Raw genomic sequence first — 144,179 nt, 5'->3', positions numbered from 1 at the left:
TTGGAAAGAAAATTAAAAAAAAAAACAAACCACAAACCATGGCTGGGATATTCTGCAGCAGATTGGCTGCAGGGAGTTACTTTCCTGGCTGGCAAGAAGCACCACTAGCCTACTGTGGGAAGGGGATCCAGCTTGTATGCTGGAGGTGTTTGGAAAGCCCCAGGAAGATTTTCTTGGGCTCTTTAATACCTTCCTTCTTTCTTCTTCATTGCCTCAAGCATTTTTTTTGACCATCTGGCACCCTGGTATGAGAACCACTGCACGTGGCTCGGGCTGAAGGGTACCTGTGCGTGACGGCAACTGAGTGACTTGGGGAACAAATGTTTCCTCTTTTCACAGGGTGATGGTGCGTTGAGCTGAAGCGGCCTGGGGAGGGCACGGTGTGCTTGCTCATGAGCTCCAGGTCTAAAAGTCCTCTTCCCGGCAAGTCTGAGTCATTGGCATCAGCCAGGTAGGAGTTGTAGGTGAAAGAGGCAGTTCCCATATGAGATTCCTGCGTAGATGGCACGTGGGATGACAGGGATTGGAGGGTGCCCTGTCTGCCTGGGGCTAAAGAGCTTTACAGGGGATCTAGCTAAGAGAACAGGGGGCCCATGTTGAAAATGGAGGGTACTGGGGGTGGGGGGGTGTTACAGTTGTGTTTTTTGCCTTGTTTTGGTGGGTTTTTTTTGCAGGGAGGCAGGAAAAAAAACTGGGCCTTGTCCATTTTTCTCGCATGCTGAACATAAGGTTTTTTGGGGGGGATGAGGGGAGCAGGGATAGAAAGGACTATAGATAGCTACATCTGGAAAGAAGGCTGGCAGTTGGTTGGCAGAGATTTGGGGCCAGGCCAGACAGCGGGTATGTATGTATGTGTGCGAGTGGTGCGTAGGGGTCCAGACAATTACAGAAAAAGGGAAGGGGGCTGTGGTCTGAAACATTTGGGAACTGCTGAGATAAGCAAGCTGCTTCATTCTGTTGACCTGAAGGGCTGAAACAGTTGACTACTAGATCTCAGTTGGGAATAGCAACTTGCAGCAGGGAGGAGGTAAGGAGAAGCTTTCTGAATCGCCTCTGGGGAGTAATTCTTTAAAATGGAGCCCTTTTCCAATCTCTGTAATGGTCAGTCTAGGCCTCGGAGTGATCACACTCTGTTACACTTAGCATGTTAATGCATGAAGCGTGATACTCGGTGCCATACTGACAGGACTATGAAGACCTGCCTGGAGTCACCAGCACTTTATTGACATTTTCTCGACACCAGGTCCTGTAGAGTTTAGACTGTTCTCTATAGCTCATTCTGCAAAGTCTTGTAAACTGTGCTGTCACATGTCCTGGTTTCAAAAAAGAACATTAATCCTTCTTCTGTTCAGTGTGAAATGTATACCATGGGTTAGTTTCTCTGCATTCATAGAACCACATTTTTCTATTTGAAATTTTCAGTTTTTCTAAGTCCATTTGTGAAGAGTGGACATAATAAATTACACCTTAAAATCTCAGTCTTTATGACCTGGTAGTAAGTCAGCTAAGATCACAAATGGTTCCTGAAGGTTTCAGAGGTAAAAAGAACAGTCCCTTGCATTGACTCCAAGAGCAAACTGAGAAGAGGTGGATGTTCTGGAGTACGTATGTAGCATGTACTGTTCTGAGCAGGGGGATTGTCCCCTCCAACTTCAACTACTATGTGATTCTGACCTAAAAAGAAAGTTTTCAAGAGGTCTCCCCAACCTTTGTGACTTGGAATTTCATTTTCATTATACTCCATCTCCCCAGTAACGAGTACATTGATAACTAATGATTTTCTCCCACCTCCAACATGTTGCTGTCTGGATACTCAGATCACATGAAGAGCCAAATAAAGACCCTATGAATTCACACCGTTTGGAATAGAGAGCACATTCTGGAATCAGTATTTTGGCTCACTGGTGAAACTCTCTATTCAAGCTACAAAGGTATTACATAGCAAAAATGCTTATAGCACTTCTTGCTAGCTTGTGTCCCCCCTGCAAGAACTGAGATAAGTCTCTGCATGATATGTTTCAGAAAATCTGACTGGGAAAGCTTGAAGATACCCACAGTAAAATTTGATTGTTGCCACTTTGCACACTGTGCTTTGAACAATGCATTTTCCCTAATGGGGTGTAAGGAAAAACACTCTACATTTGAGGGGGAAAGAACCCTGCTTTATAGACTTTTGCTAGACATAGCTTTAAAGAGAAATGTCTCATGTGCCTATGTATATGGGATTGGACCGAAATGAAATAAGACAGTGCAAAGAGACAGAAATTCTGCCATTAATCATGTTACTTTTATTTAAACAGTAACGTGTTATTTAATGTAGGTGGTTTTATTTTTATTAATACTTGATGCTGAATTTTTAATAGTTCTGTACCCAAACAATTTTACAAATATAATGCTCAATACACTGTTTATTGCTTATTGATTTTGTATGAACATAAAAACTGGAAATGAATGCAAGAATAAATAAGGCACCCTACCCATGTATTGTAGTAACATGCATAAAATTTCATTTTGCTTTTACAAGTCACTTTGCTCATTTTCCTTATTAGAGAAAAAATAAGTTTGATTTTATTATTTGGGCAAGGGCCAATGCTTGTCTGAAAAGTCAAAACTTGAAAGCACTTTCTAATTTTTTTTTAATTTAACCTTCCACCTTACAAAACTAGCTTTCTTATAGCATGTCCCAATTTCTTTTTCTGAAGACAAAAAGTATTTTTGTTCTTCCTTTGCTGTTACTAGGAAACATGCCTTGCAAGAGGGCTGTGCACGTACTGCTTGAGACAAAAGACCTGACTTGCTTTTTTATCCGTGTTTTCTTCTTGTACTGACCCCGCTCAAAAGATAAAAATAAAAATGCAGAGGCATCTTTACTGCCTTATCTTGTGTGGCTGGGACCAAATCGGTGATCAGCATGAGGTGGGAGCTCCACAGAAGCTGGTTAAAAGCCTTTTTCTGTTTCAGTATACGCTAAATTAGGACTTCTCATCAGTTTCAAAATACATTTTGTCCAACTGTTCTTTTTCCTCAAGGATCTCACGTTGGCTGTCACTGTTTCAGGGCTGGGGAGAACAGCGATGCCTCCGTCAGCCTCACAAACTCGTAAGCTGCTAGGGCAGAAACCTGCTCACAAAGTCTTCAATGATTTGACAACCTATTGCCAAAGTGCTGACAAATCATCAAATAAACAAACCAGAGAGATGGGGCTCCGACTGCCCACCCTAGCTCCCAGCTTTCTTTAAACAGTTTGTTACATTCTTTTTAGAAATTATCCAAAACAATAGTAGAGACAAAGGGTTTGGATCTTTTTTGGTTTGTGGTTTGTTTTTTTTTTTAATTTAAAGCAGATTATATCATAATTTCCTGATGTTCTAATGATTATTCTTTAAAACGGAAATGTTCTTGCAGGGTAATATAAACATAACAGTAGAATTATCCAGTTTACCAGTTATATGAAGTATGTATTTCATATATGACAACACCCAGCTATACATGAACTTTGAAATGCAAGATGTCTTTTAATTACATAAGTCATTACAGTACTGCTTTAAAGGAATCTTTTGGTTATATGTAAACACTATAAATTAGCTGTTTAAAAAATAATCATGTAAGACAAGTATGGCATTGACATAGCTTAAAAAAACAATAACTAGCCCTAAATCTGAATACTCTCAGGGTAGAAGAGCAAAAGCAGATATCAATCTAATGCTATGGAATAACATGCTGAAATTTAAACTTATTTGAAGAACCAGTGCTTCTTTGTGTTCCCTCCTTCTTTTATTTTTGTTATTTTAAGACTTTCACCATCAGTGCCCTAAGGAATGGGCCAACTTGTACTTACTATATGTGACTGGATAACATATGCTATTTTAAGTGTTGCCATTCCAATATTAAAAGCCATCTAAATTAAGTCTCCTAAATACGTACTGGTTTAAAGTCCTGAGGAATTATAATGTTTACTTGATGGTTTTGGTTAAGTGCAATTTGATGTATGCAGACTGCTGTTTCATTTAAGGTCATTCTTAGTAAGGCATATTAAAAATAAATATAAAAGTGACAACATAATATTTAGTTTCTTGCTACAAAATCTTAGGCAAAAAATATTTTTGCATGTAGTAATGGACTTTATCCATTTGCTGGCTTACAGGAGTTAAAATTTGTGCATTAAGCTTAACTGCCCTTGTCAGAATGTGCCACTGTGCTATAATACTGGTCCAAAGCTACATGCTAAAGATTTTGTTTCCATGCTCAAACATAGCTTGCACAAACTGCTTGAAGACTCTGTCCATGTAAGTGCACTTCCTTGGCCATATTCCTTCCAGAAAACCAATATGGCCTCCGCACGAAGTCAGAACCAAAGCAATGTTTGCATTTTGTTTGGCAGTTTCTACTGGTATAGCTAAAAGAGGGGGGAAAAAAAGTTTAAGTCCTTATCCTCTATGAAATACCAGCCACTGAATAATTTATCTTAAATGTTTCTCATGTAACATACTTATAAATATGCACAATATTAACATGCTTAAACATACCACAGGACTTAGAACCATAGCTGTGTTAAAAGCCATTTCTCTCTTCATCATTAATTCACCTTATCTGTGTGATTTTTCTGGCTGCTGTAAAAGTTTCAGAAATCACTGGGCTTCATCTTCCTTTCAGTGCCACTGATGGAACAGCACCCATGTTAACGTGTACTTACGGTTTGGTATAAATAGCGTAAGTGAAAGGACAATCGGACCTGTAGTTTTTACCCTGTGTTGCAATATTCAACTTTGGAAAAACTGAGGAACTGGGACCTTAATTGTGGATCCTGTTCATTTTGTAGGAGACTCCAAACATAAAACCTTTAACGTCACGGTAAGATTTTGTCTTTAAGATATCCTATCAGCTAATATTAAAGAAGATCCTGGGTTATTATCATTGTTATATCTGATTTGCCGTACACTTATACCTGCACATTTAGACCACACCATGCAAATACACTGGGAAGATGGTTCTTGCCCTGAGGAGCTCATAATCTAAATATGGATGATAAGCAGAAAAAGAGGAAGGGCAAACAGCGGCACAAGGACACAGAAAGCTGCCCCCTCTCACCCAGTAGGTTAGTGATTCTCCACTGATTAGTGGCTGCTAGAAAATGATTTAATTTGGAATTTAGATTATTAGACCAGATACTACAAGGTTTTTTCTTTTGCTGGGTTAGTTTTCGGCTGGATCAGCTCCCTGATCTGGTTCCCCATGTTAAGGCCAATATATGAATGGCAGCAGGCACAGTCAGATGAGGACTGCGGAGAGGTGGCCCTTTCACTGACAGCCTACAGGTAGCTTAAAGTCTTCAGTGAACGACACCGAAGACATGCGCTGATCTTGAAATACGCAGAAAAAGAGGAAACAGTGCATCTTATTTTGAATATGCATAGGTGTGTGGCTTAATGGGTGCTACCCATTTGTGAAAGAAAATAAAGGTCAGTTAGCGCAACCTGACGACAGAGAAAGCATATGACTTTATGGATGGCATTTCATGTGGTGGGATGACACTATTATCGTATGAACTGGCTGAAACAATGTGGAGCTTTATGGAGCTGTGGTGTTTGCTCTCAATATAAAAATGAGTTACTTTAAGCAACTTGCTTTGAAGTTTTAAGTATGCCAAATATACTCCTGAACATGCAGAAATCTCAATACATTCCAGTGAAGGATGCCTTTTAAAGTCATAGTTTTCAAATCATATACTTCATGGAAGGGAAAAAAAAAATTATACAGGTTTTTTGATTATTCTGGATTGACAGAAAAACAACAACAGCAAAAGACAACATGCTTTGTCCAGACAAAGGGAGTAATAGGAATGTTACTTATTGTCTAAAAGGGTTATGATTCCACAAGAAAACAAATCTGATTTCAGGTCATACACTGCTAAATTAAAAATGCCTTGGCACTACAATGCAAAGCAGCTAGTCATTCGCAGGATTTCTATTGTGGCCTTATTTATTAAAATTTATTTATTTATTTTTGAAGAGACTTGTAATCAGGTTCACTTTTTGGAGGGTTCAGTTGTCCACATCCCTTTCTGACTGAAGTTCCTTCAGAAATATGCTTCCCTACCTCCTCATTTCTAGGAGCCTGCTTTCCTTTACCCCTTTATACATGTGCTATCTCAAAGGTTATTCTACTTGAATAGTCATTATCCCTGCATATCACTACCTTCTTTGTAGCCGAGTTCCTGACTTTCGTTGAGGTGCTGGCAGACTCATTGCTGTGTGCTTCAGATGCTGATTTGCCTTTGTTTTCAACAGCTAGATTAACAGCACGGCACCCATTCCTTGGCCAAAGAAGGACCCCCAGCCCGAGTACATCACAGGAGATCTTGAATGCAATGACTGTGGTGAACACAGGGCAGAAGCACTGGACCTGCACAGCATCAGGGGAGCAATCTGTGCCTCGGAGGTCCTGACTAGCAGTGCCTGGAACGACATGCTCTGTTCCACTCCAGGGCCTCAGCATGGATGCTAAACCAACCATATCCATAGCAGGGTTAGAGTCTTTTATGAATGTTGTATTATAAGGTTCCTGCCCATAACATAAGGTACTTGACTGTGCCCCCAGTGGAGCACAGACTGAGCTGCAGAGAACCATGAGGATTCTCTTGCAGAGTATGTGATATTCTTTGCTACTCGGTGCTATTAATTTCTTTCACTTTTTTCCTCCTTTCAAAGTTGCATGCACCCAAGTAGTTTATACATTCCAGCATTTAGTAAGTGATTTTGATTCTTTACTAGGCAGAAGAAACCATGCTTCTCACTGTCTCTACAAAATGTCCTTGATTTTTCCTTTATTCAGATGGAAAATTGAAAATACTATACGCAGTATCCAGGCCTTTTAAAGCAATACTGAGGCAAGACTAAAAAAAAAAGTCAATGAAACAAAAGCCTAGGGCCTGCCAACCTTGACTGGGAAATAGCACAGGCTAAAAACAAGAGATGCAGAAAACAATGTGGTGTTTCTTGCCATCCAACACGTGCATTATTTTCAGACTCCAGACTCAGCAAGTGCTCATCTGTTTTGCCTCAGCTAATTTGTCCAGCAATCTCAGATCTGGCTCCCTTGGATTCTGTGGATGAACACATTGCTGTGTACACAGTGGCTATGATTCACGTGAGCTTCTGCCAACTGCATGAGAATTTGCCCACTTATCTGCACCAAGCCACCTGCTCCTCTTCCCTCTAGTAAGGAGTGGGCCATGTTAAACTGAATCCCGATAGGAAGTGGGGATCAGACTCAAGCCTAGATCTCCCATTCCTGCTTCAGGCAATGAATCGTGTTTTCCATGGCCGTTCTGCAGCTGTCTCCCTGGTCACTGAAGGGGCTAATGAATAGGCTTATATGCAAGGGTATGGGGAGGAGTGTGTGAGGAGAGACAGACTTGATCTTCAAGAATCAGAGCCAACATGAGAACTCCATCAATCCTGATAGGTTCAGGATCAGCTGCATACTGGCCTGAACATCTTGACTAGCTGAGCTTGTACACAAACATGATGGTCATTTATTTTGTGAGATTCGTGTCACAGCATAGAGAGAAAAATCATAGAATCATAGAATCATTTAGGCTGGAAAAGATCCTTAAGAACATCAAGTCCAACCATTAACCTAGCAATGCCAAGTCCACCACTAAACCATGTCCCTAAGCACCACATCTACACCTCTTTTAAATAGCTCCAGAGATGGTGACTCAGCCACTTCCCTGGGCAGCCTGTTCCAATGCTTCACAACCCTTTTGGTGAAGAATTTTTTCCTAATATCCAGCCTAAACCTCCCCTAGTGCAACTTGAGGCCATTTCCTCTTGTCCTATTACTTGGGTTACTTGGGAGAAGAGACCAACACCCACCTCACCACAACCCCCTTTCAGGTAGTTGCAGAGAGCAATGAGGTCTCCCCTCAGCCTCCTCTTCTCCAGACTGAACAACCTCAGCCACTCTTTGTAAGACTTGTGCTCTAGACCCCTCACCAGCTTTGTTACTCTTCTTTGGACACGCTCCAGCACCTCAATGTCTTGTAGCGAGGGCACCAAAACTGAACACAGGAGGTTCAGGTTGCAGCCTCACCAGTGCCAAGCACAGGGGAATGATCACTTCCCTAGTCCTGCTGGTCACACTGTTGCTGATACAAGCCAGGATGCTATTGGCCTTCTTGGTCACCTGGGCACACTTTGCTGGGGGTGTGGAAGGGAGATGACAGTAAATGTCTCCTCTGCTGTGACAAGCCAGCTGGGGAAGCCCTTACAGGCAAAGTGCACTGTGACCTCTGCATACCTGTCATTCAGTGGTTGCCAGCGTAACAATACCTGCCAAATGAGTTTGCTGGTTGTTAATTATTCCTTCCCAAACTGACTGGCAATGCTGTAGTGGGTGCCATGTGCTGCCTGCTTCCAAACAGCTGCAGCAGTTCTCTCCTAGAAGCCTACCCACAGTAGGATGCTGGTTATCTTCTGTGCCAGGTAAGGTATGAGCCACACACAGGTCTTTAAAGATGTCATCTTCCCCATCCTGAAGTTCTCCCTGTTCTAACCAACATGAGTTTACAGCAGAATTCTGTCACAAGTCATCGCTCTTATCACAAGCTGCAGCATTGTGCTGAATATGCCATCATTGGCTTCCACCTGCAGTGAGGATTTTTAGTAGGTGCCAATTTTGACATGCTGTTACCTCTCTGCTCTTACCTCCCCTGTGGTGAACAGGAGAGCCTGCCCTTGGCATAGTCAGTCTTGATACAGTTGGGTCACCGTTTGTATGACTCCTCCCCAGCAGAGTTTCTTGCTCTGCAGCTTCTCAGCAGAGAATTGAATATGTTGGCACTGGAGATCAACACAAAATGCAAATGACGCTTGGCAGTGCTGTGGTACTTTTCTCAAGGCTGTTTCTAGGGACTGTTAGCCATCCGCAAATAAACCCACAATGTAACAGAGCAAATTCTGCAATGTAAAGGACAGATAAATGGAGAATTGGATGCAATGCACTCTAGGATATAGGATGGCATAGCCAAGAGATACTACTGTTCATTTTTGTCCACATGTAACCTTGTACTTATGTTTCTACTGACCAAAATCTGTACTGCTGTTTGATCCAGCAGGCACAGACCTGTTATTTGTAATCACAGAACCACAATGTAAATACCTATGTGCAGAATTACCTTGTTCAAAATCAATTTGGTGTATGTTCTTCACAAAAAAAAAAAAGAACAATGGAAAAACTTATATGTGAAGCAGCATCAGCTTAAATAAGTCACTGCTGTCAGGCTTTCTGTTCCATTGTTTGGTTGATTTCTCCCTATTCCTTAAACTTTTACCCTAATTTTTATCCATCTGGCCATTCCTTTGCCATTTGGTCTCTCCAGACAACTTTATTCAACTGTGCTGTTTACATAATAGGATGCAAAATAACACCTAAGAACAATTACTCCATGTTTGGATTCAGAGGGACAGAAATAGCTCAGAGAGTTCAGTAAAAAGCATAACTGAGCTTCAGACATGCACTTTTTTGGCACAGTGGATCAGGACGCAGCTGACATGGTACCTAGCTTCAAGGACAGGATTTCAGCTTGGGCACAACACTCACAGGTGGCAATTAGCTAAGCATTAGTATAGTGAAATTTAAGTCAGAAGCCTAATACACTGCTTGAAGTTTCTGAGGAGAAAAACACCACTTCAGATGAAAAGTTAAATGTGACACTGATAATGAATGCTATCATTCCATCTTCTTGATTTATTTCTGACACTTACAAAATAAAAGGGGTTGACGGTTATATTACATATTTCCTGAAGCAATGGCTCATTTAAATTAGTTATGGTGAGAGAAGTGTCATGCAATGAAGAAAGCATTTGTTTTCATTAGTTGGTATTGTGCAATGTGAGAACTGCATTCCAGAATTAAACTACAGATACATTGGCTGCTGAGATCTATGAACTTTAAACAGCAACATTAAGGAAGGACTGCATATGAATTGTTTCTTCCTGATTCTGGATTGAGATCAAAGCGTGCTTTTTCACAATATATTCAAAAATAATGGCTGGGAAGTACAAAGTGTACCAAAAAGCTACATGAGAAGAAATCAGGTAGTAAAAGGCACCAGAGACAGCATCTGCCCTTTTTAAAGGAGGTCTCTCTTTAGGTCCATATTGCGTAGTGACAAAGCAGACTGGAGCTTGCATCCCCCAAGCTCTGTTATAGGAAGATAGGTGTGGTTGGCTTTATAAAGGATATTTAAACACAAAGGAATTCCGGCACAGCTTTCCCCCTAATGAGTTTTCTAGCTGTTTCCCAGCTGTCAGAAGCTACAGCTGTCTACAACAGAGGTGGAAGGTAGATATTATTAGGAGAGATGAGGCATAAAATAACCTGTCCCCAAAGTCAATAAAAGACTGGGGTCTGGATGAGAAGAAATTTTGTGGCCTTGAATCCATTACACAGTTGTGAATGGAAACTGCCTCTACTTGCCACAGGCTTACAGGTGTCCATACACTTTTAAGTCAGAAAAAACAAGCCAGTTGCTAGAATGAAGTCACCTCCCAAAGTAACACCAGCCCTTTATGCTTGCTAACATAAAACATCCTGCAAAAGTGTCAAGATGAATGAACTCCAGTAACTGATGGTAGCAGCCATAAATTCTAGGCTGCTAATCAGGGTGCCCTGTGTCTCCTGCCAGCGCAACTTTTCATACTGAGGGTGCATAGCACAAATGAGAACGGAGCCAAGGATACATTAACAAGCACATAACAGAGTCATGCTATTAGCTGTAAATCAGCATTATCCTGCCTTTCTAAGGTAAGCTAGTTACCACAAGGACGGTTTACAGCCAATAGCATTACCTCTGTGAACAAGGAATAAATGAATGCCTAACCACCCAAACATTTTCATGGAGAAAGGCTGGCTAGGGTCAGAGTTTGAGAAAGCATGGACAGTCATTACAACAGCCTCTAACACTTCTTGTTTCAGGTTCCTCATGGTGCTCTACCTGACCCCTCTCTACTGCAAGACTTCTAAGGCGTTCTAACAATAGCTTTGATACTTAATCTTACACAAGAGACCATCCCTATAATCCACTGTTCACAGTTGTGTTTCTTTTAAAAACCAGCTCCAAGGGAGGAGAGATCTGCTACAGCTGTACTCTAGGGGACTCAGTCTTTTGGCTAGTCAAACTACACAATTCCAGGAATGTTGAGTCTACAAAAGACCTCTTGAGCTCATATAGTCCAACCCCCCTACTCAAGCAGGGTTACCTAGAGCAGGTTACCTAATCAGGTTTTGAGTATCTCCATAGATGGAGACCCCACCACCTCGTTATACCAGTGTATGACCACCCTCACAGTAAAAATGGATTTTCTTGTGTTCAGATTGAATTTCATGGGGTCAAGGTCAATGGTTGGCTCTTGAGAGATGGAGGTTATATTGTAAAATGAAGAGTCAAGGGGATGGAGTATCTGCACTAGCTTTAATCTACCTAACAAAGGTCCCAGTCCCAGTGTTAATAGGCTGGAAAAGGTTAACAAATCCTCCAGGGACAGAGGTACACTATCTGCTTCACTGCTGCTGTTACTTGTGCTAACTAGCTAGCTTACTCCTGCCACAGTCACTACTTCACTTTAGAACAGAAACCACAAACTGACCTAGAGCTAAACATAGAGGTGAAGCCTCTCTAAGATACTTAATGGCAGAAGCATGGCACAGCAGATCACCCACTTTGCAGGTGACTATGGGGAAAGTCATCCCTGGGGTCATAAGGTCCATAAAAATTTATCTTCAGAATCACTAGCAAGATTTTATATTTGGACACAGACTTTAGGTTCATGGCCCCATCCATTCTCACTTCCAGGATATTATATGCTCATAACAGAAAGAGCAACTGGCCAATTTCAAGGGAAGAAAAAAATAAACCCATAGAGGCTAGTAAATACAAAGGGACTAACTGGCTCAGAAAGTTCCTGGACTGCAAATTGTTGAAGGTGGATGCAGTATTCTGGAGGAGTACTGCTATTGTTTGCCCAGATCTTACTTTTTTTTAAGCCTCTGTTTTGGCCAACATAAGGGATAGGTAGTTTGGCTAATCCAGAGTCACCATTTTTTTTTCCCCTCATATAGGGTGGCTGTCACCTCTTATACAATATATAACAATATATAGAACAATATAGTTCATGCATACTGTGGATTCTTTTTGTTCAAGAGGAGAAGAAATCAGACTGTTTTTTTCTAGTGCACTCCACCGGAGTGGCTCTTTTCTTTTCATGTCACATTTATCTCTAACAGGTCTTCAAGCTATAAATAGTAATGTAAGTGTGTGCATGTTTCTGTATGTGTTGTACATCTGTGCACAGATAAACAGTACACACACACACACAGAGTCCCTTCCAATTCCTTCATTCTTCTGTTTGTTGTTCTAATCTGTTTGCCTACTCACTTTGGTTTTGTGACTCATTCCACAAGAATCTCACTTGACTTGTGGTAGCAGAAGAAAAAGTTTCCTAAAATAAATCAAGCATATGAACTTCATATTTAAAAGTGTCAGGTGTTCTCTGTTGAAGACTCTCCCCTCAACCAGCTGTTCATTATAGTGGTTTTCCTCTACATTAACTTTTGTTCTCCCTCTCTTCTCAGACACTATAATACACAGACCATAAGAACAAGCATATCTTTTTAAGACAGTCAGCAACAGGGTTTTGATCTTCAGATCAAAAGCAAAATGTTCGTAATGATCATGTGCTTGGCAGAAAATAGGAAGAAAGGATGAAAACTCTGTTTTCCCTTATCTGCTTCATCTTCTAGTTAGATTCCTATTAATTTCAACATGCCTCCTTCTAGGAGCTCACCTAGAATTTGGCCTACATGCTAACTTGCATTTTTTCTTACTTTGAATTTTCAGACACTGGAGGTGGTACTGAGATCATGAGCAAAAACGACTGAAGATTTCAAGTCATCTGAAACATAAGCAACTCCCAGACATTCTTTGTACGGACTGGATTGAAAAACGGCAATTAAAAAATCCTTGTTTTCACTTTCATTGAATTCTGAATGTCTACAGTCCAGACATCTGTATCTGAGTTCCCCATTATAGGCTGTCTTCGTACTTGGTGAATAGAAATGTGTGCTTCTGAGAGGGCAATACATCTGATATCTTCCTTACAGTGAGATAAGTGACACTGTAAACGTGCATATTTCTTTCTTTTGAATGTACAGAGTCTACTAATGGCTAGTGATTGCCACCCCACGTACCTCTGCATTCTGTACTAATTGGGTCTCTCCATCATCAGCTGTTTTATATGCGTCTTACACTGTAACTAAATTGCAAGACTGATCCATCCCTGGAAGTTTCCATCCTATGTACAAGTAACATTTAAATACACCTCCACACATAGGTCTGAGTCCATTCTCAGACCTATGTAGTTTGTCTTAACGATTGCGTATACAGATAAGTAAATTTTAAAAAGCCTAAACTTACCATGACCTGGTGAGAAAACATCATCCACAGAGTTTAGACATAACACTGGAATTCCTACTGACTTCAGCTTGCGACATGGGCTAGCATCTTCATAGTAATCATCAATTGTACGGTAGCCAAACATGACTGAAGTGAACTGCTTATCAAATTCTCTAACAGTTCTAGCCTGAAGTACAGAATTCAAATAGGGAACTATGTCAGCACTTGGAAAACAGCATCTGGCTAAAGCAGAAGTAACATTTTCACATACCTTCATCACAAGATCCATATCAAATAATTTCTCCAACATTTGTCGATGCCTAAAAAGAAAGAGAGGAAAATTGGCGGGCTCGTTTTTTGTTATATAAACAGATGTAGAAGTCCTCTGCTTTATAGATACCTTTACAGAGATAACTCCCTAACAAGAACATGCTTGGTTTTAATTTTCTGTCATATTAAAACTATGTCTGTAATCCAAGAGCAGAAGAATTGTTCATTTATATGCAGGCACATCCAGCAACATAGTAAAAATCTGCAGGAGCCATGAGGAAGATGTGAAACGTAAGAGAATTTAAGAGAATTAAATATTTGGGAATATAAAACACACCCTAATTTTGCAAAGCAAAGGATGAACTAGTCCCTTCCATGGTTTTGCATTCAAGGCTGTCTTAAAAGAATTAGTATATACACATATATACTCAAAGTCAACACGTGCACGTGTAAAAATTAAAAAAATCCATTAATTTAATCCATAAATATAGAGTACATTGGTCTTGGGCTGAGTCCGTTGAGGAGCAGAGAAATTTAGTCACATTGATGACAATCTTTCTTGCAAAGATCCTTTTAATTTCAAAATTTACAGGAGAATGCACACAGAACAGCTGTGTTGTTACAGCATTAATTTTGACAGTATTATTATACTTGCTATAGATCTCATGCTAACATCCTTCCACGTTGCTAAATAGTTTAGAAGGCAACTCACCTGCTGATAGAGGATTGTAGACAAGTAGTCAAGTAATAGTTGAAAAGAAGCCAGTTTAGTGGCTTCTCCAGAGATTCTACAGATTCAAAAACATTCCAACCCGCAGAGAAAATTGCAGCTGCCATTAAAGGAGTGTCTCTGCCAGTTTTGCCCAGGTAATTTAAAAGAAGCATGCTACAAACAGAAATGAAAAACAGAAACATATATACTATCAAATTGTTTGCTTCAATTTAAAGCAAATATAACAATCAGCCACCTTTTTGTCTGTTTTTCAATAGTTTCTTGTATCAGCCCTACAGTTGTGCCTAATACTTCTAAAAGGTAGTCAATGTAATCACATATGACTCATGAAGTTTGCTTTCTCTCTCTACTGTCAGAGAGGAACTGAGCGCACTGTGTAGGATGTGGGTAGGAGTGCATTTAGAAATAAACAGATATATACTAGTCTTATTTATATCACTAAAAGGGAGGAAAAGGTCAAATAAATGCATCTTACTCATGGAACAAGTATTCCCGAGTTGTTAGTAAGTTTTACTGTTTTATAAGCTCTTGGTCTTCCCAATCTGATAAACCTGATCAGCGTGTCTGACAAATGCAAGCTGCCCCTGGCACGCCTGCCTCACTATGAAGCTGTCTTTTGAGTTGAAGGTAATGCCTCTACCCCATATGAGAGAACACAGCTGTTCTTTAACACAAAGTATGTAAAGAATGAAGTGTTGGATAATTAATAAAACTAGCAAAACAAAATTATGAGCCAAATAAATGGCTTAAGTCTTGCCTTTCTGACCAATTGCAACTTAGTCTCTACTACTGATGTATAGTTGGGTTGAAAAAAGGGGAGAGTTCACCAGTACCTGACCTTTCAAATGTAGAAACATTAAAATAGCAGGAAGAGAGTAAAAGAAAAATACTGACAGAAAAGCTGTAAGTCTTACTTTACTGCCTGAGGCCCCAAAGTTTACAACCAGCTTTTTAATACCAAGCCTTAAACTCAAAACACTACAGGTTATACAACTTAACACAACACTCTGGACCACCAACACTCTGTACCTTGGCTTCATCTACCATACTTCATGAGACAGCAACCTTTAGCAAAGACATCACGAACCAGCTTGCCATCACAGACTTTATACCTGTGCACTACTTACCCAATCATACGACAGCAAGGCAAAAGGGAAACCACTCTTTGGTATTACCAAAGACTTGCCAGTTGGTAGGTGTCGTCGTTTCAGCCAGGGTAGAGTTAATTTTCTTCATAGACACTAGTGTGAGGCTGTGTTTTGGATTTGGGATGAGCAAATGTTGATAACATGCTGAAATTTTGAGCTGTTGCTAAGTAGTCAAGGACAGTTCAGCTTCTCGTGCTGCCCTGCCAGCAAGAAGGCTGGGGGTACATGGGAAGCTGGGAGGGGACACAGCTGGGACAGCTGACCCAGGCTGGCCAAAGAGATATTCCATACCATATGACGTCATGCCCAGTATATAAGGCTGGGATGAAGGAGGGGGTGGAGGGACGTTTGAAGTGATGGCGTCTGTCTTCCCAAGAAACCATCACGCATGATACAGCCCTGCTTCCCTGGAGATGGCTGAACACCTGCCTGCCCATGGGGAGTGGTGAATGAACTCCTTGTTTTGCTTTTCTTTTGCGCGCGGCTTTTGCTTTACTTATTAAGCTGTCTTTATCTCAAACCACGCATTTCCTCACTTTTACTCTTCCGATTCTCTCCCCCGTCCCACCGTGGGGGGGTGAGCAAGTGGCTGCGTGGTGCTTGGTTGCTGGCTGGGGCTAAACCATGACAGTAGGAACCAGCAGGAAAAGAACAGCAAAGAGCACTTGGGAGTGAGCTCCTGATATCAGCTCAGTTGAACCCAATGAGGAAAGTTACCTGTGGCACATATAGGAGGTAGGTAGCGTATGTTCCCTTTCACCCACAGAAGAGGAAGAACCTGAGTCACCAGTCTATATACTGTAAGAACATTGAACCATAAACCAATTAAAAAAAGTTGGAGTAGTAGAAGCAGCCACTTCTCTAACAGAATTCACAGAATATATGTGCTAGAGAGAAGGTTTAGGAATCTTTATGTTAGAAAACAAGGTCCCTTTCCAAAATAATATATACTGAAGATCAGTAGAACAAATGGGCTTTCATTTACGTTTACACCTTTTGTGAAGTGAATGTTTATTCTTCTTCCTAATTGGGCAAATGTGTCCTATATAGACTAACTGGCTATTCAGAAAATTTTGAAAAGGGATGGATAATAAAAACTGTTGTAAGATTAAGACGAGTGGATGATTTTCAAAATATGCCCCTGGTGAGATCTCTGCTTCTGCTTCATTTTAAACATGCAAGTGCTCCAATTAATTTTGAAGCATATAAAGAGTCCCCATGTGGATGATTAGAGACTCTTCCAGTTTTCTGTACAATTAAGCATATGCTTTCTCTTTGTGGTTCAGGACTTCAAAAACGTATTGGAGGACGAAGGTGGAACATCCAAAAAAACAGCATCCTGGCCTGTATCAGAAACAGGGTGGCCAGGAGTAGGGAAGTGGTCATGCCCCTGTACTCAGCAATGGTGAGGCCACACCTTGAATACTATGTTCAGTTTTGGGCCCCTCACTACCAGAAGGACATTGAGGTGCTGGAGCATGTCCAAAGAAGGGCAACAAAGCTGGTGAGGGGTCTGGAGCACAAGTCTTATGAGGAGCGGCTGAGGGAACTGGGGTTGTTTAGTCTGGAGAAGAGGAGGCTGAGGGGAGACCTTATTGCTCTCTACAGCTACCTGAAAGGGGGTTGTGGTGAGGTGAGTGTTGGTCTTTTCTCCCAAGTAACTGTCAATAGGACGAGAGGAAATGGCCTCAAGTTGTGCCAGGGGAGGTTTAGATTGGATATTCAGAAAAATTTCTTTATGGAGAGAGTAGTCAAGCATTGGAACAGGCTGCCCAGGGAGGTGGTGGAGTCACCATCACTGGAGGTGTTCAAAAAACTTGTAGACATGGTACTTCAGGATACGGTTTAGTGGGCATGGTGGTGTTGGGTTGTTGGTTGGGTTTGATGATCTTGAAGGTCTTTTCCAATCTTAATGATTCTGTGATCTTGCCTAAAATTGTCCAATGATGGTGATGAGGTAAAAGTCAGGAACACACAGATACCCTGTACCATGCTAACAGACTTTGCCACTATTTAGGATACCATATCTAGGTTAAGCCAAGGACAGAAATGACACTAAGGTCTGAACTGGTCTGTTGTACCAGTCACAGAACAGCACCAGTAGAACTGTACCTTCAGCCCTGAAAACCCAATTCTTCACCTACTACATCCCAGCCCTCTTAGTTCTAGTGTAATGGTGTACCACACATGAAGCTACCCATGAAGAACTACAGCGCTTTAAATCTGTATCTCGTCATTGAAACAAGTCTCTATAGCAGATGATTTTCGGTCAGAGATCTGCTTGGCAGGATCCCATGTGAGATGGCCCCGATGGGCAAAGAGGTCTGGGAGAACTCTTTGGCCTTAAGAATAACTGAACATAAAGCACAAGTGTGGTACATGCTGATGTGCAGGAAGTTGAGCAAGAGTGGCAGAAGACCACATGGAAGAACAAAAAACCCCTGACTGAGTTCAAGAAGGAAGTATCCTGAAGGTGGATGGGGGGTGAGCTGCCTGGGAGAAACAGTCACTGCCCAAGCAGGCCGGGGTGCAGTCAGGAAAAGTGGAGTTCAGCTGAAATTTGAACTAGCAAGGGATATGCAGGACAACAAGAAAAAGGCTTCTGCAACAAGAAAGGCTTCTCTAAGTACATTGGCACAGAAAAGTCTCAGAACAAACAACATCCACTCCTTTCCCCTCATCAGTGAAGCCAGTCACCTCATCATAGTAGGCAGTCGGATCACTTGGGCATGCTTTGTCCTTCATGAATCCAGTCACCTTCTTATCTTTCATATGCTTGGAAATGGCTTCCAGAGGATCTTCCCAAAGAAGTGAGGTTAGTCTGAGCAGCCTTTATTCCCTCCTGGGACCACTATTCAACAGAGCAGGGGACCAAGTGACAGAAGATTTGTAAAAAGTAGAGGCTACCTGTCTTCCCTGTCTTTACTGCTGAGGTCTGTTGTCAAGCCTCCTAAGTCCCTGTGCCTAGTGGCAGGCTATGGGAAATGAAATATTACTCATGGCAGAGGAAGATCAAGTTAGGGCCCAGTTATGCAAACTGGGCATAGACATGTCAATGGGACCAGGTGAGGTGCACCAAAGCTCCAGAGGGAGGCAGCCAATGTCATTATGAGACTGCTCTTTGACTTTTTAAAGCTTACAGCAACTGTGGAATATTCCTGATGCCTGGGAAAAAAGGGACCCATATACAAGAATGGCAAGAAGGAGGAAATACAGGCTGGTCAGCGTAACCTCAGCGCTTTGGGAATATACTCTGGAAGGCATTTCCAAGTATGTAAAGGTAAAGAAGGTGACTGATAATAGCCAGCATGGATTTACCAAGGACAAAGCATGCCTGAGCAAACTGGCCTGAGCCTTTTATGATGAGCTGACTGCCTTTGTTGACTAGGGGAAAGGAATGCATGTTGCTTATTTTGATTTAACAAGGCTTTTGACAGTCTTACATGGTCTCCATGTAGCCAAATTGGAGGGACATGGTCTGAATAGGTGACCTGCAACGTGTATGGAAAACTGACTAGACCACCAGGCACAGAGAGTTGTGATCACGAACTTGAAGTCCAACTGGAGTGGCTGGACCAGATACTAGTAGTGTTCCTCAGGGGTCAATAATGGGGCCTATACTGTGTAATGTCTTCATTAACTGGATGATGAGATGGAATGCACCCTTAGTAAGCTTGCAGGTCCAATTGTTGGGAACGGCTGGTGAACTGGAAGACAGGGCTGCCATTCTGAGGGACCCCAACAGGCTGGGGAAATAGGCTGGCAGAAACCTCATGAAATTCAACAAAGGGAAAAGCAAAGTCCTGCACCTAGGACAGATTAACAACTGGCTAGAGAGCAGCTGAAAAAGACCTGGGCAAACAGAACATGACTCAGCAATGCACCCTTGCAGCAATGAAGATGAATAACAACATACTGTGCTTTGTAAGAGTAAAACAAGCAAACCAAATTATTATTTCCCTGTATTTGGCACTTATGAGATTGTATATGGAGTACTGTGCCAAATTTTGGGCTTCCCAGCAAGATAGGCACTGACATACTGAAGAGATTCATATGTCTTCATACCAAAGACACTGGCAAAATCCCAGCAACGTGAGTGGAAAAAGATTGACCTGATTTAAAAGGCTTCCAAATTACTTATTTATTGGAGTATCAATAACTATATTGCTTGAACAAATCTGTATTTATCCCAAAGTTCCTACAAGTTATTAGTAGATTAATGTCAATACACAGGCCTATATCTGCCCACCCTCCATAAAATTTATCAGAAAGAAGGGAAGTCTCAGGAAGTTACCACTGTGTCTGCAGTATTTCTAATGGAAGTTCTCCTCTCCTACGATTTTTCTTAAAGAGGCTGTCTGAACATTTCTTCTAGCTTCTAGCAGTGATTTTTCTAAGAAACTGTGTTATCATTGTCTGTTTTAGCTCTGCTTTCTGGAGAGAAGCCAGGCCAGCAAGTCTTAATACCACATGCTATATCAACCCATACCGGTTTCAACAATACTACTTCTTGCTTCTGAGCCAGACAGAGCAGATACCCACACCTCTTCCAGCTTAACCTACCCACACACTGCAGAACCCAAACAGAGTGAAGATAAACCTTGTAATTTCCAGAGGTTGCTAAGAAACATGGTATGTTAGCTCTAGTTCCTATTTTTTTCCCCTCTGTTCCAAATACAGCCTCCATAGTTTCCAAAGATTGTATTGCCCACCTGTTTGGCTGTCAATCTGTCTGTCAGTGTTTCCTATCTTTCTCCACCCCCTTCAATTTTTGATTGTTGGCCAATTTCGACCTTCCCTGTCACCAAGCTAAAAGCCTCAAAGATACAAAGTTTCCAAAAGTCTTCTGAGTATTGACTGTTGGACAGACCCAAGTTAGTTGCAGTTCAGTAAGTAAGGCAAATATTGCAGAGTAATGATTTACAATCAGGCTACAACAGTCTTATTTTACAATCATAGTTAAGCTGAGACTTTTGTTACATAATATCTTACCCTCCCATAGAAACACCGGCTGCTATGAATGGAGCTGAGGGGTGCAGGCTGTGTACATGACGAATAACGGCCTCTAAATCCTCTGTGTTAGCTGCACAGTAAGTCCTTGGTGTCTGTAAGGAGTCAGAGGGAAAAATGCCATCATAAGCTTTTGTATTATCCTTTAAGGACAAAGCAAACTGAACAGTGGATCATTTATACAACAAGATAAATTTAGCATTTATTGTGAAGCTGGGCTAAATGACAAATATAAACCCAGAGCATTTCACGAGGAGGTGGACGAAGGAGTTACACTTGTTATCATTACAAAATAAAACAGGTGACAAATATCTTCAGTATTTGCAACCTCCAGGTCATTAGATGAAATCTGAACACAGAGCAACGAGCTAAACTAGACAGAACTAGATCAGAACTAGATAGGCACCAATATTTTTTAAATACCCTGAAGAAATGTAAACGTATAGTAAATGCTGCAATTTACAGAAAATAAAGTTATAATAACAATTTTACCATCTTTACCCACATTCAAATGCAAAAGAAAATATTAGCTTTCAAGTTCTGTCACCTAGCATTTGAAAAGTAGACAATATTTAGATTCTACACACCATACAAGCACATAAGTAGATAAATTCACCAGTGCCATTTACCTAATTTACTGTTTTAATAGTTACTAAATATTGTTTAATTTTGTTAATACAAAATATTGTATTAACTAAAGCAATGAAACACATATATTATCCCTTCTCAATCTACCATCAGCGTCTTTTCAAATCTTGAACTGAGACTTGGAATGACTTCCACTGGCTTCACTGAGAATTGGGGAACCCCTTCCTTGCTTTTGAAGGATAAGCACAGCTTTTGAGTCTCACGTGCACAGACAGCTGCTACAGGCCACAATCTGGGGGACTCTCTGGAGCAGTATAAGGAAGATAAGTCCTCTTAGGTACAATAAGAATCACAGTAAAATAGCTTTTATTCTAATGGTGTTCTCTAGATTTCATCTCCTGCAAAAGAGAGCTTTTAACTATAGAGTTGCTACTAACATGTTAGTGACCTTGACTTATCTGTAGGTAGCGGCTGGCATGCCAAAATTCAGTATAAACATTAAAACTAAATCTAAAAATACTTAATAACTTAAATTGAACTTATTTGTTGCCTGAAGCAACAATGTATTTTAAGGGTTGTTGTTTTTTAATTGCTTTCAGTTAAACAGTCTGGATATTTGTAAGAAGTTTTAGCAAGTTTAATTAGATGAAACAAATTACTTAAAATACATTAAATAAGAATATTGAAATGTTGAAGTCAAAGATTAATAAAAAGGCAAGAAAAGCTAAATCTGGATAATTAAAACTGAAAAGGTTTTTAATTTCCATTTATGTCGCATTTCCAGTTCTCATCCCCATGAATCACTCTTCACTGATTTACACCCTATTAATTATAAACAGTGTGAATGTGTTTTATTTTAATTAAATTGTCAAGTTTACAAGGAAAAATAAATTATTTTTGGTAAGTAGGGTCTAATGTATTCTACATGAAAGTGTATTTGATTAAAAGTTTACAAAATGGGAGAGATATGTTGCACTTTAATTTCAGTTAATTCCTGACACTTTAATGTCTGTCTATCTACTCATTGTATGAAGCTAGTTTAAAACACCATCTTAGCTCACATTGGCTGTGGTCAATCTAATATTTGATTATTCCACTACAATAATTCACAGTAAATTTTAATAAAAAATGAGAATAGCATTTTAAAACTGATTCTTTAAATAGGTATTATTTGCTGAAAATTTGAATCTATCTTTAAAGAGACTAGAAAAAGAACTACTTGCATGACTAATTTCTACTGTGGTGCTCAACTATGCTTCAAACTCATTAACTGGGGATTTTATATTAAAATGTAGAAATCCCGTTGCAGAAAATGTGATAATTTCAGCTGGCTTGCTTCACAGTAAGATCTTATAAAGCTTAAAGATGTAAATCCGATTATAGTAAAATACACACAATGTATCCAAACAAGAGATCTTTTCTCTTAATGATTCAGAAATTCATCAATAAGGACTTTGTGTGTCACAAAACTGCTTTGTAGATCCATCTCCAAAAGTATGCAGAAAACTACTCTTAACATGGCAATATTTGCATTGAAATGCTTTATCTGATTATGGGAAAGCATTCTGAGCTTTTTAAAGTTTGAAAGCAGGGGATTAAAAAATGCAAAACAATACCAAGTATTATGCACATTCAGTCCAGCTGCAGAACTGTCAACAAAACTCATATGAAGAAACAAAGCTTATTCAGCAATATTTTATCATGCCTTGTCCCTAGCTGCAGAACACGTTTAGCTTCCAGACTTTGTCATTTGTGGAATTGCCAGTTATTTCTAAGCAAACATGATGTCTGTCCCAAAACCAAAAAATGTCTTTTGTAGCCAAGTTTGTGTCATAGTTACTGAGACAAATACAAGAACACATTTAACTTTTAGGATATGGCTATCCATAAAAATCTGGTTGATTAATTCAACAACACATAATACAGATCAATTTTAATGGCACAACTTTTTAACCATATCAAAATCTATTTTAAACTCATATTGGCAATTGGGACAGTAATTATGACTGCTTATATTTGGATTTTTATGTTAAAACAACAAGAGAAAATTACATTGATTGAACAGAATTTCTTGGATGTGTATGTTTTAGATACTACAGTATTTCTGGAAAGAAAAGCATAAGGATTATTCATTTTAATGTTGCAGATATTAATAATTTAAATAATTTCCTAAAATGAAATGCTCAGAAAAATTGTGAGTTGACCAGTTGACCTCTGAGCTTTAAAATAAAAGATGAATATTGGCACACAATTCATCTACCAGATGACTAGATTCTCTTCTCTGCATTTTCAACATATGCTGTGAGTTTCTATCATTTAAATCCAGCCATACAAATAGACACGAATAAGTCCACATATACCGCTTATGTGAGAGATGTTTATCTTAGAAGTCATCCTTACCAAAAGATCCTCACCAGCAATTCCCCGATTGTTAAAAACCACGCATCTAAAAATTGAGACAGTAAATTCAATTATACACATTTTCATTCCGCTAAAAATAGTAACTTATACCAAAAAATGAAAACGCAGAAAGAAAAACAACCCAGTTCTATGAGTAAGTTCAGCACATAAATATTTCCAGTCCTACAGATCCTAAAGTCTGACCTGTGTGGAACAACCTTTATACCAAAATGGAGTTCACTGAAGTCAGTGGGACTCTGTATGAGCTCTGTGATTTGCCGGTCGAGGTCAGATTGCAGGATGAGAGCCCCAGGGTTTACCTGAAGATGGTACATGCATCTTGTTCGGCCTGCACTCTGAGCTGGCCAAATACAGGCCATAACCTCTGCCTGTGCAGGGCTGAGCCTAAAGCATTCTCTCTGAAAGAGAATGTCAAGAGATCCATGTGTAGACATCCTCCAAAGCTGCATAATTGTATTAAATAGCAGGAAATGATCCAAATCAAAATTATGATGACAGCTGCATCTAAGTTGCAGGTCCTTGGGGAGGGGATTTTTTTTTTTTGCATCTGGTATAGCAGAAGTTTCTGTTCTCTCTATGCTGGTGGGAGTCTCTGAATTTTCTAGCAGTATAACCTTGATTTAAGGATCTATGCTTTCTTAATAAATCTTACTTTTCTATTACGCTTCTACCATCTCACTGTAATAATTTTGTTAAATAATATATACATATTTTAGATGGGTTGAAGGCATAAAAAATTACTTATTTCAGTGTTTTTCTCAAATGTTGCTGTTTAAAAACCAAATTACAGCATTCTGTTGAAATTTGATCTAAAGTCCTTTTTAATGCTATACCTTTGGGCTCCTCACTACAAGAAGGATGTTGAGGTGCTGGAGCGTGTCCAAAGAAGGGCAACAAAGCTGGTGAGGGGTCTGGAGCACAAGTCTTACGAGGAGCGGCTGAGGGAACTGAGGTTGTTTAGTCTGGAGAAGAGGCGGCTGAGGGGAGACCTTATTGCTCTCTACAACTACCTGAAAGGGGTTTGTGGTGAGGTGAGTGTTGGTCTTTTCTCCCAACTAACTAGTGATAGGACAAGAGGAAATGGCCTCAAGTTGTGCCAGGGGAGGTTTAGATTAGATATTAGGAAAAATTTCTTTATGGAGAGAGTGGTCAAGCATTGGAATAGGCTGCCCAGGGAGGTGGTGGAGTCACCATCACTGGAGGTGTTCAAAAAACACGTGGACGTGGCACTTTGGGACATGGGTTAGTGGGTATGGTGGTGTTGAGTTGATGGTTGGACTTGATGATCTTGAAGGTCTTTTTCAACCTTAATGATTCTGTGATTCTTTTCTTAGGTGATCAAATGCAGACATTTCTTTCAGGAACACTTAAAAAAATTAATAGTAAGAAATTGTTGATTTGAGGGCTTTCTTCCTCTGATATTTTTTGCTGATAAGTTTTAAAGTAGTTTTAAAAGTACTTTGAACATTTAAAGTGCTACTTTACTTTCATAATTTAGTAAAGCGGTTATCCAAACCTCCAAAGAACAGCTAGCCAGACATGTACATAACTGCTCACATATACATATTTGAAGGACTTACTATAGTCAGTACCAGAAGTACCAATCTGCAAAGACAAAATGTAATATTCCAAATACAGATTCTGGAACAATGACAACTTATTTTAAAGCACAGCAGCAGCAATGTGATTACATAAAGGAATCTACTCATCAACTAATCCACTTAGTTTACCCAACTCTGACCAGAAGCCTTAATAACAAAACTATATTAAGCAGTGACAACTAAAAGGTGACAAACCTCTTCCTTAACCACCAGTAAGAGCAGCCTAGCTCCCCTTTCTGCACTCACAGATTTGAGGCTGTTGAATCAAGTAATTTTGGCATTCAGAAGCTGACCCCCTCTGAGGCCTGCTGCCAGCAACCCATCCACATGAGTCTTCTTGGAGCTCAATACAAACCCCTTTTCTAGAAAGTGTAAAGGTAACACAAATACAGATATTACAATTTAAGAAGCAGCAGCAAAGGCCTATGCAGACTTAGCTTGCTTTCACTGCAATCTCTGGGGCACATCTGTAGATAGTAAAACAGCCCTTCCGAATGTACTGCCTGTTACGTAATTCTACTATTATTATTATTACTAATAATACTTTCTTACATAAACTAATGTCTTTAGATCTCATTTGCCTTAGGAGGGCATCTTATACGTATACATACTTATATTTGATCTTATTAGAAGCAGCAAAATACTAGCAATTAAATACAACAGCACCTATATCCCAGCGTTTCGCTTTGATGGATCATATGAAGAATGTAGGATTCCTTGCTTGTTCCTGTCAGGCCAGGCAATAACAGGACAGTGGGTCTTGTGCCGGCATCCGGATAATATAGGCTGTTATTATTATCAAACCAATCCAACGAAATCTGTCCTCCATCTGCTGTTTTAATGAGCTCACTGAAAGGCACATTTCAAGACAACACTGATTAGATTGAAAAATACATGCATGTTATTGAGTGCTTACAAATTACCAGGTATGAATTCTGCATTTGTAATTATGTTTTAATACTCAAAGTGCCACCTAACTAGGTATGTTTGCATGTTTACCATTCAGAAAGAGCCACGCCTACAGCTGACATGAGTTAGCACAATCAATTTGTAGAGTAATTCAAGTTCACAGTAAATGAAGAGCTGGCTTTTCATGAATTGCTGCTGCTGTACTGGAAGCCTGTAACTAATGTGATTTTTGGCATTGCCTTCTATTTTATATAGGCTTGTGTACTGCAGATTTCCTTTAGATCATCTGAGAATCTTTTGATAGTACACTGGGCAATGTGTTAAACATTTATCACTTTTTTTTTCTCTTTATCCAAAGCAGCAGCATGTATAATGGATGGCACTTTGTTATGTTTTAAACATACAGAACACAGACACACACTACTGTATCTTTCACCCTGTATATCCACAAACTTTGCTAGAATGCACGCTTAAACCATATATGTTATGAATGCAACAACTATTATAATATCCCAAGAACCTAAGCATGCATTAAACAATGACAAGAAGGTTTTATACTTTTTTTTAGAAACATACAGCATCTTCCCGCTTCCTGGCAATGAAGACATTGTATGAGAGAGTTGGCGTAGGAACTACCAAAATTTAAGCCTACCTTGCATTTGATTTTTTCATTTGAAATTCTTGATAGCACCTATTCCAGATTTTAAAGCTCATCAGCCTTGTTGGATTCATTAGCTCAGCTTTGCCCTTTTTCAGTAATGGGAAGTAGATGCAATGCTGGTGTGTACTGCCAACACAATCTCAAATGGTGCAAAATAAGCATTGCCCCATGGAACTATGTTTCTTCCCTCACAAACCTTGAAATAGAGAGTATACAAGAAGGGCTAGAAAAAGTGGACATGGCCATACCACTGAAATGTTTCCTAGTTACTAAAACTAAGGGAAGCTGCTAAATGCTAAATCTATTCTACCATGCAAACAGAGCTGAAACAACTTGTGCCGCATCCAGGTTCCGGCGCATAAAAGTACTTCTCCTTAGGTCTTGTGCCAAATGCTTCATTTGCCAGACTAAGTCTCATTTCTGTGCAAGAGAGATCAGCTGAGGACAAACAATAAATATAAGGTTTTTTCCTCTTAGAATTCAGGCATCAAACAACACAACATAAACCCCACAGGTAACAGTTACTCCGAAAACCCCAAAAGTTTTATATATTTGAAACAATGCTGAATGTGGCCAAGCTATGGTTAAGGTAGAACATGTCGGTTCAGTGGACGGATACAGTGATTGCATGACCTTTGCAAAATGATGGCATTCAAACACCAGAATGTTTGATACTCCAGATGACTGTGCTGCCATCCAGAGGGACCTCAACAGGCTGGAGAAATGGTTTGACAGGAACTTCATGAAGTTCAGTGAGGGGAAGTGCAAAGTCCTGCACCTGGGAAGGAACATGCACCATGCACCAGTACAGCCTGGGGGCTGACCATTTTGAAACCAGCTTGGCAGAAAATGTTGCGGGGGTCCTAGGACACCATGTTGAACATGAGCCAGCAATGCACCCTCGCAGGAAAGAAGGCCAACAGCCTCCTGGGCTGCATTAGGAGGAGCATTGCCAGCAGGTCAACGGAGGTGATCTTTCCCCTCTATTCAGCACTAGTGAGCCCACAGCTGGAGTACTGGGTCCAGTTATGAGCTCCCCAGTACAAGGGAAACATGGACATACTGGAGAGAGTCCAGCAAAGGGCCGCAAAGATAAGGAAGGGACTGGAGCATATCTCCTATGAGAAAAGGCTGAAAGAGCTGGGACTGCTCAGCTTGGAGAAGAAAAGGCTCAGGGCAATCTAGTCAATGTCTTTATAATAGACGGATACCTGAAGGGAGGGTATGAAGAGGACAGAGGCAGGCTCTTCTCAGTGGTGCCCACTGACAGGACAAGAGGCAATGGGCACAAACTGGAACACAGGAGGTTCCCTCCAAACGTCAGGGAACTGTGAGGGTGACTGAGCACTGGCACAGGTTGCCCAGGGATGTTGTGTTGTCACCATCCTTAGGGATATTCAAAAAACATCTGGATATGGTCTGGGGCAACCAGATCTAGGTGTCCCTGCTTGAGCAGGGGGGTTGGACAAGGTGACCTCCAGAGATTCTGTCCAACCTCAATCATTGTGTGATCCTGTGAACATACAACCACATCAATTCCTATACTGTCACCAATATTTCAGTGCTCTAAAACTCTCTGAGCTAAAATAAGGCGATTTGGGAACACTGACCTTTTAAACCTACTGTATATTGAATGCAGGATAGAGATGGTTCCAAGCCTAGGATGGAGTTGTAAAGGCAGGGATAAAGCAAAAAAAATGGGCACAAGCTTGAGCAATGATGGTAGCTGTGACACAGTCAGAGTAAGGTAACTGCTGGCTACCAAATCAGTCACTTTCCAGAAGAAAGGCACTTACTTCCTGTACTGTACTTGAGGTCTAGAGGTGATAAAGGGACGCAGGAGTGTCTGCACCCGACCTTCCCAGCACCAAATTGTGGGATAGTAAGTTTCTGTCACAACAGGGCAATATTCCTCGAGGAAGCGGCAGAAACGGTCATTGCTGGCCACCAGCTGGGGTTTCTAGGAAGAAAGACTACAGTCAGGCATGGGCATTGATATAAAACAAACTAACAGACAAAGAAATAAAAAAAAACTTGTTTAAATCCTCTCCCAGTAAACTGATTTCTTTCATGTAACCATTTGCAATGCTTTTTCCTTTCATGCTAAAGAGATAAGTAAATGAAAACTAAACGAAATGCCAAAATGCCCAACTGAAAAGTGAAACCTCCTAAACAATGGATTCCTTACCTATTTCTAATAACATGTTATTCTAGCTCTACTTTTACCAGCATTGTATCTTTCACTGACAAATCAAAACCACATTGTCTCACAGTAGGCGAGAAAGATTCTATTGAAACAGTTTTCTTGCACCGCACAGAAATTATACTTAACCTGTGTACTTTGACTGTGCACCTGCAGTACCTATTTTAACCTGGGAGGACACTCCTCCTCCCATCTCATACTACGGTACACAGATGCATTAGTTACCCATCTCTAATAACACTGCATACAGAGATTTTTCTTACAGCTTCCATTCGTATACCAATTGACATTGATACCCCTGTATACCAAACATCTAGCACTTTAGCAAACACATTCCTTCAACTTCTCTTTTACACTGACTCTCCAACACGTGAGCATTAATAGGACAATAATAGATGCTTTGAAGAAAACCATTACACATATACAGCGGCAGTGGCACATCCTCCCTTCACTTTTGTCCTCTGAACAAAACCAAGTACCCTCTTCTTGATGAAGAGGAAGGCTATGTTCTCAGCGCTTTCTGTGAATGACTGTGGCAACACACGTCTTCAACAGTCATAAATCTTTTGATATGCGTATTTTCAGTTGATTAAGCATTCAATGAGGTGCTCTCACCACGGGGCCACTTTAGATCAAATGAGGCTCACTGTATCCAAGTAATGTGCGAATGCCTAATTTATCTGTCAAACCACTACTGACGAGAAGATGTACAAGAGTGTCCTAGCACCCAAAACACATCGACAGTGTCTCCAAAGGCATTTACGGTGGTACCAAAGGCTCACCTGTCCTGTTAGCAAACCAAAGAGGTGGGGTTTTGTTGTGGAGGGAGAGCTCCCGACCTCCCTTTCCAAAAACCATCAGCCCCAGCCAAGCTCTCTCTCTGGTACAACTGTATTTCAGGGATGCCTGAGGCCAGAACCCCTTCCCCTCCCAGGCCGGGCACGACCAGGCGGGCCCTCCCTCAGGCCGGCCGGCCCCGGGGGCGCCCGGCGGGCCCCGGCGGTTCACCTGGGGCCCAAGAGTCCCGGCGGGGACAGGGAGGGGGACGGCGCGCGACCCGGCTCGGCCGCGGAGACGGGCCTGTGCGGGGGGCGAGCGGGGTTTCGGCCAGCCGGGACCCGGGAGCGGCACCTCCAGAGGAAGGACGGGGAGTGTGAGGAGGACGAGGCGGGCGCAGCGCCCTGGCCCCTGCCCAGCCATTTCAGGTGCCGCCGCTCCCCTCGCCAGAAGGGCGCCGGCTGCCTCCCCTAAGCAGGGTGGATCGAGGTGACCTTCGCGGGACGGTCCCCGCCAGGACGGTCCTCCCTTAGAGGGACACCTGCGGAACCCGCCCGCCCCGCCGCCCTCCCGCTCACCTTGGCGATGCTGCTGAGGTAGTAGCAGGCGTAGGCGACGCCGAAGCCCAGCACCAGGGACAAGCCCACGCCGGAGCCGAAAAGCCCCACGCGGACCTGGCTCTCCAGGTAGAGGGAGAGCTCCCTGGTCAGCACCTGCCAGTCCATGGCACAGGCAGGCGGGCCGGCAGGGCAGGGCAGCGCAGGGCAGGGCAGCGCAGCGTAGCGCACCCCCGGCTGCCGCGGCCGAGCCCACCCCGGCGCGGAGGGAGGAGGAGCTGCCGCTCCGCGTTACAGCGCCGCCGGCGGCATCCCCGCACCGCCCCCGGCCCGCCCCTGCCCCGGCAGCCGCGGCCTGCGGGGCGCGGGCGGGGGCCCGAGACCGGGGCCGGCTTGGAAGGGCCGAGGCCGGTCTGGGCGCGGAGAGGCGGGCTGCGGGTGGGCCGGCCGGCCTGCTCCCGCAAGCGGGCCACCGAGCCGGGCCGGGCCGGACCGGGGCGGGGCGGGCCCCGGCGGCCACAGCCTCGCCGGAGGGAACCCTGAGCGAAGCGGCGGGCGCGGGCCTGGGCGGCGCGGGGCACCTCATCCGGCCGCCTCACGGGCAAGTGCCTTCCTGGGGAGCCTTCCGTGTCACCTTAGCCCTGCGCTTTCCCCCAGGCAGGGCATCTGGGGTCGGGTAGGAAAGGGACCGATCCAAAATCATGAGGGGAAGCTGATGCAGGCGTGTGGAAAGACAGTCACTCGTGGACAGGCAGAGTGTCCCCTTCCCAAACACTGTTATTTGTACGGGACACAAGTCCTGTATCGTACAGGAGGAAGAGGGGGTGCCGGGGCTTCCAGATGCAGCATTGGTTAATCAGCAATATCTGTCTAAATATTTTAAGTGAGCCTGAAGTGTACAACTGCTTTTCCACATCTCGCTGCTGTTAGAAGGCGTTAGTGAAAGTCAGAGCAGAGTGGATGTATTCTCTGACTCCCAAAAGAAATTCTGCCCTCTCCCTTTTCAGCTCTATGGATTGCTGCATGGAGGCCTTCACGTGTTTGCTAACTCAGATGCTTCCCTTTCAGCTTCAAAGACACACATTATCTGTGTCTTCTCCTTGGCAAAGTCCTAGGAGCGCAGCTGATAACTCAAAGATCATGGAGCTGAGCATCTGCTATTCGAGACGCGTGCATGCACCACAGGACACAGAAGTACTTTCCTTCTCCTTTTTTAATGCCTCAGCTCCATGGACTGCTGAGAGAAGACAGAATTTGCGCAGTGAGACTCTTCATTTCTTACCTTCTCCTTGTTTTCTTGGTATATCAAAATTTTAAAATCTAATTGAATTGGGGGCCATAACCAAAAAAACCAATGTAAGAGCAGAAAATGAGATGTGGCCTATTTGAATTGCTTCTCCTTACACAGATCTTACCAGAGAGATTCTACTCTAACATAAAGCATCTGAGCCCAACATTTTCGTGTTCACCATGAAATAGTGGTGGCAAGCTTGCATATTGGGCCACAGCTTAAGTTAGAAATACTGAAAGGGACTTCAGCCTTCCATACTGTAGAGAAAAATGCTACCATGTTTGTGCTGTGTGATCAAACACTCTGCTTTGGTGCAGCAACAGCAGGATTCCAGTCCTGCTTTGACAACTATCATGAAAACCTATTGTAACATCTAAAGACTTTGCAATCAAATGGTTGTTTCTGATTGTGTTGCTAATTTGGATAAGGGATTTGGAAACATCAAGCATGTTTTACCATTCAGTCTGACAAGCAGAAATCTTCTACTTGTCATCTTCTTTTTCTTCTCAAGTAAAACCAGTTTGTACAATTTTAAGAATTTTTCACTAAAGAATCAGAATGATAAAGTATGCAAAGTAATTAATTGATATTATATTAAGAAGGGTAAACTAATAAGAGTGTAACACAAAATTCTGAAGAAATTTAAAAATACCTATTTTTCCTATCTAGTCAGCTGTCCAAAGTTTCCAGAGACACGGGGGCAGAGGTACTGCAGCCATCGGAGAGTTTGGGAATTGGTAAGCAGAGGCTAGGAAGGATCTGGGGTTCGTTTCTTGTCCCCTCAGCTTTTACAGAAAAAAGGAAACTGAATGGGTGGAAAACCTATTGTCATCAACACTGCGCTTCCTCTGCTTCTGCTTACGGAGAACAGCCATACCCAGGTCTTGGTCCTGACTTGCTGGGAATGTATGTTGTACACCCCAGATAAAAAGATTCAGCGTGGAGTAACACACCAGTGTGAGCAGCTGGAGTAGATAGCTTAGTTCTCAGAACATGTAAGCTTCATCAACAACGTGAATTTAGGAACCTTTGGAGACACTCATCTGTCTGAACTGAGGACTAGACTTTAGGATGCAGAGGCACCTGCTATTTCTGAAGGAGGAAACTGGCTGTTGCTTGCAGCAGGCTGTTCTCCTGCATTGAAGTCCTATCCCCATTAAGCTGCAGAATCCTTGAGCCACCCAAAAACTAAAGAAAAGAAAAATCCAAAATGGCTGAGAAAGAAGAGGACACAGCGTGTGTCCATGGGGCTAGAAGGCTTATAAATGCATATGCACACATTTGACTGGAAAGCGGAAGGCATGGCTGTTCATGATTAGAGAAACCCTGCCCTGAGGCATACAAAACCAGCAGTTTAATGACTTGATCAACAATCTAGAGAGATTGAATGCACGAAACAAGATCCAAACGCAAAGGTTGATGAGGTTTATTTGGTCTTTGACCACTAACCTGTGTGGTTACTCATGGGAGTATGCACAATGTCAGGTGTATATGACATGCTGTAGGCAAACTGAAACAAGTGACACATACTTAGAAGGGCTGAGGGGTTTTTGTTACTGTGTAAGCATTTTGCTATACTGTCAATAGCAATAACATTAATAACTTCCTTCTGTTTTAAGCAATCCCCATCAGATTTTCCAGTATTGAGGTTTTTTGAGTATTTAAAAGTTTATCTTTTGGCCTACAATACATTTTGCAGAACTGAAAAAGAAAAGGCTGTATTCTGCTTATATTACAACCACTTCCATGCGATTTAGTGATTGCAAATTGTGTGTGTGTGAACAAAACAAGGTGGTCACTACAGTGTTTTGAACTCTCACTGCATTTTTTTCAGAGGAAGACAGTCCTACATTCCCAGAGAGACTTGCTATTTGCACTATGCTCTCTGCTCTCTAAGTGCTTCAGAAAATGATTGCATCAACCCAGCTCTAATGGATTATAGATTAGGCAAAAAGGAAAGGGTACAAGATTGTTCTTTTGTATGGTTTACCAATTTATTTTGTTTAAGCAATAGATAATAATTTAGAGAAGCAGTTGGTTAGTCACAGCTTGATTTACATTTTTAACTAGGAGGCTACACTAGTGCTATATGTTGTCTTTATATTTAATTTTTTGTTAGGGGAAGAGGTCTGTGATCATTTGGGATTTGAGGGGGAGTTATTACGTTCTTACTGACATTCCAGTGGTCCCAGTGCGGTTCTCTGTAGCCCCACTCTTGGAATTGATTTCAATAGGCCCTGCAGCACCTCTGAGGAGGGGCAAAATTACTTTTAACCTCAGAGTTTTAAATTCAAGGTTCCGTTTCTTTATATTCATTTAACTTTAGCATTCATCTAGCAAAACAGAAAAATATCTTTGTGTCAGCCTGACCTATCTTGGGAATACTTAAAAAGCTCCAAGTCCATGTATAAAACATCTGAAAAGTTTTCTTTCAATGCAGGGAAGAGGGCACTCTCTGTTCCTGTTATTTATTATCAGCAGGGGAATGGGAAAGAAAAAGTGCATTTGAAAAATTCAAGTCAACATTTCTCAAGAAATGCATACTATAATTTTTTCTTCCCTTAAAGTGTGAATGAAGTAGGGAGTTAATGAAGTCAGCGTAAATATTCTATGTTGAAGGCTCTTCAAACTTCAGAGGAAAAAGCCAGGCTGTGTTTATGTTTGTATTCTTGGTGCTCATGAAAAAAATCAATGATTGTGGCATTAGGAATAGCTACTTCTGTTTGTCCCCTTCCTGAGCTTTGCTACTCTTATCTCCATATTCCCATGCATCCATACATCCATATCTTGTCTTCCATGCTGTTTCTGTTCACTCTCTCATGAAGTATTTCTCAGCCCTTTCCAGTGGCAAAGTTGGAAAGAACATAGAATTTGAAAGGAATGTTTCGTATCATTTAACTTACTTTAACTATGTTTCCCTCAATTAAAATGTATTTCAGTTCAGCAGGTGTAGCAGGTATCCTGATTACAAATGCAACCACATAATCTAGTATTGTTTCACTCTCTGTTTATGTGGTTGAAGATACCTTCAGCAGCTGCTGCAACACAAAGACTGCCCGATATTTGTCTTCCTTGGAATGACTCTTGCAGGATCTAGTCTACATGAAACCTGTCCCCTGCATTTGAATATGGCTAGCAAAATGCTAAAAACAAAATCGTGGTTAGTAGAGGATCAGACCAATTTTACTCATCATCATGTTAAAAAATAGTGATCAAACTTTGTTTTTTGTCATCTAAATGTTCACAGGAGAGTTAAAATAAAGGTTAAAATTCTGTGATATATAGCTGAGCATAATTCTCAGAAATGTGAATTAACTTAAAATTGATTGTTTTGTTCAGAAACCAAAGATGACAATCCACAGCATGCTGAAAACTGAGAATATGAGACAGTACAGTATAAAATAAATTGAAACCAAGCAAATATATTGAGGACACTTCTCTTTAATTTTTTCATTAAAAATATTGTCAGAAGCTGCTACAGAACTTGAAGAATTTTCATAAGAGTACAGCAGAGCTGGATGGTGAATCTAGGTTAAATTTCCTCCTGGTTCCAAGGAATCTTTATTGTAGCTTAAAGTGAAACATTTTCATCTTTATTTACCTATCTTCATTGCTTTATTAACAAACTTCAAAGTGGATAAAAATTTGCAGCTTGTATTTCAAACACAAATCCAAAGTATTTTAGAATGCTTTATAATAATGTAAAAAAAAAACCCAATAATTTCCACATACATTCGATAAACTCTTGTTCTACTTACATCAACAGTATGGCTCCAGCTGAATTCAGTGGAGTCATAAATATGTCCAATGAATATAGTTTGTTTAGGCAATTTCTTGTATTTTCTTTAGCATGTTAAGAGTGAACAATATTTATACGCATTAGACATAATCTTAAGAGATATATATTTAAAATGTTTACTTGATGCAAAGCGTGTAGCCTAGTTTAGCAACAACTTTTTTTGTTATTTTTGAAACTTTCTAGCTGTGTTTTTAATAAATACAGAATTCATCCAGTCTATCAGAGTGTACTGGAAATCTTACTTAGAATTTAGGATTGCATAATGTTGTGGCTAGGACTATTTTCTTAAGACAAAACAATGTTTAGATTCTGCTTGAGTTATTCAATGTTTGTTACTATTGTAGCAGATTGTTAAAAATTAAACATAGATATTATTCAGTCATCTTTCAGGCATTACTTAGTACGTATTAAGCACCTTTGTAATACAAGAAAGGCCTGTACTTGACTGTAAGTACACAATTAGTCCCATTGATTGCAACAAAACTTACACGCATATAAATTAGGAACATTCTTAAAATATCTTGATGACCTATGCTAACAGTTTATTCTCCTATCAGTCTAAAAATATGAGCTAGCTGGTTCTGCCTACGTCTGAGAATTTCAAGTAAATACTTTCTTTACAATCTTTACGATCAGGAAATTCAATACCAGGAAGGAATTAATCCCTCCTTCAAATGCATTGTCTAATTTAAAAATCATCTATGAATAAAACATTAATATGTGGCTGAACATTTGGAAATACCAGGTAAGTATACATTCTTTAATCCGCTGAGGTATGCTGAAGCAGGAAAATTCATATAGATGTGCAAACACGAGTACATGGTATTGTAGTGTGTATGCCCTAGCTTTCTACAGAATTTTTACATTTTTTATTTTGTCTTTGAATATTTAAAAGCTCAAGCATAACTTCACAGGTTTGTTGTTTCCTCTCCACTCAAAACAGTTCAGCCTAGTAAAACTTAAAACCTTAACCAAGGGACAAGATTCCAGGATGCTCCTGCTAGGGAAAGGTAATCTTCAGAGTCCTAAAATGCTTTTTTTGACGTGTTGAGGTTTTTTAGCCAGATACAGAAAAGATTCCTTCTTTTTAGCGGATCTCCATAGCATTAGTTTTGTTTTACAGTAGGAAAATGAAGTGACGTATTTATAATCTGTAAAGGTCATCTCTTCCACCCCTCCTGCAAAGAGCAGGAACATCTTCAACTAGATCAGGTTGCTCATAGCCCTGTCTGATCTGTGATTGAATGTTTCCAGGGATGGGGCATCTACCACCTCTCGAGGCAACCTGTGCCAGTGTTTCACCACCCTCATGGTGAAAAATTTCTTCCTTCTGTCCAATCTAAATCTACCCTCTTTTAGATTAAAACCATTACCCCTTGTCCTATTGCAACAGGCCCTGCTAAAATGTCAGTCCCCATCTGTCTTAGGAGCATTTAAGTACTGGAAGGCTGCAATAAGGTTTCCTCGAAGCCTTCTCTGTTCCAGGCTGAACAACCCCAACTCTCTCAGCCTGTCCTCACAGGAGAGGTGTTCCATGATCCCTCTGATCATTTTTGTGCCCCTCCTCTGGACCCTCTGCAACAGGTCCATGTCTTCCCTGTGCTGAGGGCTCCAGAGCTGGATGCAGGACTCCAGGTGGGGTCTCACCAGAGTGGAGCAGAAGGGCAGAATCCCCTCCCTCGACCTGCTGGCCACGCTGCTTTGGATGCAGCCCAGGATATGGTTGGCCTTCTGGGCTGCAAGCGCATGTTGCTGGCTCATGTCCAGCTTTTCATCCACCAGTACCCCCAAGTCCTTCTTGGCAGGGCTGCTCTCAACCCCTTCATCCTCCAGCCTGTACTGATACTGGGGGTTGCCTTGACCCAGGTGCAGGACCCTGCATTTAGCTTTGTTGAACCTTACGAGTTTCACATGGGCCCATTCCTCCAGCTTGTCCAGGTCCCTCTCAATGGCATCTCATCCCTCAGGCATGTCAACAGCACCAATCAGCTTGGTGTCTTCTGCAAACTTGCTGAGGGGGCACTTGATCCCACTATCTATGTCATTGATGAAGATTTTAAACAATACTGGTCCTAGTATGGACCCCTGAGGGACACCACTCGTCACCCATCTCCCTGTGGACATTGAGCCATTGACCACTACCCTCTGGTTGCAACCATCCAACCAATTCCTCATCCACCCAACAGTCCACCCATCAAATCCATATCTCCAATTTACAGAGAAGGATGTTGTGGTGAACTGTGTCAAAGGCCTTACAGAAGTCCAGATAGATGACATCGGTAGCTCTTCCCTTGTCCACTGTTGTAGTCACTCCATCATAGAAGGCCACTAGGTTGGTCAGGCAGGGCTTGACCTTGGTGACGCCATGCTAGCTGTCTCGAATCACCTCCCTGTCCTCCATGTGCCTTAGCACACACTCCATGATATTCCCAGGCACAGAGGTAAGGCTGACAGGTTGGTAGTCCCCAGGATCCTTCTTTCTACCCTTTTTAAAAATGGTTGCAATGTTTTCCTTTTTCCAGTCACCAGGGCCTTCACCTGACTGCCAGGACTTTTCAAATATCATGGAGAATGTCTTGGCAACTACATCATCCAGTTCTGTCAGGACTCTGGGATACATCTCATCAGGTCCCATAGACTTGTGCATTTTCAGGTTCCTCAGGTGGTTACGAACCTGATCTTCTCTACAGTGGGAGGGACTTTGCTCCTCCAGTTCCCATCTTGCAGTCCATCCTCTTGCAAGGTGTGGGAAGAGACACTGCCAGTGAAGACTGAGGCAAAGAAGTTGTTCAGTACCTCACCCTTCTCCTCATCCATTGTTACCAGTTTGCTACTCTTGCTCATCAAGGCAGGTACGCTTTCTTTGACCTTCCTTTTCTGGCTCACATACCTGTAGAATCTCTTCTTAGTATTCTTTGCATCCCTTGCCAAGTTCAGCTCCAACCACACCTTGGCCTTCCTGACCCCATCCCTACACAACCGGTCAGCATCCCTGTACTCATCCCAGGATACCCGTCCCTCCTTCCACTGTGCATTTCCTTCTTGCCCTTTAGTTTGCCCAGCAGGTCTTCACTGAGCCATGCTGGTCTCTTGCTTCCTTTCCCGATTTCTTACAGCTGGGGATGGAGAGCTCTTGCACTCTGTCGAAAGCGTCCTTAAAGATCTGCCAGCTCTGCTCTGCTCCCTTGTCCGGGAGAGCAGTTTCCCAAGGGGTCCTATGGAACTCCTAAGGGAAAGAAACAGAGGCATGGGCACTGTGAGTTAATATATGTGTTCTAATTTATAGTTTCATAGAGGATGCCATCAGCATAGTAAAAAACAACCTCACCAAAGCAATTTGCGGTGTTGCATGACAGCTTGCTCACTATCTGGCATTAAAAAATATTTTAATCTGCAGAAACTAGGAAAAAAATCAATGCCAACTATTCATGACATTTCTGAAAATTGACAAAGAAATTGGATTGTGTTATGGATAATGAATCTGGTAAACAAAGCAGTGGAAATACAGTGCAACAGTTAACAGGATAGGTGTTTTAGCATTAACGAAAGATGGTAGATGGCCACGCGGTGGCAGCAGAGTCTGAGGAACTGGGGGTTTTGGTCTCCGTTAAACTATGGATGACTAGGATATGTCCTAAAGTACCTAACTGGTTCTTCAAGTTCTAGAAAATATACATTATGTATATTTTCACTTAAAAATATGTGGCATGTTCATCAGACAGGAAGTTCCTGTGCAGAGGGATTACATACTTTTCATTTAAAAAAAAAAAAATTACATTTGAAGCTTTTTTTTTTCAGTAAAATGGTAATTTTCGTCTCATTTGCCAATATTTCCATCTTTCTTCCTCATCTAGTTGAGTTAGTACCACCCAGAAGAGTAGGCGTATTTTGATAAAAACAAGGCAATTGTTTACTTTTCCCTAGTTCCTTTTCCTTATGCCTTTGTTCATGAGAAAAAAATGCATTATAAAAACCCTCTTTGGGAAAAAACAGAAAATTAAAATATAGAATGCCTTCAATTTTTAAGAGGAGGACTAAGAAAACTGCTTGTTCTAATATAGTCTTGAACTGAGGTGGCAGAAATTTTGGACTCAGATTGATATAAATTAGTAAATCCTACCTTTGTATTTTAAAAAGAAAACTACAATCTGCTCATTATATGTAAACTAGATGCTCTTTCTCAAGTCCTAGGAAGCTATTTATATATAACCTTCATATGACAAATTCTGAGAACTCGGGATTTGTGCAAGATAGTAAACAAAACCTCAAAACCCCACGAGTTAATATTTGTCTTTCCAAGAAGTTGGAATTTTTTTCTTCTAAACCATATAAAAGCAGGCTTTTCACATGGGATTCTCTCCTGCAATAGGAACAGTCCCCTTTCTGCATTGTGTGTTCCAGATCCTACACTGCAAGTTCAGCTTTAATCAAACAAGACAGTCCAGAAAAACTTCTGTCAAAGTCTCTCTTCATGCATATTAGAGATGCACTTAGATTAGGATTCCCTGCTGGAGCATGACATTTTGCAGAACCAAAAGGGAAAGAGGCAGAGTTTAGGCAAGCAGTTCTCCAGAATGGCTTCGATGAACAGGAGCGTAGGCTGGATCACCTCCAAAGTCCTATTTCCTGTGACTCTATGAGGGTTGTCTTGAGGGTTGTCCTACCCTCTAGGAGGATAGCAGCTGCTCTTACGAAAAGCCAATAAGCTCTCCAACAATAACAAGGAGTTTAAAAGGATGCCATCAGGTTATGCACAGCACTGAATTCTGCATAAATCAGAATCTTTGAACCAGAATTCTCTCTCTCATGAGAGAATCTTCTCTCATGGCCCCTTGCTGGATTGCTCAAAGGAAGTAGTGAGGAAGACCATAATCACCATCTGGAGGATGGTGTGACTCAGCAATATACACAGTTTTGGGTAGCCAGAAGGAAACTCATTCTGTAGTTCTTTTTGTGCATCCAGATTCCTGCACCGAATGCACATTAATGAGTCTTTGCAATTACAGGCGAGTATGCCTAAAGCACTGTGAATTCTCTTCCTCCAGCCTGTGATTTAACTGCTTGCTCATGACTACCTGCGGTATCCAAAGCAAGCACTGCCTCACAAGGCAGACAGCAGTGGTTAATTACAGCAGCACTGTTCGGGTAAATAAGACCTTTGGCACATGAGCTTTGCTTGCTTCTTCTGCAGCAGTTTAAGGCATTAATGCTCTTCCAGTCTGCCCTGGTGGTCTCCTCTTGCAACAGGAATGGCAGAAAAAAACGTAGTCCCATTCCTCTGCTGGTGCTGGGTTTGAGGGTTATGAATGAATATGATTTCTAGATTGTAGACCCAAAGCCCAAAGAAATAAACCTTCTGTTAACTCCAGTAGCGAGGGTTTTTTTGGATGGCATTTTTCCCCACAATTTGAGGACTGATGGATTAAATTACCTGGAGTGTGAGCACGTGGGTTCACAAGGGAAAGTCCTGTTTAACTGATTTGATATCCTTTTATGATAAGGTCACCAACCCAGTGGATGAGGGGAAGGTGGTAGATGTAGTTTTTCTGGATTTTAGTAAGTCTTTTGATAACTATCCCTCACAGCATCCTTCTGGACAAGTTGTCCAGCTGTGGGATGAGTGGGTTTGCGGTGCGCTGGGTGAAGAACTGGCTGAAGGGCAGGGTTCAAAGGGTTGCAGTGAATGGGGCCACATCTGGTTGGTGACTGATCACCAGTGGTGTTCCTCAGGGCTCAATTCTAGGGCCAGTTCTGTTCAATATATTTAGCAATGATTTGGATGCAGGAATTGGATGACCATTAGCAAGTTTGCTGAAGATATCAAACTGGGAGGTGCTGTTGACTCTCTTGAGGGACAAGATACCTTGCAGAGGGATCTAGATGGATTGGAGCATTGGGCTATGATTAATGGGATGAAATTTAGCAAGTCAAAATACAAAGCACCTGCGATGGAGTAATGCCAAACACAAGTATAAATTGGGAGAGGAGCGGCTAGAGAGCAGCCCTGCAGAAAGGGATCTGGGCGTACTGGTCGGCAGCAGGCTCAATCAGAGTTGGCAGTGTGCCCCAGCAGACAAGAGGGCAAGCGACGTCCTGGGGTGCATCAAACACAGCGTAACCAGCCGGTCAAGAGAGGTAATTAACCCATGGTATTCAGCATCGGTGCGGCATCACCTCGAGTTCTGCATGCAGTGCTGGGCCCCACAATTTAAGAAGGATGTGAAGGTCCTTGAATGCATCCAGAGGGCAACAAAGCTGGTGAAAAGGCTGGAAGACTTCTCCTATGAGAGGTGGCTAAGAACTTTGGGCTTGTCTAGCTTGGAGAAAAGGAGGCTCAGGGGTGACCTCATTGCTTTCTACAGCTTCCTGAGCACGGGACGTGGCGAGGGAGATGCTCATCTCTTCTCTGTGGGATGCAGTGACAGGACGCATGGGAATGGTTCAAAGCTGTGCCAGGGGAGGTTTGGACTGGACATCATGAAGCATTTCTTTATGAAGAGGGTGGTCAAACACTGGAACAGGCTTACTGGAGAGGTGGTTGATGCCCCAAGCCTATAAGTTTTTAGGAGGCATTTGGACAATGCCCTTAAGAACATGCTTTAACTTTTGGTCAGCCCTGAATTGGTCAGGCAGTTGGATTAGATGATCATTGCAGGTCCCTTCCAACTGAAATAATCTCTTGCCCTTCCCTTCCCATGTTGGCTCTAAGGCTGCCCCTCATTCTGTGCAACGAGGGCAAATGCAAGTTTAGGATATGTGATAAACACTCAACATTCATCAGGAGAAGAGAACAGTCCTGTTGAGAGACCAGAGACTTGTTAAGAGACAACTGAAAATCTGCATGCATTTATTCTGTGTAAAACCAACCAGCCAATGAGCTAACCTTCTCTGCCTTGTAAACGGCCCTAAGCCAACGAGGATTTTTTTCAGCTGAAAAGTGAATATGAGTTCTTTCCTTAAGGTATTACTGCATCTTGTTTCCCAGTCTAAACAAAATGCTGATACATACCTGAAAATGCTGTATCTGTCACTGTTCTTGTCACAATACGTTAATTGGATTCAACAGCCTATGGAATCTCCATTTTGTTTATAACTTCGCTTGTTTTATTTATACCTTTGCTTGTTTCATTTATCTCTAACTTTACTTCACCTTCTTCTTGAAACTCAAAGCTCTCTTCTTCCTTTTGCTACTCACATTCTGATTCTTCTATGTCCATCCTTCTGTGAGTCTCAAATACTCTTCAGGTGCTTACTCAGATTATTTTGCTTGTTATTCTAGTACTAGTTTTCATGCTGATATATATTTATGTGGCTGATACTAGAAAAATATCAGATAGGATCACTAAATGTCCAATATAACTTGAAAAATAAACCTTTCCCCAAAGCTACAATCTTTTCCATTCTCTGTTGTCACTTTTTAAATCTCTATCTGAAACCCGTGTTTACTGGCTATTTTGAAGGCTAATTCAGCTAAAAGGTTCAAGAACTAAAGACTTTTTTTCCTTAATGATTGGTTAAACACCAAGCAGGTGCACAGAAAAAATAATATAACATACGATTCAAAGAGATAACACCATAGAATATTTGGGATTCTGGACAACATAATCAGGCAGTCGATGACAATTTTGTGACTTCCACAACTTTGTGGCCATGTAGGACTAGAAATGACAGGAGATTAGAGTTCGGTATAGTTGCTGGCAAAAGAATATATAAGATCAGGCTACGCACTCTTTATTTTCTACCACACCAATAAAATGGTACAAGCCTCTATTTTGAGCTATGGAGAACTCCCTCTTAGCTGTTAAGGGAGCATTCACTTTCAGTCCAACAGATGCTGGTTCCAGTTATTACCTGTATTCTTGTGTGCCTAAGCCACCTCTAAAATAATCCAGGAATCTTTAGAGATTCTGTTTTTTGCAAGTAAATAATCTGATAAAAAAAGCAGGTGAGTAGGAGAAGCCGGGGCTATTGGGATGGACAGAGCAGGAGTGGTCAGGAGAAGGATTATCAGGAGAGAAGAAGCTCCAGGATAATATCTGTCTGCATGCATGGCTGCTGAACTGCAGCAGCAGACTCTCTTGAGGTCTATAATTTAGGAGATATCCTTCTTGGAAAAATAAATGTAAGGGATGAAGTCTTCTGATTCTCTCCAGGAGAACTAATTCTGATCTCAGACTTTGTTGGTTTTCCTGACACACATTGCCTGTTTGCAAAAAGCCTTTTTTATCCAACCCTCAAACAGTAATAGAAAAACGTGCTCTGGGTTATCCTTAGGTATGTATGAACCTTATACTTGCCCATAACTATCAAAGCACGAAAAAGCAGAATGAGGCAGATGGGAACATTATGACCATAGATAGAGCCTAGCTAGATCCTTCAATAGGTCAAGAACCCTCCAGAATTGCTGGGAAATTCTGCCATGTGTTATAAATTTAATTTCAATTACATGTACCAAATGTAATAAGCTAGTACAAGCTGAGGGTAGCTTTTGGATGGGGAGAAGCATCTGCAAGAAAACCCAAACTGCCTGGGAATTGCATGCTTTCCTGGGGTGGTATCTGTCAGCATTTTGAGGTTTCCACTGCAGAAGCAGAAATCAGACACTGCTTGGGAGTGCCTATTGTCAGGACACAATTTCATGTTTAAGGCAATATTCTTTAGCCTTAGCATGGGTTAGGAAGGAATGAATTATGTGAGGAATGTGGTGGTAGTCTGGTGGTTACATGTTCATGTTATTCTGCTCTGTTATACATATTGTGAGAAAACTACACAAAAGAAGCCAGGAAATGATCTCAGAGACTCTTCTAGCCATATTAATAACCACAAAGGTGGAAGGAAGCACAGAAACAGTAAAAATACCCAGGACACAAGGGTAGCTGGATTGCCTTTTATTAGCCATTTCCCTATTGACTAAGAAATGGTACTCTTTTGTCTGGTTCAGACTTGTCTGACGTTTAAGATGAATGCTTTTAAAAAAACAATTGCAGGACCATTTTCAAAATTAAGAATCATATTCTATATAAGATTAGCCAGGATGTGTGGAGTTAAAGGAAATCCTTGAGTGTCGTGAGAGTACTGACGAAGAGGGTAGTTTATGAAGGATTGCCTTACAGGTACGTGCTCAACTTTTGAGTAGATACACCCTCCATGAAGGATGCCCCGAGGTGGCCCCGAGGTGGGAAGGGCGGCTGGAGGTACAGATTCCCCCCTTTTGCTGACTGGAGCACCGGAATAAGAGCTAAAAAAGGCCCTGGGCTACAGAAGTACAGCCCCACTAGACTCGCCTCAAGAGCACGAAAGACTCAAGTCCGCGGTTTGACAAGAAAATGGGATTTCAGGACACAGAAGTAACTGAAAAACGAGGAAAACGAAATACAGATTTACTAAGCTAAATCGCCCTCGACTTAGTTGGTACAATTTAATTGATAATCCCTCTGTCACTAGAGGAGAGGGGATGAGAGCAGCTTCTCCTGGATGGAGAGGGAAGAGTGAGATTTGGGAAGCCTGACCGCAGGAGCGTCTTCCCTGCCGCGGCCGCCAAAATCACTTCAGCGCCGGCGGGGCCGCCGCCCCCGGGGTACTCGGCGGCGCCCGCGCCCCCAGAGGTAACCGCCAGGTTGGCGACTTCGGGCAGCCCCGGGCAGCTCTGCCGGCAAGGGTAAATAAACCCCTGCTCCCTCCTCCGCTTCCTCCCACTTCCACCGGCACAAGCCCGCGGCCGGTTCGGGGAAGGCGGGGCGGCGGCACCGGAGCACGGGTCGCGCCGGTCAGTGCCCCACCCCCCGGCTCCACAGGTGGCGCTCGAGAGCCGAACCGCCTCGTCCGGGCCCCGCCGCGCTGCGGCTGCGCAGAGGCACTGGGGCGGGCGCATGCGCAGAGCGGGGGGGGGGGGGAGGGCGCTGACGGTCGCCGCCGGTCTCCCTGGTGCTGCCGCCGTCGCGGCCGCAGTTCCCGGATGTAGCGGCGGGCGCGCGGGGCCGGCGGTGGCTTGCTGCTGTGGGGTGCGGGCGGGTGCCGCGGGCCGGGTGGGACTGCCGCGGCGCTGGGGATGGGTGCCTAGGTAGGTAGGAAGGTAGGCAGGAAGGAAGGAAGCGAGAAGAGTCGGCCGAAGTCTCCCGCCCGTCGGCTCCCGCCGGCCCGGTCGCGTCCCCTGGCCCGTCGGAAGGGTCCCTTCCTCCCCCGCTCACCGTCGCGTCAGGATTGCCCCCCTTCCTCCCGTCCCCCTCCCTCCCTCGCCGCACCGGCACCCGCGGCCCGTGTCCTCCCTCCCTGCGGCCGAGGCAGCCGTCCCCATCGGGGTCCCGCTTCGCCGCCTGCGGGCTGCGCGCCCCCTCCAGCCGCCCCGGGGCCCAGGCTCGCGGGGCGTCGCCGGGATGAGCAGCTCGCGGAACAACCGGGTGATGGTGGAGGGAGTCGGGGCCCGGGTGGTCCGGGGCCCGGACTGGAAGTGGGGGAAGCAGGATGGCGGCGAGGGCCATGTGGGCACCGTCCGCAGCTTCGAGAGCCCCGAGGAGGTGGTCGTGGTGTGGGACAACGGCACCGCCGCCAACTACCGCTGCTCCGGGGCCTACGACCTCCGCATTCTCGACAGCGCGCCCACCGGTGAGCGGCGGCCGGCGGCAAGGGTGGGAGGGAAGGGGCGAGGCCACACGACCCCCTCGCGGCCGGGGGTGGGGGGGCGTGGGGCAGCACCCGAGAGCCCTGGCAGCGAGGTGAGGGTCGGGGGCTCGTCACTGTGGGCGGATTGCTCCCCTCCGTTCCCTTTTCGGGGTGCGCCTTTTCCCCTCTCTTTTGTGGGGGGAAAGCCAGCTACCCTTCCCCCTCTCTTCGCCTGGCAGAGCGTGGGTGTCTATAGGTGTGCGCACATATGTATACGCTGACTTAGAATAAATACATAGTGTGTGGCCGTGGGGAGAGGAGAAGTTGTCCTGGGACTTTTAAATTGGGGTAGACAAAGCAAAAGTGGTCTGCCGTAGAGAGCAGGCTCGTGGTATGCTGGGGGGGCGGCGGAGGGGGAGAACCGCGAGGCTGGTACCTCAAGGTGTTGTTTTGGCTTTACACCCCCCAGTCCTGAATTTGTATTTCACAGCTGTTTTGTAAAATGGTGACAGTCATTCTGAGTCAAGCATAGGGAGAATTGCAGAAAAGAGGTGTAGTACCTTTTTGCTAAAAATTACGTTAAGTGGTTGAAATACTGTTTTGTCTTGTAGCCTGTGCGTCGTCTTTTATCTGTGTTGCCAGACCTGCTGTAAAATAGTGAAGGTACTGGGGGAAAAAAAAAAATGTTCGTTCATTCTTTTAATTACTTGGCTGCTTGATATTTATGCTTTAAATTCAGCCAGCTTGGACAATGGATTTAGATCTGCACTGACATTATGCGGCAGTGTTAGCGTTGCAAACACTGCAGGGAAATGTTCATTTTAGCACCTGATTTTACAGTGAAAACTCACAAATTAAAATGTATTGTTCAGTTTCATAGAAATATAGTGAGGTGATTTTGGGCCAGGCAGGATTGCCTCAGTAATGAGGTGAATGGGCTGATTTGTTGGGGTACTTGGATGTGCTGCTTTTGTAACGTGTCTTTCTTTCATTTAGGCTGTGATGCAGACACCATCTTTGAGCCAGCTATGTGTTTTAGCTATTAGCTATTTATTAGCTATTTAGCCATTTAGTCAGCTATTCCTTACAGAAAGGAAAATTATAGCAGTGGATTGAAGCTAAAAGACTTCGGAAGAGGCAGACTAATGGAATTCATTATAATTAATTACAAAAATATTGCTAAGAAAAAACCCCACACATTGCATGGTGAGCCTTTGAGATGGATTTATTTTTTCCTCTGTCTGGGTACCTTCCTTTTCCCCAGCTTGTTGGTTTTTTGTTTGTGTTTTGGAGGGTAGATGCTATTAAAATGAGCTGAAAGTCTTTTTGAAATGGGCCTTGGAACAAGAAGTTAATAGTCTTTCAAGTTGTCAGTCCTTGTCTTGCAGATGTTTATGCTTTGAAACTTTACCCGCATTTGATGTCCTGTAGAAACCAGTGGGACTACTTCTGCTTAAAACTGAAGTGTATGCATAAATGTTGAATGTGAGCTTCAGATGCTCATTATTCTAGCTCTGCTTGACACATTTGCAAGCAGACAGTATCCTATTAACTGTATCTGGAAGACTAGACTTAAAACTCAGTTTTAAGTCCATGGGTTTTTTTTTTGTTTTGGTTTTGTTTTTCCTGCTTTATTCCATCTAATTTTCAGTTATGCTTATACTTTTGTATTAGAATTTTAGTTTCTTCTTCAGGTAGGATTACGTATATTGTGGGAAAAACTCATAAACATTGCTGTTTACAGGCTTTGCAAAATGGTATTTCTCTTCCTGAGGTTTTAGACAACACGTGCATCATCCTCACGGAACTGCTGCATGGAACTACCTATAGTTGTTTTTTTGCTAGAGGGAGTTACTTTTGAGGTCATGATTCCCTGGAGATAGGAAGAGTAACAATCTGTAAACTAGTAGCAGCAAATTGGCAGAGTTAATGGAATTAGGATGCTGTCAGTTTGGACTGAAATCCTAGTTTTACTACTGATTCTCTTTGCAGTCTTGGGCAAATCACTTCCCTCCTTCAGTTTTACACTTTCTTGTAATTACTTATTTTTCTCCATGGTAGTGACTATCCATTGTTTAGAATGAGGGACTCTGACTTTAGATGATAGTTTGGTAGTATCTCGAAGGGCATTTAGATGATTTTTATATAGTTACAGGAAAAGTGGGATTAAGTGACAGAAATTTTTAATGGTAGTATTAATAATGATGCTATTGAGCAAGGAAATGTTATAAAGTATGGGGTGGTTTTTGGTTTAATAATACTTAACACAGTGTTACATCATGGCGCTGGTAGTTTAAAATGAAAAAAAATTTCTCTGGTTCATAAATTTACAGTCACAACAAGATCATAAGTTTGTAGTGAGAATATAAAAATGTAGCAGTAAAAAGCAAAATTAAACTATTTATTGCTGGGAGTTCCTTTTAGCAGGTATTCAAAACCAGACTTGCTTATAAGTTCTTAAAAGTGGTGCTTGCAGCCAGACTTGTTGCTGCTTTCATGAGTCTGAGGCCTGTGCAGCCAGAAAGAGTAGTGACGCATCAGGAACCCATTGTGTTGTAGAAGTAATGTTTGAAGCCCATTCTATTAAAAAGAAAACAAAACAAAACCCCGCCAAAACCCTGAGTGTGGTACATGTATGTGCATATATATATGTATATGCCTTGCCCTTGATGCCACAACAATGCTTCATAGACTTAGTGATATACTGTTCTTATATTTTAATGGTTGTAGGCTATTACCAGCATTGCAAGACTATGTTAACTTTTTATAAAACTCAAATAGCCTCAGTACTAAGATTTTAGGATGGTTGTCTTTAAACTAAAAACTCATCTATGATTTACGTGAAGTATCTCTTGTAAGCTATTTGCTCCTGGTGTCGTCATCTGGGTAATGAATGATTTGTGATAGGAAGTTTTGTTTTGTTTTTCATTTACATCTACCAAGCTAGCTATATTAGCTGCCCATTGGTGATCATATTTACATTGGCCAGCATTTCTTTAAGCAAGACAGAGCAATTGCGAGGGATTACAAAGTAAGAGTCTGAAAAGAAATGAAATTTCCATTAGAATAAAAGAAACTTCAGTTAGGTCCTGTGTAATGGACTTTTAAATAGAGTAGGTGGTAGGATGTGATACATTAGCAGTAAAGTCTGGTTGCCCAATAACTTGCAAGTAAATCCTGGTCTTTCTGTAAAGTAGCCTTTTGCCAGGATCTGTGAGTCTTGAGAGTCCCCTTTTTCTGGTAGTGTTGTGGAAAAGCAACAGAAAGGAGTAGTCTTCCAGGTTGCTGAACAGAAGATAAAAGTGTATAAACCCAAGCTTTATATTTAGAAGGGCGGGCAGCCATTTGCTAAAGGTAAAGGCCATACAGTAGCATGTTTGTAGAGAACACTCCTGACTATGTTCACATAATACTTATGATCATTACAGAAAATTTCTGTGTTTATTGTCTTTCTGAATTTTTGCTTTCTACAAAGCTTAGGCAAAAATTCATTTGTCGTCAGTTTCCTCCTTTATATGGTTGATTCAAAGTAACAATGTTATTTTCCTGCTTAAAATATTTACCCAACTGTGTTTGAATAAGGGGAGGTGGTGGAGGGGCTGGGGCCAGGAAATGGAATCCTGATGTGGAATTATCCCATCTAGAGCGAGCATCTGTGCAGCGTGGAAAGCTCTATGTGCTGTATTCTGCTAATATTAAAAATTTAGGTGTTATCTATTGAAGATCTGAGTGGCTTTCTGTGCTTGTATTAATGGTTTTCTGTAACCTGAAGAGTTGCATAAATCAGCATGAAGTCATACCTGTCGGAACATTTTAAAAGGTAAACCATCTTGGATGATTAATCCTACATATTTGTTTAGTTGTTCTTGATTTTAGCACATCAAGTGTAATTTAAGGCAAATTGTCTTAGTCAAGATTTTTTTTAGTGGCTATTTGTAAATACTTACAGAACCCTTCACAAGTGAAAAAAAAATCGAATAGCTTCATGAGCAGTGGTACTTGAGAAGCCTTTTTTTTTTTTTTTTTTATAAACATGTGCTTTGTTTCTCCTGCCCTTCCCCTATGTCTCCTACACAATAATTCTCTCCCTCCTCACGTGTCTTGTGATACCCTTACCAGATGGGACACATGCTTTGGCAAGTCTGGCATCTCTTGTATATAATAGTTAGTCAGCTGGCTGCTGCCAGACAGGGTATTTAATAGATGAGTTATGTTTGTGGGGACACTGATTTGAGTTTTCACACAAATTGTCAGAATTTCGTTAATCTCTAAGAACTCTTTATGTTCAGTTTGCCTGGAGTCTGGCCATAGTGTAAAAATTATCTGGAGTGGAAGAATGGGAAGAGCAAAACATTGCTGCTGCTTTTTAAATTGGGGTGTAAATGAATCTGTTTTCTAAGTAGTTATGATATCCCTTGCCTGATGGTAGTATTGTCAATATGATGCCATTTTACTTATTAGAGTTCTGTAGAGAATAACAAATCCATTGGAAACCAGATTTTCTTGGTTCTGAAAAGTAATTGAAATCACTATTGACTTCTGCTGTGCTTTGCTGTGAGTGGTATGGATACCCTTTGTACATCTTATTTTACTGTTAAAATGTTCTTTTATTGGAGAGTTGTATATTGCCACCTGTGAAAATTATCTTTCATACAAAAGAGACATAGCAAATTCAAATAGAAATTTGAGTAACACTGCTTTTGTTTCCTTTTACAGCTTTAAGAGGGAGCATTGGTTTTAAAAACTTGTAGGCAAAGTCTGTAAAATTGATGTATAAGCCAGTGGTGACAGAGGAATGGTGGGCTAGGTAATCCAGGAAGATTTGGGAATAGATGACACAAGTGGACATAACCGTGGCAGAGACATAACTGCATGAAACTAATGTGAAATGCAAATAGTAAAAACATGAATGACAAGTAGAGATCAGGAATACTGGATTTTATGGTATACTAAGGTCAGAGGGACATTAGGAAATGGCAGGTATTTAAAAGCGATTAGGCATGGTGAAAGTACCCTTCTCAATGCATGGTTTCTTTTGCTTTTTTCAGTACAGTATGTAGGATGATAACAAAACCTGTCTCATTTTGGAATAGCCCGCTCCTGGGAAATTTTGAAGAATATTTAGAGGTTTAGTTTTTGCATTATCTTATTTTAAGAGAGCTAAAGTGCTCTTCTCGTTCACAGTTGGCCAGCTACAGGGCTGATGTTTGAATTCTGAAGTTTTTATGGCACTTTAATGTATCCTGGTAGCTTAATTAAGGTGTTCTTTCCTAATACAAACTTTGTAAAGTTTGTGTTTCTCAACTTTTCTTAAACAGCCTTCCTTTCGAAGAGCAGAAGCAGTATATGTGACAGTTACAGGTTGCAGTTAGGTCAGGATTTCAGTTTGGCTCCAGAGCCTACATGTGAGCCAGTTTCCTGGTTGTTCCTGCATACTGTGCTTCGATTTATGTCTTGGGGTGGTTTTAGAGCATGCAAACTGGTTTACTCTTCAATGAAATTAAACAAAGATATGATCCCAATGAATCAGAATGCACAGATTGGACAGATATAGCCTATAGACAGATCCATTGGGCTATAAGAGAGCTAGTCTGAAATTCTAGAAATAATGTCTCCTTCCCTCCCCCTAAATGTATGTAGTGCCAACATCAGGTTCTCTGTACTGAATTTTGGTGAGTAGATGGAGACCAGGATGATGGAGGTTGTCCCCTTGCAGCCTGTGAAGGGCTGCAGTTCAGCAGGTATCCACACTGCAGCCTGTGGGGGACCCCATGCTGGAGCAGGTGGACATGCCCTTAAGGAAGCTACAACCCATGGAGAGCCCATACTTGAGCAGTGTTTTCCTGAAGGACTGCAGCCCATGGAGAGGACCCATGCTGGGGCAGGGGAAAAGTGTGAGGAGCTGTTATGGATGGACCATAACCCCCAGTTCCCTCTCTGACACCAAAAAGGGAAGTGGTTGAGTCACCATCCCTGGAGGTATTTAAAAGATGTGTAGACACGATGCTTAGGGACATGGTTTAGTGGTGGACTTGGTAGTGCTAGCTTAATGGTTAGACTTGATGATCTTAAGGGTGTTTTCTAACCAAAGTGATTCTATGATTCTGTCTCCCCTTGGGAGAAGCAGGGAGTTGGGAATGAAGGAGTGAAGCTGATCTGGGAAGAAGTGAGGGGAGTGTAGGGAGAAGGTGTTTTAGTTTTTGTCTTTCTCACTATCCTACCTTTTTTTTTAACTGGCAACATATTTAATTTTTCCCAAGTCAAGTCTGCTTTGCCTGTGATGGTAATTGGTAAGTGATCTTACTTTTATCTTGACTTACAAGCTTTTTCATTTTATTTTCACTCCCCATCCTGTTAGAGGAGGGGGAGAGAGTGAGTGGCTGGGTGGGTGTCTGGCAGCTGGCCAAAGTCAGGTCACCACACTCATGTACCTATAACACTTAGTTCAACTTAAAAAAAAAAAAAAATCTTTCAACATTCTTTAAAACATACTGTTGATTTAAATATCTCATTTTGTTTGTATTATGCACATGAATAAGAGTTTAGCTGTCACATTTTGTAATCCAGTAGTAGCACCTCATTTTAGCATCTTTTTTGAGCAGATGAAGTTAAAACTCTTTCTTAGTCCACTGTCACCAGAGACATACAAATCTACTTCTCCTTCCAGATCTCTAGTGCAGTGGTTAAACATTCTGTAACAGGATTACTTGCCTGTTCCTGGCCTGCAATGCTTTGTTTGTCGTGCCAGCAGTGTTGGTACAGTACCACAAAGAAAAGGACTGGGAAACCAATCCAGCTGAGTATTTTTCTTCCTGGCTGTTTTTCAGCTAGGTATGTTTCTTGATCCAGTTTATGGCTCAACTCTGCAAAAACCTTTCACTGGTGCAATGAAAAGAATGGAGCGGCATGGTCAGGTGAGGTATGCACTGAAGTGGGTGTTGGTGCTGGAATCATGTGTCAGGGAGTGGACGAAAAATGGCTGTGTCTATCAGGGTGGTGTTTAGGGATCTGTGAGATAGAGATGTGACTCTTCTGATCAGAGACTCCAAATACAGACATATACTGTTCTAAGTCCCAGGTGCTACAGTCAGTAAAGTGGCTTTTGAGTCAAACATCTTTGTATTTTTTTTTTCCCTTGGTCTTTCCTAAGGAATTTTCTGAGTTTTTCCACAGCACCTTTTGCCTCACTGGCTAGAAATGTATAGTATTTATTTAAGTTTACTGTGACATGACCTCGTTATGTATTACATGACTCCTGATTATACCTCTCTTCTGCCCTCTTTCCTGTTGCTTGGACAAATTGGAGAATCCTGCAGCACCTAATTCCTTGGTCCTTTTACATCCAGAATAAATGTGATCCTTGGCAAACTGTCTTCCCTGAAGTTCAGCAAACGTTAAAAATTTCCAAAGATGTGTAACTTCTCTGTTTCTATTGAAATACCAATTTAGCAATGAATTTTTTTAAAAAATAAATACCACGCCTCAATCCCAAGCACCATAACTAGTTAGACTTCTTAACCTGTTACTGTTTTGTTGCCTTGCTTATCTGAGTCCTTTTAATGCACCTGCTCTTGAAGACTACCAAAAAAGTAGTAAAATGGTTCAATACCATTCATAGCAGTGAGGCAGCCACCGCAAGATCATAGCTAATACTATCTTTTTGAGCATTACAGATAATCAACAAATGCCAGACACGAAAGTCTCAGCGTACATAACAAGACAGACAGCTTTCTCCTTGGTATTAACCCTCCACACAGGGAACAATGTCATAGATGGAGTTGTGTGGGGGGAGAAAATATATGGGTGATTTCTAAGTTCTTGTTTTGTAGAAACATAGCGTTTTTAGTTGTTGTTACCAGGCAGCAGATACTTTCTAAATGTAGAAGGTTAGTTAAAAAGAATGATTATGGTATATGATTTGTGTTATCTGGCAGTTGGAGTTGGCAAATAATGTTATGGGTTATAGGACTTGTCTGTGCCAGACCTTCAAAACTTCAGCACAGACTTTGTGGTTGAAGTATGCATGCTGCCTTAGTCATGAACCACTCCAGGAATTACAGTGATCATTTAGTATAACGTCAGCAGTTTCAGGGTTTTTGTTCTCATCAAAGGCTATTTTGGACTGCCCTGAAGAGGTGCTCAGATCTCTGTGGTGCTGTGTCCAGTTCTGGGCTCCAAATGTGTTTCCTTTTCCATCCTTAGCTAAATATTTATTTCAGTGTTCATGCATCAGGAAAACTTTTAATCATGGTGCCAGAAATCTTCCTAAATACGTTTATAATCAAGGTTAGAAGCGGATGGAGTGAGAAGCCTTCTTGGTTAGGAGAAATGATACACGGGATGATTTTGCTGGCATTCAGAGGGTCCTTGACAGGCTGGAGAAATGGGCCGACAGGGGTAGCATGTGCTTCAACAACGGGAAAGGCTGAGTCCTGCAGCTGTGGAGGAGTAACTGATACAAACTGGGGACAATTGGCTGGAATGCAGCTTTGCAGGAAAGGACCTGGAGGTCCCAGTGGACAACCAAGTGACCATGAGCCAACAATGTGCCCTTGTGGCAATGAAGGACAGTGGTATCCTGGGCTGCATTAGGAGGAGTGTTGCCAGTAGGTTGAGGGAGGTGGTCCTTCCCCTCTCTTTCACTGGTGAGGCCACATCTGGAGCACTGTGTCCAGTTCTGGGCTGCCCAGTGTGAGAGAGACGTGGGCATACTGAGTGTGTCAAGCAAAGGGCTACAAATGTGTTTTAAGGGATCTTAAGGCATCTGGTATGAGGCGAGGCTGAGGGATCTGGTGGTCTTTAGCTGGGAGAAGAGAAGGCTCAGAGGGATCTTACCAGTGTGTATAAATAGCTAATGGGTCTTGCAAAGAGAACGGAGCCAGGCTCTTTTCAGTGGTTAAAGTGACAGGACAAGAAGCAATGAGCACAAATTGAAATACAGGAATTTCCACTTAAGCATAAGAGAAACATTTTTGCTATAGGGGTGATTGAACACTGGAACAGGCTGCCCAGAAGTTGTGGAGTCTGTGTTCTTGGAGGTGCTCAAAACCTGACTGAATATAGTCTTGGGCAGCTGGTGCTAGTTTACCCTGTTTTGAGCAGTGCTGGTTGGAGTAGACAATCTCCAGAGGTTACTTCCAACATCAGCTATTATGTGATTCTGTGAAATGATCAGACAAGAAGGCATTTCCTTCAGTTTTGCATCTCCAGCTGTTGATTTTTCTTCACTGCAGGTGGCTCAGCTATTGGACACAAGTGACTAATAGGTTTATAGTGAATTTGGCAGTCATTTCCAAAAGCATCCCTTCTGGGGAGGACAAAAACAGTTCTTTTCCCTAACTAATTTCAGAGTGATCTGTTTTTTTGGCTTTTTTTTTTTTAAGGCTGAGTGACTGGGAAAATTCTGTGTTATTCCAATCTTTTTTATCTTGTGCTACAGACTGAATGCCAGTGCTTCCCTCTTCTATTGCTCATTTTTTTTCCAAACAGCAGCAGAATTTGATTTTTTTTTTAATAAACTTGTGCCTGTTCAGTGTATTCAGAATGCACGGCCAGAAACTGTCTGTGACTGATTACTTTCACTCGGCTATAGCTTGGCAAAGCTGTAGGAGTAAGTAGTCTTGAAAAATCAGTTTTTGTGGAAGGCTGGGCAAAGCATATGCTGGTGGGTTACATCTGGCCTATCTTTGGTGCATTCATTTAAAAAAACCCAACGTATGAAGCAGTAAAACGCTTCAAAAATGGTAACGGGTTTTCATGAAGCTAATGGCACCTATTCAAGAGAACTTAATTTTTTCCTGTATAAAAAGAATAGAGATAAGTGCTTACCTTTTCCATTTTACAAAATGTGTAAGTCAAGCCAATGATTTCCAAACTGTCATGCACAGTTGAACGCAGTAGCCTTTGTGGTACAAGGTGTGTTGATAGTCTTAATCCAGAGATAGAATTCCAGATTGCCTGTATGTTTTGATATCCGCATTTCTGACCCTTTAACTTGGAGTTAAAGAATTTCTCGTTTTCTTTCTCTGATTTGTATAGATGGACAAAACCAAACATAGTTTTCTCAACTTTTTGAGCTGAGAAAAGGTAAAACATTTCAGGAACAGACTGACAACTGGAGATAGGCAAAGTCCGTTATCTTTTCCCCTTAGTCATGTAGGCTGATAGGGTTTCACTAGCAGCCTTTCTTTATTGTTAACTTTTTAGCATATGGTTTCAAATTATAGCAGTGCGCAGCAAATCTGTGTAGTGGTGTAGCAAAGTTGTTAGTCTTTTTTTTTTTTTTTTCGTTTTCTCCCCACAGGTATCAAGCATGATGGGACTATGTGTGATACTTGTCGACAGCAACCCATCATTGGCATCCGATGGAAATGTGCTGAATGCACAAATTATGACTTGTGCACAGTTTGCTATCACGGGGACAAACATCACTTGAGGCATCGTTTTTACAGAATTACCACACCAGGAAGTGAAAGGTAAAACGTAATTTTTTCCCTATGAAATTAAATAGGAACAGCTAATTGTGGTTAACTTTTAAACTGCAGATTTGGTTACTGAAACTTTGATTAGGCAGGGTAATGGCTTGAGGTGTGGATTCTGTTACTGGCTCTGCCTCTGTGTGAGGGAGGGTAGCGAGGACAGATATGTGGAGCTTGGAAAATGTGGAAACTTCAGAAAAAATGGAGTGGAGAAAAAAGTTAGGATATGATTATTTAGTTTCTTTTAACCTCGTTGCAGTCTTCCTAGTTCTTGTGTTATCATAGCTTTATCATAGCTTTAAAACAAGGCAATTATATTTACACAATGTATAATCACAAAATAATGTCAATGAATTCCTGAATGTGAAAGTTTAATTATGTTCAAAAATGGTGTAGACAGATTGAAGGGAAAATACCCTCCTTGTGGGCTATGAAAAACATGATCAGGACAAACCCTTTGACTTGAACTGCTTAAGCTGCTCACTACAGAAAGCAGAGGAAATATGCTGTAGAGGGTTGTTCTACCCTTGCCTTTGTTTTCATGTTCTTTTCTTAAGCATCTCTTATTGTCTCCCAGCAAAGAACTCTGAACAAAATTCAGATTTAGTGTGTTCTTGCATAGCTATTCTTGTGTTCTTGACTTCAAACAACTTGTCTAAATCCAAAGCCTGTCTCTGTCATGCTTTATCTGCTGGTTAAGTGAGAACAGTGATATTTGCCTGTTAACTAAATATTTGGAGAGCTACAGTTAAAACATTGTGTAAATTATCACAATTTGATAAAATTATCAAATTAAATCACTGGAAGCTTTTTTTGTTAGGTATGATACTCAGTTAAATGTGATGTGTGTAAGACAACATTTATTTCCTCTTCTTGAAGAAGTGAGGCTTACAAATATGTTGTAATTCAGTGATGTGCTTTTATCAGTGCTTTTACAGTTAAGGGAAGTGGTTGGAGCGCACAGACAGAGTCCTTGTATCATGTCTTGTAGGGACTGTGTGTGTTTTCTCAAAAGTTTGCCTTGAAGTTTAACTATGGCTCAAATGCCCAGGTCTGTGGCTTAATCAAAATAACTCAGAAGTTACTTTTTGAAATTCATGCCAGCAGATCTATGTACCATACTCAATTGTAGTCTTTAATGCAGAACAAGACTTGGAAGTTGGATCCAAGAGTAGGAAGTGCTGGCTTAGTGTAATTAATAGAGAATAGATAACAAAATAAAAATCTCTTTTTCTATTTATTTATTTTTAAAAAATCTCATTGCTTTTGAGAATGCTTGCCAGACTTTTTTCTTTGTGGTTTGTTTTGGGTTTTTTTTAGCTGAAGTTTTCTGTGTGGTTCCAAGTGGTCTGTTACGGTGTATAAAGTGTAAGTTTTAGTCTGGTAGATAGATTGTATGCAATGTATAGAATTGCAGGGAATCTTTTGCATCTTGTCACTTTCGCCCTATCTTTGTTTACTCCCATTGAGCTGTTTTTGCACCTCTTATCTAGGAGGCAGCTTCATCTGCCAAGGAGCTCTTTCTATTGGATCAAGCTTAGCTGAGAAAAATGGATTAAAGTTAACTGTTTGAGGGAGGAGAAAAGGGCAAAGCAGTGCTATTGAATTTGAGGGGTATCTTAGAAAAAATGGCAAGAGGCATCTAAGGACATTTAGATGAAGGAAAGCATAAGCTCTACCTATTTTATTTTTGAGTCTGGGATATCATATAGGCAGCACACCTAGCATAGGCAGCAAAGTAATATATGCTGGTTTTTGTCTCAGTTTTGTAGGTGTTGAGAACTTTCTAAAATGCTGCTATAAACAACAGATCTTCGGTTTTTCTATCACTCTTCTGTACTACTTAGATAAAAAAGGCTGGTATTTTCATCTGCTCTTTGCAGTCATTCCAGCAGTTTAACGTTTTCCTTGTCTGCCATCTGCTGGATGTTAAAAGTTTAACAGTTGGGTGATATACTTCCTGAAGAGGTCAGGAAACATTCAGAATTTCGGCTGGAAAATACTTTTGTCTGGCAACATTGTCCTGGCATGAAGTAAGAAATATAGTTCCATGCAAACTGGTGGCTTTTGAGATGACGGAAAAGGCAGCAAAATGTTTGTGTCTTTTTTTTTTTTTCCTATTTGTAAGTTAAATATTCATGAACTGTTCTGTTTGGGCTTATGTCCTTCAGTTCTGTTGAAGTCAGAGGGAAAGAAGAGGTTTTCTTTAGAAAAATAACATATTATGACTGAAAAAATGGATGCTGATATATTTGCCCAGATATGCTATAAGAAGTATGTACAAAATAAACTGAGACATGGAGGGGAAAGGGATGTAGCTCTTACTTAATAGCATAATTCTGAATAAAAATGGCAGGGCAATTGCAGGACAGTAATATTGGCCTAGGGTGCATACAAGAGAAACAGAAATGTGTTGTTTGTATACTCTGTATGTTTGTTCCATGATTTTAATAATGTGAGTACAGATCTATATGTAAGTGGTTAAAAGATTATTGCTGGTAATATGAAGTTTGGGGAAGAAATTATCGTTAGTATTAAAAAATAATTATAAACATACAATAAATCAGATTTAGGAAGATCTTGTTCTTTTTATCTTGTGGGCTGCTGTTTGAGTTGAGAATTGAATGGCTGAGATTCATGCACTGAAGTCTGTGTTTGTGGGGTTATTTTTGTTTCAAGATGCTCCTCTTCCTTCCCATCCCCAAAGATTTGTTTTGGACTTTATCTTGACATTTGTGGGTTCTTCTTTTAATAACTTCAGGGTATTGTTGGAGTCTCGCCGTAAATCAAAGAAAATTACAGCAAGAGGAATCTTTGCAGGTGCCAGGGTGGTGCGAGGAGTTGACTGGCAATGGGAAGATCAAGACGGTGGCAATGGGCGTAGAGGAAAGGTAAAAATAAAACTGGTTTAAATAAGAAGATGCGTTTTTGCATGCTCATGTAATGGCCTCAGTGGCCTTTCTAATTTTAGAGTTAAAATATCATCATAAAAATTACTATTTTAATTTGCTGGACATGTTTAAATCTTACTCTGTAATGCTCAAGCATTTAGAAAGAGGAGGGAATGTATACTATGACCAGTTCTTTTAAATTTAAATTTACATTTTTACAATACCAACACAAAATTTAAAAAAATACTAAGTTTTTGTCTTGATTGTTCTTTTTAAGACTGGCTTGTAACAACCTTAAGATTTTGGGCATATTTCAGCATTACTGGAGGCTTGGTATAAAAACAGAACTCTCAAGAATAACCCTTTCTAGTCATCACTGCATTCTGTAATCTTACTGCTTGTGGGTCAGCACATTTGTGTATCTCCTTGTTTTCAGTGCTTGCACCCTGGATTTTTGTTTTTCGTCTAGTAATTATACGGACTTTTCCAGTTTAAAATTAAAAACGTTGCAAGAGTTGTATGTGGATATTGTATTACTGGCATTTAAATCTCTTAAAGCAGGGGATATTCGGATGCAGCCTTGTTCATCTTGATTATTTAGCCCTTGCTGTGAATTTGGCAAGACATTTTGAAATCTCAGAAACTTGGCAAAATAAAGAGTCTTATCCTGCATTGTCTGCTTTATGTACTAAACTTGAATTAGTGGGATTATTTGCAAGCTGAAAATATGTATACATGCATATAAATGTTTTTAATGAGGAAAAGCAGATGGTAGATAACAGAAACAGCTTTTAAATAAGTACGAATAAGAATGAAGGCAAATTCCGGAAATTGATTGTTTGAATAATGGAAGTGTCTTCAGAATTTGGTGCATGGCCTCATGATTTCAGAGATATCAGGGCAAATCCTTTTCACTCTCCTCCTTTTGTACCGTTGTAAAACAGATTGGCTCTGGAAATGAAACTTTGTCTCCTAACATAGTGCATTGCCACCAAGCTAATGCAGGTTAAACCAGACAAACTGAAGCAATTAAAATAGCTTTCATCCTGTTTTTCTTAGTTAAATGCCGCCTCTAGTAAGAACATGTCAAAGCATCATAAAATACATTTTTACAGTTCAGATTTTGTTCTCTGCTTCTGTAGTTTGATTACCTACCAAATATACAAAAGAAAAATAGGCCTACAAAGTATATATTCAGGCTGCTAACTTACTAAGACACCTAGGGAACACTTGTATCAAACAGAAAGCACCTTCAGAGTAAACTTTATTAAATTCAGCAAAACTGCTGTATGTTCAAATTTTCTGAGGAGATGAAAAAGGTTTTAAGTTCAAATAGTTCTTCTAAGTCTTTGTTCTAGAAACAATTTTCTTATTTTTAAAACTGAATAGGTAACTGAAATCCAAGATTGGAGTGCGTCGAGTCCACATAGCGCAGCATATGTTCTTTGGGACAATGGTGCTAAAAACCTTTACAGAGTTGGCTTTGAGGGCATGGTAAGTATAAAAAACCACAAAGGGTAAAATGAATGGTGGGGGAAGGGTAGTAAGAATAACTTGTGCTTTATTATCCTGCTTTTGTAATATCCTTTGTCAGTTTGTCAGGTCATTGTGAATACAGCTGTATGGATCATGCATATGTATTACTAAGAAAGTCTGATCTGGGAATTTATAAAACATGCAAATAACTTAAAGTTAAGGGCTGGTTTCTGCCAGAGTGTTGTAAATGTTTACATCACATACATGATTATCTTACTCTGCTACTACTGTGCTTAGATTAAAATTCATAAAAGCAAAAGAAGCTTAGTTATGAACTTTTTAAAGACCGTATTTCTTTAACTCCTGAACTCTTCAGTTCACTTCAAATTTTCCTGTGATTACTGCAAGATTTGCAGTTTTTAGATTACTGACAACACTCATAATCCTCTTGAGAGCATTATTTTTTGTCAATGAAAAGGTGTTGAATTAAGTTACAACCTTAATTTGCTTTAGCACTAATTTTGTCTTTTTCACTTCCTAGCTTGTAGAGCTACTTCTACAGCTCTAGAGAGAAAATGGGTCAGACTCTAGCCTAAGTGTCTTCTTTTGCTGGATTTTTCTTATACTAATGTGGGTCAGGGAAAGGTTACTTTGATTATCAACTGCTTAAAACATCTTAATTAGCATTTACTTTGCATGATTTTTGTTTGATACTGCAAAGGAAAACCATGTTAACATTGAAGTGTCATCTTGTCAGATGTGAATCAATAATAAAACGTTAAACAATGACTAGTCTACTTTTTTGAAGGTAAAATACTTTGCCTTATAGCTTCACTTGAAATAAAGTTTATTTTTATAATAAATTAAATACCACTTTTGCAGTAAATACATATGTTAGTGTCAGGTTTAAAAAGAGTAAACATCTTTAGTGCAGGTAAGCTTTTCTGATGCATGGGGATGCTACAGATAAAATATAAATCAGTATCAAATTATTTGCTTTATGGTCTCCCCCCAATTCTAAAGAAAATTCCTCATATACTGGCAAAAGGGAAAGTAAGTTATATGTAGTATTTTGTAGTGTAATATTATTGAACCAATGGTTGGTATCTTCCCCCTCATATTCAATTGTGATACATGGAAAAGGAACACAATTACAAAATCTAGACAGAACGAGATACAGATCAACTGCTTTTTTTTGTTCTTGCTACTTCAGTTACTATGTTAAAATTTGTGCACTGCATAGTAGGAGTGCTGTGGAATCATTAAAGATTCTTTCTGCCCTCACAAAAAATACATTTAACACGAGCTATATTCTGTTCTGAAATAGTTGTTCCCTTAATAATAAAAATATATATATTATTTGTAAATCAATTATATTTTGTTGCCAAACTATTACTACATAAGGAGGTGTTAAGTATTTCTAGAATAGCTGATTAACTACTGCAACTGTAAATTTGAATGGATAAGGGTGACCCTTCCCACAAGACTTGTACAAATAGAAATATTTGGTCAGTCAATTAACAACAAAAAACTCTTAAAATGTGTTTAAAACTACATATATGTATATCGCATATAGGATAATATGTAAATAATGTACATACATATATATAAAAATGATAATTTGAGTCTTTATGTAGTGTTTACCCGATTGTGATCCATTCCTACAATGATTTTATCTTTGTTGGAAACTTTTATCAAATGTAATTTTAATTTCAGACAGAATGGATTCCTGGATATCTGTGACATAGTCATTTGGATGTAATGCTAAATTTCATAACTGATTAATTGCTTGCTAAGTATACAATTCATTATGATTATTTACTACTATTTATGTGCTGTTATGTAAAGCTGACTAATAGACTGTCAGAAAGTTAATATAAAGTTGGGGCAAACTTGTCTTGGGACTTGGAAATTGGTTAAGAATGTCCAGAGAATGTGGAATCAACAATACTCAGAGTGTGTGCCCATGTAAATACAGCTGGGAAGAAACCCCTACTTGCAAATGAATAACACTTCACTCAGATGCAAATGGAGCTGATTAAGGAAACGCAGCTTATTATTGTAAGTCCGAGCTGCTTGTTTGATAGCTGTCAGGCTGCATCTGGTCCTCAAAATTAATCTGTCTGCCCTGCTAGCATTTCCTTGGGAGAGATGAGGATTAGCTGGTGGGGCAGCAGGTGCTGGCTGCAAACTTGCATTTATTTGTGGTCAGATCCTCAGTTACTTGAGTTTGCTGTTGCTGTGTTCATGAAGTGGTTGAGAGGGGTGCATCTTGCCTTTCTTTGTGAAGCCTGCCATTTAAATCTGGGAGTTTCTGCTGCCACAGGCCAGAAATTCCCAAATTGAAATCTGTTTTTATGATGCTGTTAGGTTGAATAACATCTTTGTTACATTTGTAGAAGGAATAAAGTACTCTTGGCTAATATGGTTATTGACACTGCTTGCATTTCATATTTATATGTATTCAGATTCTAGAGCCAGACCGAGCTGTTAACCACATTACCTCCTTTGGAAACGTGTGAACATAGCCTTTTGTGATAAAAAGAATTTTCACTATGTGAAATTAGAGAGTTAATGGGAAGATTGTGATTTAACTTTTTGGACTTGTTTCTAGTTTTTATTTCTTTATATCACACAGCTGAGGCTGTAAAACTGGTAACTTACATTGTTTTTCAATAAGCATTATATTCTACTACTTAGTAATAGAACGATTTTGCTGTAAAAACTTAAGAAAATAGTTCCATCAGCAGGAGTGCCCTAAATCAATGTCATTATTTAGGATTGGTTTTGTGCTACCAAATTTCTTTGCTCTGTACCACTTGCCTTTTTTGCTGTGATTAACCTCCTCTTCTTGTTTCTCATTCTGGAGGATCTTGCTTTTATTTGTGTAGCTTCTGAAAGAAGTAACTGTAGTTATCATCCGTCATTGTCATAGTAATCTGTAAGCCATCTGTGTTTCTGTACTTTTTTTCTATGAATTCTGAATAGTTGTGTGCATAAGGGAAATAGAGAAGATTCCTTGCCCTTGTGTTTTTCATGTTACTTTAAACTTTCTTATGCTGGTTGATACCTAATGTCTGTTCATCAACATTTACTTGGGTTACCCTTAAAAGATAATCCTTGAAATTACTCTAGAGGTTTTTAGGAATGACTTATTAACACTTTTTTAAAAAATAAAACCAAGGCAAATGTCTTGGCATACTAAGCATTGCAGGCGAGTGTTATAGAATATATAGAAATATGCTTTCTGCTGCAGTTAAGACAGTTAGATCTGTAATGTAAGTCAAATCTTTAGCTTTCTAGTCCTTTATCTTGTCCCCAGTATGTTCAAAATGAGGGGTTTAGGAAGAAGTAACAAGAGTTTTCATTATTTTGTTAGTTTAGTGTCCTTCTGTTGCTTCTAAGTGTTGATCAAAAGTGATTTAAAACACAGAAACATGAGTTTTGGCCACACAGCAGGTGTGTTTTATTACATTACTGACAGTGTAGCCAAAGTTAGGTGGTTAGTTGTTCTGGAATCCAGAGAGGTTGTGTGTACCGTGTGCATTTATTCACATTTGTCATCAGACTTTGTTTTGCTACTTGTTTATGTAGTCTTATTTCTCTACATTTCTCCTGTAGTCTCAACCAAGCCAATTTTTTCATCTGTTCGTAACCAAGTTGCTTAGAAACATATTTCCGTTAAGCAGAAATGTACTTCCTGATCCTTTTCCAGTTTTGTTATTTACAGTATTAACCCACAAGGAAGACTTTAAAGTGATCCTCCTTTAAAAAAAGTTACACATGGAAAGTTTTTATAAGTGCTGATAATCAATAGACAGTAAGGTTATAAACTGTTCACTCAGGATTTGCCTGAGGTCTGATTTCTTCTGTAAGAAGCTGCTGCTATTTGTTTTATACCTCACACCTTTTTGTCATTTCAGTCACTTTCTCTACCATCTTCTACTTTCTCCTTTTATTACTTTCATTTTTCTCAGCTCCTTGAAACTGAAAATTATTTGAGTTCATTAAACTTGAAATACAGTGTTTCTTACAAACCTTTAGCTAAAACTTACGAATTTATCCAGTCCCTTGTTGTCTTAATCTGGTGACAAAGCAAGCACACACTAGGCTTTGTCCATTTGGCCTGTAAGGACTTATGTCCTTGACAAAAGCTGTTGTGAGTTTAAAGACTTAAAAGGACCTTTAAGGGACCTCAAACACCTGCAGCTGTGGCACCATTCCTGCTCATATATCTGTAAGATCAGTATTAATTTCTCCCCTGGTATTTGCTGCTGGTGTTAGATGCTGTTTCAGTGCATCTCTGGATCAAACATTCTTCTTTTCCTTAGCAGCACACCTAGTTTTCTTACTGAGTCTATAGACTCCTCTCCCAGATTTTGATGGATGGCATTCCATATTGATTGGAATAACTTAATAGTTACTCCAGTAGGCAGGTGCTACTTCAGCATTGTTTTCCTCTTCAAGGTCAGGGATTGATGGCGCTTCTACACCATCTGCCAACACTGCTGACATTGCTGTAATGTACATTTTTCATTCTCTGAAGTTTTTATGATGATGAAATTGCTGCTTGTTTTTCAATGGTATAATTAGATGGTAAGTCAAAGTAAACTGTTATGTTTTCTGTAATTCCCATTTGGCTGAGCAGCTCATGATCTTTATGTAATCCAGTCACATACAGCTGGAATCCAAAGAGTTTTTCAGCAAGTCAGAAGGTAGATGCTAGAAGACCAAAGTTCTCCAGTGTAGGCAAAAACAATTATTACTCACTGCTTATGTGCATCAGCTGTTAATACTGACCTGAAAGTCCTGCTGTGCCATGTTTTGTGCTTGTGCTGTTCCTTGAGTTTTCATTATAATGATTTCCTGGTTAACTGGGGCTTCCATCTGTTCTCTAAGTATACGCAAATTCCACACAATCTATAGCTTGTTTTTCTGTTTCATGAAAGAATCCTATTCAGTGTTCACTGAATGATTTCTCCATCAAGTTAGTGTATAAGAGCTTATGTTTTATTTTTATCTTTGCATGTTTGTCTCCACCATATATTTACATCCAGTGTCACAGTTGTTACTATTTTTTCTGTGCACGGTGTCACCATGAATCTGAAACTTGTGTTTTAACGTCCCTTTGTGTTTTCTTACAGCCCCTTTTGCACTAGTACATCTCCTCTCCAAACGATCTGCTATTTCAATCCATTTACAAGACTCAGGGAGACTCATAAAACTTGTAGAAATCCTGGTGTGGTTCTCCTAAGTGCAGTATGGCAAAACTGGCAGCCTGATGTGGCTGGGCTTCGGGTGTGTTTATGCTCCATCCTCACTAGGGGGGCCTCTTGCCACGCGGTCCCCAGGGGAGGATGACCAGGAGCTTAACACCACCTCTGACTTTTTACTTAAGCTACTTGGGCAGAAGAAAGCTTGTTTTCCTTTTCTGATAAATGTAGTAGCTGAGTGCTAGAAGTAGAATTATAGTTGCTTACCCAGCTTTTGTGGTACTGAAGTACAACTAAGTACAGTTTCCCATCTTAAAACTCTGGAATTTGGGGGGTGGGGGGTGGGGGTTGGTTGTTATGTTTTTAAGACGTTTGCAAGCCTTTATCATGTTGATGTTACTTTTCTTAGTACTGTAGTTTGCAAAGTGGCTGAAGGAACTCTTTGCTGTATATACAAGTTAGTTTCATACTGCCTTAATCTCTGTCAGTGCCTCATCTTTCTGTGTGTTTTGGGTCTTTGGTTTTTTTGTTGAAGGCTTATGTAAAAAAACCCAAACGAACATATTGCCTTGCTTTTCTGTGATACTTAGATCAGACTCTTGATTTACTCCTTAGCAGTCTAACATTGACTTCATCATGTAAGTGAAAGGAAGACAGATGTGAAGCTGTGGTTGAACATCAAGCTACCACTCAGTTTTACAACCAAGTATATCATTATACTCCATAAATAAACTACGCGCAGGGCACAGTACAGGCAGGGTAAAAAGAGAGTGCAGATTTGTAGGTTTCTGGGTTTGGTTTTCTTCTATAAAATTTAAGGTATCTTGACCTGCTTCCTAATAATTGCTGCTGCAAGATAGTAATTAGCCTTTTACTGAATATTTTATTTCTTCTGCTAGCTTTTAGCCATCCGTCTGCTCTGTATGTTAACACTTGCTATAACGCAAGCAGTCTTTCACCCAGATTTTGCCTGGCTGGAAGGATAACCGTTCAGGACCCTTCCGTGCTCCGTTCTTAATGCTCTGAAGAATGTGAAAACAGCTTTTGCCTGTATACCCCTTCTTGACTCTTGTGCAGACAGCTGGTTGTTGCATGGCACGAAGAGTTTGTATTCAGTGGGTGAGACCAAGTGTTCCTGGGCACATTAAATCTCTGTTGGTCTGGGGGAATGAATGAGCTTGCCATCTGGGATGGTCAGTGCAGCCCCTTTGTCTTTGGCCGAGTTAAACCCAGCACCTGCCCACCAGGCAGCAGCATTTTGTCGCAGGCCTGCTGCTGCTGGGCTGAACAAACTCTCTTTCTCTGATTTCTCATAGGACTTGAAGAGCAGATAAGTCTCATTATTTTCATCTGGCTGTTTTCATCACCTTTTCAAAAAGTGGCAGTTACATTCTTCATAGATCAGAATATATGCTGAATTTTGTATTGTTTCTGGCTGCTTACAGATCACTGAGGGGGTAGTATTGTGTTTGTCAGTGCCTTGGTGATTTGGAAAACTTGAGAGTTTCCCTTTTAATCCTTTTGCAGGAGCACAGTTTGTCAATAAATCTTGGGTGTGGGAAAAATAATTGTTAAAATATTTGCTTCGTTCTGGTTAATTATGTCATAACCACCCCCTGTCCTCTATTTCCTCCCCCATCCCATGGAATATTCTGACACATTTTGCAAATGGTTTCCTATGTCCTTCCCAACTCATCGTGCACACAAAATGCCCTTTGTTTAGTGAGAATTGTTCCATGAGGAGCAATGGCAGATGGTAGCCATTTGGCTTTAAGGGTTACACAGGGCAAAAACTAGAGGAAGGGAGGATTATGGGAACTCTGATGGCTTTGCGAACGGGAGTTGGTTATCACACTTGAAACTTCTGTTGCTCAGATAATATGAAACAGAGTCTTTCTGGAGGATGAGCTTTGGCACTCTTCTCTTTAAAAAGATAATGTTTAGCTCAATACTTTTTAAAAAAAAAACAAACCAAAAACCACTAATATCCTTGTGCTCTATATATTCTTAATTAGAAATTCTTCATTTTGTAGAATTTGGATGCCAGGTTTTCTTTAAGTTAAACGTATCTGTAAAAAAGGGTCGGGAAGAGGGGGTAGCACTAGCAGGTATTAAATGATCGGTACAGGAAAGGCTGTGGCCTCAAGCACTATCTGCAGATACTATTTTTTTTTCTTTCCTTGCTTGTGTTCACAGAATTTTTTTGAAAAGAAAGATAACTATATAGAATGATGCAGAAGAGCTTTGTGTTATTTTATTACCTTTCCTTGAGTTAAAAAGGTCTCATCCTTTATAGCCTTTTATATTGGTAAATGTTATTAAAATCTTGAGAATGTCAAGGCTGATAGATTGGGAAATATTTGAGATTATATGCATCAGTAACGAATTCATGGGGCATGTTTTTTGTACACATAATTTTCAGCATCTCTTAATTAACTGTATTTCAGTTCTAGTATCACTGACTTATGTTAACCTAGAGCCTTAGTCAGCAAGGACTAAAGTTGTCTTGATCTCTCTCTGTAGTCTGACCTGAAATGTGTCCAAGATGCAAAAGGAGGCTCTTTCTACAGGGACCATTGTCCTGTGTTAGGTGAGTTGAAGATAAAGTAAATTTGTCTTGATGTGTGTTAATTATACTTAGTCTGGATTTCTCTTTCCTTTTTAAATGTAATCTGAAAGGACTGTCCTTACTAGTGAAATGTAAATGGTAGCATTTCTATGTGTTAATGATAAATTGTAACACTTTCCCAAATGTATTTGGTATCCAACGTGCCAAGTGGATGGTAAGGGAGCTGTTGACAAAGTAATAAATTGTCATGTCTTGTGCACTATATTTCTAAAGAAATAACAATAGCTGTGCATTGTTATAAGACTGTCTTAAATATTCAGAGATGTTCAGTGAACGTCAGGGCCATAAACAGGAGTCATTCGAACATATAACTTAACCTGTTATTTTATGCTAGTACCAATATATGTTGTGAAATCTTGATTGAGGTTTTCAATATCAGCTATTGCACTGACTTATTCCTCTAAGTGTCTTAACTGGGCTGTAGACATGTGCAGAGTATATATATATATATATTGGTTTTTGAAATACCGGCATTTTATGGTAAAGTTTATAGATTCTTGTACACAAATTTCTTGATTATTAATGTGTATTTCCTTGGCAAAACACCTGATCATAAAACTGGACACTACAGAAGATTTTCTTCTGAAGTTTCTTACTATGCTTGAATGCATAAAGAACTTAGCTGAAAATACTGGCTTTTCTAAAGTGATGAGAATTCTCTGTTAACTAGGCTTAATCTAATTCCTTGCACAAGTACTTGAAGTATGGCCTGCAAGAACTATTGTTTTATTGACAGCATTGGTGAAAAGGTGAAAACAGTAAAGGTCTGTTTTGTTTAGAAGAAAAGCAGTTGTCCAAGAAGTCCCTTAGCTATTTACTATCAAATAGATGAATTGTTTGAAAGTAAAAAGCCAAGGCATTCTGATCTTTGTGTCTCGCTTCTGTACTTAAAATTAACTTTGTCCTTTTAGTCTGATGTAAATAAAAATAGAAAAGTAGTAATAGGGTCTTACTGGCTTTTTATTACAGAGGTAAACTTAGGTTCTTATGCATGCTCATTATTCATTTTGGTTCTTGCTTTAAAAGTACAGGCTTGTATTTTCTGCATGTAGCATACTTTTAGAGTGGTACTGTATTTGAATGCATGAATTTTAATCACTAAAGGTAGCAGGAGACTATTCTTTGTTGAATTCTTCCCCTTGCACTATATTAAGTTGCTCTTAATGGATGACGATGAACTCAGTTCATCATTCTTGCCACATTATGCTCCATCTTCTCAGTCTTATTCTTTGTTAGAACATCTGTCCCTTTTACTTGTCTTCTGTATGTAGTTGACAGATAATGTTCATGCTGTGAATTTAAATGTATGTTTTCATTAAAAACTAAAGTTATTTTTGAAGCTTTGTGATATTTGAAGTAGTGTGAATAATACTTCGGTAACGGGCCTAATTAATACAAAGTAGTATGTAGTTGGGGCAAAATACTGGGACTGTTTTTGGTCATTACTACACTGGTGACCTTGAAGTTGAGACAGAATACAATCACAGCCAATTTGCAGGAGATAGCAAGTTGGCAGAGGGGTGTGGTTGAAAGTAGAGCTTTATTCAGAAGAGCCTTGAGGAAGTGAAAAATTTGATGAATGGAGACCTCATGGAGTTCAATCAGAAGTGCAGTTTTGCACTCTGGTTGGTTGACATAAGCCTTTGTGCCAGGAATTGCCAGACTGGGAATTGTGAATGCCTGAGTAAGGAGCCTTGCTGAGGAAGACTTGGGTGTTGCACTGAATACCAGATTGAATGAGACAGCAGTTTTCCGTCACTGCAAATGAGGCAAATCTCATAGTGGTCTATGTTAGGAGGATGGCGGGCAGCAGAATGGAAAAGTCATTATCCCCCTCTTCTCAACGGTGATGAAGCTGTGTCTAGAATTCTATGTCTTGTTAGTGTCATTGTCCATCCATCTCCTCTTCCCTCCCGTCCCAGTTTTGAGAAACTGTAGAGTCTGATGGTGGCCTGCTGAACTGGTTAAGAGTTTGAGAGGACATGATTTGAAAGGAGGAGGAGCAGGGCTTCTTTAGTCTGGTAAGAAGGAGGTTGACCAGCCACCTACAACAACTTGAAGGGTGATCGAAAATGATGTTACTAAAATTTCACTAGTGGCAAATGGCATTAAAAAAAAAAATAATAAAAGGTAGTGGCCTTAAGGCCACCTTAAGAGACTCAAGAGTTTCAGGTCAGATATTAAAGAAATTTTCTTTATTTTTTTATTTCCAGCTCTATATTGCAGCACTGGAAAAAGTTACTTGGGGAGGTTGTGGAACATTAGTCCTTCAGGGCTTTCAGGACTCAGATAAGCAAAGCCACAGCTGACATCAGCTGGTTGTTAGTTCAGCTTTGTGTGCGCTATCAGACCAGATGACCTCTAGAGATCCTTTCCTCCAACTAATGCTTCTACAGTTCTTTGCTGTTCTATATCCCTTCCTTTCTTAGACTTCCCTGTCTGATCAAGGCTGTCTGAGATGTTTGCTGTCTTAAGTTTTCTATTTAGTGAGTTCCGTATCAGTAGCTTTTCTGAAGAAGTAATCTTTGACTTTGTCCTCTGTAGAAGTGGCAGTTTCCATGTTATGTGTGTTTTACTGTGAAGGGTGCAGACTGAAAATAGCGTTCCATCTATAGGTTCTTTAAACTAAGAACAGGGACAGAAAGAAGTTACTGGGTGGTCATAGAAGTCAAAGTCCATTGAACATGAACACGTATTCACAGGTGTGTTTTCATTCTCAGCAGTTTCTTCTTCAGTAGTATCGGATTCTCTTCTTCACCCATTCTGTCCTCTGGAGACTTCTAGTGCTGCCAGCATCTGGTGTGGATTTCAGGCTCTCGAATCAATCTCCCTCCAAATAATGTTTTTGTCTCTGTGTCAAGCTATTTGTTTGTGCTTCCATACCATTACAGTGTGAGAACCCTTTCTCCATTATTGCCTCTTTTTTGCAAGAGGGAAAACAAACATTTCCCCCCCATCCTCCTTAGAGACAGCAATACTACTAAAGGAACTCTGCGCAGCCTGTCCTTTGCCACTGACGTTGTCATTGGACTCAATCTCCATGACTTCTGCAGTTGTACTCTTCACTGTTCTGTGGATGGCAGCAGATACCAGCCTCTGGTTCTGGCAGTGAGCAGGTCCACAAGTGTGTTCTCTCATCAGTTAACACAGCTTGAATGTATGCCATTTCCCCCAGCTAATGAATTTTTGCTATGGCACATCTTTTGAAAGCAGGCATTGTTCAGGGAAAACGTTTTAATTTTAAATTTGCAAGGTTTTTTTTGTTTGTAATCATCTCCCCACTTACAAGGTTAAAGATTTTCATTGCTGGTCATTTTGGAGGTATTCTTTTGGCAGTGCTTTGTCCACATTCAAGGACGGACCAAATTCAAAACCACTTTCTGTGGGCATTCTGCTTATTTTTCAGCCTCTGAGTGGATAGATGGCACTTTGTGTATGACTCTCAAAATTATCAGAGTTTTTATATATCTACATGCCTAACACCATATGATAGCTGTTACCATCCCAGTTAGAGCCCATAGTGGAGCCTTTTAGAAGTATTTAGCATTTACCAGTGTCATTGCTATTTGCCTTGAAAACTCAACAAGAAATACACAATGCCATAGCTAGAGGTTCAGAGTTGTTTTTCACTTATTCACTCCTATTTAGCTATTGGCTGCTACAGTTGCAGAGACATCGATTCTCAGACATTAGTGTGTTGATGTGAACGTTTTCTTATTCCATTTCAGGTGAGCAAAATGGTAACAGAAACCCTGGTGGGCTGCAAATAGGTGACCTTGTAAACATTGACCTTGATTTGGAAATTGTACAGTCTTTGCAGCATGGTCATGGAGGATGGACTGATGGCATGTTTGAAACTTTAACAACGACTGGAACAGTTTGTGGCATTGATGAGGATCATGACATTGTAGTACAATATCCAAGTGGCAACAGGTTTGTTACATAGCCTTCATTACTGATTCTCAGAAACTTCTTTTGCCTTCAGCACTTGGTGCCAGAGACTTTCTGTTGTCCTTTTGTATCTATTGTTTTCTTGAGAATTTTTATATACCTTCTACAATGTGTGATGAGGACTTACCTTTAAAGATGTTTTAGTGGGAAAAAGAAGTTTGTTGCCTCTCTCACTTGGTGAAAATTTGAGTTCAAAATAATAAATGACATTCTGGGCTATCTTATTTCCAAAATGTAGTGTTTTAAACAGTAATTTCTTTTTTAAATACCATGGTTTCAAGGGGAATGGTAATAGCAAGGCATTGCGGGTTTTCAGGAAAATGGGTTAAGATGATAGGTGACAAACTTTGTTGTTGATCTTGTCCAATACAGTGACCTTGGCATTATCTATATCTAGCATTCTTATTCGAAGGGTTGTTAATTTATGTAAATATGTACCAAGAATGGGAAGTGTTGGGGAAGCTGTTGCCAAAACGACTGCCTGCAAGCAGTTTAGGTTTGAAGTTTGAGATGCATCTAATGCGAAAAGGATTCAAACCGAGCTCTACAGCTGCATCTGAGCTGATATGTCCACAAGGTTTTGTGTTGTCTTGCTCTCAAGTATTGGACTTATCTTTAAAAAGCAGCTGATGAATGGAATATGATTTCATTGTATCTGGAGACTGACCAGTTTGTCCAGAAAGGATTAACAGTGCATTATTCATTCAGGCTTTCCCTCAAGATGCTGTTTGTTAATATTGCAAAGTAATGCAAAACAAAGCTGTTTTCCCAGCTGTCATAAGCTGAAGGGATGCAAGTGGCTTTTCTTCTTACAGTCATGGCTGCAAAGCCAGCAAGAGGAGCTGCTTGATGTTGTGGTTTCCCTCCTGACTTTGCACTTTATAGAGATTATGTGATGCTTCTCAGATCAGATAGCTAAATAAAAGTCAACCCTAGTCCAAATGGCACATAAAGGAGAGATCACCATATTATCTGTTAGAATATAAGTAGGCATAAAAACAGCTGAATACCTCTAAATCAGTGAAATTTATAGTACAAATTAGAATAGTTTGGTTAAAAATTGAGGTGGGTCTAGGACATCCAGTTGATTGAAGAGTATTTTTATAACTGAATGTTACAGCTTTTGACTTGGCGGGGAGCAGGCAAAATCCCGTGTTTTTTCCTTACAGTCCAGTCCTTTGTGAGACAGCTTGGATCTTCTTTTCAACCAAAGTCATCTCCTCCTCTCACTGGAAAAATAAACTGTATAGCTACTCTCAGAGCTATTGTATTGCTGTCAACTTTCTTCCCCTTAGGCAGGCTATTTCTTCATTGCTTTACAAAGGTACATCTCTGAAGATTACCCTGAAAATATTCAAGTAATGAGCCACGGACAAGTTTATAGGCAAAAAAAGGTTTAACAACAAATATGTTGTAGTATCCAGTAGCCTAAAGTTTGTAGACATACAAGCAGAATGTTGTCCAACAGATAATTTTTAAACATATATTTCACTTTCCACGTTTAAAATCTACTTTAAATGATTCATTGTCTAGGTGGACGTTTAATCCAGCTGTTCTCACAAAAGCCAATGTTGTCCGAAGTGGAGATGCTGCTCAAGGTGCAGAAGGAGGTACCTCTCAATTTCAAGTGGGTGACCTTGTTCAAGTATGTTATGACTTAGAGCGAATCAAGCTTCTTCAGAGAGGTCATGGAGAGTGGGCTGAAGCAATGCTTCCAGTAAGTAGTTACATGTTTGGATTCATAGAATTGTAAAACTTATATAATATTTCTAGTTATGGTTGGTAATAATACCTGGAGGTTGTGGGAGTTAAAGTGATTTTTCTTCTAAGTTAGAGAAAGTGTATTTCATCAGACACAGTGTAATATTTGCTCAGATGTAGTAATCTGCTTAGCCTGATGAAATTTAGCTAAAGGTATTAGTGACTGTACTGTTAAACAACTGACTTTGTAAAATTTGTGACTCATTATAACATTCAGATTTTGAAATATTTTCTTTTTAGCATTATTTGCATTTGACATTTTCTTTAATGCAGACTTTAGGTAAAGTTGGTCGGGTGCAGCAGATCTATTCAGACAGTGACTTAAAAGTAGAGGTTTGTGGGACATCTTGGACTTATAATCCAGCAGCTGTCTCAAAGGTGGCATCAGCAGGTTCTGCTATAAGTAATGCATCTGGTGGTAAGTTTGAAGAATATCCAGTAATGTATGTATAGCAAGTATTTGTGTTAATCACAAAAAATGTTAATAAGTACTAACTAGTACATAGTTTGTGTGTAAGGTTAATAATAGTCAGACTTGGGGTTTGGCTAACTGATGTTATACCTTAAAGAAAGATAGAATAAAAAGCTTGCAGTCTGTACGGAGAAGTTGTTGTTACCCTGATAAGGTACAAAAACTCCAAATCAAATTTGGGTTTCTGTTTGGCCACAGTGCAGGTATGTCTTTGGAGGTCTGCTCTAAGGACTTTAAAATTTAAATGATTGGAAGGGACATTAGATTGGAATAGGGACTAAGGCATGAAGAGAGTGTCACTGACTGTAGCAAGCAACATCCTCCTTGTTTAATAGGTGGTGTAGGACAGCAAGAACAAGCGAGGGATCTGTTGCAAGCAATTACTCAGGATAATATTCTTTCCTTAAAATTTCTATCTTAAAATTTAGTCAGACATCCTGTGACTAATTACAGTGGGATTTTTTTGTGTGTGTCTATGTAATCAGATTTGAGTTCTGTTGAACCTGTTCTAATTCGTCTAATAACAAGGCAGAAAGACTATCCGATGTGTTTTATGTTGTTGGCTATTTCACAGATCAGTTAAACTAGAATGTTTTTCCTTTTTTTTGTTCATAGCTAGTTTTTTTTTCCTCTTCACATACTTGCTTTAATGCCAAGAAACCTTTCTGCGTAGTTTTATAGACTTTTTCCTAGGGAGGCATAGATACAGTGAGTTTTCTGCAGTAAAGATAAAGTCACGGTGGCCATAAAACTAGTTAGAAGAGTAATATGACTAAGTGTTTCAAATCACAGAGAGCAGGATATACCGTAAGTTAAGGTAGAAGACTAAGCAGCCTTTTATATCAATGTGTAAATTCATGTTTTTACCTCCTCCCCACCCTTCTATATTTTGTGGTAGACAAGCTATTTATGGTTCAGTCAACTTTGTTTTGCAATGTCTGATGAGATAGTCTCAACTATAAAGGGTTTTGGGGTGCAGCACTTACTCAGAACTGAATAATAACTTACAGCTGCCATTTCATGGTGGTTTGTGTATTACTGTGTACATGCCTTTAGAAACATGACAAATTTAGCTGTTACTTTTCTGTTCCTGTGTGATTAGAATTGTAATCTGAATTGTCCTTTGTTTAATAATTATAGAGAGATTGTCCCAGCTATTGAAGAAATTATTTGAAACCCAAGAATCTGGAGATCTCAATGAAGAATTGGTTAAAGCTGCTGCCAATGGGGATGTTGCTAAAGTGGAAGACTTGCTGAAAAGACCAGATGTAGATGTGAGTGTTCTGCTTTGGGAGGACCTGTTCTCGGGATCTGTAATACTAAAGGAAGTGACACTGTCCTAAATACTCCTTGCCAGTCACTAGGGTGTCTGCACAGAAGTAGTACAGCTGGTTCCAGTGTCTGTTCTCCCATTTGTTGTTCTATGAAATGTGTTGGAGGGTGCGTGAAAATAGTGCTTTACACCCTTTTCTGCTGGACAGATTTTGTGTTCTATTGTCTGCCATGAATTAAAATATCTTCCAGCCTCTGTCTGCCAGAGTTGGGGCAGAGAACAAAACACTCACAATTAGTGAAGAGTCTTCAACTTCTTTTGTTTCAAGGGGATAGAAGGGAGGAGGGTAGATTTGGGGGATTTTTTTTTTTTTTGCTGTAGTTGTAGGTTTTGTTTTGGTTTTTTAACTCACAAGGTAGATCATCCAATCTGCTCTGTCAGATTCCTTTCTCTGACTTGTCTAATCACCTAGTAGTGAAAAGTCTAAAAGAAAATGCTTAAGAATTATAGAACTTGGTTCAGGGAACATGTTTTACAATCACAATCAGATGATTTTCTCACTACAGCAGTAGTAATTCTTGCAGGTAAGAGACTAAACTTCATCAGTTCTGAGGATTGAATTGTAGCTCAAGATTATACAAAACATGGAGTTTTGTAGCTCAAGATTATACAAAACATGGAGTTTTGTAGCTCAAGATTATACAAAACATGGAGTTTTGTAGCTCAAGATTATACAAAACATGGAGTTTTGTAGCTCAAGATTATACAAAACATGGAGTTTTGTAGCTCAAGATTATACAAAACATGGAGTTTTGTAGCTCAAGATTATACAAAACATGGAGTTTTGTAGCTCAAGATTATACAAAACATGGAGTTTTGTAGCTCAAGATTATACAAAACATGGAGTTTTGTAGCTCAAGATTATACAAAACATGGAGTTTTGTAGCTCAAGATTATACAAAACATGGAGTTTTGTAGCTCAAGATTATACAAAACATGGAGTTTTGTAGCTCAAGATTATACAAAACATGGAGTTTTGTTCATACTGACTCTTTTTGTTGCCATAGATTATATAATGAAGTTAAATACACTGTAGAGCAGAGGACTGGCATCATTCTGAGACCTGCTCTTAAAATCTTGCCTTTACAGTAGCCCAAAGGTGAAAGTTTTTAATCCAATTTTTATTTGTTTGAAATAAATCCATTTCTTGCTTCTTTCCTTTAGTCTAGCAAATGCTATAGAAATGAAATACAGAGGACATTGTAGATCATTTATGTGCCAGAAAGGCGTGTGTCTAAAAATTGTTCTTTTGATAGTCATATACGTGCTATTGCTTTAAGTTTTCTAATACTTGCATGTATACTGCTAAAGCGTCTCGTAGGTATGCATATGTGTATCTTGCGACTTGTCTCAAAGTATTGCTCTGCTTCCAGGTGAATGGACAATGTGCTGGACACACAGCTATGCAAGCCGCTAGTCAGAATGGCCATGTCGACATTTTGAAGTTGCTTCTGAAACAGAATGTGGATGTAGAAGCAGAGGTAACCTAAGTATTTCAAAACACACTTTCTGTCTCCTTAAGTTTTAAACTTTGCTACATATGGAAATAAAAATTTATTGGAGTTGCCTTCTGTTTGAATGTCAGAGAGTGAAAAACTGCTTTTCTTACTGTGATTATGTTCCTAAATTAGCCTCCTACTAAGGATATTATAAAGGGTCAATATCCTATTCTTCAGCACCTCCAATTAAGTGAAATATAATGCTAACGTAATAGAGCTAGTATGTGATTGTAGTGGATGATGCCCCTTCATTATCTTCTTTCTTTCGTTTCAACGGTAGAATACAATAGGCTAGCATGCTGCCTCTGACATTCAGAGAAAAAGATGTTGCATGCTGCATCTCCAACTTCAGATACTTGCCATGCTTCTTATACACAGTGTTCAGTTGAGAGAAAGTTTTCCATTCTTAAATGAAGCAACTTTGAGCAGAAAGTAATAACAGTATGTTTGGGTAGGAACTACCAAATCTGCTTCCAGTTTTTCAGTTGTTTTTTAAACTTCACCCAAAATGGAAGGATTTCTTTTGTTTATTTTTTTTTTAGAATTGTTTGTGAGAAAATTATCTATAAGCATACTGTGATATTTGCATTTTGAATTTTTTTTGCCTTATTGCTTACATAGAATGCATTGATATTGCAGCCTTTGCTCTCTTTATGAAGCACAAGAAGGATCTGTTAAATTTCTCTCATTAAGATTATAAATTAAAGCCTAATAGAATGCTTAGGAGTTAATAATATGTCCACTCATTGTTTGCATAACAGAAAAATAACTTTATATGCTTAGGCATTTAGCTTTATATTGTATCTGATATACAGAAGTTATAACATGTTAATACATTAATGAAGCAATTATGCAATCCTTGGAACTAAAATTATTTTTATATTCACAGATACACCATTGCTTTATAAAGGTTTTCTGCTATATGGTAAAGATGGCTTGGATTTGATGCAGTACATAGAATCATAGAATAGTTTGGGTTAGAAGGGCCCTTAAAGATGATATAGTTCCAGCCCCCCTGCCATGGGCAGGGGCACTTTCGACTATACCAGGTTGCTCAAAGCACCATCAAACCTGGCCTTGAACACTTCCAGGGATGAAGCATCCACATCTTCTCTGGGCAACCTGTTCCAGTGTTTTACAACCCTCATAGTGAAAAATTTCTTCCTTATATCTAATCTAAATCTACCCTCTTTTGGTTTAAAGCCATTGCCCCTTGTCCTATCACTATAGGCCCTGATAAAAAGTCCCTCTCCAGCTTTCTTGTAGCCCCCCGTTAGTTACTGAAAGGCTGCAATAAGGTCTCCCTGGACCCTTCTCTTCTTCCAGGCTGAACATCCCCCAACAACCCCAACTCTCTCAGCCTTTCTTCACAGGAGAGGTGTTCCATGATCCCGCTGACCATTTTTGTGCCCCTCCGCTGGACCCGCTCCAACAGGTCCATATCTTTCCTGTGCTGAGGGCTCCAGAGCTGGATGCTGTACTCCAGGTGGGGTCTCCCCAGGGTGGAGCAGAGGGGCAGAATCCCCTCCCTCGACCTGCTGGCCACGCTGCCTTGGATGCAGCCCAGGATACAGTTGGCCTTCTGGGCTGTGAGCACACATTGCTGACTCATGCCCAGCTTTTCATCAGCCAACACCCCCAAGTCCTTCTCGGCAGGGCTGCTCTTGATCCCTTCATCCCCCAGCCTGTATTGATACTGGGGGTTGCCCCGACCCATACGCAGGACCCTGCACTTGGCCTTGTTGAACTTCATACATACTACATGCTTGCTACTTAATTGTTGTGATCTGATTTCTGGAAAATAGTTCCATTTTAGAAGTAGCGCTTTCACTGCAGTAAATAACATACACTGTTATAAACTAGAGTAAACTCCTTTTCATCTGTACTATGGGATCAAAGCTACTGTTTTAATGAAGTGGTGGACTGATACTTTCTTCTCTGATATAAGGAAGCATTAGAAAGAAGTAGAAGCATCTTCATGATAATACACCTGGTAATCGGCTAGCAGTAGAATTGTTAGGAGTTCACATTTGCTGGGGCTTCAGAAGTATCATAACATTAGCATTAAAAGTATTTTCAGGGATTTTAATTTGAATTTTCAAGACTTTTTCATGTAACTTTAAGTTATTTAAGTGAAGATGATATTCCTAGTCAATTACATAACAGCATTAATTATAATAAACATGTAATAATGTTAGATTAATAAATATGTTTCAGGCTTTAAAAAATGTCAGCTGTCTATAAATTAGTGGTGTGAAGGTGCAACAGAGTCATCCCATTATGCAGAAAGCAAAAGTTTAGTCCATTTACTTCACTGTTGTGGTCTGTGACATGGAACCAATGGCTAAAAATCCTTACTTGGCCTGCCTTGTAGCTAAATTGGATGTATTTACACTTGCAGTCACTGCTGCAGAGTATAAACATTAATGACATTTTCTGGGGATGCCCACATATTGCCTCCTCTGTCCTTATGTCTCTGACAGCTTAACGTAGAGTACAAGTGGCCTCTTTTTAGTCAGAAAACAATCTGATACTGACAGAGCTCAAAAAGCCTGATGTAGGTATTCTATGGTAAAAATGTGTGGCCTTCTAGTCTGCAGAAATTAATGGGTATCAGTTATTATATTGACAGTACTGACAATATTATATTGTTGACATGTATAGAAATACAGTGCTTTTAATATTAAGATTTATATCTAATTATAAATCTTATGATAGATGCTTAATTAGTTGCTAGCTTTTTGTAGATATATTAATACGCTATTGTGTAGAAACTGCACAACAGGATGTGTAGTTTCTACAACATTCTGAGAAGATTTTTTTTTGGATGCTGCGCTAAAAAAAGGCTTGTGCTTTCTTGATCTCTACTCATTAAAGTAGGAATTCTATACATTAAGATTTCCTAAAGTCAGAGGTTTGCATCTCAAATGTGGAATACATTAAAACTAAAATATTTAATAAATGATATGGGGTTTCATCAGTAAGTATCTCAGTGTACCTTGCAAACTGCAAATATGAAAAGACAAATTACCACATACCTGTGAAACAAAGTGGTCTGTAAATATAAATGTTATAGCAGTTTAACACCACTTGATAAGTTTCACCTCATAATGATCATCTTTATAACCAGATGAGAAATACAAAGTTCCCCTTTCTGATCCTTTACCCTTCCAAATGGGCAAGATCTGTCTTTTGACTGAAGGAATCCTCCTATCTTAGAAGACAGTTTTGCAGTGTGAGTTGATTTGGAAGGGATAAAAATACCTTGTTTGTAAAAGCTATTGAAGCTGCTGTTTAGTGCCCTGATGGTTTTGAAAATTGTATTCATATTTCAAAAAATATATATTATAATTAGCAGATTATAAGGAGATTAGTCTCCTTCCATCATTTTTTAAAATGATATAAATAGTCTCATAGTTATCTTGTAATTGTGCAAATAAAATTTATTCTAAGAACTATTAGTTTTTGCATTGATGTAAAATATACTAGAACTGTGTTATACATAATAAAAAGAAGTTTTGAAAAACATTGCTGAAGGGGAAGCAAATTGATAAGAGAAACTAAGTTTACCCAAGGGAGACATCCAGTACACCCTTTATCTCCTCCTTACAATTTTCAGTGTTTCTGTATTGTCAAAATTAAATCCTACAAATACGTGGTAATATTCCACTGTGCACAAAAATTTAGTTAGGAACTAGCTTATGGAAGTTATTATTGCATTGAAACCTATTATATAAATTCCATTTTACTTTTAACTTTTGTATACTGTCATTAATGTTGAAATCACTTAATATTTTAAAATGTTTCACGTATTACAGTCCACTCTTATGGGTGTTAAAAAAAGCCAAACTGACAAATTTGACTTTCATACCTTAATTCTCAGTTTGGATGAAGCTGAAACAAACTGAATTTAATCAGAGCTTTAATGCTCTGAATCATCATCATAGAATGAGAATTTCTAATTAATTTCAGTATTGATCCTAGATTTCCTTTGGAAAAGCTTTATTAACTGAAAACTAAGACACGTATAATAAAACCTAATAAATGTTAGCCTAATTGTATGAACAAAGCAATTCTCTTGTCTTATACCATGATTTGGAATATCTAACACTTCTAGGGTTACAGGAAGGGTTACGCTGGGTTACTTAGTGTAATGTTTTTGGGGGTTTGGGGATTGGGTTTTGTTTGTGTTTTTTGGTTGTGGGTGGGGTTTATTGTCTAACTTTTTTCCGTGGTTTTGTTGGGTTTTTTTGGGGGGGGGGGGGGGGGGTTGGGGTTTTTTGACAGTGGTGGTTTTGTAGTAGAAATCCAAATTAATCCATTTCCGTTTCTGATGAACATATCACACAAAGATTCATAGCAATAGTTGTATGTGGTACAGAATATCAGATGTCATAGAATATGTATGTTTATATACAAACAGACTCTTCATTCTCTGTTGCTGTGGTTTGAGCAACTCTTTTAGATATTTGAATGCTATCGTGGTTGTTTAATTTTTCTTCAGAGAAATCAAATACGCAACAGTAGTTCAGTTCAGATTAATCTTGTTTAAATGCAAAGGAAATGTGGAATATACTGGGTCAAATTAATGTTTCTATGTTAGGACAAAGACGGAGACAGGGCTGTCCATCATGCAGCCTTCGGTGATGAGGGTGCCGTGATAGAGGTTTTGCACCGAGGCAGTGCAGATTTGAATGCTCGCAACAAACGCAGGCAGACTCCACTTCATATTGCTGTCAACAAAGGTCATCTGCAAGTTGTGAAGACTTTACTGGACTTTGGCTGTCATCCTAGTCTCCAGGTAAAGTAAATATATTAATATAGATTCACTTTTTAGCTACTGAATTTTATGATTTGCTTTGTGTAGATGTGTGTAGGTGATAGAAGAATTACGGAAAATGGGCTTGAAAGGAGTGGACTTTGTGAAACTATCTGTTCCAGCCTCTACCCCAACATGTGATCAGCTGTAATAAAAATGCTGTTAAATCTATTTGTTTTCTTGACAGCTAGATAGGCACTATCTGATTTTTTCTAGCCAGTTGATGTTAATTGGTATTTTCACAGACTGTAGTTATCTGTAATTGTTAACTTTCTCTCCAGATTAATTCCTCCTCTGTCAAATCCGCAGCTATTTGCTCCCCTTGCAACCTACAGCTTTGCATTTTTTGGCTGATGATACTATGGACTGTTTCTTTAAAAGAAAGCTTTTTTTCAGAATTGACCTATTATTGATAGAACTATTTAGCCAGTTTCTCTTTTAAATGTTCAGCCTTTTATCTAAAAAGCCCTCATACACAGGGCCTCAAGTACTATAATTTCACAGGGAGTTTTACCTGTAATGAATGTGGCAGAAGATGTGAAATATGAGTGCAGCCTCCTATTGAGAGAGTAGAAACCTGCTATCAAATAAGCAAGCATCCACATTCTGCGTGAGCTGAATGCAGCTGCAGGCAGTGGATTAGTAAAACAAATCAGAAAGGGTAAGTTTGGAGGAAGAAAGCAACAGAAAGAAAAAAGCTGTAACATCTGGGCAAATCAAGATACGCAGTAATAACACATTTACCTCCTTGTTTTGCCATGTCAATAATCCGTGATTTTTTTTTTGAAGCTATATATCCACATAACAAACCATGAGCAAACTTTCTTGAAATTAGTGAATATAGTGATTGTTTATTTATCTGCTTCCACCTGACTTTATAGGTGTACTGTCTTGCTTTTGTTGAGGTTGAGCTGTTAGCCAGCTAACATCCATCCAGACCCTATTTAGTATTTGTTGAGCTGTAGATATAATAAGGAGTCTGATGTGTTGAGCCCAATAAAGGGTGACTGGATATCATATCTGATGATATAGTCTGACTTCGTAGAATTCTGTTTGGATTGAAAAATTCAGTAGAATGGTGCTATGAAACTCCATCTGGAAAATAATAATTGTCATTGGAAATAATGAACTTTCAGATCCTACGTGTGTGCTGAGGAACTCCGATGTGCAAATGTGAGTAGGCGATTGATTTGTTGGATGAGAGCACAGGGGAGTCAGATGGAGGCATGACTGGAATTTAACTGTCCAGCACTCCACTACTCAAGCTGATAGATTCACTGTGTAAACAGAAACATATGTTAGTCTGTAAACAGTAAATTCGGGAAATATGATCAATTAAACCAAATAAAAGCTACATAATTTAGTTTTGGCAAACTGGTTCACACTGGTTCAAATGTTTCCATTTTCTGGCACTTTTTGGCAGTTTTTGATTCTCATTGTAAAGATTGTAAAGATTTGTTTTCATATTAGTGTATTGCTAAAATGATCAGTTCCTGTGTCAGTTTGCAGTTGAGTCAGTGTCAGTGACAAAAGACTTACTGACTTATATGGAGTTAGAATTTTACTGGAAGCATAAATTTAAAGAGTTTGCCTACATAGTAGCAAATAAGCTTAAATGGATGTGTTTTCTCACTGTTAGTCTAGGACATTCCTTTTCAGTCCAACCATTTGGTTACTTGAATAAATAATGTACAAAATGCTTCTAGAAATAAAAAGTATTTTTCCCTTCTTTGGGATATTTGAAAAATAAAACGTCAAGCTAAAAATAAAAATTCTTTGCCTGTTCAATTTTGCACTGAAATATTTTCATGTACCTTGTGTAATGTAACCTGGTATTGGCCATAACAAAATTTTAAAAGCTTAATATTGCTTATGACAGTCACCTTTGCTTCATGGAAAATGATCTGCTTCAGTTAAAACAACAGATGTGCCTAAGTTTGTTACTTGGGCTGCATTTTATTTTTATTTGCTTATGCTTTTATTTCATGCTGTCTTTTTTATATTGTCTTTTACATGGTTAATTGCTGGCTCAATCATAGCATTCATTACTCAAAATTCCCTGCCTTGATCTGCCTATGTCTAAGTCTGTGTGTCTGTTGCATTAGTTTTTGTTGCTGTCCTATTATTCGTAAATTGTAACTTGGACATCAACTCTGCCTGGATATGAGGGATAGAGAAGCTGATGCCTACACCAGTGTCTTCCATACTGTCTGATGCAAGGCATAGTTGAGCTCTGGGTTTGATTTCTGGTAGTAGTGTAATTGTAGAACACTGGAGCCCTAGGTAGGTAGTAGAACACTGAAGCATTTGCAAAACCAGAGCAAGCTGAGAAGCAGTATAGTAACACTTCAAGATCTGAAGAGCTGTCTTGTGTTTCTGTAGTAAGTTGTACTAGTGATATTTAAGCACCTTTTTTCTTTAATGCATGCAGAAATCGATGTAAGCTGTTTCTGGTTTTAGGATTCTGAAGGTGATACTCCACTTCATGACGCAATAAGTAAAAAGCGTGATGACATCCTTGCTGTATTGTTAGAAGCTGGAGCAGATGTTACTATCACCAACAACAATGGGTTTAATGCTCTTCACCATGCTGCACTAAGAGGAAACCCGAGGTAAAGATTTATTTTTAAAGATAATTTTGTCATTTGTAAAAGGCAGGCAAGTGCATGGCAGGGTAGAATTATGCTATTCTTTCAAAAGACCCTTAAACCTGCATGTAATTTAAATTTTCGTGTTGCTTAGATATGCATCTTTCTAATACTTGAGAAGCCATTATTAGAGTGAAGCTACTAGTCTCCTTAGTTTAATGCTGTATCCGGGTAACTCCCAAATCCCTGGGAAGTTTCCTGTGGTGGCTGTAAAATTTTCCCAATAAATGTTCTCATAAGTAAGTTGTTAAGTAAGATCCTAAGATGGGATCTTAAGATATGATTTGTAAAAATATTTCCATTCTCGAGCATTGGAATTGGGACAGGGTTTTGAGTTTTTAAGGAATACTATTTGTGAATAATTATTAAATATACCATGCAGTTATAACATGAGATCTTAGGATCGTTGTGTTAAATTGTATTTGTCGGTATAAGAAACACTTAATTTTGTTTTCTTAGAAGTATGTATAGAAGGAATTTCTTATTTCAGCTTTTATATAGCAGGTCATCTGAAAAAAAGGCATAATTTGTTTTATGCTAGCTGCATACTATACATCTACTTTCAATCTCCAGTTAAGATAGCTTTCAAAAACTGCATAGGTAGAACTTAATGGAAAAGTTGCTGCATTGCCGGTTGCTTATTGTGGATAAATGGTATTCTTCAGAGCTGTCATTCTAGGAAGTCTATAATAGTGTTTTATTGTATGGTGGAGAATTCAGTATAGCTTACATGATAAGAAATGTGTTTACTTGTTTAACTTTTCACTCAACTGAAAAGTAGAATTTAGTAGTAGTTGGACAAATAAGGCTGTGTATTTATATATGGGAAAAAAGTCTGGGTTAGTCTCTTTGAACGTAACTATCAAGACGGGTAGTTAAAAAGTAAACATAAGCATTTACATATATATGGGATGGAATCACACTTCACAAAGTGAAAGTAGTGGTTGGAAGTGTTGATAGGAACAATAAATGTGTTTACAGTTATCTACAGTGCTCATAAAAGCTCTGTAAGAAAATGTGTCAAGGACCTAGTGAAGGGAGCTTAATTTTGGCATTCAGAAGACAATTCTTTCAAGTGTGATTTGGTAACTTCTTTACTTAATGTGAATTCTCCATATTTACATAACAGCATTTGCCAGGAGTACTGTTTCCTGTCTCCAGTTACCTAGGTGGGTTATCCTGTGTTAGTTTTTTGTTCTGCAATGCTTTCCTTAAGCATCCTTTTCCTCTTGTGATAGCTGATTTGTGTGATTGTGATCTCAAGACGAGATGCAAGGAAAGTGTATAGAAAAAAAGCTCTTTGTAGGGATGCTGTAGATTTTTTCTGTGGGTGAACGTTTTAGGAGCGACAGGCTTTTCTTTGATGGAGGGATCCAAATTGTAGTTTAAACTGGGTCAGTTTGGTGGTTGGTAGAGTGTGAGGCATAGTGCAGTTTTTCCCAGAGTCCTGTGTCCTTTACAGAACTGTTATTGGAAGAATATGAAAATATTTCCAATATTAATGATTTGAATCGTGTGTAGGTTCCCCTCATACATGGGGTGTCACTTGCATCTAAACCACTTGGGTATCTAAAGCTGTTAGACATCTACTTTTTTGGTTGCAGTTAAATCTGAGAGGTTCTGAAGCATGTAAAAAGAGAGAATGTTGTCTCCATCACTGATGTAGTAGTTTTGTTTTTTCACAGCATTAGAAATTTTGCACATCAGCCTGGGAAGAAATTAATGAAAATAAAACCAAAATAAATCTATTTTGAATATTTTTTTTTCCCTGGCCAAAAAAATCATTATAATAGTTTGATTCATTTAGGAGTTAAGTTTTATTTTCTTTAAGACTTTAGTCACTTATTTCATTGTTGATTCTGTAGTTCTACCACTGGCCTGTTTCTGAATGAATCCAAAGGCTTTATATTTGCTGCTTTGTTTTTCTAATCTGATACAGAACAATGGATATTACTAATGTGTTAAATGCACTAAGCACAAGCTATTTAAAACACTGTTAATAATAACCCCCTGAACTTTAGCTTCTAGCTGGTATGGGTCACAAGCAGTACATCGTATATTCTGCTTGAAACCTTACTTAAGACCTGTCTTTCCTCATCTAAGCTTTCCTATTTCACCTAAACTGGAGCTTCTGTGCCTTATATGAAATGCAGTGCACTAAATTCTCCTTAAGGTCAAATATATAAATATATTATGTTATTTTATAACAGTTAAACATATATTCATATATGTATACAAGCATGTATGCATATGTGTGTATGTTGCTACTTATAAAAATAAAATACTTGCTATGTACAGAAGTATTGATAAAGTCCACGTCCATCTTCCTTGTTAATGATAATAAACTAAATCCATGTGTTAAGTGTGTGGATACCACAATAAAGTGAACTACATTTCTATAGCATTTTTTACAGTTGATATCAAATAGGTATTTGGAACCAATTTCATTTTCAGTGCAAAACGTGTTCTGCTTCTTGCTTGAGTTCTGACCTTTACTAACAGTAGGCAGGTAGATCTCCCAAGAAAAACCCACACAAACTATGCTGAGAAGAACATTTGAAAATTTTCCATTTTTAATATGAAAATAAATATATTCTAAGCATTTGAATATTGGATAAATATAATAAGAAAAATAATGGTTTATGTCAAATAGCTTAGATTTTTCTCAGTACTTAATCTTCCATGACAGTTTGGCAGTGTTTTCCAGAAGTCAAGGTATAGTGTGTTTTGGAGAGCATCCTATTGTTAGTGGAATATTTCTCCTTTTAATAATTTGCTTCTCCTCATGAATTGTGAATTGGTACAGAAACAGAACTTCTGTTTTTCTGTATAATGTGGAAATGTAGAATGAATGATGTTCAGTTTATGCTGTAGGTAGCTTTGTGCATGGGAGCTACAGCTAAAAAGAAATTTTAAATCAAGTGTGGGGAAGTTAAGTTTTTATTTAATACATGGTTTCTTGTTCATTATTTTTAACCGAGTCAGTCATATTAAAAGTGTATTTATTTGGACTGTTTCCAAAGTACTATGAACCTCGAAGCATGTCAGACTTTGCTTCTTCAGTGTTAATGAGATTTTTCAGACAGAAAAAAGGAGAGTAAAATTTGAAAATACTGTACAGATTGGTTATTTTTGCCATGTTATCAACTCCTGGCTATGTTTGATCTATTCGCATACCTGTGACTTCAGATTTTTTTAACTGAAGACATGACTGCAAGGTGTATTTTTATATCTGTTGCCCCAGTTAGTTTTAGATTTGCATTGTATCTTGTGAAGAGAGCTTTATTTACACTGCAGCTAACATCTTAAATACAGGCTGCTTTTAGAGCTGACCTGACTTTACACATGTGTGCAACTAGTTCTTCAGAGCAGTAAATTCTGCTGGACTTTAAATGAAAAAAATTTAAATCCTGGGGTAAGATACAGACTTCATACTGATGTCCAGTAGCAAGGAGTATGTCATCTTTATGTTCATAAACTAGCAAGTAGGAGATTGTTGTTTAAAATGGAATTGTACTTTTTACCCATGGTTGTCTTTTTTTTGTAGATCTCTCCTTGCTTTTAGACTTGCAGATGGTTTGAACTGGTTGGCAGTGGAATTTTTAACTGTTTTTTGTGATGCGTTTGAGATGTGGGGTTTCTCACTTGTACTTAGTGTGAAGGAATTTCTCAGACTTTTGTACTGTATTGTTGTGGAGGTCCTCACAGAGACAAGTTGTGAGGTAATCGAAGAATTGTACAATTATCTTCTAAACCAGTAAAAGGGATTTTTTGCTTTCATATTTGCGGTTCTGACAGCAAGTGTAGGTTGAAGCTTACTTGATGCTAAGTGCAAAAAAGGCATGCTCCTAAAATCTCTTATTAAAATATTATGTCAGAAGATACTTTGAAAGAATACTTTTGTTCAGGTGGGTTTGGAGAAAGAATATAATCTCTGTGAGCAGACCTATAATTAGATGTCAGATTAGTCTGTAGCTGTTGAGGTCAGTGACAAATTTACTGTCTTTAAATAGTAAATAATATGCCCAGCATGTACAAGGTGGAGAATAAGTTCCTACCCTGTGGAGTTTCCTCCCTTGTGGAGTTAAAAAAGGGGGGCTGGGGGGGTGGAAGGAAAAGAGGGGTGCTTGGAAAGTAGACCTGCCCTGCATTACCAATACTGTTCACAAATTGCTTCCTTTTGATCAGTTTTTTTTTTGCTCCATTCTGCTACAAAGGGCAACAGACTTGAGGAAAAATACAGGAGACAATAATCATTGGAAAATGTGTTTATTTCGCTGTTTGCCTATCTTCTTTGTAAACATTGTAAGAGATCAATTTTCACTGAATGTGGACAGAATATTAAACACCAGTTAGCTGCTTATTTACAAATAAAAACTTGAAATTTTGGAATACAGAATGTGCTACACTTCTTGTTACCTTCCATCTCCAAGCTGCTTAGAATAATTGAACTCAACTGCAGAGGGGACTGCATAATTACTCGGAGCAGACTTAATGTCCAGTTTTAAATATGAGAAATCCTGTAGTGATCAATGCATAGCTACAGCTGGTTGAAGGGGACCAAATCCATTGAAGAGGTGATTTGGTTCCATTTTACCAGCTTTAGCAAAGCATTGGAGTGCAGGAAGGTTATAATTCAGTAACACATTTTTAAGTACATGAAGAGTTCACAAAGAACATGTGGCTTTCTTCTGTGTTACACATTTTGTTTCTAGTCAATGCAAATTTAAATCCTTTCACTAATTTAGAGACAGCAAAATGGAAAACTGTGTACCAGAAAGTCCTGTGCAGTATCCAGGTTTGTTCCTTCCTTGAGTATCTCCTTGAGGCTCTTTGGATGAGTCTCAAATCAAACTATAGTTACAGTTTTAACTTTTTTCTGTCTGCAGTAATGAAATTCTAGAGTAGTGACCAGAAACTGTGGTCCTACAATTTCTACTCGTGTAGAGCTCCCTTGCCGCTTTGTGTTAAACTTTACTGGGGAAGAAGGTTTTGTTTTTTCCCCTGACTCTTCCCGCCCCCCCCCCCCCTTCATTTTCTGGCAGGATCCCTTTTGCAGCTGCTTTAATGCTGTAGTTGGTTAGCACAAGTATAAATGTCAAGTGCTTTCAATTCCATTACTATATCTCTGGTTAGTATTAACTTTTTAGGAATGATTGTACAATATAGCAGGATAGATTTTTTTTTTTCATGTTACTCTGGTTGTATATGTAAAAATGTTTAATGCCAGAAAAAATACAGCTTTTAAAGAATTATTTTGGGTTGCATCCGATTTCTTCTGAATTAAGGTCCTTAATATATTTGTGCATGCTCACGCAGCTTTTTTTATGTTATATGCTGAATTCTTTTAGAGCTTTGCCTGGAGCGGGAAGTAAGGGGCAAGCTTAGTTCAAGCCATTCACCAGTAATGAGTATGTCAAGTGTAGCCTACGTCTGTTTGTTGCATAGCCTGATGCTGGTGAGAAGATTTATGTAAATATATTCCCAACACCATGTGTCTTAATAGAAACATAGCAGGTGTGTCACTTGGACTTAAGCATTAAAGATGGCTATAAAATTAGTTTCTATTTTTACTAGTTATACAGGAACTGTTTTACAGATACAGCTGCTCAAGTGCGCTTTTGGATGGCAATACAGTTTCATGTACTGGCCATATCGGGAGAAAAAACAGCCGTGGAAAAGCAGCCATGTAGCATTTGATAATGTCAGCATCTGTTATCCCTGTCAGTCACACAGTTGAAATGTTTGAGTTACAACTGTGTCAGCAGATGCCCAAAGTTCAGCGTGTGCTCAGTTAAAACTGAACAGCTGATCTAAGTGATGGATGTGACATTTTAGAGTGACTGGATATGTATTCTTAGAGATATGCTAACATGAACTAGCAGGAAGCAATGTCAACATATAATTTTAACTTTTGTATCACTCTGAACTGTCATTTTGTTTCGGAATAGCATTGCAATGTTATACAAAGAAGACAAGAAAGAACACATACGATAAATGTTACCAAAAACCTTTCAAAATAAATTTAAGCTGTTAAAACATTGGTCTCATTATATAGTGGAAGCCAAAACAATTGGTGGTGGGGACAGGAACTCTTCAGCAAAAGCAGTAAATGCATGGCAGTTAACCCCTCTGTAAAGCTGTTGGTAATACCAAATTGCTTCTGTGAGCATGCTCAAGTTCAGTAGCGTTGCCCCATGTAGAAAAGCTATTGCAATTTGATTTGTTTCCCACTATAAACCAGGTTTTAATTTAGATGTTAAAATACTGTAGTCTTCATGCCAAAATATCTGCTCATAAGAGAAATAGCTTTAAAATCAATAGTAATATTTTACTTTAAAAATGTTTCTGATAAGATAATGTTTCATCTTGTAGTAAAATGTTATTTGCAAAATGTTATTTTGTAGTTTTAGGTAATCAAAATAACAGGCTATGTATAGTATTAGCTATTTCAGAATTATGTGAGTATTTAAAAATAAGATTTTCCACCTAAAAATGGTGCATTGCCTTTTTTCCTTTTTTTTTTTTTCTTTTTTCTCCCAGACATTTTAGTAAGCACAGGGGTACAGTTAGATGTTTTAATCTGTGACAAATGTGCCTACTTATCACGGACGTATCTTATTTAATAGCTGCTTTTAGAAGGCTGCCATCAGGAATAGGAATGGCTGAGTTGATGAGCCAGGAGGTCTTTCCTCATATTTTTTCTTGTTCCTGAATTTCCTGTTGAGTATCTTTACTTGGGGATGCTGTGCACCGGTATATTTTGATTAATACCACTTCTAGAACTTGAAACTGTTCCAGGGCTATTTCTCATACAACTTTCTGGATGCTACAAAGTCGTATTTTCATGGCCATTTTTCTTAAATTTGGATTTAAAATAAAGTCAGCTTATTTGAAAATAGTATTTAAGATAACTTCTAGGTTGTAGTTGTCATTTGTGTTTTCATTTAGGAATCTGTCAATAGCTTTAATCCGCTGACTAGCAACTGTGGCCTAGAAATCTCTGTATTGTCACTTTCTGTGCATAAACCTGACACTGCACTTTGTATCGAAGAGCTCAGTGAGCATAATAAGTGCTGATTTGGAGAAAATTCTAACTTAAGTCTCACTCAATTGCAGAAGTTATTATACTTAATTATTTTGACTATCCTTTTCTCTAAATCACAGCCTTAATTTCTTAGCTGTTTCTGCTTGTGTTTTAGTTGCAACCTGTAGATTAAATATTCTTTGATACGTGTAAATTTAAATACTACCATCTGAAGTACACAGAACTGGCTGTGATTAATAGAACAATTGCTTGGTTTTAATAAGATACGTTTTGATGATCAGGCTTTTAAGATTAGTTTAGGTTCTATTAAGTGAGGAGTACTGCTAATGATAAATTTTGCAGCTGTGCTGCAGTCTTAATCGGTGCATTTCCAGGGTTCATTTCCAGCCCTGTTTTGAATTCTTTGTTTACAACTAATGTTCTGCTTATCAGCTGTTAACAATTCTTCCTACCCACTTTTATAGTTGCTTAATTTAATGTTTTGTGACTTGTTACTAACAAGTATGAGTTATTTTGGCAATACCAGCTGACCCGTAGCAAGTTAATTTGTCACATGAATGTAATTCAAACAAGAGGGAAACCTGTTTCTTCCAACAGCTGTTTAGTTTCCTCTTACTGGTCGTTTCGTGCCTGCCAAAAATACATACTTCTTTACATTCCATAGCATTGTATGTTCATATGGGTACATAAAGAAGTATGTACTCTGAGCAGGTACACATAAGAGTTGCTCGACTACCTGCCAGATGAACCTGAAAAGCATTTTGCTGCTTTCCGTTGCTGTCATTAGGTAAGGCTCAAGCTGACAATTCTTTGGAAGAACCATGATTAACTGATGGTAGAAAATAAACTTCCTATTCTGACTGAACTTTGCAATGCAATTTACCTGCACAGCGCGGCGTAAAGCCGGTTATAGTTCATTGCTCTGGGATGGCATGGACATTAGAAGTGCTTTTCCAGATTTTTGCAGCCTCTTGCTGTTCGTTCTGAGTGACCCCATTTGAGTGGAGAGTTGAATCGCGGGTAGCTTTGCAATGTATTTTCTGGGAATTCGTAGTTGTATTCCACTGTAAAAATTCAGCTTCGTCCCAGGTCTTCTAGCAGATTTCCATGCTGGTGTACAGTTTGCATCTAGTGTCCTGAAGGGAAGTATAGACTTGTCTAATATGGCAGTTATAAACCTATTTTCCTACCCTCCCCAATCCCACTTCTATGCTTTTTGCATCCCATCTGGTATTCCACAAACTATTTACAGGTTTATACTTATTTCCACTGTAGTTCAGAGTGATTAAAAAAAAAAAAAAAAAGGCAAAAAAAAAAAGCACATGCCACTGGTGATCCTGCTTATCATAAAGATGATGACATTGAATTAAGAAAACAACCTCTAACTGCTGTGGCAGGATTTGGATTGTTAGGCCAAAGGTCACATGTGAAAGCTAATACCTATTCAACACTTCTGCAAGCAGCTTTTCTCATTTTTTAAAATTGGCACTCACCTGCTTCAGTCAGAATCTTGTCCACACTTGAAATATTTATGACACCAAAAAACCTCAACAAAGAAACAAACCCCAAGTTTAACCCTGTTTTGTCAGACTCTGCACCTTGGTTTGGAATGGTAGTTAAATATTTGATGTACAGCACGGGTCTGACTTCTAAGGGGCTGTCAGATACAGCGTATGGTTGCTTAATTTGCATTTCAGGAGTTGATTTGGGTTACAGTAAAGAGAAGCTTTGTCTTTATAGCATTAAAGGTAAATTTGAAATAAGCTTAACAATTAGTAAATGTAATAGTCGTAAGGAAAGCTTGAGAGCAAAGGAAGAATTTCTGCAGCTCATGACAAAAACCTAGTGCAGCTGATAGAGAGCAAATCAGAGTGTAGCAGGAGCTAGCACAGTACTACAAGGAGAAACAGCAATGCAGCATTAGAATCACAGCAGTCACATTCTAGTTTTTAAGTAGGTTGTTTTCATGTACATCTGAGATAAAGCACCTTGAGAATTTTGCTTAGACCTACTTGAGAACTCGGCATTGCACTACCACACTGTTATTAGATATTCTTTTTAAAGTTGGTAATTTTTTTTAGTTGTGCATAGGAAGATAAAAATATATTTCACTGAAATTAACAATCTGTTAATGGCATTGCAATGTTTGAGTTTATCTTCTTCAAAAAGAATTCTGCCTACCAAGCAAGTTGGGTTTTTTTTTTTTTGCTATGAAATTTGGACTAATGTTGTTTTCTTTCAACCTGCTTTTTACACTACAAATGCTTGGTACTTTAACACACTCAAAATTAAGCTGTTCCCAGAGTAGAGGGATTAATATAACAATTAAAAAACATTCCAGTAAATAAGTTATACATGCAGAAAGTCATAGGCATCCTTTAAACGTGCAGAATAATGCAGGTCTCCTGATGTTCTATTACCTGTAAGCTTAGTATCATGCAGCATTTGCAGTTGGAAGAGAGGTAATGACCTAGAGACACATCAGCAGCAGCCATCTCATCCTGAGTGCTCTCTCACTCTATTCGCTGAATCAGCTCTTCATTACATGGGAGGGGGAGGCAAGGGGGGGCGAATGTCGGTGCATACGGTACCTCACCACCTTAAATAGATAAAACTTAAAAGGAAAAAAAAAAAGGCATAAAGACCTGTGCCTAATTGGCACCTGCTGCCTTTCTTGGAATGCTAAAATATGGATGATGTTGTATAGAAATTATACCTTATGTCTGCTGGACTGAGAGTTAAGACTCCAAGGATAGATGCTAGGAAGCCAAGGGAAGGTGAACTTAGCCCACTGTCAGATGAAAATAATCACAGGCAAAAAGAAAAATAAAAACCCAACAAAAAACCAAAACCAAGCCCCCAAAAGTTGGAGTTGCTTCAAAAAAAACCCCCCAAAAAAACCAGGCACACAAAAAAACCCGATCATCTCCCCCCTCCCCCGGCAAATATTGGTTTCTTCTAGTTCCTTAGATATTGCACTGCATCTTTTCTTGCTTGAGGTTATGTTTCCAGGCTTAACTGTAGGCAGGTCTGTGTTGAAGCTACTTTCCATCTTCAGAGGTCAAGTCTGCTAGCGAGGTCAGGGCTCCCGCACGCACACTACAGAGGACACTAACCGTATTTCCCACTCAGAGGGCACGAGCAAAACTGTTACGGCTTTATAGGCAGCTAAGCATTTGAAACATGCATTCCCAGGCAAACAGGCTCTCTTGTGCCTCTCTCTTCCCTGACCATATTTAGTCAACCATTGCAAAAAATAGTCTCTCAGCTGTCGATTGTCGATCCGGCAGCGGAGCGAGCCTCTATCCAGCTCTCTGCCTATTGATTGTGCAGCCTGCACTTCCACCGCCGCTTTGCCATTTGTCCCCAGGTTTTTTTAGCGCTGCCAAATAAAGCTTGCTCTCGTGTTTGCAGTTAGATTTCCCAGGTTTACACTGAGCTTGCGCTGCTACTAGTAAACCCTGATGAGGTTGTCACTATACTTAGAAACGTTTGGGGAGGGGGAGAAGGCGGGGGGAAAAGGCAGCCCCGGTAGCAGCAAGGCAAGGACTTCACGCAGATATAGAATAATAAATAATCCTGCGCTGCCACGGCAGGTTGTGTAACCTGGTTTCTCGATCACTGAAAAATGCCACGAGTAACCACATGCCGTTTAACCGGAGGTCTAAGCGGCCTTGTTCTACATCTAGTTTTAAGTTTTCAACAGCAAATCGTATTCTTATTTTATAAATAAGAAGTTGGTGCCGATTTGTGGCCCCACTTTTCCATATTTAAATCAAGTTAGAAATTTTTTGAAAAACCTTTAATTAGTAAATTCATATATTTTCATACTATTATATTTAATAATTCCATAGTGTTTTGTTTCTAATGCTTAGCTATAAAAATACTTTTTAAAAAATAAATGCATATGTAAATTAGATGCTACTGGTCTTTGAAAAAACTCAGTGTTTTAGAAGCAAAGAATAAAAAAAATCAAATGAACAGCTCAGTCCATTAATCTGACTTTCATGTCACATTGGCCTATAACAAGACCAATAACCACACATTCAAAATATGAAAAGGGGGATTTTTGTATTCATGGGGAGTATATGCAATGCTTTCTTCAGAAAAGAATAAAGTTCCTGAAATTTAGCCTTTTAAATACAACACTCAGGAACCCAAATACTTCAAGATTTTCTCTATGTTTTTCCTACAAAATTCTTTATGTTGCTCAGGAACAAGAAGAGTGAAAAAGCTGAAAATGATTCAATCTAAAATTAAACAAACTTATTAAATGAAAATAATCTCAGTTAATATCGATGTAATTACTAGTTACTAATTTATTAAAAGTTCAGTACTGTAGGGTACAATGTGAATTGCAAAGTCCTGAACAGACTACCGTCTTGGATACCTACTTTCCTTGCTTCCTCTTTTTGTGTTGACCTTGTCCTGTGCTTGGTAGCTGCTTACCTCGTAACTCCTGTTGCAGTGTAGCTTTCTGGGAAAAGTCACATTTTTTCATTTCTTTCTTTAATTTCATAATCATACACTGAAGACAAAATTGTAAGATCTAGGCTAATACAGAATATGTTTTTGTAAATTCTGTGTAAATTTATATACCTCATTGTTTCTTCAGTTTCATGTATATTGAAATCAGTTTTTCAAGAGGTACTTGAAAATGTGAGAGACAGAAAGAAGGAAACAGCCTGCTTGCTTCAACTTCTGCTGAGCCATCAGTCAGATATGAAATATTAAACTCTAATTTCAAGATACAGTGTCCTCAGTAATACCAGTCTAAGGTATTAATCTGTTCTTTATTACTTGTTCCTGAAGGATACTTCCTTCTTCATTCTTCCAGCATAACTCCCCGTGCTGCACAGCGAGCGTGGTGTGAACCCGATCAGGGAACTGATTTGGCTTGAGGTTGTGTGCTGACGTGCACTTAAGATCATATTGTTGCCAAAAATAGCACTGTCCTGCTCCTGTGTTACTTCTTGCACTATGTTGGTACAAATATTTCTTTGGCTTCACAGTGAGCAGGCTCAGAGTACTATTCTGCATGAGAAATTATCCAACAAAAAGGGGTGACATTTTAGATGCTGTGTTGGTGGCTGTGTGTATTGAGCAGAGGTGGTAGTTGCAGGACAAGAATGGGATTAGTAAAAAGTAGTCTTGCTTCTATCGTGTTGTAAAATGCATGTCAGACTACATAGCTTTAAAAGAAAACTTTGCAATGGAAACTGTCTTTAAATCTGATCTGTTCCTTCAGTTGTTTGAGGATGTAACAGGAAACAGGTGAGCAGGTTGAGCTAAGCCAGGGGTGGGAATAAGTGGACAAGAGGGCATGTGTGTTGAGGGGGGAATACTTCAAGCCAGGATTGCTGTAAAATATCTTCTATTATGAAACCATGTCACACTGAGACAGTGGAAAGCTGACCTGAGGGAGGGGAGTGGCAGGAAAGTAGAGAACTTGCAGTAGAAAGTGCACTGAATCATTACAACCCCTAGAAGTATGATTTCTGGTTAAGTTTATGCTGATCTAAGACTTTGCTTCTGGAAAGGGCAGTCTGCCCTCCCTGCAACTCTAGCTTCATCATTTCTTTATTCCTGTTGCTTCTAGTGATCGTGAAGTTGCAGGGTAGGTTGGATTATCTCACTCATCTGCCTGAAAGCGAACTTGCCAAATCAAGTCTAGTGGGTTGCTTCAGTCACCAGACAGTGATGTGTCTGTAGAGCCAACATAACAGGAATTGAAGTGCAGGGAGCAGTGGGTTTGTGTCTTTCAGTAGCCATTTAAGTTAGCCATTTATGCTGATTGTGAAGTAGCCTCACTATTTTTTTTAATGCCTAAGTATCTGTTCTTTTAAAAAAAACCCAAAAGGCCAAACAGACAAAACCATCTCACCACCATCCTACAAACCCCCAGCTTTCCCCATTTAAATCATTCTGCAGTCAAATTGCAGTAGCTTATCTAGTTTTTCTTTATACGTTTTTTTAAGCAGGGTGGAAGGATATCTTTACCATTAAGAATGCTAAATTTGGAAACTTTTCTATACAATGACGTGCTAGTTTCATCTTGCAAGTACTTTTATCTTGCATATTTTTTAGATAAGTCCATTATTTTATGTGGCATTCTCAGGTAATGCTGATGAGCATCTGTAAAAATTCTGTGAGTAAAATGCTGCATAAGGAAAGAGATTTTGTGTGTAGTTTGATAATGAATAATATAACATATGTTAAAACTTTTGGTCATAACAATGATTTTTTTTACGTCTAATGTTGGTCACTGGTGTTGAAACAACTGCTCTGTGTGGCTAAAAATGAACTAGCGTATTGTTCAGATCTGTGATGCATTTTATGTTGCAAATATAAAATTCAAGCTGTTGAATTTATATTCTGCTATTGTTTATAATTTATACATCATATATATGTTAAACCATAGTTCCAGACTCTCTAAAAACCTGAATTAAAAAAACCCAACACCTCATGTGTCAAGGTCAAAGTAAAGGTGCATTCCGCAGCAGCATTTGATGTTATTCTTCTACATCTCAAATTAAATGTAACATAGTGTAAGTGGGTGTTCCTTCTACCAAATCACTTCTAACTAGTAGACCCTGGTCTGTCATTTTATGGGGATGATTTATGTGAATTATGGTGGACTTTATAAGTCACTGTACCCCCATCCACTGGGCATGGGAAAGCAATGGATACCTTGATCTCAGCCCCCTATGCACATGTGCTTGCTCGTTACCTTTTTCACTGAGCCAGGTGTTTAGCTCATATGAATGAAGAACTAGTTTCCTCAGACCCTTCAAAGCTTTACAGACAACTTCCTCAAAAATTTTTACTGAAATTTTTCTTTTGTTGTCCCATCTAGAAAATTTCAGAACTTGCAAAATATCATCCAACTGAAAAAGGCTCAAAATCTTTATCAGCTTTCTGTTAATCAGAAAATACTGCAGACCAACAAATGCCAAAGCTTACCTCTTACAATTTTTTTCTTTAGTAATGCTCTTTAAGTAGCATAGCGATGACATAATTTCAGTGTCTTCATAAGGCTTTCAAGCATCTTATCAATAATCTTTGAAGGTACTCAATTAGCCTTGTAATCTGTACAGTTCAATACAGTGAAGATGATAGACTGAAGAGTTTTCTTCAGCTGATTTCATGGTCATGGTTACCATTAGATTTGCTGATTCCTTATCTTTTCAATATAATTACAGAGAAAGTAGTCTGTGATCTGTTTTAATGTATACAAGATAAAAGCAAGTTTTCAGGACCACATCTGTGTTGCGGTCCTGAAAATGGAGCAGTACAGTTTGGCTTCTTCTGTAATATTTTGTGTGGAAAAGTGAATCAAGAATTACTGTGTAATTGGCATGTGACGTTAATTCACTAATGTGACTGTTCCAGTGAGTACTGTTCTGAATGGTAGCCACTTAGCTAAGTTGTCAAAATTTTGGCAGCAGCTCTAGAAAATCCTGCAAAATAGAATAGCTGTAGGAAGTAAAGCTGCAGTATGAAGGAACAGGATCTTGTGCACTGAAGGAAACTACCTCTCAGCTAATGAGAAGGACGATGCAGCCACTGAACATCTTAAAAGAATTTGCCATTTATAGCATATTAATATCTTGGAGAATTTTAAGGTGTCATGTACATAAAACTGCCCTTCCATCCTGCTGTCCTGTAATTCACCACAGTCTGGAAGAGAGATGTGGTCTCTAGCTTGCATAGCCAGAAGCAACTGACGACTAGTTACTGGCCCTCTGATGCTTTGCTGTGAAAAGTAAGATAAAAATCTATTGCACATATAAGCTGTTTGTTTGTTTTCTTGGTCCTGTTTTTTTCAATAGGACCAATGCATTTTAAAAGCATCCAAAAATGCAATAGGCATCTCATTTCTGTGAAAGTAAGATGCAGTCTTAGCCCCCAAATATTTTACAGTTGAGCTTCAGATGAAAATCTTCCTGGTATTTGACAGCTAATTAAATAAGAAAAGATTTGAAAGGGGATCTGGTAAGGCTAGTGCTCTTGCAAATCTTAGGGTGAGTGAATTTTTTCATAGCATAAAAAAATACTGTCAGTTAATTTCTTACTTCTCTCTCAAAGATGAGAGATGTTAAAGAAATAGCAACAGTAATGTTTCATATATTCACTTTTCAATGCATCTGTTAAAGGGGTTGAATGTACTCTAAATATTCTTTTATTTTATATCTGTGGAGTTGGCAGTTTCTTTATTTCCTTACTGAAGAAAAGGATATAAAGTATCATCTGAGTTACGGTGGTTCCTTGTTTAGTAACTAGAGCTACTTTGGAGGCAAGTTCGGTATATTTAGAGAAATGTACATTTGAGTGTTGGTGCCCTCCCATATTGTTCCTAAAGTTGTAGTTGCAGTTGTAAAAAAAATTTCTTGACCTTGTTTTTTTTCCTAGGTCACTGTTGCCCCACCTTCTACTGGTCACTTACAGTGGTCATATTGCTTCTGTCAGTCATAAAGAATTTTCAGTTAGTTTTTGTTGTGCGTTTTAAATGATCCACAGTAGATACTCTAGAGCTTTATGGGGACTTCAGAAGCACTGAGCCTGGCAGGTGAAGATAAAGAGCTTACATGACATGATACCCTATGGGAAGCCACTATACAAAGTAAACTGGCTTGTTGTGCTGCTAATATCGTGTGCTCCCGAGGTGTGCCCTGTATCAGCCCAGCTTTCTAAGGAACTGATGGTGGTGTACCTAGGTTACAGTCCAGATATGATGTGAACCACAGTGCGCCAGACTTCCTCCCTCTCTAAGGCAGCTAGAAACAGTTCTGATGTTGCAAACCAGAGACATATGTATATCCTAGATTTGAAAATACATCATTTCATTACAAAATGAATTATGTTTATCAGCGCAACTAATGTCTGTTTATTTTGCTACATTTCATAAAGCTTCGGTAACTTGTGTTTTACTAAATTATATCCTTAATTTTGGAAACTCCTGCATCAGTGAATCTCTCAAAGAGTTAATGTTGGTAGGTTGGGTTGGTTTTTGGGGTTTTTGTTTTCTTTCAAGTGTTCTAGTCCTTTTTTCCTAGCATGTGACAGAGCTGTAGAAGGTGTTATGAATAGAAGCTGAGAAACGGTTCACGATAATCAATGTACAATCTGTTAAGTGTTGTTGTTGTAGTTTGCTGTTATGAGTGATTTGGACTATGAAGTGAGAAGCTTAGACCTGACAGGAAAACAAAAAATCCTAAGAGGTCAAGAATGGTCCCTTAGTTATTTGCTTACCTCAAGAAAGCTGTGATTTATAATGGAATCTAAAAAGACTGAGCTCACCCACAGACTACAAAATTCTTTTGGTTCCTGGCCAAGTGCTTATGCCTGCTCTGCAGAGAACAAAGCTCCAGAGCAGCCTGGTTGTGGACGCTCCATGTAGCGGTTGGTCATGGGTCTCCTGTGGGCCTGCGTGATGCTGCGGCCTGTAGATGCGGTTGCTTCAGACACTCTCTGGAAAAAAGTGACTATTATCCTGCAACTGCTAGGATGGTGTATTAAGTGTGAAACTGAGGATTTATGTTGTATACTCAGTGCAGTAGCAGGAGAACATGAGGAGATGCTCAAGAAGTCAGGGTCTGTTAGGATAGTGTCTAAGAGGTCTGTAGGAAGGAGTGCACGTTCTCACTGGTAGTCTAGGTCACAGACTCTTAATTCTGCAGTTTTGGAGGGCACATTGTAGTGAGCTATTCCCAGAACCACAGCTTTTTGTTTGTTTATTTTATAGGAAACTAGTTGGCTTACTCTAAAAGAGAGTTTAGGAGTGAATAGCACTGAATAGTGGTGTGGATGGTCAAGGTAACAGATTATTGCAATGAATTAGGAGTTCAGTTATTACTTGACAGCACGGTCAGCTTACTGGTATCTGTTGAGAATATTTTTGAGTAAAAGCTGAGAGCCTTGTTCTGTGAGGATATTTCACAGAATCACTAGGTTGGAAAGGACCTTCAAGATCATCAAGTCCAACCATTAATCCAGCGCCACCATGTCCCCTAAACCATGTCCTGAAGCGCCACATCCACATGTTTTTTGAACACTTCCAGAGATGGCGACTCCACCACCTCCCTGGGCAGCCTGTTCCAATGCCTGACCACTCTCTCGGTGAAGAAATTTTTCCTAATATCCAATCTAAACCTCCCCTGGCACAACTTGAGGCCATTTCCTCTTGTCCTATCACTAGTTACTTGGGAGAAGAGACCAACACCCTTGTCGCCACAACCCCCTTTCAGGTAGTTGTAGAGAGCGATAAGGTCTCCCCTCAGCCTCCTCTTCTTCAGACTAAACAACCCCAGTTCCCTCAGCCACTCCTCCTAAGACATGTGCTCCAGCACTCTCACCAGCTTCGTTGCCCTTCTCTGGACACGCACGAGCACCTTGGTGTCCTTCTTGTAGTGAGGGGCCCAAAACTGAACACGGTATTCAAGGTGCGGCCTCACCAGTGCCGAGTACAGGGGCACAATCACTTCCCTACTCCTGCTGGCCACACTATTGCTGATACAGGCCAGGACGCTGTTGGCCGCCTTGGCCACCTGGGCACACTGCCGGCTCATGTTCAGCCGGCTGTCAACCAGCACCCCCAGGTCCCTTTCCGCCGGGCTGCTCTCTAGCCACTCCTCCCCAAGCCTGTAGCGTTGCATGGGGTTTTTGTGGCCAAAGTGCAGGACCCTGCACTTGGCCTTATTAAACCTCATACAGTTGGCCTCTGCCCATCGATCCAGCCTGTCCAGATCCCTCTGCAGAGCCCTCCTACCCTCCAGCAGATCAACACTCCCACCCAGCTTGGTGTCATCTGCAAACTTACTGAGGGAGCACTCGATTCCCTCATGCAGATCATCAATAAAGATATTGAACAAGACCGGCCCCAGAACCGAGCCCTGGGGAACACCGCTTGTGACCGGCCGCCAGCCGGATTTAACGCCATTCACCACAACTCTCTGGGCTCGGCCATCCAGCCAGTTCCTCGACCAGTGAAGAGTAAACCTGTCTAAGCCACGAGCTGCCAGTTTCTCCAGGAGAATGCTGTGGGAGACGCTGTCAAAGGCTTTACTAAAGTCCAGGTAGACAACATCCACAGTCTTTCCCTCATCCACTAGGCGGGTCACCTGGTCATAGAAAGAGATCAGGTTGGTCAAGCAGGACCTGCCTTTCATGAACCCATGCTGGCTGGGCCTGATCCCTTGGTTGTCCTGCAGGTGCCCTGTGAGCACTCTCAAGACCAACCGCTCCATAATCTTCCCTGGTACAGAGGTCAGGCTGACAGACCTGTAGTTCCCAGGATCCTCCTTCCGGCCTTTCTTGTAGACAGGCGTCACATTGGCAAGCAATGTTTCTGAGGCTTATTGAGATCCCATGTTTGAGTATCAGGTGGCTAATGAAGAACGATTTCATTCAATTATAGCATCTGCTTGCAAGGCAGTCTGTGACTGAGTGGTTCCACTTGCTAGCTGGTATTAGTTGGATTTTTTGAATTTTGAAATTTTGAAAGCTTGAATTTTGTAAAGAAACTCAGCTTCTCTTGTAAGTAGCATGTTGGTTCAATGGTAGGGAAAGATTGGATGATAGAAGAGGTTTCCTGGCATGAGATTATAGCAGTTTCTGATTTTCTGTTTCTCTCTGAGGAACTGCCATAAGGGAGCTGCATGTTTGTCTCAGAATTGTGTGAATACTTTTTAAAGGTAGTTTTTACTGCTAGATAACATTTCCTCTGGGGGGGGGGGGGGGAAATCTGATTCCCACACTGTTTTGGGTATTGTATTGTTTGTTTGTATGCTATAACTAGAAGGAACTTAATGTGAAATTATTATGCTTTGGAACTGTTGGTATAGCTCTTCACCCACTTTCTCTTTTTGAAAAAATACTGATGTTATTTTAGCTACTACTTATTTGTAGTTCTGAGAATGAATATTGTTTTAGTATTGTCGCGTTGTCATTCAACAAATACGTTATTTCTGCATTTATGCCATCTCTGCATATTTATTTCAGTGCCATGCGTGTGTTGTTGTCCAAGTTACCACGACCATGGATTGTTGACGAGAAAAAAGATGATGGTTACACTGCCTTGCATCTGGCAGCTCTCAATAATCACGTGGAAGTGGCTGAACTTTTGGTGCATCAGGTAGGGCTCTTTTCTCAGGAGGATTTAAATGCCACATTTCAGTTAACCATCTGATGTGAAAATAGTTCGCTTCTTGACACCTGCAATTGCAATGCAAAAGCAATGAAGCAGGGAAGGACACGTGGTGAGCTCTAAAGGTCAGACTTGCCTTTGAGATCATTACAATGGCCTAATGGTGCAGAGGGACTGAAAAATTTTATACCTAGTTTGTTTCAACAGATCAACGTCTGTACATTGAATGAAGTATTTAATAATTTCTCTCAAATCTCCAAACTGTGAATCACATTCAGGGTCTTATTCAGTGCCCTAATTGACTGCCTTCCCTGTAGATGAATTGCTGGGATGATAATGCTCTAATGCTTTGAATGTCTTCCAGGGCAATGCTAACCTGGATATCCAGAATGTTAACCAGCAAACTGCTCTGCACCTTGCCGTTGAACGACAGCATACACAAATTGTTAGGGTAAGTATCTGGTTTGCAATAACCCGTATGGTACTTGACTCAAGCTGATTGTGGCTGTTAAGACAGAGGTACTTCATGAACACTTAAAAAATGATTTAACAACATGTAGCCATTGAATGTTTGTATGATTGATTCTGATAAATTCAGAAACCTGCCAACTTTCACAGGTCAGTAAGCAATATGAAGGATGTTTCGGGAAGGCTCAGTTTTTGTACATGTACGTTACAGCTTCCTCTACGTGGTTGCAAATTCCAGCATCCCTCCTTTTTGAGCAAGGGAGAGTGTGTTCCTGTTACTTGTCTGAGTCTTGTGGTCCTGTAGTGGGACCTTCAAATAGCATTTTTGATGTCTCTTGCTGTATGAGTAATTATTCTTGCTCATAGCTTTTGCAAACTGTAGCAAAGTGAAACATCATTTAATCAGTTTAACTACTTTTCAGTCTTCTCAGTGTGTAACTTTCCCCATTCTTAGCTTGGGAGAGCTATAAGCAGTAACAGAAGTTCCTTATTAGTAAAAGTAGTGCTATTTCTGTTTTTCGCTTGCACGGTTGCAAAAGTTAATACTTCAATTTAACAAAACTTTGCTACTGGCACAGGAAATGGGAGTCTGGCACAGCTTGCCCATTCTGGTCTGTGTGCACTGTCCATACGGGACCTATGTGATTTAGCATGGGCTGTTGAGGCTCAGAGAGAGTGAGCACTCACTGCTGTAGATGTTCCCTATGAGTGAATACATCAACCTGGCCTTGGCCCTCTGCATACATTTTTTTAGTTTGTGAGATAGTTTTAGTTTTGTAAATTTTTTTACAGAATTTTTTTAAATTTTAATTTTAATCTAATTTTTTTTAGAATGAGAGTCATTTTATATTAAAAACGTTCTCTTATTCAGGCCTACAGAGAATTGTCCCCCTGCACAGACCTGTATCTGCGGTTCTGTTTAGTGTTATTTTGCCATAAGGTGTCTCCATCTCGAAGGGTTGATGGATGTGATCCCATTACAGTGAAACATGTGATATGGCCCTATATCTGGAACAGCTTGCTACCAAAAGAATGGTTTCCTAGAGTCAGTGTCACTTGCATCCTGCAAGCTATTTGGCAGCTATATTTGGTGAGCTCTTGTGCCCTTCTGAACTGACATGGTACCTGTGAATACAATACCAATGTAGCAGATGAGCAGGAAGGTGGGCATGTAGAAGAACTAGTATGTGTATTGGACTGACATGCTTATATCTGAGAGTGTTTAAGTGAATGACCCAGTAGAGTACCCATACTTTAGAGTTGGATTAACTTTGAGAAGTCCTAAAATAACTCATGCAGCCGTGCAAAGAAATGTTGGCTCTGTATTTCAAAATTAATTCCTATTGGGTACTCTTCCAGGGCTGGGTTGTACCCTCAGGCATCTGTGGAATAGTGGTCAAAGGTAGCAGGGCTCTTTTAAAAGCTCTGCTGCCATGACAAAGGGTGGTGGTTTGCCTTTTTTTTTTTTTTTTTAACTTCTGCAAAGGATTTAAATTTCCATGGATAGCTAAGGATTCCAGGCTGCTCTGAAAAGAGTTCTCTTATATATTTTTCTTCAAGGAGAAGCTCTTAAGCAGTAAATAGCTAGTGGCAGACACAAGATATTCACATGAGAGAGAAAAAATGGGCAGTGTAAGTCCATTTAGAGTGTAAGAAGTTGGGGGCAGACTGTTGTAACTATTAGCTGGGGTTTTTTTTTGTTTCACCTGTGGAAGAAAAGGTTGGGGAAAATGGTAAACTGTGGTCAATGTATTTGAAGGTAAAATGTAAATGCAGGTATTTCCTTGAAAATTAAGTTCTGAATTCCTTTTAAGCTGTTTTCCTTTTAGCCTTTCCTAGAGTCTGAGATTCTTTGGTTCTGAGAGGCTGAGATCCTTGCAAGCCTGTGGGTTCCGAAGAGGGAGATCCCCCTTTATGTATTCCTGTTTCTAGGCTATGCCTTTTGTCTCTGCTGCTAATCCCACTTTTGCAGAGTAGCAAAAACTCAAAACTAAAGTTAAAACCTCAGCTGCTATCTACAGGTTACTGAATAACGACGATGACAGGGTTTAATTTTTAGGGGCAATTGTTACTTGTCAGCATGTGTTGATTTGTTTTGTTTAACAACATATTTAAGAAAGTTCTGGTGCATTGAATTATAGGAGGGCTCTATGCAAAGGCAATATGAATAGGAGGGTCTGTGCAGCCTTATGCTTGCTTTCATGTCACGTGACCTGGAACGTGTGCCTAAAATTAGCCTTAAAGACAAGTCTTACAGTTCATTACTTCCTAAAGTGTTGTGAGATAGTATTTAATAGTGTCAGTGGTTTTTATGTCTTCTGCTGAATAAGGATAAACCTAAGTACATGCTTAACTACTTTGTTAATGGGAGGACACTGTAAATTAAGTTGTCAAATTTAGCGTGATGTGAAAGTGGTGATTTTTGAGGTCAAAGTATCTAAAATATTCCCACTTTTTCTGTTTCTGATATATTGCTGTAATATGTTACATTGTTTGGAAGCTATCTGTAAGATTTAAAGGTTTTGGATAATAGAAAGTATCCTTTAAAGAAGAGCATCTCTTGTAGTGCTCCCTCAGAGCACAGGCAAGCATTAGGCTTCTGCTGAAATGAGCTTGATATTTGAAGAGATAAATGCTTCAGTTGAGGGCTGAACTCTTAACTATGGAAAATAAATGTAAATAAACTCAACTGTGAATTGTTGCAAGATAAAAGAATAACCCTTTTGTACCTCCTAGAGCATCCTAGACCATAGTTTCACTGAAATTTAGTTTTAAAAAGAATAAATAAGTGGTTTTGATTTTTAAATTTGGTTCTCTTTCTTTTCAGCTCTTAGTGCGTGCAGGTGCTAAGCTGGATATTCAGGATAAAGATGGGGATACTCCCCTGCATGAAGCCCTGAGGCACCACACCTTGTCACAGCTCCGCCAACTCCAAGACATGCAAGATGTGGGCAAGGTAGATACTGCTTGGGAGCCATCAAAGAACACAGTAAATAAAATGCATTTATTTATTCTTTTTTTTTTCCTGCAAATTTGTCTCTTTATTTGTCTATTTTGTCTCATTCTGTACTGTTGAACTGTTTTTTGGCAGCATAAGGTTATGTGGACATTCTGCATTAGACTGCAGTGTAGGCAGAAATCGTATTGTTACATGTGGCTTTTCACGTGTTGTCATTGTCTTTGTTAAAGAAAAATACGGGGTTTTTAGTTCAAAATATTCCTACCAATCTGTCTTCTATAGTGAACATGTATGGCTGCCAAAAGATCAAAAGTAGCTTTTTATGAAAGAGAAATAAACAGTATTTCAGTACAGAATAAGACTAAAATTATGTTTTCTGTGATTCAACACCTTGCATGTCTTTGTAGCTTTAATTGTTTAGCTGCATATGTAACTGTCTGAAAATTTATTCTGTTTGAACAAGGCATTCTTAATATTTGCATCTTTATTGTTACATATCTTTCTGACAGAGTTCGTTTCAGAAATTGTCCTGTAGTAAGGAAATAGTCAAAGAAACTCAGGGTAACAAAGGTCAAAATGTGTTACTGAAAAAAGAAACACTCACCCAAAAAACTGTGTGAACACAATATGTAAAGATGAAGTTTATAGTTTTGCTGAATGGCAAAAGAGAAATAAAATTCTTGAGTGATTGGGATTGAGAAAAGCAAACAATGATTTTTTTCTTTAAATATTGAAGATGCACAACATAACTAATGATTCAGCAAATCTGAATCACTGTTACCAGTGTCATAATATTTTTTCTAATTTATTTGTGGGTGGCTAAGTTTTTGCATTTCATTCAAAAAAACCCCACCAACTTTATTAAAAAGCCTTTGTTAAAAACAATAAATTCCACTGTACAACAAATGTTTTTCAAACTGCTTACTTAATTAAATCACTGAAATGCACTGGAATAAGCTTTTAAAAGAGACTTCAAATACGACTGGCATATGTAAGAAAATTCTTACATTTCTTCCTTTTGAGAGGAAGAAAGCAACTACAGCTCAGTTGTCTCCATGATCTGAAATGAACTATGTGAGAGGTGGCCAAGACAATTTGTGTGCTTGTATTTGTGCTTGTGAAACGAATGAACAGGAGATAAATACTTCTTGTGTGATTCAGCATTTCATAAATAGGTTTTCTCTGTTACTCATCTCGTTAGTGGCATCCATAATGAAACTAAGAGTTACTGTGTTTTGAGTTTAACACAAGAAGTAGTTTTTTCTTCTACTGGCTTTTTAAATTTTAGGTTTGGGGGATTTTGTTTCAAAAGATAAGGTTTTTTTTCTAGTTTCATTTGAGCTGTATCCTTGTTTTTTAAAAAAAATTACACTTTTGTTTTATTTCTATTAAAAGTTAAAAAATAATTTTTAAAAAAGGGTGGGGGCAAAGACATTTCAACAAACAAAATAAGTCCGTGCATGATTGCATCCCTGATCACCTAAAAATGTTCTGATGTTTAAAAAAAAATCGCAATCAACTAGTACCTCCTATTTTAGCTTGATCAAACTATTGGTCATATTTTTGCACGTTGTTTAGCTGCAGAGAAAATTTTTGCCTAACAAATAAATTTGGGAGGTTTACGTGGTGTGGAGAAGATATGCGCCCTCAGGAGAGGTGAAAACTTGCTTATTTTAATTTTATGTGGCAGCAATGTAAGATGTGGCTGAAACGTAAAAGATGGAGTCAAGCCTGGATAAAATATACCTGAAAAATCTTTAAGATGATCAGCAGATCAAACTATCTTGAAAAGGTTGTTTTGTGGAAAATTGTAAATGAGAACAATACTTGTACCTACCTTTATTTAAATAAAGGTAATGTAAAAATGCTATAAACTAGTTTTTACCAATAAACAGTTTTAATAGTAAGCCACCTTTGGCCTGGAATCATATGTCAAAAAAGACAGGATCTAGGCTGTTAAAATATGTGCAGGCATCGGGACCTTTAAAGCTATGCAAGGACACATTTGTAATTTATCTTGTATAGAATTGCAGTTACAGGTGGTGGATAATAGAAGATAAATAGGATTAACAGATTAGTCTGGGAAGCAGTAAGGCTTTCTTTTTGTGGATATAATGGCTTAAGTTAAATTGATGGAATACATATTTTTTTGATTAATTTTTATTAATTCCTTTAAAGATTGGGAAAACTTGTCAGATTCCTTTAGTCTATGTGATAGCAAATCTGATACATAAATCTTTAGTATTTTAGAACTCTTTTTTGCTTAGCTAAATTTCAGTTAACTTTGGACTACTGTCTTGAAGGTACCAATCTACTGAGCCCCATCAGGTACCGGTTTGTAGGATAGTACTTCAATAAATAATGATTTCTCTTTTTCAGTTGAATAAACTTTTTTTATTCAACTTTTACTCAGTTTATTCAATGTCACTTGCAGGATTTTAGATGTTTTTCATATTTGGTGAAGTTGGTTGGACAGCAACTTCATTGAAATTCTACCATTTGTTACTTTTTGCTTTGAACACAGTTTAAAATATGAAACAAACTTTTTACTGATAGTAAGTGGAATTATATAGAATGGATTCTTTAGCATTGATTTTTACTAGTTCCTTCTGAATGTCAACATTAAGCTGTTCTAATAACTAAACAAAGTTTTTCAGGTTTCTTTTGATAGACTATTTAAAATGTGTGTAGTGAACAATCTTGATAGTACACAAAGCCCTACATGTTTTAGGTATCAATCTGAAAAACATTTCTGTCTTCAAGTGCTATGAGTGGTGAACCCCTGTTTCTTTAAATAATTTTGAAGTTTGTCATCCAGCACATTGCGGTGATTGTACAGTTGGGAGAAGGAGAAATTTTCTGAAGCACAGTCCTCACCACCACAAAAAAGCTCATTTCAGCTGCTCTGTTATAGATTCAGTGTTTCTTGGCCTAGGGTACTTTTTATTCTAAATAAATGTATTATTCTTCAGGCTTAGTGTAATTTATTTTAATATATCTTTCAGACCCTTAAAATGCTTTTAAGATTCAAAATGATGCTGCTGGCTAAATCCTAACTTATACTAAAGAAACTCTAAAGGAAGTCAGTTAGGTGTTTACAGCTTCAAAGATAGCTCAGTAGTTACAGTTGCTTAGATGATATTTATGCTGTTTGTGTGGATTACACCGAGACTTCTCCTCTGCAGGTGAATTGGCTGTGACTGGCTTGTGTTGATGCATCTCAGGGCTAGCAGCCTCCAGAGGAAGCTTGCTGCAACTGTACTAAGACATAATGTTTGTATTTGTGGATGGGTTGGTTTGCTTTTTGTTTTGTTTTGTTTTTTTTCATTCTGTGTGCCTGAAACATTGCAGGCTACCAGAGAAGAGTTACGGGATGCAATGTTGTTCTGGTATTTTCAAAGCATACAGCATGCGGAGGCATTTTAGGACTCAAGATTTTCTTGAATAATGTTGATGACTGCTCCAGGTGAAGGAACCAGTCTTGGTGTAGTGTCTTACAAACATCTAGCGAAGCAAACAATCCTGTTAGCTGTGTTTGATTTTCTGCTTGGAGACACAATAGCTGTTTTGTTCGGGAACACCTCAGAGCCCACGAGGTTCAAGTGTGGATGGTAAGAGAACACTTGTCCCAGCAAGTAAGAAAGAACTACAGTAAATTGTTCAGTGTAGGCATGACTTAAACAAAAGTCTACTCTGCCAACCTTGGAGCAAATCAGCTTTCACTGGACATTGTGCTACCTTGGCTGGATTACTGACATGGTCCAAGGTACTTGGACTGAAGCTAGGTAAAATCTCTGCTTTACTTCAGCCAATGCTGTATTTGAGGTGCAGAAAAATGGTTTGAATTTATAAAAAAAAAAAGTTTTGTGATCTGAACACCACAAAACAATTTCTGTCCATAACTTACTGGTTTTCCTGGTATGAAGTCTTTAAAGCTGTACTGTTCTTCCCTGATTATAGGGAAGAATGCAGGACATGAGTATCTGTGAAATCATGAAGTAACCTTCAAGAGTCTCGTAGCACCTCAGCACCTCTTGTAGCATTTACTGATATAAGAACTCCTAAATTGTAAAAAATGTATAGACTGAGGTTTAAAAAAAATTGCTTCCCTGGGAAGCTTGGTGGCTGTATGCTGAAAAGGATAATCTTGCAGTTATCAAGGCAGGGTAAAGACTTCTAATACATACTTCCCATGCTGCAAGACATGGACCCAAACCAAGCCTTTTTCTTCACAAGTCACCTCTGAATGATAGTAGAAATAACTAGAGAGGTTTTGAAAACTGTTTTCTTCATAGTTGAGACTTCAAGATACACAGCCTTTAGGGCTGCAGTGACAGGTATCTGATACTTTAAATTTATTCCTGTATGCTGTTGTGTCTAAAATAGCACATGTAGTATAAAATACAAAATGGCTGTTAATCCAGCAAAATTACTTAATTTTTAGGGGTCATACTTGACATCCAGCTTTTACAAGACCAGCTGAAGGGATAGACTGTAGAAACTGAAAGTGATAGAAAGATGTACGGCAGTCAAATTGGCACTTAAACCAATTAGTGGGAATGAGGTGCATACAAAATCCTGCCTCTGTCCTAGTGTTGAAGCCTTTATTCAGGATTTAAAACTTCTTGAATTAGAGCTGTTCCAGCTGTGCCAAAGCTGTTCCTTTGAATATAGTCTAGTGTAGTTTGCTGAGGGATTTTTAGTGGTGCTAGCAGTTTCATGTTATATGTAGTCTGCGTTGTACTTACACATTTTTACCTGATCAAGTTTTAATACAAAAAGATGTTGGGAGCAGGCCCAGAATGCTCCAGAGTAGGTGAATCCTTTCCTTGCTGGGCTATGGTAGTGAGCCTTCTCTCTTCATTTTTCTAGCTGGCCCCGTGAATTGTGCATCATGGGTACACTAATACAGGAATACAGTAATAGTTCTGAAAAGGCAAAGGAGCATTACATGATTAGGACAGGAGGATAGGTATGTGAGTTTAAACCCCTCCAGGCTGAGAAAGCAACTGAAATCAGTCTTTCTTGGGCAGGTGCTTTACTCGCTAGACTAAAAGTAAATATGCAGTCATTTCTCTGCCCAGCTATGTTTTAAATACAAGTGTGGTGGTGATAGCATTTTGTCTGAACTCGGCAGTTTCGGTATACTTAGAGTGTATTCTGAATATACTTACTGGGACTTTGCCCTTTACAGTGCATGTCTAGAAGGACAACCACTTCACAAGTGAGTATAGGTGTGCGGGAGATTGAATGCTTCAACAGCTGAACTGTTCCTTGCTGAATTTTAGTTTCTTAAGGAAAGCTGAGTATAGCTGACTCAAAATTAAGCAACCATACAATTGTTTTGATTTTAATTCTAGAGATGCTTCTCTGGGCTTACAGATTTATACATATGTGTGTGTGTGTGTATGTGCATGTGCAGATGTCAAGTAGTTTTCCTTTAGTCAGTCTATTCCTAACTCTTTAGAGAGTCTTTCAAGTTGCTTTTATATTTGTTTTCTTTCAGTTAATAATGGGACTTGGCACTCAGGGAGCAGAGAAGAAGAGTGCAGCATCTATTGCCTGCTTCCTGGCAGCCAATGGAGCTGACCTCAGCATTCGTAATAAGAAGGGTCAGTCTCCTCTCGATCTCTGCCCTGATCCTAGTCTCTGCAAAGCGTTGGCTAAATGTCACAAAGAAAAAGTCAGGTTTGTATATTCATAAGATCTGCAGTTTCCAAATCTCTGCTTTCTATAGATTAACTGATATATTTAAAACATTGTGCCTTTATTAGCAATAGTGTTAAAACATACAAGCTTTTTCTTGACTTTTCAATTAATTCTTTGTATTCTATGGTACATTGAATGCTACTTACAAATACATTAGTTGAAACTTACACAAGTCTTACAGGACTTTCATACATGTTAATATGGGAGGGAGGAGAATGGGAAGATGGCAACGTGCAGGTGAAGGCTGATAGAACTTCAAACTATCCCAGAAAAGGTAGGGGGGCAATCACTGAAGGAATAACTAAGCATTGGGACAGGTTGCCCAAGGAGGTTGTGAAATCTCTGCCCATGCAAGTTTTGAAGACTGGAATGGGCAAAGCCCAGTATAACCTGGTGTGAATTCAGCATTGACCCTGCTTTGTGTGGGTGACTTCTGAGTACCTGTCAACCTGAATGATTGTATGATTCTGTAAAGAGAGAAGGAGGGGGTAGGCCTGATGTCTCAGAAGCACTTCTCCAGGAATTACGATTTCAGTGAAATAGGTTATCAAGTGCTTGCAGTATGAGAAGTTTCAGCTTGCTATGTGTCCTAGTTGTGTTCCCACCATTGGCTTACATGATTCTCATCCTTAATTCCTGTATGGAAATCAAAAATGTACTTTCAAAATATCACAAAGGGAGACTGGTTTTTGTTGATGCTGCCCTGCCTGTGTAAGGTGCTTATTTTCTTCAGTCTTTCTGTCTCTGTCTGTCTCACCCCTGCGACTGTTCTTTCTCGCCACCTTTTATGGGCTTGCGAGGGCTGCAGGAATGAGCCGATTAGGTTCAACACGCGCTCCCTCTGCTGGGTTCGCAGCAGCATAGGACAAAGATACGAGGTGAATTCACTGCGGGACCTTGGGGGTTCTTTTATAAGCCTGCCATTTGCTAGGTATTGGAATTATACTGAAGATTAAGGAGGTGAGCTGTGCAGTTCTGAATCTACAGGGAATGTCTCTACTAATAAGTAAACTCTTAAGATGCGAGGGAAAATTTTTTATGTTCACAAGATGCTATTCTAACTTGTGTGGCCTGTTTCTGAACAGTGTCTTACCTGAGCGTGAGACCTTGCACTCTGGTGTCAACTCTACGTTTGGGAAAATGCAGTTTGGATTGCTTTATGATGATACACTGATGGCTGAATGCATAGGAGTATATAGATAAACTGCCAATTGATGATTTTATTTTAAAATCCTTTGAAGTATGTTTGACTGCAAGGTTTCTTTATAGTGGTCAGGTTGGTTCTCGAAGTCCATCTATGATCAACAATGATTCTGAAACCTTAGAAGAATGTATGGTATGTTCAGACATGAAGAGAGATACTCTGTTTGGCCCATGTGGACACATTGCCACGTGTTCTCTGTGCTCACCACGGGTGAAAAAATGCCTCATCTGTAAAGAACAAGTTCAGTCTAGGACAAAGGTAAAAACTTCCAAAGTTTATTGGTTCCCTTTCTGGTTTTAATGCAAAAGGTTTTTTTAAAAGAACAAGGAAAATTGTAGTATATTTTAAGTGGTATTTTGCCTTACAGGTGTCTTGCTGGATGAAATTAATTTTGCATCATAATGATATCTTGTCACAACATTGTATGTTACTCTTCTCTGTTTGCCTGTATTCATGTCCTACCTGCCCCTCATTCTCTCCCAATCTGACGTTGTCTTTATTGCTCAGATCCTGAGAATTCCTAATACAGTCACCTGAGGATGCTTTATTTAAAGAGATTCCTCTTCCCACTCCCTATATTTTTTTTCTCCATGTTAAGATAAATTGCTGCTTTTCCTGAAGTATAGTTCCTTTAGTAATATTCAGTTCTCTGAGTTCTTTTATTCTTATGGCTGCTTGGAAAGATGATTTGCCTGTAAACTGAGTTAATATGTGTATGGTTTTGAAGTTAATTACTTTCAGCTTTTACCTTCTCTTTGGAATCATGAATTTCATTACGCTCTATCTCTCCTTCAAAGTATCAACCAGTTGTGCCCTATTTTGGGGACCTAATCCTAGTAAGGTCCTCAGATTTCACAAATGGTTGCTCCCAAGTATTTGTAACTATATGGATGCATGCCTGTTGCTTTTCTGTTTGGGTATTCTTTTATTCCCTGTAATCACCGAGTCTTGTCCTTCTGTTGTTTTTTGTCTGTTTAAAAAAAAAAAATTTAAAAATCTTATGTTCTACACACAGGCTTTCTGGTCTTTAGAAAACCCACTCTATTCGCTTTTATCTTTTTCCAAACACATTTGACTAGTCCACTTCTGTGTCTTTTTTTCTCTGCTTCAGAGTAAATATAGGAATTATTAACTTGTACTGGTTTTACTGTTCACTGTCTTTATTCTTACTTCTTATACCATTCACTATTCTGCCATGCATATTTTCAAAGGCCACATGTTAATACAGTGTGAGCTCCTTTTCTCTGAACTTTCTTTATAGTCAGTGAAAAGGTTCTGCCACTGAGTGATTCAGAGAAGCAAAGTAAGGCTTCTGCTTCCACTCATCCAGCTAAAGAAGCTGATCTATGGAAATCAGCTTTCCCAGGTGAAAAGTAACCTTTGTGGATAACCTCCCTTTGATTTCTTTTGCTAAACTAGACTGTGTGGAATATTCAATACTTCTATTATACTCTTCTACATAAAAACTTGCAATAATACCTGCAAGGCTAAGAAATGAATGAACCTGGACGAGAGTTCTGTGAACTGGAAGAGGTGATCCAGGCCAATATGAATAGAGTGGTATGTGATGCCTGTGGTCACATATATATAGAGTTAATCACATTAAAGGGCTTGAGAAACCCTAACCTAGAACATCAAAAACGTATTACTATGAAAATCTCTAAGTGAATTTAAGTAGATATGGTGAAACAATGAAGGAGAAGAGAATAAAGAAAAAGGAACATACACTGTCTTAATTGCTTCTTTGTGCCTTTCAGTGTACTGAACATATAAATATTGCCAGGAAATAAATATTAGAAGTCAATGTGATAACTAATTTAAGTTGCATTTTGAGGTGCTGAATTAGTTAAAATAACAGTAGATGGAGCTGATTAAAGTCCACATGCCTTGCCAAAGGAAGTGTAAAAGCAAAGTAATGTACAGAGTAGGAGGTAAACTTCTCATATGTGTGTTTATTGTTCTTTACAGATTGAAGAATGTGTAGTATGTTCAGACAAAAAGGCAGCAGTGCTTTTCCAGCCTTGCGGTCATATGTGTGCTTGTGAGAGTAAGTAAATTTGACAGGAAGTTCTTTTTGAAATAATCTTGAAACAGAACAATTTTAATCAGATTGCTAAAAGCTCATTAGTAATCTGAATTCAGGTCCAATTTACTTGATAGTCTCATGTGATAGTCAGAATTTTGGCATTATTTGACAATTGGAGGACAAACTGGAGATTTTCAAAAATTCAGTAAGCAAGTGCTCTCCTATCTGAATTATTTAACTGTGAGTAGGCTTGCTCAGATTATAGGAGCCTGCTGTATATTGTTAAAACATATATTGTTAAAACATATATTGTTAAAACACATATTGCTTTGTTGTAGCTTTTTGGGGACATTCAGATGTACAAATGGTGTTTTAAGAGAATATTGTAAATAAACACTTAATATGCTTCATTACTAATGTGTTTGCACAAGGGCTATATTTTTCCCTAGAAGACATATCACATATGTTTGCGAAGAGCACCAGTTATGATTCACTCTGATTTATCTTGTGTAGCAAAAAAAGACATAGGACATCTTCAGAATATTTTTCTATGTTTTGAGAATACGTGGATGAGAATGTAGCCATCATCTTGTCATCAGACATCTCAGGGCTTTGTTGAAGGGTCATTTCCTAGCGAAGAGCAGTCCTTGTTGCTGAGCATCTACATAAAAGGGAAGGTAATCATTCCCATAAGTAACTGCTCACTTGGTCTTGCTGAAGAAGTCTGTTTTCTTCCTCTGTTCTGGCTGACAGACCTGACATTGAATCAGTGACTTCACAGTTATCCTGATCTGGCCTCTTTCACTGTTTGCAGTTGAAAGATGATGAGAGATTTTTTTTATTAGTTTCCCAGGAAGAGGGCAGCAAAAAGATTGATTGCTGTGGTGAAGGATTTCAGCAGTGCAATACACATCACCAGGTCTAAGCTGTAACAAGGACAGCAAAGGTTTAACAGATGTAGATAATTTCTTTCTAGATTATTTTCTGGACATCTTGTTCAAGCAGGATGAGAGTCTTCAAATTTGTGTAGTTTATAGGACCCACTCTGTTGATTCACAGTAACCTTCAGCATTTATGACACATAATCATTTGCCTTTTGTAGAATTACAGTGTCTTTTCTAGGACCGTATTGAAAGATACAGGTTTACTCTTCTAAGGGTAAGGAGCCACACCTGTTTGCCCCTGGAGTATAGACTCCAGGGGACAGTGAGATCCTTTGTTCTAAAGGAAAAAGCAAGTAGCCAAGACTTTCTGGGAAGTTCTGGTCTCAAATGTGTATGATTTGACTTTTTTAACTTCTGTAATTCTTGTGGAATAGACATCCATTTGGAGAAAGAGGAATCTGCTCACTTGAAATATGTTAAAAGAAGATAAGCAGAATAGGTTTACTTTGAATCCCAAACAAGACATTGTTCATAGTTGCGATTTGCAGAAAATTATGTGAAGATGAACACAAGTAGTTATTTGTATTATAAGCATCTATTATGGCATTACTGTATAGTTACTGTGAATAAACAAGCTCATGGACAGGAAAGAAGAAAAATGAAATAGCAGAATTCAGAGTTTATTTCTGTGTCCTCTCAGATTGTGCAAGCTTGATGAAGAAATGTGTACAATGTCGGGCAGTGGTTGAGCGACGAGTGCCTTTCATAATGTGCTGTGGAGGGAAAGGTACAGAAGATACCACTGATGATATTTGTGAGTGACTACAAAACCCATACTCTTTCACATTTCCCCACCAATTTGTTAATCTTTTAAATGACCTAAACCTTTCGTCTCCTTTTTAAAGAAATGTTTAATAAAAACAGTGTTGTTAAGCCAGGTATCCATTTGCTGTTTGCACTACTTTCTATGTTGGTAGCAGGAGGCGTGATGGTAACACCAGTCATTACACTAAAGGATTGCTTCCAGTATCCGGCATAGAAGCTGAAACATATATGACTTCTTTGCCACTTATTAACATCCTATGAAGAAAAACCTGAACATTGTAATTGTGCAAATGGGCAAATAAATGTGGGGTTTTTTTTTTACTTCTGGAACTCTCGGACTGATAAAGGAATAGTAAATGTTTTGCATCGAGGTACAAGCAACTTTCACGACAGATTGCTCAGTTTTACATCTTCTGCATTGACTGGTTTTTAAACTTCTTGTGACTTCTCTGAATAATTTCTATGAACTATTCGTATTTACTCTGTGTGTGTATGTGTGGTATGCAGTGTTTGAATTGAGTATATGTGAATTGGAATATTAGGTAATTCTTGTCGTACTGTTCCTAAATAGATAACTATAAGAATAATCCTTGAAATCCAGGTTTTTAATACTCATGCTGGAAATTTAAAATTTGTCATTTGAAATACTTCTCAAATTTTCTGTTTCTTACAGTAGCATTGCTCCTGGATCAGTCAAATATAGGAATATTAATCTGAGCTTATTCAAATTTTGAGCAAACTACTTCCAAGACACTTGTGCCATTTTGAACACCAAATAGAATTGGTTGTGTAGATAAAAAGTCTTTTCAGTGTGAAAGGATTTAGCTTTATTTTTTTACATGTGCAAAGAAATATACTGCAGGAACTTCACTGACAAATAACAGCAACATTAAGGGCCTACAGGCATTGTGAGCATCTTTACTGAGGAAATATTTGGCAAAGAAGTGTTGCCACTAAACTCAGAGAAGTTCTTTAGGAATTGATCTGCAGTGATGTTGTAGTGAATTTAATTAGATTATCAAATATGTTTGACTAACATTATTTCAGATAATTGAAAAATTGTAGTTAGTACACTGGAAATAATTATTGCTGTTTCATTAGATTGATGCATAATCCCATATCTTTATTGTCTCTAAATTACAGCAAGTGGAAACATTCCAGTTTTGCAGAAAGACAAAGACAACACCAATGTCAATGCAGATGTACAGAAGTTGCAGCAACAGTTACAAGACATCAAGGAACAGGTAAAAGTGCTGGATAAAAATTTTATGGACCACTAAAATAATTGAAAAAGCCAATGCATGTTCTGTTATTTGAAACAAAATGACATGTTGAAGTGCTTCAGTTCTTAAATTTTAGTTAAATAACCGATATTTTTTGCATGTGATGTGGCTCCTATGTCTTCTATGTACAGGTTTAAAAAAAAATAAAAATGAAGTGGCTATGTTTGATGATCCATCTATTAGTGTTGGTATGATTAAAAAAGGATGTTCTGCCCAGTCAGTATGCTCTCTGCCTGTTTAGCTGACCTGAGTGTATCGGTAGAGCAGAAGCTGTTTTCACAGAGAAGTAATAAAAGTAGATATTCTTCACTATTCTGCATTTATCTGAATCTTTGTCTGTTCATGAATCGCCTTTGAACAATGGCTGGCAGTTACCTGTTATATGAAGGCTGTACTTTATGTACTCTTCAAAAAATTGTGTGGTTGCAAAATTAAAACCTTTGAAAGTTCCGTACATGTAATTTGAATGTTTGGAATGTAAATAATACGGTTTGTCTTTTGTAATTATGCATACTGTTTGCAGGAGGAAATTTATTCAGATTGACTGTAGATTGTATTGATTATTCATTGGTTAAGTTACATGCAATTTAGAAACCTAATGAAAATAAAATAATGTTTCAGATAACAGATTTAAATAGGTAACTATCAGTTATGTCTCTAAGTCTAGTTCCATTAGAAGCGCTTAAGTAGTTGTCTAGATGCAAAAGTTTCTTGTGTTGAATTACTGAACGGTTTCCTTGCTTTTGCGTCTGAACAAAGGAAAACTTGATTTTGAGATTTTTCAGCAGTAAAGGAGCTAGGGTGTCTGACTGTTGTATGAAGTTACTCTCTTAGAGCCCTGATAATGTGATTTTTTGCTTCCCTGTGTATAACACAATTGGAGAAAAGTTTTCATGGATGCAGAAAACGGAGAAGTTCTTGGTGTATTAGTTGCCTTTTCCTCTTGTAGACTTACAGCAGTCAGTAGTACTTCAGTGATGGCAGCATCATGTTTAGTCCTGGTAGTTGTTGCTCTCAGCTGTTCATGTGTGTGAAAGCTAAGACTGAAGTGCTTATATCACAAGTTTTTAGGGCCTGTATCTCTAAATGCCTTAAACGTGAGAGTTTTAACCTCAGTGGCATTTCTGTGAAGAGCTGTTCCTGTCATATGGAGACTTGGCCAACACCCCAGTAATAGAAATTAAAATATGTACTTCAAAAGAGATTCCTTTGTAGTTTTTTTTCTGTAAAAGAACATACTGATTAAAAATTGTAATTTGAAAAATGCATATCTGTCTTGACAATAACATCTGGAGTTTCTAGATCTCTCTGACATCTTACATTTACTGTTCAGCTTCTGTTTTGCTTTTTAACATTGGATGAAAAGAATAAGGTTATTGCTTTGGTGTTTAAAATTATATATGCAAAACATGCAGATGAATGCTTGAATACAAGTAATCTATTTTCTTCATCTGTATTTTTTCTTTCCTAGTTACTTTATTTTAGGAGTTTATAAAAGGTTGGAGTTCTATTTGGGTATGCTAAGACTTTTATGTATAGGGACGTGAAAGAAAACCTACTTCATTTTACAGTTTTTATTCTTTATTAGATGTGATCTCAGTTTTTTTCCAGTTTTCCTAGGGTGCTCTTTTATTTATTTACTCTTTTATTTAACACAAAAACATTTTTGTGTTACCTTTGGGATTTGCTAGCCAGAAGCTTCCTAATATCAGAAAGTTATGCTGTATTAGGGAGAAGAGAGTAAATTACTTTGTGTGTCATTTTCAACTTGTATTTTCTGGTTTTCGTATTTGCAGTAGTAAGAAAGATCTAATACTGGAATGCTTTGAGAATTTAAGTTGCTATTTTGCTTTGAAATACCCTTTTGTCTAATAATTTATTTTAAACCAGTATAAAGCTGATGATTGTTCAGTGCCTCTGACTGGAAGAAAAAGAGGTGGTTCTGGCTGTTCTTGTGTGCATCTTGGCTTGAGACTCTTTCATGTTTTCCTTAGTGTCTTCTCTGCTTAGTCTTGTGACAGGGCAAGTTGTGTATCACACTTGTGAGTAGCAAGTTGGATTTGATTAAAATTAGTCATCTCATCTTTTAAATTTGTGCTTGAAATGATGCACAGCATTCCAGTCTAATTGTGAGTTTTGATTTGTGCTTGATTTGTGCAACAGTTCAGTCTTCATGTTACATTGATATTTTTGTACTTAAAATTAATTTGTTCTCTTTCAGCAGGTATAATCCTATGTTTCAACTCATACCTTCAATGATATTCTAATATGTTAGTGCAGCAAGCTTTTAAAACCATTTCTGGTGCCAAGCAGAAGTGATGCTGATGTCAACAGAATCTCCCACATCTGATGACCACACCATTCTTCAGGGATTCCCTGAATGTGAACCCTTTTGACTGTAATTGCAATACCTTCACTCCATTTCATACATAATCACCATCCTCTGTCTAATATCTTGTGTATGTTCCTTCACCATACTTACATCACTTTCTCCTTAAAAATAAATTTATTTTGTCACTGTGCACCTGTATATTGTTGGAAAAACTGTTTTAAGTAATGAGGAATTGGTATTTCAGGCAGTTTAAAACAGCTTGTTAGTGGTAAAAATCTATTTGAATTGCAAACCCAGTTATACTTACAGGTATGATGAGCACTTTTCAAAAAACTTTTACTTATCCAAAGAAGTAATTCTCACATAGAACAGGTATAGTGCCTTCTCATACCATTTGTTTTCCTTCAAAAGGTGGGAGTCAAGTGTTTCATGCAGATAAAAAAAGTAGAGCATGGTTTCACCCAGAGAACGTTCTAACAAACTAATAGAAACAGATACTGCTTATTTCCTGCTGTTGTGGTACAAATTGGGTATAAGGCATACAGTGAACTTTCTTCCACTGTAAAAGTGTATATAAGCTGGTGGTTAAGTAATGAACGCTCCTTCAAAGTTGGATAGAACTCAGTTATTTGGGCTTGTATCCCACTGGGAAACTCCTGAACTAATGTAAAAAATCCTTGTCAGAATAAAATTGCATAGCAAACAGGAAGTTGGGTTGTTCCTGCCAGCTGAATTCTCCTACTGTATGAAGTAACGTAAATGTTAAAATAGCATCATATTAAGAAAGTAAGCAGCTAATGTATTTTAAATACTCTGCATTTGTACTAAGCAGGAAAAATTGGGCAATTTGCTAACACTGCATGTAGTTGCAGAAACTATTTATAAAATGAAAATGTTAAAATCTCTCTGCTTCCACTGAATGGTGTTTGGACAGATTTTATTTTTTTAATTATTTCTGAGTCCCTTGATGGATGTTTTCATTTTCAAATGATGGTGTGACATTTGGAGCAAAACAGACCCTTGTAACTTCAGTAATTCTGACATTATATTTAGGCACGAAAACCAATAATTAAGCTAAAAACATAGAATAAAGAATAAGTTTTTTTCTCCAAAGATAAGAATCAGCTTTGCTTTGTCAGACCTTGGTCAAAGGCCATCACATCACTACTATCAGGTTGTAGACACTTGTCAAAGGACAGCTATATATTCATTGGAAATAGCTGTTTCATTGATATTTGAAGACTGTAGGTTATTGGAGGAAGAATGTGACAATTGTCCTGTTGGGATGTGAAGGGGATGACTTGGTGTGAGAGTGTTTTGTTATAGTACTGTGGAAATTCGGACCAAGCTGGAGCACAGCATTTTCGGGAAGAGTGAAAGGAATTTTTTTTTTTTTTTAACAGAAATTGACATAAGGCTTTTATCAGGAAGTTTTACATTCCTGCTAGCCCATTATACTGGTTTTTCTGCAGATTAAAATAGGCGTTTGGCCAGATTCAATGCCAATTTAAACTCTGTATAAGCAGACTGATGGTGAATTTTTTTTTGTCTTCAACTAAGCTATCTACCCTAGGAAGTAATACCTACTGATTCCATAAAAAGTATGCTTTAAGGTTATACTGGATGGGGTTTCTGCTATGGATTCTGTCTCTTGAGATGAACAAACTGAAGTAAACCCCCAATGATGAGTATGGAAACAAGTCACAGGTGCAAGGTGGTGATAAAATGAATTTGCATTTGAAATATGAGTCCTGTCAGTATTTCATTTTATATATATGAGATCAACATTTATAAGTGGTAGATACGAGTAGTGTGTCTCAGATCTGAGGACATCTTAGATTTGATTTGTTGGACTATAGAATGATTTTAGCAATTATTATCTGTTATAACAGCTATTCATTTACTAACCTTTGATAAACTGTTATAAATGAAAACCTAGTTAATATAGCTGCAATATGTTTATGGTGAAGGAACATGGCTTACCAAAACTTCAATTTCTGCATGTGACAAAAGGTGAAGGACATGGTTCCTTAGTGACTTGGTACAAAATGAACTTTGCTGCTGAAGAACTTCAGGAGATCTTTTTTGGGCATTGGCTGTCACTTTAATGTTCAGCAATTAAAACTGATTTTAAAAGTTTGCTGTGCTACTGTTATCACCGAAGGTCACAAATTTATTAAATTGTTCTTAATTTGAAACTTGAGGTGTTCTTTTGATTGAAAATCTAGATAATTCCAACCTTTGTTCACAGAAGTTACCAGTGTTGAGTCTTTATGTATAATACTGTTTATGCACCATTTTTATTACTTTTGCATGTGTTCAGTGCTTGGTGTTTAAAGGTAAGTACGTGAATGGCTATGTAGCCTGAAAAGAAATTGGTAGATTGGTACCCAAGCATTGCACACAAAAAGCTGTTTGTGGTGTTTGTTCCCTGGAAGATTACATGACATAAAGGGGAATGTTGCTGAAGAATGTCTTAATGTTGCAAACTTGGCTAATGGTAGTGAAAATGTGATGTCGACCTACTACTGGATTGTCTTAATTAAAGGGATAGTATTTAAAAAAAAACCACATAGGTTTTTTGTCATGATGGGGTAGGAAAAGCCCAAATATTTTAAGTCAATGAAGTAAAAATGTGTTTTTAAAAAAATACTTCGTTTTCAGGGTAGTGGCTGGGTTATGCTATGGCAATGATCTGTTATGCTTAAGATGGCATTTTTATTGTTAAATTTCAATAACTTATATATTGCATATTCCGTACTGTATCCCTGCTGCCATTGACTATGTAACCTGTCAAAATCTTTTACAGACTATGTGTCCTGTCTGTTTGGACCGTCTGAAGAATATGATCTTTCTCTGTGGCCATGGAACATGTCAGCTTTGTGGAGACCGAATGAGTGAATGCCCTATATGCCGCAAAGCAATTGAGCGAAGGATCCTTTTGTATTAAGTGGTAGAACCAGTGTCTTTTATTAGCTTATGAAATAGTAAGGACATTTTGATGATTTAAATCTCTGTAAGTTTGAAAGGCAGTAATTAGAAAATAAAATTTTCTAATGAAAACATTTCTAATACTGTAGCACAGGTTCATTACATGGTAATTGTTTAAAGACTGTGAACACACCAAATAAGAGAACAGTATTTGAACAATCAGCTTTTAGCTTTACTCTTAAAAAAACATCTAAGCCTGAAACTAATTTAAAGCAGTCTTTTTTTCATTTTCTTTCTGTTGTCTTCTTCCCCTTAAAGTTTAAAGGGACAATCTTATTTTGGTTTCGTTCATGTTTTTTGATGTGTGTATCAGGTGTTAAGTGATGTAAGGGGTTTTTTTTATATTGTCTGTTAATATCAAATATAAATATTTAGGGTTTTATGCTTTGCTGGAGAATGTTGAAATTTCTCGTGACAGTTATAATTCACAATAATTTCTGTCTTGAAATATACAATAATGCAAAATCAATACTAAGTGTGGACACGGTAGTAGTAAATATACTATTTCCATAAGATCAGGCCTCGAAATACAATGTTAAGGTAATTCTAACTTTATCATGCCCTTTGTTGCTGAGAATGGGTTGGAAAGGAAACAGTAAAAAGAAAAATCTAGTTTAGAAACATTATGTTCCCAAAACTGCACTGCAGTCGAACAGGTTCAAGCTAACTTAAATAGTGAACTTCTTAATTCTGCTAGCCACATAATTTTGTATGGAATTGCTTTTAACTTGACTGGAAAGGAAAACATTCCAGCAATAGGTCAGTTATCCATATCAGATGAGTGAATTTGATCAGCTGTAGAGGAACAAATATATATGCAGGGCCATTTAAAAATTCTGGGCCAATGAATTAGCAAAAACTAGAGATTTTGCAAGATTTCCTTTCTTAAATTAGTTTTATTGTCTCCAGGTGAACGGTATCAGCAGGAAAAGAGAAGATTTAATATTGCGTATTCATCTAAGTTGAGTGTTACAAACAGAACTTATCTGTGAACATTACTGGGTAATACTGCAAATGAAGATATTGCTGACAGAGCAGTGAATTTTATGAACCATGCCTAGGTGAGTTGAAGTTGGCTGACGGAGTTAGCTGTCACTGATATGACAAAGGTGTTCCTTGTCACGGGTGACCGTCCTTTTGGGTGACCCTGAAAATGCTGCTGGTCAGGAACTGCAAACTATTAGCATTTTGATAACAAGTACATCCTTCCATCTTTTTGGATGGAAGAAAGTATGCCGATTTAAGTATCTCTTGTAGCTAAAAGGAATGTGTGCTTACTCCCAAGTGATTCGGCGGTTTTCTGAGTGAATAGTTTATGTAGCCCTTTGCCATTGTGCAGACTTCATTTGGATGTGCTCTTGCAGAACAATAAAGAAATACATGCTGGAGTCACTTAGGTGCCTTACTTGCAGCTAAGATTAATTTCTCATTTAACTTTCATTGAGTATGTAAAAAAACGTGGAAAAAGGGGTAGCTCAGGGGAAGATCCAAGTAAGAATAACGGCATAAAATTATGATCTCTTCAGATAAATTGATCTCAATCATTTGAAGCTTATGTTGATATGCCTGAATTGCGCAAATATTGGCAGAAGTCTCAGAAGAATTTTACTAGTAAACTGTAAAGATAAGTGGACTTATAACCGTTAAGGTCTAAACACTGAATAGAGTTTTCCAGGAAACGACTACAGTGATATATTTGAAAATACATGCTGAGTAGCTTTTGACATAGCAAAGTGATGTAATACACAGCCTTTGTATAGCCACCTTTAATCCTTATCCACAATTGCAAATGTTCATCATTCCTTTCAGTAATTTTTCATTGGGCACAATCTCAATCTGGAGTCGATACAGTAGTCTGTTTTATTTTGTATACTAATAGTAATCTGTTCTCAGATAATCTGTGTATCTATCTTCTTGGCCAAATGAAATAGCCTTCCCTTTTCTTGCTTCTTGGGTCCCTATTCTAAAATATCAAAATTTCAAGGAGCTTTGGAAAGCTTTTGATACAAGGCTTTTTTTCAGTTCAGCATTTCATTATCTCCACTTAAGCTCTTAATGTTCACTGCAATTTTCATTTGGGCAGTATGCATGTCACTAAGTCTCTGGCTTCAGTTTCCTGTCAGTCTTCCTTTAAAAATAATTTTGTAATAGGATGGGTCATTTGACAATCCATTCTGAGTTTTAGCCTGTAATGCATCAGATCTGTACCGCAGTTTCCTCTGACTCTGGTAGACATATTTTGAATATTGTGTCCTATTTATTCTTCAAGGGAACCTCTATAAACTGTTGTCAGCACAAAGGCAGGATGTATTTCTTCTTGATAATGCAGCTCAAAACTGAAACCTCCATACAGCAGTTGGCATTTTCATAATTCTTTTTCACTGGAACAAACCAGAATTACTTGAAAGTATTCCAACTTAGCATCAATTGAATTATTCAGCTGAGTAAGAACTGATCTAAAGCATCCTGGGTGGGAAACTGGAGTTGAATGTTAAATACTCCTTGTCTGCAGGAGGCTGTAGCATAGATAGGCAAGTGCTCCGTTAGGCTTGTACTTTTCAACAGGGAAGCCTAAGTTACTTTTTAACACTCTTAATACTTGGATGCCATCACAGTCGTATGGAAATACAGGCAACGACTGAAGGTATTGCTATAGGAGCAGCTGTAGTCTTCTATACTGTAGTCACACCAGATACATGGGACTGCGTACAAGTTTGTGATTGGACTCATTTGGCAATGTTGTGTGCCAGTTGAAATTAAAGTATGTCAACTTGGTTCTATTATGGTGCCATGAGAAACGGCTGAATCGGGAAAAACTAGGCAAGCTAACCAACATGCTTGAATTATTAATATAGGCCTTTTATTAACAGGTGAAAGAGCTGTATCTTGTATTGGGAAGGTTACACAGTGCTTGCCTTTCAAAAAACTTAATGAGGAAACATGTTTACAAACACAGTATCATTTATGGAAATAGATATTTAGATTCACACACTGTCTTTGGATTCTGATGTGGAAGGTGAACTAGTGTCGTTGAAGCTAGTAAGTTCACTCACTCAATTTAGTCTGGTGTCATCTGTGCGAAGTGCACAGAGTGCAAATGTTCAATTGGATAACACTTAAATAATCAAAGGATGAAAAGCAGAAGCTCGGTTGGAAGCCTAAGGGGATCATAACAAGTAAGAGAGTTATGTCATTGTGCCTCTGTCTTCAGCAAAAGATGAAAGTATAAATCTCATTATCATCACTATTACTAGGGAGAAAAGTGAAAGTGAGAGAAAAAAACAGTAAGGCGTTTATCTCAAAAACTGTAAAATTGTAAAATATAAGAGTTGCAAGCTTTGTTTTTTATGATTGTCCCCCAGTATTTAATAGCAGTTTTGAAATTAAATTGAATGAAATCTCAGTTTGTTTCTTGAAACAATCAATATACACCTAATAATATATATTGCTCAGGTTTGAGGTATGCTCAGATGTTCATGTAAAATACTTTTAATTTTTTTCCATTTAGTAAAATACATGAATGGTCACATCAGTACACAGTGATTTAAAGTATAAAGACAACCTAAGAGGCTAACAGAATATGCTAAACAGTTGTAGCTTGTTAACTTCTATATAACTATGTTTGACTTTTTTTTCCACAAACCTACTGTCTATCACTTACTAGCTCATATGGCACTTCTCAAAATTTGGGCTCTTATTACCTACTTCCCATTTGTTGAAATACTGTGTACTTGTGTGTTGGAGTTTGGAGGGATTCCTTTTTGCTAAAGTGGATACTGAAAATTACAGTGACAAGACGATAAACAAGTTACTTTGTAAATGTGAAAGTTTGATTAGGAGGTGTCATTCTTGGACTGGATGAGGATATAGCAGATTTGCACAAGTATTTGTGCCTTGTTAGCATAGTCTTACAATTGATATTTTAGCTTCTTCTGAAGACATGAAATGGTCTTTTAAAAATAATCTAAGTACTTATTGTGTAGATACTTTCTGGAGATAAAGTTTTATGTATGCCTAATTATTTTTAGCAGTATTAGTTGCAGTTTATGTAAAAACTAAATTGTTTGAAGAAGCTGCTTTAAGCTAGTGATCTAAGCTTTCTCTACAGAATCAAATGTCAGAAACTTAATTTTACTCTTCCAGTAGCAGCTGGTGAACCGAAGAGCCTATCCTGTTCTTTGTGCTGCATGGGTCAAGTTTTCACTTAAAAGAAACCCAACAACACTACAGCCTAACTTTTAGCAGTGCTACCTCCTTTCTGTCAAAGTACTGAATTCTTTTCCAGTTGTTCTTTGTCTTTGGGAAGGGATGGGGAACACATCCATTTTGTTTTGCTTCCTCAGTTTTGATGTCTGAATACATTGCAAAGGTTTTTTTACTGACTGTATAAATTGCGTACAATAGAAGTGTGTGATTTGCCACAATGTACATTGTATATCATTCTTGTGTCAGTTGATGGAATTCATACTCTTGTCTTTTTATGCATTTCATAACTTGTTTGTGTTGACAAAGCAAAACTGTTATCCACAGAAGTTTTAGTATGTGCCGTTTTTATAGCCAGGACTGTGGTAAATATGAAAGTTCTGACTCAGGGCTTTTTAACAACTTAAACACATTCACAATATTCTTCAGCACATCTTGGAGAATATTAGAGATTTAGTGACTGTACAGTGCCTTGATAGAACTATTGAATGGGCAGCAGCCATAGAGTCCTTATAGAATGCAAGTATCTTTTGAATCGAATTGATGTTAATATAATTGTAATACCCCTGCCATGGATTTATAAACTTTACTTTCTATAAAGGAAAATAGGCAAATTTAGATATGGTTAAGCTTTCTGAAAGTTGTTTGGTTGTTGCAGCAGTCATGGGGGTCTGAAGGGCATAGTATTCAAATTTACAGAAGCAGCATTTGTGGCGAAGACAGCTAATAAAATGTTAGGTATGTGACATTTTTAGTGAGGGGAGAGGTCATTGTATAATCAAACATATAAAAATACCTGCTTTAGTCTCGCCCAGTAAGTCTTTTATAAGTGAGAGAGAGAAGTAATCGGCAATAAATTGCACACCATTTCATGGTTACAAAAATTTAAGTCTCATTTTCAGCTTCTAGGAAATACTTTGTGTCCCAAGCTTGGTGTCTTTATGAGTGCAAACTATTCATATTAGAAAACAGGTTTTATGGAACCACAGGAACATTTTTGCTTTTGTTAAAACCAACTTTGTATTTTCAGTAAATTGTAGATTTTGACAGTTTATTGGGGAAATTTAAGGTGTCTGTGTGAATGTAGTGGATTTCTGTATGCAGGTAGCATTATATAATTGCTTTCATTAAAACTGCTTGGCAAGGTCTAAGCTTTTCAAAGGACATGCTAATGTGCTGTATGGTTAATAAAACTTACTATATATGATCTATGCTGACTTTTTCAAAAGCTTTGATTTAAAAGTGTAATTGGACTGAATTAATACTGGTTTTTGTGCACACATCATTGGGAAAGGAGCAGTGGCTCATTTGACTTGCTCCTCCTTAGTTGTAATGATGTTAGGTGTCACCACAGAATTAGAAAATTGTGTACCTGAACAAATGTTTGTTAACTCTGTTAGTTGTTGACATATAATGTTTAAAAGCACACCAGACTCTGTTTATTGAGAAAGTTTGCAATCCAAACTTTAAAAAATTCGGTTCTTTATAATGTATCCCTGAAGAGTGAGTTTGTAGCAACATCAGAAATGCTACGTGCCTTTGAATCTCCCAGATACTCTAAATATTGTTTAAGCAGCACAGTAGAAGTATGAGGGGTGGATTATGTTGTAACAACAAAAAGGTTTATTAAATTTTTATCTATGGCATATATGCAAATTTTTCTGTAAATATGCCATTTATAATACTGAGTAGAGCTGCTGTTAAGTTTATGTTGGACTCTGGGTTTAACTTAAAATTGAATGGCCTCTACAGATCTGGCTGCTGAATGTGATCATTTAAAAAATCTCCTGACAGATACAGTAACTCCCATATTCTGAGACAACAGTTGCAGCATCACAGTTTATACTTTTGGGATTCAATTTAACGGATGCATTAAAAAATATATATATGTAATGAAAGGCAACAAAACCAACCAGACTTTAATGGCTTAGTGTTTTAATTTATCATAGTGTACAGGTGAAAAATGAATTGACGGAATAAAAAGTTTGTTGCTCTCTTTCTCAGTTTCTTTTCATTTTTCAAGGTTTCTTCAACTTTGGTTTATATGACAGGTCTATATGAAAACACAATATTTTCAGGGTTTTTTTAACTTTGCATTTGAAAACAATTGCTGCAAATTGTCAAAATACATTTTAAATAGCCACTTGTTCTTTGCTTTGGGACTTACAAGCTGTTCACATACTTCTCCATACCTGTTCATTGAAAGTGATGGGAACAGCATTGGCATAGGTTTAAGACTTGGTCTGTGTGGTCTCTAGGGTTTCAGCCCCTAATGTTTGTCACAGTGGAAGCTGCTGGTTTTGCTGGTGTTTGATATTGATGTTTTTAGATTTTGAGAAAGCTGCTTCATACTGTACAATTTAATTAATATGATACTTTATAATATTAATACTGTATTATAAAATTAATCTCTCTAGTGCACTTTGCTTTTCTAACTGATTCCAGCTGCATCCAGTATGCAGCCATCCATTAGTGAGAGGCATGATGGAACTCCATCGAGGTTTCCTTTGGATTTGACATTTAATTGAATGCAGAGGGTGGTTCTTCATCGTGTGCTCTGTTTTATTTAGGGAAGAAAAATTAGCAGCATAAAAATAAATGAATAAAAGGTGATGATAGCCTTCCTTTTCAGACTTGGTTTTCCACAATATGGAAAGGTAATTTCAGTTAGTCAGAAACAGTATTGTCGAAGATCTTGTGCTTTGTGCAAGCCCTGTTCAAGTCAACCAAGTAGCATGCATTGGAAAGATTTTACTTTAAAGAATGAAGCCTATCAGCTGTTCTTGATACTTATGAAGAGGTTTTAGCTGAAAAATACTTTAGGCATTTAAATACTTTGTTCCCTTTGCAGTAATGAGAGTATTATGTCCAGGATCTCCAGGAGATAAGAAGGGTTTTTTTTTTTTTTTAAAAAAAAAACAGTCTTTAGAGAGTGATGCTATGATGGATTGAAATAGTTTAAATTACATTAGAAATCAAGAGCTATGCCAGCTGGTAATGTGTAAGTTTTATTCTGTAACAATGCAAGACTTTAAGTTATAGGAAATTTAGTGCAAAATCTATTTCCTACAGTTAGGACTTGTTGACGCTTACTTCACTGCCCTAAAGAAGTTAATAAAAAACTTAATTTCTGCGAAATTGCCTCAGATCAGGAAAATACACTTGTGAGACTACACTGAACCCTTGCAACCCTGTAACACCGTTTCACTGAATTTTCCTTAAAAATAAATCTGAGAGAGATTAAGTAGACAAACTGAAATCTGAGCCGATTTCCCCAGTGATGCTTTGTGCATCCAAAAATGTGTTTCTTCCACAAGGGGTCAGTAGCACCCTCCGCTTGTGACAAGTGGTTTTGTAATATAAGCACAAAGCAAACAAGGGATAAGGATAATGATGATTGCATTAATATGTGGGTGGACCAGACTTCACTTGTCCCCTTCTTCAGGCAGGCTAAGTATAATTAGCTTATTTGCTGACTTCAGTAAGCACCATATTCTATCCTCTGACTCTCATGTGACATGAACATTGCTACTATTGATTAGGGCAAAGTTCCAGTGGAGTGTTTACCTTTAGCTCTAGTTGAAAGTATTCATTTCATTTTAGTCTAGCTTTTTTTCCAAAGCATGCAGTTGGAGCAGATAAACTATATGAGAGAGCTTGTCCCACGGGCAGGGGAAAAGAATTCTTGTATGAGTGTCCCACATATTCTTAATGATAACCACAGTCTCCCTAGATGGCTAGAGCTGATTAATATTCTCCACCCTATAGTAACACCGCTTATAGTTAAATATGCTTTGAAGCCTATCAGTCTGCTCAGTGGAAGGAATGTCCAGCTTCTCAAGGCTTCCCTGAGCATGTAAGTTACTTGGAGACAGAAGTTTGAAGTAACTCATTATCTTTCTGCCAAGAGGCTGAACAGACCGAACAGCTATTCCCTAGACAAAAATTTTCAGCCCTTGTACGAAAGTCATATTTCACAAATAGAAATCCAAGATGGTCAATGTCTTTCAGGCTGGCACAGGTTCTTACTTATGCTTGCTGAATTAACAAGGGACCTTCCTTCATGTTTGCAACTCCGGTTATTCTCTATTTCACATCTGTTATGGTTTTTGCATTTCATGTCTTCAGTGCTTCCGTCCCCCCCTACTCAAGTCCTCCATTTCAATTCTTCCTATGTCTGTTTTTTTGATAGGAGAACTGTGTCCCTTCCTTCTTGATATGTCCCTTCTCAATGTAGTTCTTTCCGCGATTACACTGAGGCTGGCACAGTGCTTTGGCATAAGCACAGTGGGCCCCTATCCTTGTGTCTGACTCCACTCTTAATTGCATATACTGACAGGAGAAATTCCTGAATTCAGTCTTGGCAAAATTTCACAGTAATTTATCAACATCCCTTATTTCTCTGTATTGGCAGTATAAGAAAAAGATTTTGGCTACCATCTGAGGAGAGGGTAGGGGCGTTTCTTTTGGTCTAGTTACAGCTGTTCTCAACCATATGAGGAAAAACAGGAACCAGTAAATGTTTCAGGGTTCTTTGATTTTGGTGTTGTTTTTTTTCTCCCCTAGGCTGCCTGAAATTTTCACTGTTGCTGAATCTCAGGTTCAGTTTTTGGTGACAACTTAAGGTATTTCTCAGAAGAAGGAAAAAATCGCTCTGGATGGAAGTTACTATCTCCTAGTCTTGTATATCTTGCCCACTTAAGTGGCCTGGAAGAAGCCTGTTCAGTTCAGTAGGATCTCTTGCAAGAGCATGGGTTGTTTGCAAAGAGAAGGGTTCTATTATTGGGCTTGTTGCTGCCTCCATCGAGAAGTATGAAAAACTTCTGCCTCTTGGAATAAAGTAAATCTGAAACCACATTCCAAGTAATACTCTTTTACTAAGATTTCATAATCCCTACTGTGTATATGAGCATAAGGTATCTTGTGATATTTTGTATGAAAGCTATATAAAATAAATAGCAATTATACATCATTTATTTCCCAGCGGGCATGTTATATAGTTTGTTGACTTTGACATACAATGCTGCTATTCTTCCTCTCTTCTTTCTTTGTGATGAGACCTGTAAAATAAAGACTACTTCAGATCTATCTAGACAGGCTCCTTTTCCTAACACAAAGGCCTTAGTTAAGCTGTTTCTAGTATAGCCTTACAATTCAAGGCATCATGCCCAAGGTTTTTGACTGTATTTGTCTGATTTGTAGCACATGGCACTTAAAGCACCTGATTCATATTATTCTTGGGTTTCAATCAGGTAATTCTGATTCTATCTAAGATGGAGGGATTCTTCATGTAACTGTTGTCCCCTGAAACTATATTCTCCCACCCCTTCTGATGCAGAGCATAGAGTCTGGAAGGACTTCACACCTTCTTGTTGGGATAGAAAAGTGTGTTAGAATAAGGGCATGGGGAAACCGAAAACTAAACTGCAGCAATAGGCCTTATTCTTAAGAATTTTGTGAGGTGAGAAACTCGGACAGCAAGTTTGACTGAGAGCAGAGTGGTCTTTTGAAGAGTTTTAAGTTCTTCTGTTCCCTCTCCTGAGAGCTTGCATTATGGATACATTGAGTCCTGCCGTAACCCTGTGTTCTCCATTGCCTTGCATGTCCCACCACCCTGGCTAGGTCCCTCCACACCAAATCTCCCTGGAGTAATATGTCCTATAGTTAAACTGGAATCATTCCACATGTGGAGAAAGAAGGTGTTGGAGTTACAAGCCAGTCCCTGATGTGGAAGTTATGGATCTGCTGTTCTACCTAATAGAACTCTCTTCCCATGACACACGCACAGGTTTTAAAGGGGTAAATGATCTTGATTTGGATTCATTGTGAACTGTGGCTGTCTGCAAACAGGCAGCGGTGTAAAAAAGCTACTGCAGATCAACTGCTCAGTAATTAGCTGTGTAAGATGCTGGCCCTGCAGCAGGCAGTAGTTCGAGGCCACTTACGCTTTTAAAGTGTTGCAGCCAAGTAAGGTTGAGTGGGCCAAACCCTTTGGGCATCTACTTGTCCTGAGCTGACATTGCTTTATTGATAAGTAGCATGGAAATGAATTAGGTACGAAAAGCGTATCTTCATTAACAAGATTGTGATACCAGACATTTAATTTTAGGCTTTATTTGCTATGCTGAATCAAATGGTGACACCATTTGGCAAACTGTTGTTGAGTATTCCAGGAAAACTTAGTCACTGGGTGATTTCACGATTTTGCATTTGCAGGAATTTCTCAACTTTGAGGAGGTAGTCAAATAGTCTTCAGAAAAAAAAAAAAAACAAAAAAACAAACCCAAACATCTAGACAGGAGGATTTAGCAAGGGAAGTTTAAGCGGGTTTTTTTTTCTCTCCCCCTCTTGTGGATGGGAACTGTGCCTAGTTTTCATTTTCCTTGCCAATTTTCATTTAGCCAAAAATGCTAGCATAATTGCTACCTGCTATCTGGGTTGGCTGAAATCAAACATACATCCCGTGTGTCTGTCCCATCTGTTCCCAACAACCACCCTACCTCTCCCCACAATGTCCTTCCACAGGGTATGAGGATGCATTTGTGGGGTTATAGGAGAGCTAGTGTTATGCTCTAATTTTCCAGGACAAGGAAAGGACTTTATTATCTATGTTGATTTGGTCTGGTCTTTTTCTTTCAGTCTATCTTCAATCATCAAATGCAGGGCTGCCTTACTTTTTTCAGATGGCATATAATTTTGAGAGGAAATCAATGGGGGCATCACTGCTGTGCCTGGAATTCTTGGATTTGGCCTGTCCTTTCCTGCAAACTTGGGCCTGATTGTTTTATCAGGTACCGGTGTTTAACCATTAAGCTAACCAGCTGGAATGCTCGTAGGAGTATTAATAGAGGTGGCCTGGGGTTGGCAGGTAAGAGCTTAGCACATCCTAGGTTAAGCTCTTCCCTGTCATGGCCAAGTGCTCACTTGGGCAGTGCCATGTGAGCTGCAGTGTTACACCTTTGCTTGAAGGGTAGGTATAGCTTAAGACATCTTCATGGCATAATACCTTGTAAGTGGTAGCTAGCAGCGAGAGCAGAAGTGCAATGCATCCATGATGACAAAACATTCTTTATGAGTTAGTACATCTGGCTTTTCTGGAAGTAGTACCGCAGGGAACCTGGGCATAGATCAGCGCACGGTGCTTGTACCCCGAAACTCCAGAACAAGGTTGCTAGGCAGCTTTTGGTTGTAAGTGGATTAAGGCAGGATTGGTTGTAAGTGGATTAGAAACAAGGATACCTAGAAGGCACCAACATTCAATGTCCAAGTGAAAGTGTCCTTCCCCGCACTATTTATATAATTAATTTATTTCCTCCTGATACGAAAGAACATCTGAGGGAAGAGGGGAACCTGACAAGCCTAGGTTATTGTGCTGTAAACTCTGTACATGTGGCATTGAAGACCTCTGTAGATAGCTGGGAGTCTGGACAGGCAAAAAAAAAGCAGAGAGGGGGGAGGAGAGAGAGGTCTTTAATGATGTGTTAGGTTATTGATGGAATTTTTAACCCAGAGAACTGCCTGCCTTGGAGCTAAGGTGGGTAGTGTTGCCCACAGTAACTGCTTGCTTGTGCATAGTTCATTTTTATTTTACTCTTCAGGTCAAAAATAAGCTGGTGGCTCTGTTAAGTGTGGTGAGCAGCGTGGTTCTGCTGAGCACAGCTGCCAAAGCTGGAGCAAGCCAAGGGAGAGCCGTTCCTTTGTCAGGAGCAGAAATGCGGTCTGACACAGCTTTCTTATCAAAGGGAAGGATTTTTCACTTCAGGAGGAAGTTTGGCTGGGAAGGCATTGGATAACATTTTCTTTTTTTTTTTTTTTTAGCTCTGCGGGAAGTGCTGTATAAATGTGTTTTCCATGAATATAATAGTTCTGCTTCTGACCCTCTGGAGAGAACGTTAGTGGCTGTAGATGCGGGAAATAACAAAGCTGACTAAAATGCTTTTATTCTCAGTAAGTCGGCAAACACACCTTGCTTGCTCACAGCCAGGAGCCATTTGCTCTTGGCTCATGCCATAGAGCAGGCAAAAAGTAGTTCTGTCTTTTTTCTAATTTTTTATATTCCAGGTATTTCTGAAGTTTCCCTTGATTCTTTTCAAGCCATCAGGTTGTAGTTAAATTAAAACCTAGCCTTTTCTTTTGGTGAACACTTTGTGTAACGGGAGCTGTTTGTTTGTGTTCCAGCTTGAACTTGGATAATTTTGTTTAAACATTAAGAACGTACATGTGTTATAGAGAAATTGCTCTAACAGAGTTGAAGAAACAAGTCATCTTCTAATTGAGGCCATTAGACTGGGATTTATTAGATTTGGTTTACATGGGTTTCCTGAGAGTCGTTACTCAAGTCACTTAGTTCTGTGTTTCCCCTCTTTCCTATGTGTGAAATGGGAAAAATACTGCTTGCGGGTACTAAAAGAAATCTGCTGGTGTCGGCAAAGAAGCCTACAAAAGCATAAATGAGTTCCTGAGTAGCTAAAATGCTTCCCCTGCCAGCCAGGCACATGGTGGTGTACCAGCTCAGTTTAGCGTTTTCCTGATGGGAAAACCTAAAACCTATTACCAGTGCTATTTCACAGTCTTGCCAAAGACCAAATAGGCATAAAATGAACTAATATCTTCTAACACCCAAGCAGTGGGAATTATTAATTAACTAATAATTATATACAAATATATTTTATTATACAAGTAACCTTTGATCGTTATTTACTTATTAAAGCTATTAATGGAAGAACACTGTATTGAATACAGGTACTGAGTTATAATATTAAGCGAGCTGACAAAATGCTAGCTGTTTCAGTGGCAATGTTTTTCTGAGTTTCTGTCTTGGTGATCTTGTCAGTGCGCTGAAGCATTTTAGTAATGACTCCCTGAAACTCGACCTGCCACAGCCAGTGGGTGTCACTGCAAGCATTGCAGTGAGGGAAGAACAATTTTGGGGAGAAAGAATAAAAGTTCAAGTGTAAGTTGGTTTTTGGTTTGTGTTTTTTTAACCTAGAAATAAATACAGAAAAATAGATAAAATAAATCCTTGCTTCCGAACTGTGCAGTTGCCAAGATGTTTCTTGGAGATGCTTAAACAGGGTTTGAAATGCTTCAAAAAATTTTTTTAAATAAATTTCCCAGATAGCCAAGGCCAGATCCTCTGATAGAAGCCATGTCATTGCCGACTTCCATAGTCACGCGGGCCTCGAATGCCCACCTGCTTCCTAGTACTGAATGTTACGCACCTCAAGGATGATGTTGGTTTAAAAAACAAAACAAAAAAAGAAAACAAAAAGCAGAGCAGGCTTTTGTTAAATCCTTTAAAACCACTTACAAGAAATTCTTGGTGTTTGCAGCTCTAAGTGCTAAAGGTCACTCTGACTCAAAGCACCCATCTTCCCCAGACAGCTCGCCATCCCCCAAAACCAGACTAGCTCTGAAGCAAATGCCCTTTCAGGCTGGTGCTGCGAGATGATGTGCATATACCCTCTTGGCCAGCCCTCCGCCTCCCACCGTCGCACAAACCAACCCGCCGCGCAGGCTTTGAACTGTTTACATGATATACATTACCTAACGGTGCCTGCACTTTTGGAAGGGCCTCTCTTACACAGGTCGTTGCTAAGGCCCGCGTTGTCTCTGCCTATGTTATCACGAGGATGACAGTTTAAACAGGCCTTATCGCTGTGTATTCAATCAAGGTTTATGAGGGCTGATAAAGATGTCACCTAGTTGCTTTGTGTGTTCATTAAAACCCTATTCCCCAGTAGGACTTTGCTGTATTACGTTCTTTTTTTCCTTTCTTCACTGATTTTTAGCCATCTTCTGGAGACAGAGGTATGTGTAGGAAGGGAAGGTGTCATGCTTACTTAAGTATTTCTGATATTTCTGTGGGAAAGAATTAAAAAAAAAACCCACAAAATTCATAGCTGGGTTGACACAACCCTATCTGGATTTGATATCTTATGTTATCATAATTGCTTATTTAATAATTCGGCAAACTTTCCTAAGTTTAGCTTGCAGATGGCAGTGAGGTGGCTTGTGTGTGCTTCATGCGCTGTGTTGCGTTGCTGCTGAGGTAGCTGAGGAGGGGCTTGGTGCTACTCGGTTATGATACAGGACGTTGTAGCCTGAGGTCCCGTTGCCGTTTTTCCTGATAGATGGATACTGCGTATTTGCAACGCAGAAATGTAAGCCCAGTTGACCTGCTGTTTCGATTGTATGTCAAAGCTGAAGAAATGATTGCAATAAACATATAAAATATGTCAATAACTTTCAGGTTATGGTAACAGTGATAGAAAGTAGGCAAAGACTAAGTCTTTGTCTCGTAACCTCCTTCATTTCAAAGTGGCTTTTTTTCCTCAACCCATGTCCTTTTCCTAGTTATAGTTTAAAATAAACATTTTGTCCTAATTGTATCTGCTACCACATCCAGTTCTGCCGTTCTTCAGAAAAATCTCATTTCTACAGTAAGCAGAAGTTGCTCAGCTGCATTTTTGTTGTTTTAAGTAAAATTTGTTGTAAAACAAAACAGTTATACAGAACCATAATGGAAAATTATTAGTTGCAGCTGTTTGCTGTGTTATAAAAGAGGGAAATGGCAAAGGAATCTATTGGCTGAGAAGAATTGAAAATATCTAACAGACTCAAGACCCTAATTCAGGCACAAATCAATTGAGATTAAACATGTATGTTTAGGGTCTTTTGAAAGATGGGAAGAAACTGAGTATTTAGTTGATTCCTTAGATCCTCAGGTCATAGTAAATTCCTGTTATTTACACTGCAGCATATTGGCCCTCTCTGCATCCTATAAACTTTGTGAATACCGATGGCTGTTGGCATTTCAGAAATGATTCTTTCACTTTGTTTACAATTTTGCTGCTGCTGACAAGCATTGGACTATCAAAGGCTTTTATGCTGTGCATGTGCATTTCGTAATAAAATGTTATTCTATGAGGATAATAACACTTACTAGAGATCAGTAATAAAATGAAAAATAGAGCCTCTCCACCATCACTTGTTAACACTTCTAGTGATTGTTTGCTTATTAACACTAATTTGTTATATGCTTCCATTTTAGCTCTATGCTGGCTGGCCTAAGCATGAGGTACTTGTATATACAATACTTATGAATAGCTGTGCTGGCCTGCTGATCTCTGCAATAAAAGTTACTGTAGTATGATCTGGTCTGCTTTTTGTGAAATTTTTTATATCAGAACAAATTGTCGACCCCAGCCTTATCAATTCAGTCTGTCTGCCTTTAAACAATAGTCGTGGTACTCTGTAGCATATTTGCCTGGGATGAAGCTACTTTACCTGGTGCACTGGTGTCCATTTAGCCTTGACCACGAAATACTGTCTGGTCATCCAGTAGTACAGTATTTTTTGAAGCAGAATTGCTGTTTTGGGGTGATAGGATCCCTGGAACATAGCAGAGTGGAGTCCAGTGTGTCCCTTAGGTCCTGCACTTCAGTGCTTCATGAACACAACACTGTGCTTTCTATGTTCTGTTCTTTATTATCACTGCAAAACGTCTCTGGGCTCCAGAAGTACTCAACTTTACTTATGTATTGTGTGGACAAATAACAAAAATATAGGTTTTGCTGAAGACTGTACACAGAAATGCCATCTACTTGCCTGCTTTTCTGAAGGAAACATTTGGACAACTCCATCTTCTGATTTGGATATCTTTAACCTTTACTCATATTTAAGATTTTCTATAAGTTTTTCTGTGATTTTTTTTTTCTTCTTCTAACAATGTCTCTTCCCTCTGCTTGCCTTACGACTAAACAAGTAAGTGGTTCTCAACCTCTTGTTTTTCTTAAAGCAGTCAATGGTGGGCATTCTAAAATCATAATTGATTTGCCTTTTAGTATTTTTAGAATTAAAATAAAAAGGCTGTCTTGATTCCAGCCACTTGCTGAGTTCAGGAAGCCTCATTCACTCAGGAAGCAATTTTGGCAGGGTATGGAAAGGGCATCTGAAGTATGGCAAAGAAAGATACCTTTGGAGCAGTTTCTGGTTTCTGTGCAGAAGTCCCATCCCTGGCATATGTGCTTACTCAAATTCTGCTAAATTGCCAGAATGTGGTTGCCATCTAAAAGCTCATCTGGCTTTGAATGTATATTGATTTCTATTTCCTCATGTAAAGCCAGAAAGTTTGAGAGCAGAGTATTGATGAGGCTGAAAAATCTGATGATAATCCAGTATAGAAAAACAAACTGTCTTAAAGATTAATAATATGAAGAGATCTCTAGTCTGTTTCTAAGCTAGTGGAACAGGAAGGCATTCTCTGAGTAGCTGACTTTTTCCTTCTGTTATTCTTTGGGTTGGGTAATATGTTCAGTTGTGTTCATACAGCTCTTATTTTAGCCATGCCTGGTGGTCATCCCACCTACAGTATCAAACCTTGAACACTGAGCTAGACAGAAACTACACTTCATTGCTGTTCTTGCATTGGTGGTTGTCTTCACAGAAGGATTTTAGGCTGCTATCACCATCCTTTAGAGGAGTGTCAAGAGATATTGGAGGGTTGCGATCACTTCTCCCGTGACATATTGAGAGGAGAACCTTGGCAAACCAGAAGGATGAGGGGCCCTGCAATAGGAAAAGCTGTGAATAATTGCATGTAGTAACACCACCACCTTCCCAGAGCATGCCGCTGCCTCGTGAAGGGAGGTGCGTTACAACGCTGATAAAAGCACGGTGGTGGTGCCATTGCTTTGCTGCGGTGTGTTGTAGCCTGGTTATATCACTACTAGTGATATAATAATAATAATAACTAATACTAGTTATATCACCTGTATCACTATCTGGTGATAGATGCATGTGTGTGAGCTGTTGCTATGTTGAGCTATGATTAAATATTTATTGGTAACAGCCTTGTTGGTCTGGTCTAAAAGATGACTGAGGCTGCTGCAGATCTGTTGAGAAGACTTGCTTGCAAGTTTGTGGTATCCATATGTAAAGTGGTGTTTACAGGTACTTGAAGGCTCACCAATGGCCAGTCTTGTTAGTCCAGCTCCTATAGAGAAGTTAGTAGCCTCACGCACTGGGAGATTGCCAGCCCGTGTCCATGAGGATGTGGTAATTGATTTTTTTCAGTTGAGAAAGAAGAGGAAACAATCCTCTCACCATCTGTCATTCTAGAGCAATTGCTTACAATATTATATGACTTCTTTCCTGACCACCAGCAATATTCAGGGATATACAATGAATGTAAGTTTAGGGAATAGGCTTGTTTCTTCTGAAGATATCTTTCACATATCTTTAAAGCAGACCTCAAGGACTGTTGATTGAAAACCATTACTCTGGAGAGTATACTGGCTAAATCCAATCAAAGAGTTTATCCCATAGGTATTTGTGTATCTCCCCCAAATTTATGGAAATGTCAATAGCACTGATATATAAACTAGAAACGTTTCATTTTTTCTAATTAGTGAAATTACAATGCAGGCCAGCCTCAAAGTTTTGTTGTTGTAATCCTTATCCACCTTCCCTGCAATGTTACTGCTACTTGTGCTAATCTAAATGTAAATTGTAAGCTCTGTGGGACAGGGTCTGTCCCTTGCATTTGAAACAGCACTCTCCCCTTCCTTTTATGTGCTTTTTTTTTTTATTAAATGTTTGCACACTATCCTCAGAGCAGAATGCCTATTGCTTGCCTTATGTGCTCCTTGATGATTCCTAAATTCATGTCCTTAATTGAGACCACTCGTGGCCGCCCTTTTTGACCATGAATCAGAATATCTGAAATAAACCAGCAGCACAGAACATATTTTAAGATCTTTAGAGTGTGTCCCACCAGAGCCTCCTCATTCCCCCTATGACCAGGAAAAATGAATTGCCTGTGCAAGATGCTTGATGATCAACAAACTAGAATTGTTTGGGGAAAATGAAAAAGAAATGGGAGGGTGGAGGGAGTTACAAAAAGCCAGAGAACACCCTGCAGTTGTTTCTCCCCCTCTTGTGAACAGAGATCCTGCTCCAGTACAGCTGTGGTGGTGGAGCCCGGGCTGGGAGAAGGCTTTTGGATGTGTAAGCCCCCAGCCATAGAGGGGTTTTATGGGTCAAAACCAATACCTGCATGTTAGTCCATGTAGATAAATCATACGCCTGTAAGATACATGCTGTAGTTTGCTGCTGGGTCCTGGGGGAGTAGCAAAGTAATTTAGCACAGCTGGATGCTTGTTCGTCTTCTAAACTGTTTTTATGGTTTAAAAGAATAGCTTCCTAAATTGCTGTCTTATGAAAAAGCGGGGTGTGGGGCTGCACCAGAGCACAAATGCACTGGCGTCACTTTAATTAAAAAATCTGCTCTCCCACTTACCTTCCAAAACATCCCCGCTACCTCTAACGAAGGGAATTTTTACCTAATCCGAGCAAGCAGCTGTTGTCTGCCAAACGGCCAGCCTGCACTCCTGGCGGTGTTTGCTGGGGCGAGTGGAGCTCCCCCTCTCCCATGCTGCGAACGGCTCTGTGTGAAACCTCTTCCCTCAACTTGAACTCGGGTGAGGAGCCCCTGCGGCATCTGGAGACTGAACGAGTCGTAGCAGCAATAAATACTCATTTACGAGGCGCCCGAAGACCATGTAAGCGCCCAACGCAACCTAAGCTGAAGGATCCATCAGAGATGCTGGGATACCAAGAACTGCTGAGTCGGTGCTAACCTCCATGCTCAACGAGCCACATAATTTCTTCACCACCACCCTTGCCAGTGGAAAAAAGCAGGCTTTTGTGAGCCTGGTGAAAGCTGTGTGAAGTTATTTGAGGGGTTCTGAAGACTTCAAGTGTGGAATCGGTGCTAATTACAGAGGTGCCTCATCCTAAGGCTCCATTGCTTTGATGCCTGTGATCCACGTGAGGGAGCAACCTGCCGCAGACCAGGCGCTACAGCCCACGTGATTAGAAACTTAAGTGAACGGGCTGTAAATATC

At 39.2% G+C, this 144,179-nt stretch overlaps 2 protein-coding genes across 2 annotated transcripts; one reads left to right on the top strand and one right to left on the bottom strand.

The window, feature by feature from the left end:
- Positions 1-4,217: 4,217 nt before the first annotated feature.
- ABHD3 (abhydrolase domain containing 3, phospholipase) lies at positions 4,218-30,502 on the bottom strand (the record flags this gene model as incomplete). The annotated part of the gene is made up of 9 exons (XM_082015268.1): positions 4,218-4,396; positions 13,478-13,643; positions 13,728-13,776; positions 14,439-14,612; positions 20,600-20,712; positions 23,606-23,651; positions 25,894-26,076; positions 28,594-28,757; positions 30,356-30,502. 9 exons carry the CDS (start codon positions 30,500-30,502, stop codon positions 4,218-4,220), a joined length of 1,221 nt encoding a protein of 406 aa, XP_081871394.1.
- A 15,295-nt stretch (positions 30,503-45,797) lies between these two features.
- On the top strand, positions 45,798-125,026 carry MIB1 (MIB E3 ubiquitin protein ligase 1; the record flags this gene model as incomplete). The annotated part of the gene is made up of 21 exons (XM_081996948.1): positions 45,798-46,026; positions 56,327-56,498; positions 59,263-59,392; positions 60,782-60,886; positions 68,605-68,671; positions 72,439-72,643; positions 74,195-74,378; positions 74,696-74,840; positions 76,035-76,168; positions 77,601-77,708; positions 82,330-82,527; positions 85,006-85,157; positions 104,242-104,374; positions 104,751-104,837; positions 107,682-107,843; positions 113,320-113,501; positions 114,792-114,984; positions 116,695-116,773; positions 118,337-118,450; positions 119,605-119,705; positions 124,886-125,026. 21 exons carry the CDS (start codon positions 45,798-45,800, stop codon positions 125,024-125,026), a joined length of 3,021 nt encoding a protein of 1,006 aa, XP_081853074.1.
- Positions 125,027-144,179: the final 19,153 nt, after the last annotated feature.

This window comes from Phaethon aethereus (assembly GCF_964289735.1).
Source record: "Phaethon aethereus genome assembly, chromosome: 2".
Lineage (NCBI taxonomy): Eukaryota > Metazoa > Chordata > Aves > Phaethontiformes > Phaethontidae > Phaethon > Phaethon aethereus.
The sequence above is the reverse complement of the archived record's forward strand: the minus strand, read 5'-3'. Positions and strand labels throughout refer to the sequence as shown.